Genomic DNA, 139,564 nt, shown 5'->3' on the forward strand with positions numbered 1-139,564 from the left:
CCACGGGTAAGCTGTGCCTCCTCGCGGGCACAGCGCAGGGACGGGGCGCTGCCCACCTGCGTTCGCGTGGTGGCTCCCCTCTGGGGTGTGCAGGTGGCCCTCTCCCTGAGGTGCGGCCTGACAGGCGAGTCCAGCTTCAGAATTCCTGCGGACCGGCCCACAGCCACCGGGTGCCCCCACTCCTCCCCGAGCCCGCGAATGGGGTGCTCTGGCTGCTCCCCGCGAGGTGTCAAGGGGCAGCTAACTTGAATGTCGACGTCAGCAGCTGGCAGCCGGCTGCCCGCTGGCTAAATGCAGCCTGCGCGTGTTACTGTAACCAGGTCTGATCGGGACGCGGCCTCGCCTGTTCACACACACAGCGCCTGTGCCTGCTCTGGGGCAGCCGTGGCGGCTGAGTCCTTGCACCAGACTTCATGGCCCTTAAGAAAAAGTTTGCGTGTGCCTGTCCTTGAAGTCTGGCCTAAGAGAACCAGATGCTGGATGCAGGGGAGCCGGGTGCTGCGAGGGGGGGCTGCGGGCATCTCCCCGGGGGGGGGGGAAGGAGACGGCCTGGGTCCCGAGGCACCTGCGGGAAGGCTGCCCGGCAGAGTGCCCGGCGCCATGTGGGTGAGGAACAGCCTGTTGAGGGGCTCACGTGCCGCTGCTGCCGCTGAAGCCGCTCGGTAGAGTACACGTCACATCTGTCTCGTAATTCAAACAAAACTGAGTTTATACTTGAACACGACACATATGCAATTACACCATTTTAAATTTACATCACGAGCAGCCTCCCACACTATGTAAAACAGCCTTTGAAAACAGCCTTTGATAGCCCCCCAGTATTTCCTTGGACTCTCTCATCGATCACGCGCAGCGTTGGGGACGGGAGGGGGGGGAAGACCAATTGCTTCCTTCCCTGTGTGTCATGGGTCACTTAGACCGTTTTTCCAAAATACAGCGTAGCAACATGGTTACCCCTTGGAGTCAGTGCTTCTATTTCTGGAAACGTATCCTCAGGACATAGAGTTGTGGGCAAACCTTTAGGGACAAAGTTTTTTGTTTTAGCTTCACTTATACTATCAGGACTGGGACTAGGCTACGTGTCCGATGGTGGCGGATCGTTACGCACAGGACAGTGGTCCCGGGCACCGCCTGTGTGTCGATGGGTCTTGCTCAGCGTCATGCCTGCCGCCTGGGGCGCGGCGCTGGGTCTGGTCCGATGCCTGGCCGATGGGGCGCCTCTGTCTCCCACACTGCGCACCCCCTGCTGTCAGCCCCGGATTACGGATGGGGCTGGCCAGGGGCTGCCTCCTTTTCATTTCCTTGGCAACTCCTGAGTCCTGGCTGCAAAGCTGCTTCAGATGGACTCTTGGACATCAAACAGCTACAGCCCGGCGCTCGGTTACATAAAGTGCCGATGAATCACGGACACGTGGGCTGCGTTTTGGTTCGGATGCAGGGGGGTTCAGTTTGTGGGAAAAGGGCCGTGGGCTACATGAACTAGCACTGGGTTTGGGACACTGGTTGAGTCGCCGACCAGACCCTGCTATGTCCATCTGCCCCCCTCGATGGTTTCCTTCTCCGCACCCTAAAAATGACAGCGGTGTAATTCCGGGGGTGCTGAAAGCTAGTCTTTCCTTCAAGAAAGAAGGGAGGCCAAACGATTTGCCCCAAGTCCGCAGGGTTTGTTGGTTTTGTCCCCAAGCGAAGACGAAACAAAATGCAGGACGGTCCCTCCCTGCGTGGGAACTGCCTCAGTTTTTAAGTTTCCTTAGTCTCTTCCCGAGGCTCCCTCCTGAGCCCCTAGTCCTTACTTTCCAGGTCATTTCCGCTGTCAACCCTTGGTTTCGGGAAGTTTCTAAATGCTGATGGTGCTCGAATTCCTGCCCCCCACCCAGATCTCTCCTGACATCCGGTTTCTGCATCCATGCGCCCACCAGGCATCTCTACCCTCTGGGACCATAGAGGCTCCAGACCCACTGTGTACAAACTGCATGTCTCCCTCCCTCCGCCTCCCCTCCCCTCCCCTCCCCTCCCCTCCCCTCCCCTCCGGTCCCCTCCGGTCCCCGTCACTCCAGCCAATCTGCCCGCATCCTCTGGACGCACCGTCATTCCGTCACCAGAGCCGGTACTGGATTCATTCAGGAAACAGTATTCACTGTCGGGGAGGGACTGGGTTCCGTAAGGGGGCACAGAGATGCTAAGACCAAGTGCCTGCTCTCCGTGTCCACACAGCCTGGGATGGTAGATGGGCACGTGAGCAGATGACTGGGGGGTACCGGGAAGCACAGCACGAGAACCCTGCAGAGGACCTCACGCAGGGTGGGGACGGGGCCCAGGGCGCGTTGGGGGTGGGGGTGCTCAGAGGAGGGTTTCAGGAGGCCGATGCTCGAGCTGGAAGTGAAGGTCGAGTCGGGTCCAGGAGCGGAGCCTGCACCAGGCACGAGGTGGGAGGCAGCAGGGCGGGGCGGACAGAGTTCCCGGGTGGTTGGCGTGGGGAGCTTGAGGCTGTGAGGGCCGCTCTGGGGTGCAGGGTGCCAGGGCCGCAGAACGGGAGGTCTCACACCCCTGCTCAGAGGCTTGGATTCCGTAGATAGGGTTTATGTGGAATCTCAGAGCAGGGTCGGGTAGGACATACAAAGGTCTGACTTGTGTGGCTGTGGGAGAGGACTAGCTTGTGGAGAGTAAGACAGAGGAAGGTAGGGAAGTTGGGAGACCCACCGAATTCGTTCCATGTAACTGGACCAAACCGACTTGCGGTTGCCCCTCCCAGTGGTGGATTTATTCCTGTCCACCTGCTCCAGGGACGGCAAAGTTATGACCCCCAGGGCTCACCATGGGACTTTCATGTTGGTTCTGGGGCCCAGGTCACCCCCGTGCCCCTCACCACTTGCTGGGTCCCCTACTCCTTCCTGGGTCCCTGCCCGGGTTGCTAATGAAGCCACTGTCCTCGTTGCCTCTGCCGCGACAGGCGGCCTGGCTGACCCTCCGTGGAGAACAAGCCAGAGCACGGCCGCCAGTACGTGTCCTGACTCCTTGGTTCCGTCCTGCTCTCTGGTCGAGGTTGGAGGCTTTCTGCACGTGTTGCTGGCTATGGCCTGACTCAGAGGGGGGTGGACGTGAAGTGATGAGTGCAGGGCCTGCCGTAGAGTCAGGACTCGGGAAGTGGTGACTGCCATCTTGTACTATCATCATCTTCACCATCATCATCACCATCATCACCATCACCATCACCACCACCACCATCACCATCACCATCACCACCATCACCATCACCATCACCACCATCAGCACCACCACCACCATCACCATCACCACCATGACCACCATCACCATGACCACCATCACCATCTTCATCATTACCATCTTTGCTACCACCATCATTATCACCACTGTGACCATCATCACCATCAACACCATCTTCATCAACACCATCTTTGCTACCACGACCATCATCATCACCATGACCATCATCAACATCAACACCATCATTGTCATCACCATCATCACCATCTTCATCATCACCATTACAGTTGTCATCACCATCATCACCATCATTATCACTATAACTATCATCATACCATTATTATCACCATCATCATCACCCTAACCACTGTCACTATCATCACCACCATGTTCATCATCATCATCATCATCGTCATTGTTTATTACAATCACCTACATATGATCTCTGCCTCGCCCACTGTCCAGACCAGATGCTGTCAGATGGCCCTCAGTCAGTGCACCTGCACCTGGCGTCTTGAATGGAAGGGGCTGCTCCCAGAGCACAGTGAGCAGGTTTCATACGCAGAGAGGAAAAGATGAGCTGTTGTCCAAGGAGTGACGCCAGAGGCCCTGAAGTCTGGAGGTCACTGGGCTCCATCCATCAGTGATCAGTCTTGAGGTGAGAAGAGGTTGGAGAAAAGGAGCAAGTCTGGGACCTCAGGGTGCAGGGCTCCCGGAGGAGGGAGCAGGACCGGGTGGAAGACAGGCTATGAAGTAGCTCATGGATGCTGGACTCAACTGCAAAGTTCTCGCCGCACCAGGAAGTGGATCGGGTCAGACCTGTGAGGACGAGGACAGAGAGAGTGATATGGAGAGAAGGCACAGGAGTCCCTGGTGCCTGCTCACTGCAGATGCAGGAGCCCTGTTGCTTTGGCTGACTTCCCGATGCCAAGGGGCGTGTCTTCCCTGTGGCTTGTGCTTGCTTGCGGGTAGCTCGCGGGGACTCGTACACGGTCAACACGGTGTTTGTGGAATTTTGTGTCTGGCCATGGTAAGTAATGAAAAGTGTGTGTGGGTATACGTATATGCGTGTATATACACATAATGTAAAACATACACACACGCATAATGTAAAACTTTTGCCGTGAAACAACAGAGCGTTTTCAGAATAAAGCCTTTATACCTTTGAGTCTGCAGAAAATATTTTCAGATAAATGAAAAACATAAGATATTTGTGAACGGGCTTTCAAAAGCACAAACGGTGTGAAAGATGGATAAAGCAAGTTCTGTCTGTATCTGGGGTTTGGGGGGGCTGTGTCCCTGCGTGGGCTTCTTTGGGCTTCTCAGCGTGCTGCGGACTGGTCACTAAGAGCTGGTTGAAAGGGGCTCTCGCAGCAGAGGAGCGGTTGGCCTAGGCGGCCTTCTGAACCCTGGCCATGTCTGTGACCCTGGCCCTTGAGCAGGTCGTTTTGCCTGGAGGCCTCAGCCTCCCCGTGTGCACGATGAGAGGGTTGCTTCAGGTCAGGGGTTCCCAGGTGTGCTCGGCAGAGCTCGGGGGGCTGCCGAGTGGTAAAGCAGGAGGCTGGGGGCTGGGGAACAGACTCGCCATACTGCCTCCACCCAGAACACCTTCACACCGAGCTGTTTCTGTATTGACGTTACAGGGAAGATGTTGGAAAGAGAGAGATCCGGTCCTGCTGAAAGTTTGCAGACCACGTGGGTGAGCTCGTCCCTGAGCCCTCCCAGAGCTCCTTGGATCCACGGCTGTGATCTCTCAGGGCTTGGATCGGGTACTGAAGATCACCGCCTTCCATCCGGGGACGCACTGGGTAGGTCCTTTCCACTAACGCATTCAGATATCGAGTTCTTGACCGAGACACCGTAGCAGGCGCTTCTCCGGTCTTTACTATAGGAACACCCATGTCTCACCCTCATTATTTCTCAGTTCTGTGCCCCCAGGCAAGTCCCTCCAGCGCACTGAGCCTCCACTTCCACATCTGTGAGGACGTGGGGGAAGTGGCCAGGGTTCGAGGCCGCAGAGCCGGCCACTTGCGGCACAGGGCCCGGGTCGAGAAGGAGGAGCGGGGCCGTAGAGGTGTGTGCTTTGGGGAGGCGCCGGCAGCGATGGCTCAGACCTTCCTGAGTGTTCAGTGGGCAGAGGGAGGCAGGGCCATGGGAAGGGCTGCTGGGGGGAGCTGGGGGGTCCCGCCCAGGAAGGAGACTGAGCTTGGGTGGGGAGACTGGAGCGCAGTCCGGGGTCCATGCGGAGGCTGCACACCAGGTGCACTGCAGGCGAGGCCCCCGGTCCTCAGGGAGCGGACAGGGCCCTGGAAGCAGGCTTGGCCGTCAGGCCGACGGGGGAACTGGGGAGACTCGGGCTCAACACGGGCACAGCAGACCCACAGCCGTGGGGGTCATCATAGGCTCACCAGCAAGATCTCTGAGCCCCCAGCACCTGGCTGCCTGGTCAGACGTGGCTCAGGACTGGGAAGGGGGGTGCAAAGGGAGGGGTCTGTGTCTGTGACCCTGACGGCTGCAGGACACAAGGGCCTGCCCGGCAGGTGACACATCCCCTGACGTGAGCACTCAGGGGTCCTGCTGAGTCCGGGGGGGTCTGACAGTGCACAGCCTGGGCCCTGGGAGGCAGGCCCGGGCCAAGGGGACGGCTGGTATGCAGGAGGCCGAGGCTGTGTCCCTCCCCAGGTGATGTCACGGTAGAGGCGGGACCTCCCACTCTTCGTTGCCAACCATGGGGGACAAGAAGGTCCTCTCAGTCATGTACTCAGGGGGAGGGTGCCAAGGATGTGGCTTCTGTATGGGACAGGCTCTGGCCTCCCAAGGACCAGGGCTTCACCCACCTTTTTCTTGTCTGAGTCAAACTTAAGAACAAAAAGAATTAGGAAAGTCAGAGTAAAAGCGCCCATAATCCTCTAGCCAGAGATAACCTCTACACAGCTAGACGGGTACCCGATAGGCTACTTACCAAAAAGGAAACTCATGTAAAAACACGCAACCTTCCTTATTCCTCTGTCACTGAATGCAACCCGTTCCGCCGTGTCTGCGGGTGACGGACGGCTGCTGCAGCCAATTCGCGGTCGCCCGCCCGCCCTCCCTCTGGCCGGGCAGCCTGTCATCCCCGATTCCCTGTGGGCACCACTGCTCCGTCACCCTCACACATTCTTCCCCGACCTGTGGGCGTGCGGCACACATGGGCTCCGAGCCCTCACTTTGCTCCCCGCCGCCAGAACCAAGCTTCTGACACGGAAGCCACACAGCGTGGACAAGCCCAAATGTGTCCGTTTTCTGTTGCCACCGTACACATCGCGCAGGCGCACAGGCTGGACACGTGGGGCGGGTGTCTCACAGTGCTGGGGGCCGCACCTGGCTGAAATCCCAGCCGGCCTATGGCTCCCTTCGGGGGCGGGGTGCACGGCCCTGAACGCCCGCACCTGCGGCCTGGGCTCCTGGCCCCTCCCTCCGTCCAGGGCCAGCAGTGTGGCTTCCTCAGCTCCGTCTCCGGCTCTGACCCCTCCTCCGCCTCCCTGTCCTGTAAGGACGCTGGGCCCAGCTGGAGAACCCAGAATAATCCCTTTCATTTAAGTCATCAGATCAGCATCCCCGGCACCCTGCAGCCTGTGTGACGTACTCACAGGTCCTCAGGGCGGGATGTGGACATCTTCGGGGCGTGGGGGGCGTTGTGCTGTCTCCCACACTGAATAATTACTCCTTTGTCAAAGGCTTGATTCATACGATCAAAGGCCGTGGCGTTAAAAATCACAGCCTTTGCCGCTGATTTAACCAGGTCTGCTGCTTGGGCCCTGCAAAGGCGGTGATTCGACCGAAAAGAAACTTTTTTACTTGAACATTGTTTCTACCTTTCTCTAAACGGTATTCGTCCAACGTTATCGCTGTCCCCTGAATCGCAGGGCAATATGGGGATGTCGGAAAGCCCAGATGGATATTGGGGGGCTCGCGCGGAAATAGAAACCTTCGATGTTAATTCTCCAAACCCCATCTTGTTTTATGTATATGGTTCACGGCACATATCCTGCCTTTGGGACCAGATTAATTCCTTTCGCAACATAATGCCAACATCTTTCTGTGAGGATAAACCACTTGAATTTCTGCAGAGTATTGGCCACCCACGAGCCCGCCTCCCAGGAACGGAGCAGGTGGTGCCTCTAAGGGTAGTTCGGTCCCGTGCCCCAGGCTCAGCTGGGCCTCTCCCATCTCAGGGCCACGGGGAGCTGGGGGAGGGGCGGGCCAGGTGTAGTTTCAAACCCTCCTCCTGGGGTGAGGGTGACTGTCGGGGAGCTGTTCGGGCTCCAGGTGCTCAGAGCAACAAGGCCTTGAGGAAGGAGCACCGTGGTTAAGGTGCGGGCGTGGGTGGGTAGAGGGGTCACGGTGGCCCGGAGGGGGTTTGAGCAAAGGGACGGAGACTCTGAAGCCTGTGAGTCTCCGAGGCTTCGAGCGGTGGGAATGGCATCGGCCGAGGGCCCGAGGCAGCCAATGCTGGGGCACCCTTCCCAGAAGACCTGGGACACCGGCAGGCGACCACGGTTGTGGTTTTCGCTTGCAGTTGCGTAAACAGGCAGCTCAGAGACCGGACCAGGGTCTGTGTCACTCGCCTCCCTGTGCCGTCCTCTGTCAAACGCCGGCTCTCCCTTGTCCCCCAGCCTTCAGCCTCCCCGTTGGCAGCTGACGCTTTGCCCACTCACTGCCATTTTTTTTTTATTATTTTTTATTTTTTTGGTCTTTTCGGTGGGGAGTCCAAGGATTTATTTAACCCAGCAACCCAATCGGTCATTTAAAATAATAGTCCGTTTTGTCCAAGTCTAAAAATAGATTCTCCCGCTAGAGAAAGGGGAGCAGGGACCGGGGTGGACGGGGCCGAGAGGACTTCAGAACCCTCACGGGGCTGGCGGCCGCTTTGCCGCGGTCCCTCCTCATCTGACGTGGGCAGGAGTGACTGTTTGTCTTGATCCAACTCAGCCTCCACCTCCCCCAGCCCGCCCGCCCTCCTGGGGACACAGGCTACATTCAAGAGCCCTCTGCCCCAGCGCTGGGCAGACTTTACGACTCAACAGTCGCTGTGTTTGGGCGCGAAGGAGCCAATGAATCACTTCGACGGCGGGCGGGGATCGGAGGTGTGTGTCCGTCCCTGGCAAGTGCATAAACACACCCGAACTCTTGAAGGAAGAAGGGAGGGGGCGCCCGGGGGCTGGCCAAGCACCGGGGCGATCCCCATCCCTCAGACCTCGGCAGGGGCTGTGTTCCGCCCGCTCCCAGCCGACCGCGAGCCCGGAGGAAAGTTTGAGGTTTTGCATTTCTGTTTGCGGGCAGGGAAGGGCTGGAGATCTGAGGGCTGCAGGCAGTGAAACAGCATCGCTTTCATGTGCTGCCGCGCGCGGGGGGCAGGAGTTGGAAGCGGCGGCTCCAGACGCTGAAGATCTGGCAGCCGGGCAGGGGACTTTCTTCCCTCCCGCCCTGCCCTGCCCAGGGAGGCAGCTCTGAGGAGGACTGGCCGGGTGGTTCTCTCTCGTTTCCACACTCCGCGGCCGGGGAGCTGCCGCGGGACCCCCGCTCCTGGCTCCGGCTCCCGCTCACCTTCCAAGCCCCAGGAGATGAGCTTGCAGAGGAGAATCTTCCCCCAAAGGGGGGCCGGTGAGTGAGGCTGCTTCTTGGGGACCCGTGGGGACGGAGGGTGGGAGGTGCCGCCCCGGGATGAGGGGCACAGTGCCGTTGGGCTGTGCAGTCTGCGCATAGGATGTGCTCCCCATGAGTGACACAGCCGGACTGGCAGCGTCTGCGGCAGAGTCCTTGCAGGGGCTGGCAGAGCGCGCACCCCGCTGCTTGGCAGGGGCGTGGGGGGTCGCCAGACCCCAAAGGGATGAGACTGAGCCCCGGCCGGCGGTTTCTGTGCATTGACTCCCTCCGTCGTCAGTGTTGGTGGCCAAGCTCGGGGCATCAGGGTACAAATGGCCCTGGTGGCAGAACCTCCAGCTGGGCCCCTGGGTGGGGGCGAAGGCTGCAACGGGGACCCTCGGAGCCTCCCAGACCTGCACCGGGGGTCCATGCACCCTGCAGGCACAGCCCACAGATGCCTCCGAGAACACCCCCCTTCTACTCCAGAGACGTAAACAGGCACCAGGGAGACGCATTTTCACCCTGTGCCCAGCTTTTAAAGTCAACACTGGCGGAACGTCAGCTGTTGTGAGTTTGGCATCACGGAGTAAACACATGGTTTTCTTTAACGAGGAGAACAAGGCGAGGCAGAGGCGCCCTCCGGCTCTCGCGCCAGGACGGTCGGTAGGGAAGACGCCGGAGCCCCGGGGCCCGCGCGGGTTCCAGCAAAGCATCTCTGAGCTCCGCACACAGCAGGGGCCAGAGCGGGCTGTGGGGCGCGGCCCCAGGGGGGCTCCCTCTGGGAGTGGCAGGGTCCTTGCTGAGGCTCAGCTCCCCCCTCACAGAGCTCTGGGGGCGATAAGCAAGAGAGGCTGTGCCATGGCCCGAGCGGCTGTGTCCGAGACAGCAGGTGGGCACCCTGAGCGGGCTGCCGCCCATGGTGTCCCGGTGACCTCACGGAGACCCCAGGTGGCCATGCTCTTACAGAAAGCGGGCCAAGCCTTCAGCATGTCCCTTTGGGGGTGGATGGCACAGGGCATTGACTGGCGCTGAGGGGTCTTCGAGGGCTGGACTGGACCCGGTGTGTGGAGGTGCCCCGTTTCCTTAAAGCATCTCATTCATGGGAGGTCTCCCTGCTTCCGGTCGCTGGCCGAGTCGCTGTCTTTGGTCAGTTTCCCTGGTAACAGACTGGCAAACACTTGTTAGGAGGTCACTGGAGAGTGTTCGTGCGACCACGCCTGTGAGGGGAGAGCTGGACAGGAGAGATGTTGAGCCGGCTGACCCCGTGGGGCTTTGTACCTGCAGTGGCCTGTCCCTGCGTGGGGGCTGCCCCTGGGGCCAGGATGGCTGCTGCAGCTTAGGCCGCCCCCCCCCCCCCCCCTGGAGTGAGGCTGGCGGTGGGCGGGGCTTCGCCGGCAGCCCCTCTGGGCGTCACTCAGTACAGGTAACCGAGCCTCTTCTCAACAACAGGTCCTGCTGCTGGCAGGTTGGGGAGCGGACGCATGGACACCTGTCAGTCCAGTCCTCACACGGCAGTGATGGACGCGCCCTTGCACAGCCGGGGCTCACTGTCCCGTCTAGGAAGCGGACTGCAGCACGTGGGTGCGGGGGGGGGGGGCGCCCCTGACCCTCCCGGCTCTGCCACCTCAGCAGGTTCTGAGCCTGTGGCCCTGCTGCCGGCCCCCAGTGCTCAGCCCCAGGGTCTCTTCCTTCTGCTGGGACACACAGAGCTGGATCGGTTTTATTGTCCTCCTGCCCCACCACCCACTCGCTGTTTATTTTTCATTTGCTGAAGTGCGAAGTCACCGTCTCAAATACTTACTCGTTTTCCACAGCCTTCAGCTGGCGCGTTCTGTGTCCCCGTGCGGGGCTCCAGGGAGCCAGTGGGACCCATGGAACATGTCCCGCACCAGTATTACAGTGGCAAGGAGGGTCAGGGGCCGTGTGCGCTACCTGGGAACCACGCAGTCTGATGGGCCAGGGTGGGCCTCTCCCGGGGGTGCCGCCTCGGCCGTGTCCTGGAGGGTGTGCGGGACGTGGGCGGGAGCAGGGGAGGAGAAATGAGCTCCAGGCAAAGGGGACCGGACGTCCTGAAGGAGGATGAAAATCCTACCAGCCGAAGCTGGTCCCCGGGAGCTTGGACGTGTGCTCCTCCAGGCTGTTTTGTGGCAGCATCTTTTAAAAAATAATCACGGTGACTGGTTAGCTTAGGGAACAAGAGCTTTTGCTGGGGGGACAAAACCCTGGAGCCCTTGCCTCTGTCCCCCACAGTGGGTGTCAGCCCCCAGGAGGGGGCTACAGCCCCTCCTTCCTCCTGAGGGCTTCTCAGCCCAGGCCCTGCCCTGGGGCCTCCCACAACCTGTAGGCCGCCGCTGAGGGACAGCAGTGGCCACGGACACGCCGCCGCTCCATGTGCTGTGTCCCCGCTCCATGCGCTGTGTCCCCCCGCCCCCCCGGGTCATGGACAACCTCTCCGCGCCTGCAAAGGTGTTAGAACCACTCTGGCCTCAGAAAACCCCAGCTGGTGCCTGGTTCCCCAAACTGCCGACCTCAACTCGCTTTCGATCACATTTCTCCAAAATAGTGTTGCAGAGATTCCACACACACGGGAAAGTAGGAAACACTGTGGTCAGTGGGCCTATCGCCACCACCTAGACTCCGCGAGGAGCGTGTTACTCCGTCTGCCTTACCACACGTCCATCCGTCTGTCCACGCCTCTGTCCACCCATGCCCCCCCTTATTTTTGATGCATTTCCAAATACATGGCCGGCGACACTGAGGTTCTAGGCCCTTCAGCATGTACGCGGTTAACTCAGGTGCAGTATTTCTTTACTGTTCTTTTAGGTGAAACTTCCCTGCAGGGAAATGCATGTGTCCAAGTGCACCCTTCAGCTAGTGCTGAAGAGTGGACACACCTGTGCAAGACGGCCCGTTAACACGAGGGGACCGATGCTCTTTGCTCCGGAAAACCCTCCCTCGCTCCCTCTCAGTGGCCCTCGGGCTTCCCGAACAGGATGGAAGGCGGCCCCGAATCTGAAGACCTGTTGGGTAGAGTAGAGTACCGGCTCTGTCCTGCCTGGGCGAAGGGCAGACTTGCTCCGTCACGGTGCTGCCCTTGGCTGGGGTTGTGGGAGGGGGAGCAGCAGGCAGTAGGTTCCTTGGGGCTGAAGGGACGTCGGAGGCAGAGTGGTGCGGGGTGTCTGGGCTGGGGTTCTGGGTTCCGACAGTAGTCTGGGGGACAGGTCAGGACCACGGGGCGGGAACAGGGGCCCTGCCATGGGATCTGGGCCCTGGGGGTGGGGAGAGCTAGGTCAGGGCCCTGTGTACCTGCCTGCGTCCTAGGGCGTCCCGTGGGGCCACCGTGGATCCTGAGCCGGGGTGCTGGGTGCCAAGCTGTTCCCACCAGGGCTGCCCCCACCTCCTGCACGGTCCAGGCTCAGTTCCCACCAGGGCTGCCCTCACCTCCTGCACGGCCCGGGCTCAGTTCCCACCAGGGCTGCCCTCCCCTCCTGCACGGACCAGGCTCAGTTCCCACCAGGGCTGCCCTCCCCTCCTGCACGGCCCAGGCTCAGTTCCCACCAGGGCTGCCCTCCCCTCCTGCACGGCCCAGGCTCAGTTCCCACCGGGGTTGCCCTCACCTCCTGCACGGCCCGGGCTCAGTTCCCACCAGGGCTGCCCTCACCTCCCGCACGGCCCAGGCTCAGTTCCCACCAGAACTGCCCTCACCTCCTGCACGGCCCAGGCTCAGTTCCCACCAGAACTGCCCTCACCTCCTGCACGGCCCAGGCTCAGTTCCCACCAGAACTGCCCTCACCTCCTGCACGGCCCGGGCTCAGTTCCCACCAGAACTGCCCTCACCTCCTGCATGGCCCAGGCTCAGTTCCCACCAGAACTGCCCTCACCTCCTGCACGGCCCGGGCTCAGTTCCCACCAGAACTGCCCTCACCTCCTGCACGGCCCGGGCTCAGTTCCCACCAGGGCTGCCCTCACCTCCTGCACGGCCCAGGCTGTGCAGGGATAGGAGTCAGGGGGCGCCTCTCTCACGGGGAAGAGGCACGCACGCTGCCGAGATGGGATGTGGGCTGGCAGGGTGGGCTCCCGCGCCCGCCCCTCCATGCTCCCCGCTGCCCGCCGAGGGTGGTCGGGAAGGCAGAGCTGGTTCTCGGAAGCACCGCCGTGGGTCGGGCAGTGAGGGTGTTCTCCCTTCAGCCCTGTCACAGCTCATTTCCCGAGGGAGACCTCTGACGCTCAGGAAGGGGCGTGGCCTGTTCCAGGTCCCACCAGGTCCCAGACTGCAGACCCCGCTCTCTCTGCCCCCTGCCTGAGTGTGGGTGGCATCCGTCCGTCTGCGTGTGACCACCAACACCCCGGTCCCCTCTCCTCCTCTTCACAGCCCTTCTTCTGTCAGCTGTCCAGCCCTAGCACCCACCGGATGCCAGGGCCTGTGTTAGACCACAGAGCCAGAATCCTGTCCCTGGCACCCAGGACCTCAGTTCCTGGATAAGACACAGATGCGCGAGGTCAGCCCGGAGAGCTGTCCGAGGACAGAGGGCAGCTCCTACTTCAACCCGTGAGTCGGAGGGGGTGTCAGGGAGGACTTCCTGGAGGAGGCGACCCTGAGCCCATCCCTGGAAACAAGAGCACGGCCAGCCGCGGGAGGTCCGCGTCGCCCAGGGCAGCCCAGGCGTCTGTGGAGGAGCAGAGGTGGGCGAAGGCAGGGCCTCCGGAGCAGCTTCCCGCGTGGGGGAGCCAGGCCCGCGACCTTGGGCCGGGGCTCCACATTTTTCCTTACTGAGTCAGCCTGTCATGACAATAACAGATCAGGAAAGAAAGCAGGGGTTTCTTCATCTTTGAAAGTCTTGCTTTCTGAGGCAAGGCGGCAGGCAGCGTGCCTCAGATGATTGTGTGGGCAGAGGACGCGGGAGGGGCCGAGCCTGCCCGGCACAGCCCAGCACGCTCCACCTCTGCCCGCCCGCCGCTCGGAACACTCGGGAGGGCCAGCCCTGGCCGGGTTCTCTGGCATCCCCCCGACAGCAGAAAAGACACGGACTCACGGACTCGACTGTCCCCACACCCTCGTAAAAGGAGAGCCCCTGAACCGGACGCAGCCTTCCTACCAAAGGCCTGCGCGGAGAGGCAGTCTCCCCCCGTGTCCCTCACGAATACCTGGCCGTTTCTTGGGGTCCGTCCTCGCCTTGGCCTGGGCCGAGCGCCACCCAGCCGACCGCTCCCGGCTGTGCTGTTTAACCCTTGGTGGGCCCCTCCGCCTGCCGGCCGCTGGGGCAGGGAGGGGCCTCCAGCGGTTTATCTGGTCGGTTTTTACCCCGAGGGCAAAGGTGGCTGTCAGCGAGGTGGACGGAAGCTCTGAGCCTCCCTCCCTGGTCAGGAACTCCGGGGGCTCAGGGGAGGCGTGCTCAGAGTGCCCGTCAGTGTCCACAGCGAGTGGTCGCCGTGCCCGTCATCAGTCCTGTGTCCCCACGTATCCCGCTGTCCTACAGCTGAGAATGAACCGGAGATGGGCTTGTCCATCCAGAGGCTCCTGGGAGCAAACTTCTCCGGGAGGGAGCATGCCCCCTCTCTCCGGATCTGTGGCCCCGAGGCACCAGGAGAGAGAGTGACCACGGTTTTCCAGTTCCCTCTCAATCTGAGCTAAGCACACGAATTAGATCAAGACCACGCAAGAGTCTGCGAACTCGAAAACGCAAACAAACGTGGAAGCGTCATTTATTTATTCCTTCAGTTCGGGTTGCTTCACTCAGTAACTGTTCACTGGGTCGTGGGCCAGGCATGCCCTGGGGCCGGAGACCTGGCTGGAGCCGGCTGATGAGCTCCTGTTTGGGGGTGCTCACAGTCCCAGGGGCCCACAGACCCTCAAAGGCTAACAGAGGGTGCAGCTCCGCGGAGGGAGGGGTGTGTGAGCCGGTGCCCAGGGGCTAGCTTGACTGGGTGGGGAGAGAGGCCACATGTGGGACCAAGGCGGGAAGGAGCCAGCCGTGTGGAGATTGGGGGGGACCTTCGAGAGGTGAGGACAGCTTGGGTGACATGCACCTGACTTCCTGGAAAAGGGGAGACAGGTGGGTGAGATGACGTCAATCTCTGGGACAGGACAGGGGGTTTGGATTTTACTTTGGAAACAATGGCAGTCTTGGGGAGGGCGACTGGGAGGGGCACCCTCTCCCGCAGGACCTGCGGACGGGACACTGTGTGTGTCAAAGCCATGGACTGTGCCGCGCAGACCGTGAGCCCTGCCGGGAACCGGGGACTTGAGTTCTCCACGTCTCGGTTCTGCCTCGTCATGTGTGTTCCACACGGAGGCGAAGCATCAGACCAGCAGGGCTGGGGCCTCTGTGAGCTTGAAACGGCTCTAGAGGTAGAGCCTCTTAGAAAAACCTTGTTCAAGCAACGTGAAGTCCTTGGAGGGTGTTGCGTAGGTGAGCGCCGTGATCCGTTCTATATGAAAAAAAACAACTTCCTGGGCCCTGGCCGGTTTGGCTCAGTGGTTAGAGCGTCGGCCTGCGGTCCGGAGAGACCCGGGTTCGGTTCCCGCTAAGGGCACGTACCTCGGTTGCAGTTTGTCCCCGGCCCTGGTTGGTCGTGCGGGTCGCAGCCACTCGATGTGTCCCTTTCACGTCGATGTTTCTCTCTCTCTCTCTCTCCCTCTCTCTCCCTCCCACTCTATCTGAACAAAAAATGGAAAAATATCCTCGGGTGAGGATAAAAAAAAAAAAAAAGGGCACGTACCTCAGTTGCGGTTTGTCCGCGGCCCTGGTCAGGGTCCCACGGGAGACCAACAGTCGATGTGTCTCTCTCACATCGATGTTTCTCTGTCTCTCCCTCTCCCTCCTTCCCTCCTTCTATCCCTGATAATCTGTCTAAAGATAATTGGAAAAATATCCTCAGGTGAGGATAAATAAATAAATAAACCTAGCTGGCTTTGGTGTGAAGATGGATTGCCGAGGCCCGGACAGAGGGCGAGTGTGGCAGCCAGGCGGACGCAGGGGGTGTGATGTGGGGACTCAGCGAGAGGGCGGGGGGTAACTGACAGTGAGGCAGACAGTTCGCCAGGAACTTGATGGTACCCCCCCCCCATTCAGACTGCCCGCGAGGCGGGTCCTGTGGTGAGTAAGCCAGTCACAGGTCCTCTTCCTCACGGGGACTCACCTGGCCAGGGCACACCCCAGAGGGAATCCAGGCATGAAGCCCTCTGTGCTGTTTTTTGGCTCATGACGTTGAGCGGTTGGTGGACACTTCCCAAAGAAACAAGTCTCGGAGGAATAGGTTTAAGGCCGGGTGGGAGCCGAGAGTATTATTTGATCGCATTGATTTTGAGAGGCCTGTCAGGCCCCCAGGTGGGGATGTTAAGCAGGTGGTAGGAAGAAAGAGTTCAGGGCTCAGAAGAAAGTCCAGGGCTGGCACCGTGGATGTGGGGGCTGGGGGCATGGGGCAGCGGGCAGGACGTGTACACCTGTGCAGTGTATTAGGGATGAGAAAGGGTGCAAAGCCCAGAATGGACACAGTGCACGAGGGGAGGGCTGCACGGTGTGTATAAGGTTAGCCAGAGTTCTGTTTATTCCGTGTTTCAGCCACAGTAGACATTCAGTATTGTATTAGTTTCAGGTGTACAGTGGTTAGACGTTTATGTTCCTTACAAAGTGATCCCACTGATAAGTCTAGTGCCTGCCTGGCACCACAGTTATTAAAAGTGAGATCGTATGGTATTTGTCTTTTGCTGTCTGACTTATTTCACCTGGTATAATGCCTTCTAGGTGCACCCACGTCACCAATGCAAGATCTCATTCGTTTTTATGGCCGGGCCATGCTCCATTTATGCACGCACCCCGTCTTTGTCCGCTCGTCTATCGATGGACACTCGGGTTGCTTCCATACCTCGGCTGTTGTAAAGAACACTGCAGTGAACACAGGGGTGCACATATCTTTGCAAATTAGAGTTTTGAATTTCTTTGGATAAATACCCAGAAGTGGAATTGCTGGGTCATATGGTAGTTCTATCTTTAATTTGGGGGGGAACCTCCACACTGTTTTCCATGTTGGCTGCACCGGTTTACACTCCCACCAACAGTGCACACGGGTCCCTTCTCTGCACATCCTCGCGACATTTACTTGTTGATGGATTGACGGTAGCCGTTCTGACAGGTGCAAGGTGCTATCTCACCGTGGTTTGAACTTGGATTTCCTTGATGATTGATGTTGAGCATTTTCTTTCATGCCTATTGGCCATTTGTATGTCTTCTTTGGAGAAAAGTCTATCCAGATCCTTTGTCCTTTTTAAAAAAAACTGGATTTTTTGTTGTTATATGAGTTTTTTTATAGATTCTGGATATTAAACCCTATCCTATGTATCATTAACAAATATCTTCTCCCATTCGGTGGGTTGTCTTGTTCCTGACCCTAAGGAAAATGTTTTTGGCTTTTCCCTGTTGAGGATGGAGCTAGCTGTGGGTTTAGCCTATAGAGCCTTGATTATGTCGAGGCAAGTTCCCTCTGTTCCCACTTGGCCGAGAGTTTTTATCATAAATAGATGTTGGATTTTGTCAAGTGCTTTTTGTACATGTACAGAGTTTCACGTACTCACAACTGTAAACCAGTGTTTGCCCACCCCTGTGTTTATATTATCAGATAATTCTAATTCTTCATTTTGTTTATGTGGTGTATCACGTTAATCAACATGAGGATTTTGTGCCCACCTTGCGTCCCAGGAATATTTCTCACTTGATTATAGTGTATGATCTTTTTAATGTATTGCTGAATTTGTCTTGCTAATATTTTATTAAGGATTTTTGCATCTATGTTCATCAGGGAGGTTGGCCTATATAATTTTCTTTCTTTTTTTTTTTTTTTGGTGATGTCTCTGTCTGGTTTGGGGGTCAGGGTAATTCTGGCCTCACAAAATGAGTTTGGGGGTCTTCCCTCCTCTTGAATTTTTTGGAAGAGTTTGAGAAAGATAGATGTTAGTTCTTCTTTGAATGTTTGCTAAAATTCACCCGTGAAGCCATCTAGTCCAGGATTTTTATTTATTGGGAGTTTTTTTTTATTACTGGTTTTATGTCATGAGTAGTAACTGGTCTGTTCTTGATTCAGTCTCGGAATATTGTATGTTTCTAGGAGTTGATCCATTTCTCCCATGTTGTCCAGTTTGTTGGCATGTAATTATTCAGATTAATTTCTCATAATCCTTGATATTTCTGTGGTGTCCGTTGTTACTTCTAGTCTTTTGTTTCTGAATTTATTTGGGCCCTCTCTCTCTTTTTTCCTGAGTTCATCTAAAGGTTTATCAACATTGTTCATTTTTCCAAAGAACCAGCTCTTGGTTTCGTCGATATTTTGTTTTTTAAAACTCTGTTTTATTTATTTCTGCTGTAATCTTCATTATATCCTCTCTTCTCACTTTGGGCTTTGTTGTTCGTTTTCTAGTTCCTTCAGGTGTAAGGTTAGATGGTTTATTTGTTTACTTGCAAGTTTTCTTGTTTGTGGAGATAGGCCTGTGTTGCTGTGACGGTCTCTCCTAGAACTGCTTCTGTTGTGGGTCCCGTAGATTTAGGGTTGTTGTGTTTACATGGTCTCAGGCTCTTTCGACTTATGCCTTGATCTTGTTAAAAAGTCACTGTTTTGGAACATGTTCTCCAGCCTGCATGTGTCTGTGTGTCTGTCTGTTTTCTTCTTGTAATTCATTCCTAGTTTCATACCATTCCAGTCAGAGAAGGTGCTTAACCTGATTTCAGTCTCCTTACATTGATTGACACTTGTTTTGAGTCCTAATATGTGGTCTCTTCCGGAAAATGTCCCGTGTGCACGTGAAGGGAATGTATGTTCTGCTTCTGGCTGAGATGCTCTAAAAGTATCAATTAAATCCATCTGGTCTCATGTGTCATTTAAGGGCACTGTTTCCCGGTTGATGTTCCGTCTGGGAGAACTATCCAGTGACGTCAATGGGGTATTAAAATCCCCTACTATGACCGTCAATCTGTTTACACTCATCAAGATTTGCTTTATATTATTAGATACTCCTGTGTTGGATGCACGGATGTTTATAAGGCTTATCTCCTCTGGTTAAGTTGATCTTTTTATCATTACGCAATGTCTTTTGTTTTTTGTTTGAAAGTCTATTTTGCCTGGTTATAAGCACTGCTACCCCTGTTTTTTCTTTGCCTTTTTCACGACATATCTTTTCCCATCCCTTTGCTGTCTGTGTGTGCATTTGCTGTCTGTGAGAGTCTGAAGCGGGTCTCACAGACAGTGTGTGTAAGGGTCTTTGTTTTCTTATCCATTCAGTCGCCTAGTTCTTTTGATTGGAGCATTTAAAGTACTTCTTGTTATGTATGTTAATTTACTGCCATTTTATTCATGTTTTTGATGTTTTTTTTCCCCTTCTTAAAGACCCTTTAACATTTCTAGTAGTTAAAGGGTCTTTAACTGGGTTAAAGGGTCACCACTGGTTTGGGGTGACAAAGGCTTTTGTTTTTTCCTTGTCTGGGAAGCTCATTATCTATCCTTTGATTCTAAATGATAGCTTTACTGGGTAATCTTAGTTGTAGGCCTTGTTTTGTTTTTTTGTTTCAATCCTCACCTGAGGATATTTTTTCATTTTTGTTCAGGTACGGTGGGTGGGAGGGAGGGAGAGAGAGAGAGAGAAAGAGAGAGAGAGATCAATGTGAGAGAGACACATCGACTGGTTGCCTCTTGCACTGCAACCCAGGTACCTGCCCTTGACTGGAATCGAACCCACGACTCATTGGTCCATGGGCTGAGGCTCCAACCACTAAGCCTAACTGGCCAGGGTGGTCCTTGCTTTTTATCACTTTGAATATTTTCTGCCACTCCCTTCTGGCCTGCAAAGTTTCTGTTAAGAAATCAGCTGATAGTCTTTTTTTTTAATTTTTTTTTATCCTCACCCAAGGATATTTTTCTATCATCAGATAGAGTGAGAGAAAGAGAGGGGGGAGGAGAGAGAGAAACATTGACAGGACACATCGACTGGTTGCCTCCCACACAACCCTGACCAGGGCCGGGATGAACTACATTCGAGGTGTGTGCCCTTGACTGGAATTGAACCCGGGACTCATTGGTCTGCGGGCCGATACTCTAACAGCAGAGCCAAACTGGCCAGGGTTCAGCTAACAGTTTCATGGAAGTTCCCTTGAAGTTAACTAACTGCTTCTGTCTTACTGCTTTTAAAATGATCTTTGTCTCTAACCTTTGCTATTTTAATTATGCATCTTGGCGTGGGCTGGATCTCTTTGGGTACATCTTGTATGAGACGCTCTGTGCTTCCTGGACTTGTGTGTCTAACTCCTTTGCCACGTCAGGAAAGTTTTCAGTCATTATTTCTTCAAAGAGGTTTTCAATTCCTTCTCTTTCTCTTCTCCTTCTGGTACCCCTATGATGCGAATGTTATTACACTTGATAGGATAATTTAAGGGACTCCCACACTTAAATTATCCTAATTTTTAAAAATTGTTTTTGTTTTGTTTTGTTTTTGCTTTTCAAATTGGTTTTTTGCTTTTGCTATCTTGTCTTCCAAATTGCTGATTCAGTCACCCACTTCTTCTAATCTGCTGTTAATTCCCTCTAATGTATTCTTCATTTCCGTTATTAAGTTCTTTAGTTCCCATGGGCTGTCTTTTTTGTTTGTTTTAATTCCTCACCTGAGGATATTTTTCTACTTATTATCAGATAGAGTGGGAGGGAGAGAGAGAGACAGAGAAACATGGATGTGATAGAGCCACATCAACTGGTTGCCTCCCACACCACCCCGACCAGGGCCAGGGACAAACCACAACCAAGGTACTTGCCCTTGACCAGAATTGAACCCATGACTCATTGGTCCATGGGCCGATGCGCTAACCACTGAGCAAACTGGCCAGGGCCTGATGGGCTGTCGTTATGGTTTCTATCTCTTTGTGTAAGTTCTCACTGAGTTCTTTTATTCTTCCCGTATGTTCACTGAGCATTCTTTTTTTAAAATCCTCACCTGAGGATATTTTTCCATTTATTTTCAGACAGAGAAGGAGGGAAGGAGGGAGGGAGGGAGGGAGAAAGAGAAACATTGATGTGAGAGGGACACATTGATTGGCTGCCTCCTGCATGGCCCCAACCAGGGCCGGGGACCAAACCGCAACCAAGGTACGTGCCCTTGACCAAAATCGAACCTATGACTCTTTGGTCCGCAGGTTGATGCTCTAACTGCTGAGCCAAAGCAGCCAGGGCTCACTGGGCAATCCTATAACCTGTGTTTTGAACTCTGCATCCAATAGATTGCTTGTCTCCCTTTTTCTTTCCTGTTTGTTTTTTTTCTGGAGTTTTCACCTTTTCTTTTATTTGGGGCATGTTTCTTTGTCTCCTCATTGTGGCTGACTCCCTGCATTTGTTTCTAAGTATCCGGCAGAGCCGCTACATCTCCTGGTCCTGGCAGGGTGGCCTGTGGGGCCCTGCGGTGCAGTCTCCCTGACCACCTGAGTTGGGTGCTCCGGGGGTGCCTAGTGTGGGTTATATGCGTCCCCCCTGTTGTAGTTGAGCCTTGATTGCTGTGCGCACGTCATGGGTGGGACTGCCCTTCAGGTTGGCTGGTCGTGAAGACTGGCTGTGACGACAGCTGACAAGCTGCTATGCAGGCGCTGACCCCTGAGCAGGGGTGGTCATGGCAGGCGCTGGCCCCTGAGCAGGGGTGGTCATGGCAGGCGCTGACGCCTGAGCAGGGGTGGCCATGGCAGGCGCTGACCCCTGAGCAGGGGTGGTCATGGCAGGCGCTGGCCCCTGAGCAGGGGTGGTCATGGCAGGCGCTGGCCCCTGAGCAGGCGCTGACCCCTGAGCAGGGGTGGTCATGGCAGGCGCTGGCCCCTGAGCAGGGGTGGTCATGGCAGGCCCTGGCCCCTGAGCAGGGGTGGTCATGGCAGGCGCTGACCCCTGTGCAGGGGTGGTCATGGCAGGCGCTGGCCCCTGAGCAGGGGTGGTCATGGCAGGCGCTGGCCCCTGAGCAGGCGCTGACCCCTGAGCAGGGGTGGTCATGGCAGGCGCTGGCCCCTGAGCAGGGGTGGTCATGGCAGGCGCTGGCCCCTGAGCAGGCGCTGACCCCTGTGCAGGGGTGGTCATGGCAGGCGCTGACCCCTGTGCAGGGGTGGTCATGGCAGGCGCTGACCCCTGTGCAGGGGTGGTCATGGCAGGCGCTGGCCCCTGAGCAGGGGTGGCCACGGCAGGCGCTGGTGCCTGACAAGGCCACCCCTGGGCTGTGTGTTTGTGGAGTGAACTGGGTGCTCCTCTGTGTGGTCTGAAGCAGCCATCGGCTGTGCTGGTTCCAGGGCCTCTGGTGCAGGCCCAGTGATCTGGTGCCTGTGCCCAGCCCAGGCGGCCTGGCAGAAGCTGCAGAGTGATCTGCCGTTGGTAGCTCCCCGTGCTGGGCTGGCGGTGGCTGGGGGAGGCCACACTGGGAACCCAGGCTGGCAGCCACACGCGCCCGGCTCGGAGCCACTTAGCAAGAGGGCTGGGCGTGCTGAGGCCGGCCGCCGCTCGTCGGGGTGTGTGGGTCTCAGGGAGATTTTCGGAAAGTCCAGTGCAGGCTGAGGCTGCCGCTGGTGAGGACCAGCTGCCGGGGGATGTGGGGGTGCCCCAGAACGCGGCCCTCCCATGGCACCTTCCTCCCGTGGAGGGTGCTGGGTGCAGTGGGCAACGTCCCTTCCCCTGGAGGAGGTCCTGGGCGCCCCGTGGGGCGCAGTTTCCATCGGAGGTGCAGACCACCCGTCCTCGGGGAGGGTCTCAGCAGGGTCTCAGCTGTACTTCGTAGTGAATCCCCTTCCGAGAGTGGGCCAGGACGCGTCCCCTGAAGACAGAGGGAGCAGCAGGGCTGGTTCGGGCACCGCTGACGAGAGGCAGGGAGGCCGTGGGCCCCGCACCGTCCTCAGGACCTGGGCAGGGCGAGGCTGGCCTGCTGCCGGACTGCCAGCAAGACGGCCTCGGGGCCCCAGCCCAGGCCTGAGCCCTGGCTGCGCTGTGCCCAGGGAGCTGAGCGAGGCCCAGGGTGAGGCCCACGCCCCCCTGCCCTCTGCACCCCGACGCCCGCAGTGGGGAGCTGACAGAGGCACTCTGTGTCCTGTCGCCTCCCCGGGGACCGAGGCCGCCGCCTTGCGTGAAATTCCAGGGGTTCCCGCGGTGACGCCGCCTCCCTCACTGGAGCCCCCGGGGCCCACAGAGCCCGTGGGCAGCACAAACGGCTCGCACAGGCTGTTCTTAGGAGCGGCGTGTGGGACGGTCGGCAGGGGCACGTGGGCTCAATGTCACCCTTAGATTAAGCTCTCCGAGGGGACGTGCGGGGGAAGGAGCCTTTGTCACATGCGCTAACCCTCACGGGACAGACAGAGATGCCTGGCCCTCTGCGCTGTGTGTGACTTGGTCCCTGGTCTCAGACCTGAACATGCACCAGCGTCACCTACAGGCCACAGTAGGGGCCCCACCCTCAGGGCTCTGGTCCAGGAGGCCAGGGGCAGCCTGAGAATGTGCATTTCCAGCAGGTGACACTGACTCTGCCGGCCCCAGGACGGGGCTTTGAGAACCCCTGAGCTGCTGAAGCTCCTGGGACCGGCTCGTTATTTCGGGGACAGCCTGGCCCAGACGGGCACCGTGATGCCCCGGAGGGAGCCTGAGCTTCGGATCGGGTGGCGCTGAGGGGACTCCTGGCTTGACCGTGTGCGGGCCGGGTGCCCTGAGCTGGCGATGGGCTGGGACCCAGGGCCACCCGGCCGGGAGCATACCAGGGGCTCGGGGAATTTCGTGCAGTGACGTTTTCACCTGTAAAACGGTCTAACGACATGTACGGGGCGGGCGGCAGGACTGTGAGCTGACGTGTCTGTGAAGCTCGCGTAGCGTCCGCTCCCTTCCTGCCCTCCCGCTGCCGCGGGGCCGTCCAGGGAAGGCCGGAGCCGGCTGGGGCTGGGCGGGCGCCCTGGCTGCCCTCTGCCAGCCCAGCAGATGGTGGACCTGTTCCGAGCCTCCCGCGCTGGCAGCCCCTCTGCCGGAGCCTCTTCCTGCGGAGACGGCAGATGGCGGCGGCGGGGAGCCCCAGCGAAGTCGTGCCAGCTCGGACACGCTCGTCCTGAGTCACCTGCCCGGAGCAGGTGGCGAGGCAGGTCTACTTACAGCGTCCCAGCCATCAGAGCGTGGACCTGACACGGACACGGGCCTCCGTGGGCAGAGCGTGTCCGATTCCCACTCTGGCCGGCTCTGGCCCAGCCCGGGCCCCTCCGTCCTGGGATAACCGGTGCCCGGGTCCCCGCGGGCCGCTGCAGAGAGGCGGGAGGAAGTGACCTCCCGGGGCTGTGAGCAGGCAGGTGTGCCCAGGTGAGTGGACGGGCCGGCGGCCGCTCTGACCAGGCGGCCGGCCCCTGTGAGCGGGCGGGGGAGGCTCTCGGCTGCCGGCACTTGACTTCACATTTGGACGCTGTGCTGGGCTCGGGCAGGGCAGGAGCCAGAGTCCCCGGGCAGGACCCGCATGCTGCCTTGTTGCCCAGGGAGGTGAGGCCCAAGCAGCTTGGAGAGTTGGGGCGGGGGCAGGGTGTCGCTTGTCTTCGCTCTGCAGCCCCGGAGCCTCTGGTTCTGAGATGCCCGACCTCAGCCTTGACCTCATCCTTGGGACTGGGGAGGCGGGAGGAGAGGAGAGGACGGAGAACCGAGCGGCCTCCCCGCTGCTCCCCCCCCCCCAGGCCCCTCCTCTCCCGGTGGGCCAGCCTGCAGAGGCGGGTCTGGCAGCCTGTCCGTCACCGCATGGGTCAGCCCCGGGCTGGTGCTCTGCGCGGACGGCGCGCTTCAACCCAGCCCCCCAGCAGAGTCCACGCTCCGCCCGCCCCTCATCCCCTCGCCAAGTGAAAGCCCTGCACAGGCTGAGCCTCAGCAGAGAATAAAAGCGGAAGGGTGTGTACAAAGAGAGACATAGAAATCATCTTGAAAGAGGTGATACCTAATTTCGTACCGAAACGCAAACCAAAACCCATCATCTCACACGCACGGCCCAGCAACACTTTCCACCCCTGTCCAGGGGTCCAGAGGGGCTTGCCGCCGCCTCCACGCCTGGGGCGGTCCGTGTATCTCCACAGTCGCCCAGATATAATGCAGGTGAGACGGACAGCTCCCCGACCGCTCCCAGAAATGGGCTTGCTACAGAGACTGTCCCCCACGCGGGGTCGGTCGGCGGGGCAGCATGCCGTGTGCGCCATGTCGGGTTCTACCCTGTACGCTTCGTCTGGCCGGAAGGAAGCACCTTGTACTTTAGGCGCGGGCATCCTTAGTCATTCAGCAGATACTTACTGAGCAGTTGGTGGGAGTCCTCACTGAGCCAGGCCTGGGGGTTCAGCTCTGAACACAGTGGACAGGAACCTGTCCTCCTTCCAGGAGCTCAGGGGTCAGGAGAGCTGACCGGGGCTCCACCCCCTCGGGAGTGAGTGAGTCCAGCTGCAGCACACAGGTCCGGGGAGGGGGTGGCGTGGTTTGAAAGAAGTGTGATCTGAAAGGGACCTGAAGATCCAAGGTGGCGTGGAGGGTAGAGAGGGCCTGTGCCGCCGGGGCCAGAGAACGCTGGGCATTCAGGAGGCTGAGGGCGTAGTCGAGTGGTAGACGGAGTTTTAGGAAGAACCAGTGAGGCTCTGGAGAGGGTGGTGGGCAGACCTGCTGGGTCAGAGCTGACCTTGAGCCACAAAGGGCTGCATCTCAATCATTGCCCTTAACCAGGCTCTGAGATAATACAGACGGTAAACTAACACTGAAAGAGACGATGCATAATGTCTCCCGGACCGTCCTTTCTTCTGACGCAGACGGAGAGGCTGGGATCCGAGAGGACCCGAGACGTCCCGGCACCTCACTTTGTGTGGGGAAAAGGCACTGGGTGCAGGGCATTCCTGGGATGGATGCACAGGAGAAAATATAGGCTTAGGCAGTGCTTTCAAACACGTTTTTAATGCCCACGTTATCTTATCTTTAAAAAGTTTACTTATTTATTTGAATATTATTGAAAGCATTACAGATGTCCTGCCTATTTCCCCCATTGACCCCCTCCTCCCCGCTCCCCCGCCCCCCGCCTTCACCTCACTGTTGTCTGTGTCCATTGGTTACGCATATAGGCATGTAGTTCTTTGGTTTATCTCTTCCCACCCTCCCCTATCCCCCTTCCCTCTGAGGTTTGTCAGTCTGTCCCCTACTTCCACGTCTCTGGATCTATTCTGATCATTAGCTTATTTTGTTCATTATATTCCATAAATAACTGAGATCATGTGGTACTCGTCTTTCTCTGACTGGCTTATTTCACTTAGCATAATGCTCTCTGGGTCCCGCCACGCTATCTCAAAGGGTAAGAAATCTTTCTTTTTTCACAGCTGCATAGTATTCCATTGTGTAAATGTACCACAGCTTTTTTATCCACTCATCTACTGATAGGCACTTGGGCTGTTTTCCAGATCTTAGTGATTGTAAATAGTGCTACTGTAAACATAGGGGTGCATATATTCTTTCTGATTGATGTTTCAGGCTCTTAGGATATATTCCTAGAAGTGGGATCACTGGGTTAAATGGCAGGTCTATTTTTAATTTTTGGAAGAAACACCATATTGTTTTCCATAGTGGCTGCACCAGTCTGCATTCCCACCAGCAGTGTACTAGAGTCCCCTTTTCTCCACATCCTCGCCAGCACTTGTTGTTTGATGATTTGTTGATGGCGGCCATTCTGACAGGTGTGAGGTGATACCTCATAATCCTTTTAATTTGCATCTCTCTGATGATTAGTGACGAGCATTTTTTCATATGTCTCTTGACCATTTGTATGTCCCATTCGGAGAAGTGTCTATTTAGGTCCTCTGCCCATTTTTTAATTGGATTGTTTGTCTTCCTTTTGTTGTGTTGTATAAGTACTCTATATATACTTTGGAAATTAACCACTTATCTGATATATTGTTGGCAAATATGTTCTGTCATACAGTAGGTTCCCTTTCCATTTTATGCTGGTTTCTTTTGTTGTGCAGAAGCTTTTTCATTAGATGTAGTTCCATTTATGAATTTTTTTCCTTTGTTTCTCTTGCCCTAGCCTGTGTATTTGTGACAATTCTACTATATGTGATGTCTGAGATTTTGCCGCTGACATTTTCTTCTAGGATTTTTATGATTTCACAACGTACATTTAAGTCTTTTATCCATTTTGAGTTTGTTCTTGTGTATGGTATAAGTTGGTGGTTTAATTTCATTTTTTTGCATATGCCTATCCCAACACCATTTATTGAAGAGACTGTATTATCTCCACTGTATGCTCTTGCCTCCTTTTGCAAATATCAATTGTGCATAATGTCTTGGGTCGATTTCTGGGTTCTCTGTTCTGTTCCATTGATCTATATACCTGTTCTTGTGCCAGTACCAGACTGTTTTGATTACGATGGCTTTGTAGTGTATCCTGATACCCAGTATTGTGATCCTCCCTACTTTCTTCTTGTTTTTCAAGATTGCTGTGGCTATTCGGGGTCTCTTTTGGTTCCATATAAATGTTCGGAGTATTTGTTCTAGTTCTGTGACATATGCCGTTGGTACTTTAGTACGGATTGCATTGAATTTATAGATTGCTTTGGGTATGGACATTTTAATGATGTTGATTCTTCAATCCATGAACATGTATATGCTTTCACTTTTTGATATCTCCCTCTATATCTTTTTTCAATGTCCTGTAGTTTCTGGAGAACAGGTCTTTTACCTCCTTGGTTACATTTCTTCCTATGTATCTTAATTGCGTTTTTTTGCAATGGTAAACGGGATATAATTTCTTTTTCTGAGAGTTTATTATTGGCATATAAGAATGCTATCGATTTCTGGATGTTAATTTTGTATCGTGCTACTTTGCCGAATTCATATATTAAATCTAGTAGCTTTTTTGATGGAGTCTTTAGGGTTTTCTATGTCATCTGCACATAATGACAGTTTCACTTCCTCCTTTCCAGTTTGGATGCCTTTTATTGTTCCTTCTTGTCTGATTGCTGTGGCTGAGACTTCCAGTACTGCTTTCGAACATTTTTGACAGAGCAGCCAGTAATATAAAAACAGAATGAATAACCTCCACTGGTTTGGCTCAGCGGTTAGAGCGTCGGCCTGCGGTCCAGAGAGACCCGGGTTTGGTTCCCGCTAAGGGCACGTGCCTCGGTTGCGGTTTGTCCCCGGCCTTGGTTGGGTTGTGTGGGTGGCAGCCACTCGATGTGTCCCTTTCGCGTCGATGTTTCTCTCTCTCTCTCCCTCCCTCCCACTCTATCTGAACAAGAACAACAACAAAAAGTAGAGGGCAAATACCGTGCAAATGCAGATCAAGAGAAGGCAAGGTGGTGATGTTAGTTCTGTCAGACAAGATAAAAATCGAGGCAGCCATTCAGTGATTCTCAACCTTCCTAATTAATACAGTTCCCCATGTTGTGGTGACCCCCCCCCGTCCATAAAATTATTTTTGTTGCTACTTCATAACTGTAATTTTGCTACTGTTACGTCTTAGGCGACCCCTGTGAAAGGGTAATTCGACCCCCAAAGGGGTCGCAACCCACAGGTTGAGAACCGCGGCATTATATAGTTGATGAGTACTTTTTACGGACTGAGAGAAGGGTGCACAGTGAGACAGGAAAATCAGAACAAATTTCGGAGTTTTACCACCACTGGGGCCATAGTCCACGCTTACCACTCTAAGCTGTTTCACATTGATGAGACAAACTATAAGTAAAGAGTGCGAGGTTTGGAATCCTATGACTCAAAAGATCGAATATATATATATTTATATGTGTGCTGTAACCTCACATTTGAATACACACACATTTGAAACTCTAAACAGAGAATAATCATTCTTTTCAAATGTGCACAGAACACTGAAAACACTTGGTCACATCACACACTGGCTTACAGAGTAAACCTCAATAAATTCCAACAAATAAAAAGTGTCCGGGACACATCCTGTGGCCACGATGCAATTAAACTGGAATTTTCTAATAAAAAATTAGAACAGCAAGGATAACTCTTGGAAATTGAACCACAAGTAATGAACCCTAGCAACACGCAGTCTTAAAGGACTGGGTTTAAATTGAAGTCAACACTGCCATTACCAACTATTTCCAAAATAACCATGAGAACATCATATTTCAAAACTCATGGGTTGTGGTGAAAAGGATACTCAGAGGGGAATTTCTAGCTTTAAATGGTGATGACGACACGGTGGTAACCATGGCCAGCCAGCAGTCCGTGCTACAGGACGTACCTCCGGTGTTTCAGTTTATCATCACAGAGTTGCGGTGAGGTAGCAACTACAATTGTCCCCATTACACAGATAACAAAACTGAGGCACAGGAAGGTCAAGGAGATTTCGAAGGCCAGACACTTAGGAAACCATTGGGCTGGGATTTGAACCCAGGTCTCGCTGGACTCAAAGCCAGAGCCTGTGACCGCTGCATGGGGTGCTGTCGTTTCTAAAACAGAAAAAAAAATGGATGAGAGAAATGAACATTACATTCTAGAAGACAGAAAAAAGAACAAAACAAATATAAGAAAAACAGGGAGGGAAAAGTAATTAAAACTCCAGTGGGAATAAATACACTGGAAAGCAAACTGAAGAGGGGAGATGTTTTCACAAATCCTGGGAACAGGCCCCTCGAAAGGACCCACAGAACAGCCGCCTTCCGGTTAAGAGAAATCAGAGCAAAAAGGAGGAACATCAACCACGCACTGTTTCGGAGAAAAAGTTTTAAATTGTGAGCCTGTAAGGGACAGCTCTCTATTTAAAAAAAAATTTTTTTTTTCCTTTTATTGATTTTAGAGAGAGAGGAAGTGAGAGGGAGAGAGAGAGAGAAACATGGATGAGAGAGAACATTGGCCGCCTCCTGCACGCCCCCCACTGGGGATCAGGCCCACCACCTGGGCATGTGCCCTGACCGGGAATCGAACCGGCGACCTCTTGGTGCAGGGTCAGTGCTCAGCCACTGAGCCACACCGGCCGGACTCTACTAATACATATGAAAATCTGGATGAAAGAGCAGTCTAACGACAATATAGGTTGATCAAAACTGACAAAGAAAAAAGATTTCCCAAAATCAAGGAAGCAATGGAAAGTGTCAAAGAACCACCTCAACAGTGACGCAGGACCAAGAGATTTTTATGGGAAAACTACCTCAAGAGCTTGGGGATTAGACGTATCTACGCCGTTAAGCTCTTTTGGAGAGAAGGGGGTGATGTCTGGCCTCTGACTCCTTTTACAGGGTCCGTGCGCCTAAGACAGCACGGGGCGGCCGCAGGCCCTTTGCATCTGTGAAGACGGTCGCCAAGCCCTAAAGGGAAGCTGCACTCTGTCTCCAAGGAACCGCACGCTGCAATCAGCGAGACTTGCACCAACAAAAGGGTGGTTTTGTCTCAGCCGTCACGAGTGTCTCTGCGCACGGGGAAATCGAAAGAGGCTGATCCACGATCATGCCCAGGAGCTGACAAGGCCTTGAACACACAACGTCCGCTCTTGGTGAGAATTCTTCCCAAACACGCCGTGATTTGATCTCCACACGTGGCAGTCAGTATCCCAGTGGCCAGAGAACACTCGAGGAATAGCCGTGAATGTCTAGAGAAAAACACAGAACCCCCAGGCTACAGCCATTATTGGCTCGTGTTCCGGAAACCTTCATCAGTAACATCAGAAAACAAATGAAATAAGTGGTGTAGCCCTGGCCGGTTTGGCTCAGCGGTCAGAGCGTCGGCCCGCGGACCAGAAAGGCCCGGGTTCGGTTCCCGCTAAGGGCACGGACCTCGGTTGCAGTTTGTCCCTGGCCCTGGTTGGGGGTCATGAGGGTGGCAACCAGTCGATGCGTCTCTCTCACATCATGTTTCTCTCTCTCTCTCTTCCTCCCCCTCTCCCTCCCGCTCCATCTCAAGATAAATGCAAAAATGTGCTTGGGTGAGGATTAAAAAAAAAAAACAAATAAAAAGTGGTGTAAGTATTTTGTAAATGAAGCAAGCTCACTGCCATTCCGAGGTCACGGAAACCCAAGAGAAGCTGTTGTCTGGTGCCTGGAATTCATGGGCGAGGTCTGCGGGGTCCCCAGTTGTGAAATGTACACACGCCGAGGTCGTACCATCTGCGAGCCGTAACTGACGAGAAAGTGCCTTTTCCGAGTGGTTGCCTTCGAAGGAGAGACAAAAATGCCGAGAAAGGTGTCATTAGAGACACTTAGAGCCTACATGGAGGAGAACCCAGAATCTGGGGGAAGGAATCAGGAATGTGCTCCCTTCATTTCCTATCTCTGAGTCACCCCGCCGCGCAAGCAGAGCTACCCCCCGGGCTGGCGCGCCCACAATTTGAAAAGTGCCTTTGATATAAAACACTGTTGGAGAATTCAGAATGTAAAACACATTTCCTCCAGCAGGTCCCCTCTCCCCCTGTGGCTGTTCACCCCGCGGCGTGCTCCGCGAGCTGAGAGCGCTTTATCCAGATGGAAGGTGGTGGCTCCACGCGCGGCGCGCTCGTGAGGGAGGCAAGTGCAGGGGAGGGGACGAGGGCGGAGGACGGGCGGAGGACGGACGGACCCGGCTCCCAGCGCAGTCTGGGAGCCGCTCACCCTCCAGCCCTGTCCCTGGCTGGGCACGTCCTTGTCCTGACGACCACCGTCATGGACGGGTCCCCCAGGACTGTGATGATGAGTCTGTCCTTTGCTCCCTGCGGGCGGAGCGGCCCGTCCAGCCCTGGCGTGCGGGCGCGGCCCGTCCAGCCCTGGCGTTCGTTCGGGGAAGAGCAAACACCGGCAGGGTTTGGGGAAAGGGCTCTGGAGCGCAGAGCGGCCCACCGTGTCCTGGAAAGGCAGGTCCTTGAGGTTCACTTTTGGGAAGTGAGGGCGGCGGGCTCTCTGAGCTCAGCCACGTTGGAGACCTCCGCTGTGCTTCCCCAGGAGGCTCCGGAAGGGACCCCAAGGCCGTCCTGTGGAGGATCCACAAGGCAGGGACTGTGACAGTTGTTTGGCAGACGCCGTGGAGTCTGTGGCAGAGTCGGAGGAGTTCCGCGTTCTGGCCTGTGGCCGGCCTGGGAGGGTGGCCAGGGCCCCAGCCGCCCCCAGCTCTGCGGACATCGGTTCCCTCGGGAGCCGCGGCTGGTCACCATCCTGCTCGGTGCCGGGCTGAGCCGAGCCATGTGGCCACACACTGTGCGCTCCGCTCTCTCTGCTTGTAGGGAGCGCAGTCTCCCACAGAAGTCCCCTTCTGCTTTCTCCTGCGCAACCCTTCCGTGCTTCTTCCTTCGGGTTTGTAAACATTTCCACAATGACAAAGCTCCTTTTGAAAACCAGCTTTGCTCCTGTCCAAAGGGGCCACACCCCCTGTGAGAGCCAAGGCTGTAGACGTCACCGGTCCCTCTGGAAAAGCTTATTTTAAAAAAAACACACACACACACATCGGACAGTACTCCTCAGACGCTCCTGGAACCGGTCCACCCGGATTAGCACGGTCTCCACCAGGGGACCGACGTCCTCCGCTCTCTTAAATTCGGTATGTCGCCAACTTTCCCACCAAGTACACAGCCCTGTCCTGGCCCCAAGGTGCCCACATACTTGCGTCGTGGAAAATGCTCATCTGCGGCTGGGCTTGTGTTGTCGTCCGCGATGGAAGGACGCACACGGGGCTTTGGGATACAGGCACGAGGGACGAGGGTCCTTGATGAGAGGGGCCAGCACTGAGCTAACGACACAAAGCCCGCGGAGAGTGGACTCGGGGGTAGGTCTTCATTCGTTTCTGTTCGTTGCCGTCGGCGGCTCCAGGTGGCTGGTGAAGGCGCAGATACAGACAAAAGGCGAACCGGAAAAGGATGCGTCTGCGCAGCTTGGTCGCTGACGCGCAGCGGTGCTTTAAGAAGAAACCTCTGTGGGGGCGGGTCTGCGGAAGGGCCGTGGGTCAGGCGCTGGGAGGCGCCCAGGCAGCGGGCCCACTGGGCCCAGCTCCACTGGCTGCCCTGGCAGCCGGTCTGCTCCGTGGCTTGGGCACGAGTCGGAGTTCCGCATGAGCCAGCGCGGGCCCCTTGCCACCTGCCTCATGGCAACGGGGTCCGGGGGCCGTGCCTGCCACCCAGCCGAGCCGCGGGCTGAGCCAGCGGTTGCCCTGCTGGGCGAAGCCAGTCTTTGACCCCTGAGCTGTGAGGGGCTGACCCGATGGGGACGGAGCAGGACGCCTTGGGCCTCGTCCGTGCTGTGCTGTTGGCCGAGGAGACCTTGGGCCCGGGGGTGGGCACCCAGGTTTGCAGGCTGCTCCTGTTCACTCCATCAGCCTGGCAGCTCAGCACCGGGCCAGGCCCCCACCCTTCCCAGTCGTAGGCGCCTCCGGGGAGTGAGGGCTCCGGAATCCTGGGGTCTTTGGGGCTGCTCGGCGTCTCGGGGGGCAGTACAGCTTAGTCTCCCTTTCGCCCTCCGACCTGCTCTACCGGCGGGATTTCCGGTAAATCTCCGTCTGAAGAAGGGCCTGTAAGGGGAGACTTGCCACAGGCCCAGGTCTGTCGGATCTGCGCCCTCCCGTGCCTGACCCCTCGCCCCTCCGCCAGCTGCTTCTGGCCCGGGGCTTGCGTGTCCCTGCCCCGTGCCTCGGTTTCCCTGTCTGGGAAGCTCTGGTCTCCGTGAGTGTGGGAATGGAGAGGGTGGTCACCGCTCGGGGTCACTAACTCCGTTTGGTCAACCGCACGGAAGGGAGGGGGACACTGAGGACAACCTGCCGTCCGTCCTGCTCCTCGGGCACCGGACACCGGCGGCTCAGCTCGGACCCTGGGCGGCTCCCTTGTCAGCAGCAGGTCACATGGCTCCCTCCGTGTCCTCTCTCCTCCAGGGACTCGCGAAGGGGCGGCTAAGCCCAGCGCAGTGGCCACCCGTCCACCAAGGGCCCGCGAGCAGCCGCGGAAGAAGGCCGGCCTCACGTCCTCCCTGAGGATGGAGCCGCACAGCCGTTCCGCCAGGAGCAGGAAGTCCACAAAGCTCCGCTCCATCTCCCGGTCCCTGATCCTCTGCAACGCGAAGACCAGTGACGACGGCTCCAGCCCCGACGAGAGGTACCCGGACCCCCTCGAGGGGTCGCTGGGCCAGGGCAGCGAGGGGCTTTTCCACTCGCCGGAGCAGCTGGCCGACACGTCGGAGGCCGGGCCCCGCAGCGCGCCTGACCTGGCGCCGTCCCCCGAGGCCCCTGCTCTCCCCGCGGCCGGCGATGGAGGCAGGACCTGCCGGAGGATGTTCTTCCTGAAGGTAGGCCAGGACTGGTCTGCTGGGCTGGAGGGCCGCGGCCCGAGCCCCTGGGCCCTCCCTCCCCTCCCTCCCCTCCCTCCCCTCCCCTCACCCAGGCGTGGTTCTGAGCCGGAACCGAGCAGGGAGGAGTCTGAGGCCCCGGTGGCAGCAGTGGGCGTGGCGGTGACCCCGGCTCAGCTGCCCCTGCTGAGGGCCCCAGGGAGACTGTCGGCCTGAAGCCGCTGGGCCGGTCCCTGCCGGAGCGGCCGGTGCAGCAGTCCTGTCCTGGGACGTCAGCGTCTGCCCACGTCCTGTTTGCACGATGATGTGACAAGTGTACAGTCCAGCCACCGAGCGTCAGATTTATTAATGATGATACCGATTGATCCAGGGTAGAGCTCAGATCAACCTAATTCAAAAATCATTTGCGAGTCTAGTGGACTCCCGGGAGGGTGTGCGCCTCTGTTCCACCGCGTGGTGTTTCCTGAGCCCCGTGGGGCACCGCCGAGGGACCCGGCCCTGCCCTCGGGACCTGCTTGCAGCAGCGAGGCTGCGGGAGGCCCCAGGGAGGACAGGTCTCCAGGTCGCACTGGGCTGTGCAGGGTGGTTCCAGGGAGCCGGCCAGGCAGAGTGCGTCTCCGCCCTCACGCTACTTTGATTCTGGTCGGGGACGTGGATGTTAACAACTCAGTTTACGATATGGCCCTGGCCGGAGTGGGTCAGTGGTTAGAGTGTCGGCCCCGGACCAGGGGGTCACAGGTTCGCTTTCGGTCAAGGGCGCCTACCTGGGTTGCAGGTTCGATCCCCAGCCCCGGTCCAGGCGCCTTCGGGAGGCAACTAGTCAGGATGTCGTCTCTCATCGATGTTACTCTCCTCCTCCCTCCCTCCGTCCCACTCGCTCTACGGATCAATGAGAAAACTGTCCTTGGGTGAGGATCAACAGATACGTGTATATAATATAATATCGAACAGCGAGGGCTCTGGAGCAGGGTCAGGGAGGGGAGCCCGGAGAAGATGAAGTCGGGTGCTGGCAGGGCTGGCCTGGGATCTTACTCTCAGAGCCTCCGGGCTGGCGGGGGAGGGGCGCGGGCCTTGGGGGGCTGTGCGGCTGCTGGGCGGGGGGGGGGGGGTGCAGGGCCCGGTTCGGGGGCTCGGCAGTGCCTGGGGAAGGGACGCGTCTCGGCCCAGGGGCGGTGTGGGGGCCCCCGCGCAGGGTCAGGGTTGGGTTTACTTCCAAGGCGAAGCCCGTGGGCTTCGTGGACGGAGGACGAGGCGTGTGACAGGGAGCAGCCCAGAGGAGGGGCCTGTGCGGCGGACGGGCGGAGGGAGCGGGCTGAGCCCTTCGTGGGCAGCTTGTGCCTGGCGCCTGGCCGGCGGCAGGGGTGGGGTGCCGGGGGGAGCGGGGTGCCCGGGCGCTAGGAGACGGGAAGGGGTCCTAGACCAGCAGCACCCCCCTCTGATTTCACACGCACCGTGCTTGGTTTAAGAAATGTTTTTGCAGCTCTAGTCTCCTCCCAATACCCCAGGAAGAAGGCGGTCCCGGCGGCATTATTATTGCGGGGTTCGGGGTGGGGTTGTTAGTCCGACTGCTCGGGCGTGAGTACGCGTTTCCCGTGTGGGCTCCCCCACCGTTCTCCGGGCCTCGGGGTTCGCACTCAGGAGTGTCAGTAGCGGCCTGGCCTCGTGCGGCTTTGCCAGCAGACGCGGTGGTCACCTCCACGAGGACATGTGCCTGAAGCAGCCGTTCCCTGTAGAACTGCCTCCTAAGTATCGTTTCTGTTTTGGGTTGGGGACAGGGACCGATCCGAGTAACTAAGTGACTGATGGACCGAGGGCTTCAGTGGGCTGGTCCGCGTGCAAGAGTCATGGGCTTTGCAGATGCTCCCGGGCCGGTGAGGGAGGCGGGGCCGGAAGGGTCATGTCTATCTTAGGGCTCAGGGACAGAGATACAAGGGAAGTCACAGGAGGGGCGGGGCGCCGAGGAGGGACACGCAGCCGTGACCGGGGACGGACGTCCGTCCTGCGCAGGGCGGGGTGTCCAAGGAAACAAGCCCAGGCCTCAGCGAGCGGTGCAACGAGCAGAGATGTAGGGGTTCATTCCCCGGAGCACAGGTGACCATGTCCCGTCCATTAATGAGTCTAAGCAGGTGAGGGATTCAGCGGTGGGAGCAGGTCCCTCATCGAAAGTGCCAGGACAGAAAGGTCCAAGGTGACCGCTGGTCCCCCATCCCCTTCTCGCAGAGGCCGCTCATCTCCGCTCGGCTCCTGCTGTCCTGTGCCGGGGCTCAGGGCCTGGTCAGGCTCCGCAATGCCATGGCTGCACTGAGTTCAGCTTCGGGAAGGCGGCCCTGTGACATCTCTCATCTAGAGACGCCCGGTGCGAAAATCAAGGAGGAAGTTACGTCAACAGTCGGCTCAGAGAAGCGGCCTCATTGCCTGTGTTGTGCTTGGCAGAACCTGGACCCGGTGCCTCGGGGCCCAGGGGCGCGCAGGCCTGAGGGGCATCAGACTCGTGGGGCGTGTGAAGGTGCCCGTGGGGCCCCTCCTTCAGGGGGACCTTCCAGACCCCTGGGGGTGCAGTCACGGGGGTAATGTCTTTCTTCTAAGTTCCTCGTCTGGTTTCATGGGGCAGGTACGTCGGCCTCATGAAGCGAGTTGGGAAATATTTTCCCTTTTCCATCCCCGAAAATAGTCCGACTCTCCTTTCTTCAGTGGTGGAAGGATTCACCTGGGAGCCATCTGGGCCTGGAGATTTCTTTGTGCGAAAGTTTTAAATTACCATTGCGTCTGTTGAATAGACAGGGAATATTCAGATTTTTTATTTCTCCCACTTAGGTAAGATGCATTTTTGTTCCAGGATTTTTTTGTTTGTTTTTTGTTTTTGTCTGAAGGTATTACTGTAAAGTTGTCATAAAATCTTAGTACATTTTAATTGAGATTTTTATCAGATTCATTGTAGACTTTCTTGACGTTGTAAAGAATAGTACAGCCCTGGCCAGTTTGGTTCAGCGGTTAGAGCGTCGGCCTGCGGTCCTGAGAGACCCGGGTTCGGTTCCCGCTAAGGGCATGTACCTCGGTTGCAGTTTGTCCCCGGCCCTGGTCGGTTGTGCGGGTGGCAGCCACTCGATGTGTCCCTTTCACATCGATGTTTCTCTCTCTCTCTGTTCCTCTCTCTCCCTCCCACTCCACCTGAACAAAAAATGGAAAAATGTCCTCGGATGAGGATTAAAAAAAAAAAAAAAAGAATAGTACAGAGAGAGCTTGTGTGTCCCCTCTCAGCTCCCCCCAAAAGTAACATTTTGCAAAACTGGAGTCCAGGATCCAGCCTGTGTGTTGCCGTCTAGACAATCCACTTAGTGTAGTCGGACCCCCCACTGTTACATGTACTGTGTGTGCGGGACTTCTGAGACCTTGGTGGGCACTGTAGTGATGTCCATTTTTCATTCCCGATATGGATACTTTGTTTCCTCTCTTTAAAAAAATCTATCATTCTAGGGGCGTGTTAATGATGTCGAGTTCTCAAAGAACTAACTTTTTAAAATACAAAGCCATACTTAATTTTCTTTTTCTAGACACACTCCTAGAATTTTATTTACTTAAGATACTTTTCACTCTTTATTTTGTTCCATTACCGCTGACGTGCACTATTGTATTAGTTTCAGGTGTACACAGTGAGTAAACATTGACACAGCCTGCGTAGTGGCCACCCCAACACGTCTAGAACCCAGAACCCGTCTGGCCCCACGCAGAGTCATTCCAATGTTACTGACTGGATTCCCTGCGCTGCGCTTTGTATCCCTGTGACTCTTCTGTAATTGCCAATTTGTATTTCATAATCCCTCTCCCTTGTTCGCCCAGCCCCCTCCCATCTGGCCACCACCCGTTTGTTCTCTGTATCGGCGAGTCTGTTTCTGTTTTGTTTGTTCATTTGTTTTGTGTTGTTCGATTTCACTTATAAGTGAAATCATATGGTATTTGTCTTTCTCTGTCTGACTTATTTCACCGAGCGTAACCCCCTCCAAGTCCGTCCGCGCTCTCGCCAACGTCAATATTTCATTCATGTCTACGGCTGAGCCCTGGTCCACCGTGTGCATCCTCTGCTCACCCGTCGACGATCGGAGGGCGCTGAGGTCGCCCCCCCGTCTTGGCTGTTGCAGATAAAGCTGCAGTGAACGTAGGGGTGCGTGTATCTTTTTGAATGAAGTGTTCTTCAGGTAGACACCCAGAAGTAAAGTTGCTGGGTCTTTCTCGGCCTCTTCTGAGAGCCTTTGTTTTAAAGTCCAATTTTTTGGTATACGTTTGCTTTATGTTGTTATTATTTGCTTTGAATGAAAGAGCTTTTCCATCAACTGGCTTCTGATTTTGTTGAATTTTCTCTGTTTTGTGTTTTCTCTTTAATCAATCTCAGATCCGTATTCTTTTTCTTTAGGTCTAACTTTTTGGTCCTTTTTTTCCTAGATTTTTGAGAAGAAAGCTTGGATAGTTGATTTTCAGCTACTCTTTCTCAATTTGAGGCTGTACATGTCCCTCTAAGTTTAGTAAGTTCATCTATAAATTTTGATATTCCATTTTTTTCATGATTTTAGCTCAATAGATATCTATGGGCGTGTAGTGTGATTTCTTAGTGTGACTCGTGGCTTATTTACAAACATTTAATTTCCAGGACTTTTAGGTTCTCTGTCTTTGTCTCTTGCCATCGATGAATTTCGACATTGATTTTTCTGTCGTGAGGTAAGAGAACGTACTGCAAATGAGTTTCACCAGGGGGAACTGGTTGAGACAGAATCCGTGAATATATTGCGGTTGCTGGATGCACCCGTGTAGGGATACATGTCCGTTAGGTCGGGTTGTGGATCACACCCCCTGTGGTTTCCACCATCTTACAGTGTGGGCGCCGCATCCGTGTAAGGTGTCCGGGCGGGTGTCGTCTACTCCCGGTACTTGGTTATGGTTGTGTCCGAAGGTTTCCGCTTGGTTTTCTCCTTCTCCTTGCCCTCTTTTGGGTTGATACATTTTTACTACTTTCCTTCTGTAGTTAGCTTGTTACTTATACATTTTTACTCTCCTTTTTTTTTTTTTTTTTTTTGCATTTATCTTCAGATCGAGCAGGAGGGAGAGAGGGGGAAAGAGAGAGAGAGCAACATCGATGTGTGAGAGAGAAACATAGAGTGGTTGCCACCCACATGACCCCAACGGGGGCCGGGGACAAACTGCAACCAAGGTACGTGCCCTTAGCGGGAATCGAACCCAGGTCTCTGGTCTGCAGGCCAACGCTCTAACCGCTGAGCCAAACCGGCCAGGGCCATTTTTACTATTCTTTGAATCACAAACACTTCCATTGTGTTCTGAATGTATCAGAGTCTCATATGAATTAGTCCCTTTTCAGTTCTCAGACAACACCAAGACCTGGAACACACCAGTCCACGCACCCTGCCCGTTTTCCGGCGTCATCGTCCCACGACCGTCCGGCGGACGTTGAAAACCGAGGATGAGGTCGTGGCCGAGGTCCTGCAGAGCCTGTGTCCACTCAGAGTGACTCGCGTGCTTTCTCCCCCCGTCGTCTTCACCGTCCTGCGTGCCTGCCCCCCGCCGACTCGCCACCCCCCTTCCCCAGAGCAGCTCTACCACGGGCAGGGACGGGCAGGGACGGGCAGGGGGCAAGGGCGACCTTCACGCCAGAGGCCTGAATGTTTACAGGTCATAAACCAAGGCAGAGTACATGTAAACACAGATTTTCCTGCCCACCTCCCTTGGCAAACACACCTCCAGAAGAACTTGGACGGCCAAGCTCAGAGAAGGGGTTGGGCTCCCCAGAGCCGGCGCCACTTCCGTGTCCTGCCTGACCCCTCTCCACGGCGCCCGGCCGACCACGGGGCCTCTGCCAGTGCGCGGGCTCCTGCAGCCCAGCTGCGGTGCCAGTGGGCGCTGGGCTCCTGGCGGGACAGACCCGGGGGTGCAGGTCCTGGGATGTAGTCCGATGCCGCCGCCGCCTCTGTTCCTCAGTTTCCCTCCCGCTGCATAATCGGCAGCTCCCCAAACTGCCCGTAGTGCGGTGCCCACCACCTCGGCTGGTGCCCTTCAGCGGTCGGGATGGGGACGGGCACCCAGGGGCGGCCCTGTGGACCTGCGTGCAGGAGGGTGCTCGGTGAGCTCACGAGGCCACCCTCAGGCAAGCAGCCTGCTGACACAGCCCAGGCTCCCGTGGGGTTTTCGCCAACGAAGCGGTTTACACTGGACAAGCTCTGGTATTCCCACTGCCCGAGACCGGACGCCTGGGAGGTCCTGTCCCCGGGGCTGCCGCCTGGGGCTCAGAGCTTTGATCCATGTGGGAATGGCCTCCGTGGTGGGGAAAAGTCTCCTGTTTTTTTTTTTTCTCACAAATTCAAAATATTGGTTAGGCAAAGCACCACTCACAGAGCGCGAGTCGGGCTGTGATGAGGTCAAGTCAGCCGCCTGCGCCGGGGCTGGAGACAGGGTGGCCAGGCCCCCGTGGGCGGACAAGGGGGCTCATTCTGCTCCCGAGAGCAGCTCAGCCTGTGGCTTCGAGGCCCCGGCCTCCTTGGCGACCGGGAAACCCAAGCCTTTGGCCAGCTGCCTCTTCCTGCCACAGACGGGCTCTGGCTGAGCGCAGCCGCGGGGAGGGAGCCTGGGGCTGCAGGAGGCGCAGCCAGTGTGCGGGAGGCGGGGAGGCGGGGCAGGGTGGTCCCCGGGGTGGGGGCGGGCTCAGAGGTGCGGTGGCCGCCCTTGCTGACCGGCTGCCAGACTCGTGTGGGCAGAGGACGGAGCTGGGTGCTGGGCCCCTGGGTCCGAGGGGCAGGAGAACAGGCGCTGGGAAGTGCTGCGGAGCCCCTGCCGTGCTGCGGGTGAGCCTCGGGTCAGCCCCTGTCGGCCCGGTCGGCCTCCGTCGGCCCCGGTCAGCCCCCGTCGGCCCCGGTCAGCACCGGTCGGCCTCGGTCAGCCTCGGTCGGCCTCGTTCTTCCCGCACTGCTGGAGGGTTCGCTGGGCCCCAGCCGGTCGCCTGCTGGGGTGGGAAGAGCTGCTCTGGCTGGCCTGTGGCACAGGGTGACCATCTGTCGTTCAGGTGGGGCCGGGCAGAAGCTGTGGGGCCCGGGGTCTCTGCTGTCACTGGGTGGGGGGAGGGGCAGGAGCAGGACACTCAGCTGATGGGCCCCTGCAGGTGGGCCCTGCTGCCTGTGCCCTGGTCCTGGACGGGGGCTGGGAGCCTGGCCAGGGCTCTGCTGTGGCCACTGCCGCAGGGACACGCAGCCCTGCCGCCCTGCCGGGGCCTCGTGGGGGCAGAGGCTGGGCTCCCCCCACCCAGGTCTTGGCTGGCCCCTCCTGGTGTTTGGCCGGGAGCACTGTCCTGGTCCCCAGCAGCTGGTCGGCTGTGCGGCAGGCAGGCAGACAGACAGAGGCTGTGCGGCAGGCAGACAGACAGACATCGCCCAGGCACACGCATTTGTCGTCCCTCTCGTCCCGAGGCTCCTGGCCTTGGCTGTGCCCTCTGGGCCTTCAGCGTCCGATGACCGCTGTCCGTGGGGTCACTCCAGGGCGTTCGGCTGCGTGTGGCAGGGAGGGGAACACACTGGCCCTGGAGGTCTCAGCCCCACTCAGGTCTGCGTGTCACACGGATGCGGTTCCACTGTGACCTCCGTCGGTAGCGAAGGGTATTTTCCCCTGTACCCTCATATAGAGTGGGAGGGGGAGAGAGAGAAACATTGATGTGAGAGAGACACATCCATTGGCCGCCTCCTACACGACCCAACCAGGGCCAAACCACAACCGAGGTACGTGCCCTTGACCGGTATCAAACCTGCGACTCACTGGTCCGCGGGCCGATGCTCTAACCACTGAGCAAAACCGGGCAGGGCCGTTCACTTTATTTTATTTATTTTTTATGGAAAGTATTACAGATGTTCCTCTTTTTTCCCCATTGACCCCCTCCCCCACCTCCTGCTCTCCCAACCTAACGTCTGTGCCCATTGGTTGTGCATATGTACACACAAGCCCTTCAGTTTCTCTCCCCACCCCTCCCACCCCCTCCGTCTCAGGTGTGTCTGTCTGTCCCCGACTTCCATGGCTCGGGGTCTGTTTTGACCTCCAGGTGATTTTGTTCATGATGTTCCATAAATAAGTGAGATCCTGGGGTACTTGTCTTTCTCTGACCGGCTTATTTCGCTCAGTATAAATTCTCCAGGCCCCTCCACGTCGTCGCAAAGGGTGAGAGAACCTTTCTCACAGCCGCGTAGTGTTCCACTGTGCAGAAGCCTTTGGTTTCCACGTGGCGTTCATCCGTCGCGCCCTTTAGAGTGTGTGCGTTTGTGTCTTACTTAAAGCTTCGTGTCATTTGTTAACGCGGACGCATTCGATGACGACATCTCCTCTCTCCTCGTCTTCGGAACGTGCCACGGCCTTTTGCCTTTCGTACGGTGGTTCTCGCACCCGGAGCGGATGTTGGTGAAGGGGGGGCCTCGTCGTTTTCCCGCACGGCTCCGTGTGCCCGCTGCTCCTGCTGACGGGACATCTTCCCCAGACGTTAGTTCTGTCTCCGGCCGTTCTAGGCTCTGCGTCCTGTTTCATGGTCAGTCGTTACCCTGTTTCCTAACTCCACGGTCTCGATCATATTTTAACCTCAGTATTGTTCTCGCGTATGGAGCTTTCTCCCTTCTTTTGCTTGTTTAGGAATGTTTGTTTTTGGCCTTTTGCTTCTTGATAAAAGTTTAAGGATCCATTTGGGATACTTTTTAAAAAAACAACACTTGACTTTTGTTAGTGCCTCACTGAACTTCCCACGCGCTGGGGGCACTGACCAGCGTGCATTACCGGGTCCCCGTTTCCTGACGCTGCGGGGTTCTCAGAGTCTGTGGCTTCCTCTCGTCCCCCGGCCCCTGGGCACTCTGTGTTTCCTGGCGCAGCTGTACATGTCATCTCCGTAGCGATTCTGTTTTCTAACGGCTGTTTTCTGGGGTGTGGAAATGCAGTGTTAAAATCGTTTTGTAAATTAAACCCTTTATCTTAAGATGACTGTAGATTCCCGCGAGGTTGCAAGAAATGCAGGTGCCTCAGTCCCCCAGGGCTGTCAGGTGGCTGGTTGGTGCGTGTCCTTGCGTAGTCATACCCCCCATAAACGTACAGACTGCCCCTCAGGCAGTAACGGGGCGCCCGCCCCCAGAGCGCTGCCCACAGCCGTCTCCGGTGAGAACAAGAGGAAATGACTTTGCCAGCCCGACCTCGGCGACAAACCCCTGGTCTCCAGGCGGCCCCACCTTGGAGCAGGAACAGAAGAGCTTTGTTCTGCGGCTGGGAGGGAGCCGGGCCAGGGGGCAGCACAGAGACTCCTTTGAGGCAGCACCGGAACGTCCTTGCCCGCAGCGCCCCGGCTCCCTGGGGCCCAGGAAAGAGGCTCGGTGCTTGGGGGTGATCCGCTGTGACCATGTCCGAGAGGACAGGGCTCCGTGGCTCCTTAAATGGAAGCATCAGTCATGTTCAAAACCATGGCGCTGACAGTGGTTGCGGGGGTCAGTGCACCCCTCAGCGTGCAAAAGGGGAAACCGAGCCCAAAGAATGGAGAGACAAGTCCAGGGCATGAGAGAGTTAATGCTGCTGGTCCCACGATCCTCCGCCCACTCTGTCCCTCTGTGCCTCTCTGGTGAAGAACCATGAAGCTCAGGGTTTCGCGGATGCACGAGAGTGAACGATGCCTTGACGTGACCCCAGCACGTGGGTGAGCCTGGGTCCGTCGGTGCATGGCCTGTGTGGGGAGCTTTTAGGGGCCCGATAGCTGTCTGTCTTTGTTGATGTTTTTAAGTCTGATAGAACATCGAGACCTGGCTCTCCTCTGGTTCTTGGCAGCCCGTGTCCATCCTTCCCTGTGGCAGCCGCCCGGCCGGCCAGTCCCCGCCACAGCCAGGTCAGGACGTAACCTCCGGGACGACTGTGGTCTCAGAAATGTCCGAGTAGTATATTGTGTGCAGCAGGTAATTCAAAGAGGTTGTCTCTGCGCCAAGGTCTGGAAAGGTAGTCTCAGGAACTCACCTCCCACATCATCCCATCCCTCTCCTGAAGATTCCCCGGCCGCCTGGGGAGAGGAGCTGGCTGTCTGGGTTAATGTGGCGCCACCTGCTGCTGGGGAGGAAGAGGAGCACCTGGGAAGAAGGGGGCTCTGGCTCGAGCAGGGCTCCCCAAGAACCAGGGCCCTGAGGGACTTCTGGCAGCAGAGGGTGCCAGAGTGCATTTCGTCCCCCCTTCCGGCCCCGACACACACCTCTTAGAAATTTCTGTGAAATCCAAAAATGTGTGTACAAACAGGGAGGAAGCTATGTCAGAACACGAAGCCGTGGAAAGGGGCCGAGCCCCCTCTGAAGCCCACAAGAACGTCTGCCGTGGTGCAGGTGGGGCTGGGCTGAGGGCTCCTTGGCCCGCCGCTGGCCACAGGGAGGGAGACGAGCGAGCGGACAGATGCTGGCAGAACCCCCGCCCCGTGCCGACCACCTCGGGCTGGAGCGGAGAGCAGGTGCATAGTTGGGGCGGCAGGAGAGCCTCCTTGTGTCCGGGCAGGGTGCCAGGGGCCGAGGTCCGCAGGCGCTCGGCATGCGAGATTAGCCAGGCGCTGGCCAGGCCTGTAGTCAGAGCAGGGTGGCAGGTGCCCCTCACCCGCCTCCGCCCTGGGGCACTGAGTCCCAGGTAGCACTGGGCAGACTCCAGCTTCCAGACTAAGTGACCCCACACCCAGGGATTCTGTGCTCAGCAAATCACTCAGGTGGGACGGACTTCTCCATCTGCACAGTTTCCCAAAGGAGATTTCTCTCTCCCCCTCTCTCCACCCCCCTCCCCCACCGGATTACGGTAGTGAGTAATGAAGCCAACATCACTCAGGAATTAAGTCCAACTCACTGTGGCTCATAAAGTTATGAAAGAGGAAAACAGCATAAACACGGTTCTGGGAAGAGACGTAAAATAAGCAATGTCATCATCTTCATTATCCACCTGTAACCCTGCGCCCTCTGTCCCTGAGGTCCCAGGGGGAGGGAGGGAGGAGCGCGAACCCGGCTCAGGTGCCCCCCTCACCTGCGGGAGAGCTGGGTGTGCTGCGTCGTGTCACCGGCCCCGATGGAGAAGCGCGTCCCCGCCGCTGTCCCGTGCGCTGCTGATGGGCCCCACGCAGGGGGAGCATTTCTTAACTTAGTATAAAGAAGCAAAGACAGCGTGATCCATATGGCACGGGAGGAAAAGAAAAACAGAACAACAGCCAGATTTAACTTCAAAATGTAGAATGTTAGAGTCCTCAATTAAATCACGCAGAAGAAACAGCAACATGATCAAACTACGTCTAACACTGTCAAGAATGCATGGACGGTTCAACGTAAGGAAATCTGTTCATAGGGCATCCACTCCACGGATGTTTCTGGGGGCCCACATGTGCCTGAAAAACGGTCCCCACTGGGTCGTCGTCTCTAAAACATGTGCCCCCTACTCCCCACTGATGCCACTTGCAACACTTGCCATTGTGGGCAATTCTCTCTCGTTTGTTTTCTTGTTTACGTTTCACCCGAACGCACTCCTCCGAGGTCAGGATCCTTGCTCACAGCTGTGTCCACACCTCTGTGTCTCTTCAGTCCTTAAAAACTGAATTCCTAGATCGGTGAGTTGATGGAGGACACTACTCCCCCCTGGTGGAGCCTGTAATGTAGCGGAGGGGACAGGCGGACCGTACACCGAGGTCGGCGTCAAAACTCTCAGTTTTCTGAGCGTCTTTTTTGATCCTCACGAACCTGGTGAGTAAAAGACGGGAATTGTTTTGCAGGAAGCTCCTACAACTTCCTCTCGAGAAAAGTCCGGAAAACCTGAAGCGCAGAGTAGTAGCTTCCTGCTCCCCAAAGCCTGTCACCAAAGGACACGCAGCAACTCGACCAGTAAGTGCCCCTCACGGCTTCTGTGGGGTGTCAGGGTGCCAGTGAGGGGCGCGGGGAGGCGGGTCTCGGGTCCGGGGGAGCAGACCCGAGCCCTGTGGGAGGGTCCTCACGCCGCGGGCCTCACTCCTCTTTGGACTCTCACGGCGAGACATCCCTTGGTCTTAGCAAGGCCACCCTGTCCTGGGGCTGTGGCCTCGTCTCCCAGGACGGCGGGGACGCTGGAAGGTGCCCGGGTGTAGGTGGCTGCAGGCAGAGCGCAGGGTCAGGAGACCGCAGGCTGGGCTCGGACGGTCAGTGCTGACATTCCAGTCTCCTCCCGCCAGGACTGTGTGCGCCCCGTGCCCCTGGACCCCCTGTAGACTCCGGTGTTCGTGGGTCCGCAGGATCCCACGTGCGGCCGTGCCGGTCTAGCCAGCCCGCTGCCTGGTGTGAGCCGGGTCCCTCGCCTCAGCCCACCCACCGCGTCCACGGTGCTGGTGCTGCTCGGGCGTTGGGCTCGGCCGGGCCGGTTTTCTCGGGAGGTGCCAAAGGCGCCGACCGTGCGTGGCCCCAGCGCCCACTCGGGTGGTGGATGCTGCCTCCCGAGGGGTTGTTTGTGTCGCGGTGGACAGTCCCTTGCACGGTCCACCCTCCTCCTAGTGTGTTGCAGGGTCAAGGCCATCAGATGGACCGTCCGTTTCTGTACCCTGGTGGCTGTTTTTCATCGTAGCTTTTACTTTCTTTCCTTGAGCGGTTTCCTGGTCAGGCCGTGGTCCGTGCTGCTCAGGGTCAGCACAGGAACGTCCACTCAGTCTCAGCCCACGCGGGTGAGGCCCTACACCCCTCACTCCCCGCCCCAGCCGTCTGCTCTGTCCGTCTCGTTCCGCACCCAGGACCCGCTGCCTTTGCGGGCATCAGTGTGAAATGAGAGCGTGAGACCTCTGCTCGGAGACCGTGAGGAACCCTGCACCGCAGGAGCCCGGCGCTGAGCCTTCTGGGTGCGGGGCTGTGACGTCACGGCCGGCCCGGCACGCAGCCTACGTGTGGGGCTGTGATGTCACAGTCGGCCCGGCACGCAGCCTACGTGTGGGGCTCTATGACGTCACGGCCGGCCCGGCACGCAGCCGACTCTACGTGTGGGGCTCTGGGCACTGATGTGCAGGCGCGTCCTCGGGGCCCCGGCCCTCGGGGTTCTAGTGGCGCTCAGTCAGTGAAGGCGCCGGCAGGAGGGCGGAGGGCGGCCGCCGGGTGTCCGTCCCACCCCCTCTGCAGCCCTGGCAGAGCCTGGGTCCAGCGCCCACCGGGCTCCGGCGCGCCCCCTGCCTCCTCTGGCCCTTCAAGCCCAGCATGGGCGCAGCCTCCAGCTCGAGCCGGTTCCTGGGCGCCTCAGTCCGCCTCGGCACTTTCTCAGACCCCCTCTGCCCTTTGTGGTGGCCCCGTCCCTCGTCCTTCCCAGGCCCTGGCTGATACAGGCCTTTGCCACCTGCCTGGCCCCGCGCCCTGTAGCGAGGTGGGCAGAGCGCCTCCCCGCGCCCGGTGCAGCTGGGGTCACCTGCGCCTCCCGTTAGTGCCCCTCGGTGGGGGGCTGGCTTCCGCCGGACAGTCCCTGCTTCACCTCCCCTGTGTGAAACGCCGCCTGGTAGAACAGGGTCTGGCCGTCCTTCTGTGGCACACACTCCTCTGTGTCATTTCTTCGAGGTTTTCCCTTCGGGAAGGTGTTTTTGTCTTTGTAAGCTCAGCACATCGGCGTTTTCCCAACTCCCGAACGTTCGCGTTTCTTCCACACCCAGAGAGCGCTTAGCCTGTGTTTTCTTTTGCTTTGTGTGATTTTTCTCGAACATACTGTGCACTTTGGATGTTGGCGAACAGGCATCGCGGGAGCATTTTCCCGAGCGGGTCGCGGATTCCCGCGACCCCATGATCGGCCTCTGCCCACTTTCCATCTCGTCCTTGTCTGGCCGCCTTGTTCCTCTCTCGCAAAGGACACGCGGCTGCATCTTGAAAGCAAATCTGGCAGATCATTGTCAAGGCAGAAGCTCGCGCCGCTGGCATTGTTGTTATAAATAATATTTGCTTTTACTTGGGTTTTCTGTGCTTTCTGGCTCTGCCATGTGTGTTCCGCGTCTTCCTCTGGGTGCGAGTGTGTGTTTCTTTTCTGCAGTCGTCTGAGCGCTTTCTTCCATGTCTGTCTCCACTTCTGGTTTCCCGTGACCTCGCGGACCAGGTTTAATTAAGGAGCTAAGACTTGAGCCTGTTTTCCGGGGTGTCCCTCACCTCCTCGCCCATTTCCCACCTCCTAATCCAGCTTCGTGGTGCATGATCAGCTGGTGTTATGATGAAGAAATCATCTCAACAGATAGTTTCCCTTTCAAATATTACTTTGGCTTTTGCTTTGGATTTCACAACCGCATTTCCAGCGGCCTCAGTGTTGCGTGTTGAACTGGTTTGACCCCCCCCCCCCACACACACACACACTGTAATTTTGATATACAGGGTGCAGCAAAGGTGGGGCCGGTCTGTATGGAAAGTAGGACACTGTGTGGGGGCTGCTGTTCTCTGTGAGCACAGAGCTTCCTCCTCTCTCTCCCGGTCTAGGCGCGAACCCCGACTGCACCGCGGAGGCAGGCTTCCCGGCGGCCAGGGACACCGGCGCTTCCGCAGACCGGCCGCCCTGTGCCCTGTGCAGCAGCAGGAAGTCTCTGTCCCAGCAGCTGGACTCCCCTGCAGGGAAGGCTGGGGTGAGGCCATGGGGAGGGGCCCACTTCGGGGCTTCAGGCCACGGAACTGCAGGGGAGCGGGGCTGGCCTGGGGGCACAGCTACCTCGGGGCCAAGGGGCACTTCAGGGCCGGCACCTCCCGGGCCGCCCGGTGTGCCAGGGACTTGCCGCCGCCACCGCCACGCTTGTGCATCAGCAGGGACCGTGCGGCCCCACCTCGCTGTCTGCAGCCCTGTCACCTGCACAGTCGCCAAGGGACAGGCAGGGTCCAGCTGGACAAGTCCCACGGACTGTCAGACAGCGGGCACTTGACGCTGGGTCTTGTGGGCTCCAAACCCGGGCGCTTAACCCCCGTGACGTGTGACTTGCTTGACACGCACGGCCTCCGATTCTTGACAAGCGGTGAAAGGCACTGTTGGCCCCGTTTCACAGGGAGGAAGGGGAGCTCGACTGGGCTGTTCCCACATCTTAAGACCGAGGGGCCAGGATTGGAACCAAGCCCCCGGTGGCTCCCCAGTTCATGCCCTTCCCACGATAGGGCATCAGCTTGCAGATGGGGTGCTAAGCAAATAGGAAGCATAGTGTCGCCCACCCCAGTCCCTCCAGCCTGTCCGTCAATCTCCGGTGACCTAGGTCTCAGCCAAGGCACAGACACCTCCAGGGGCCTCCCACAGCCACGCATGGTCCCACAGCGCCCCCTGGCGGCAGTGCTGTGCCCTCCTCTCCTGCCCCATCTCCTGCAAACCCCACCCCCCTGCTGGAGGCCTCCTGAGCTCCCAGTGCCCCTCGCCAGGGCTCACCCCGGGGTGTCTTGGTGGCACTCTCTCTGCCAACACCCCGTCTCCCCAGCACATCGAGAGCTCCCCGTGTTTGCCTCTGCCCACACGTCACACAGCAGACACCTGACACTTCATTTCCCCTCCCCTCCCCCCCTCCCCTCCCCTACCCCCTTCCCCTCCCCTACCCCCTCCCTTCCCCTCCCCGGGGTCGTTTTCCAGCCGCAAATGGAGAGCTAGTGGGTGACCAGCACTTGGACAAATGGCTTCCCCAGTATAGGCGAGGAAGCTGGGGCACGGAGGGTCACTGCCCCAGGGCACCAGGTGACAGTGGCCGAGTCAGGAGAGGTGGGCTGCAGTCTGCGCCCTGCCCCCCACACCCCTTGCCTGGCACAGAGAAGGGGCTCAGTCAGTGTCCTGAACTCTGCAGTCAGCTCCCGGCCTTGCTTGAGACGTTGGTGCCAGACCAGCGTCCCGGCCAGTGTGGTCGGCGTGGCCTGACTGTCCCCGCTGAGCCCACGGCTGCGGGGCTGGGGGAGACCGGCTCAGGGCCGCCTGGAGCCCTGCCCAGACCCCAGCCGGTGCAAGCGGCAGGCGTGGGCCCTCGGGAGAGAGGGGGCATGTGTCCTCCGTGGCGGGCCCCCCCCTCCGTGAGGTGTGTGCTCTGTCCCGTGAACTCACCGCTCCCCTGGCTCCTCATTGCAGGGCCCGTCCAGACCCACGCGGTCCCTGAGCACCGCCCAGCTCGCCCCGCCCTCGGGGGGCCTCCAGGCGTCTGTCATCTCCAACATTGTGCTGGCCAAGGGCCAGGCCAAGGTGAGCGAGGCCGGCGGCGGGGGGCCCACGGAGGGACGCATTTCCTCGACCAGGGCAAGGGGGGTGCACAGAGGGACGCGTGTGCTGGACCAGGGCGGGGGCGCACGGAGGGACGCGTGTGCTATACCGGGGCGGGGGGCGCACGGAGGGACACGTGTGCTGGACCGGGGCGGGGGGCGCACGGAGGGACGCGTGTGCTGGACCGGGGCGGGGGGCGCACGGAGGGACGCGTGTGCTGGACCGGGGCGGGGGCGCACGGAGGGACGCGTGTGCTGGACCGGGGCGGGGGCGCACGGAGGGACGCGTGTGCTGGACCAGGGGCGGGGGCACACAGGGTGGTGACGGTCTCTGGCCGGACAAGGCAGCGTCTTCCATGGGGAGCCGCTCTGTGGACATGGCCGCAGTGACACGGTGGAGGTTGTGGCGTCTTGTGTCCTATTGAGACAGCCTGTGGGGGGTGACGTCAGTCTCGTTTTGCGAGATGGTGACGTGAGGTCAGACAGGCCATGATCTGTCCTAACTGCCAGCAGAAGGGCCTCCGTCCAGGGGCCTGTGTGGGGACATCAGACCCAAGGGCCCTGTCTGGGCTCAGCCACAGCTCTTCCCACTGAGTCTGGGGACCCGAGAGTCGACAGCCCCCGCCGCTCCCCGGTCTTCGTTCAGGGCCGGGCCGGCCCTCAGAAACGTGGCCCCAGGAACGGACACCGGGGACTCTGACGGCTCCTCGTGTCCCCAGGGCCTGGGCTTCAGCATCGTCGGGGGGCAGGACAGCATCTACGGCCCCATCGGGATCTACGTCAAAACCATCTTCGCGGGGGGCGCCGCGGCCGCCGACGGCCGGCTACAGGAAGGTACGTGTCCAGCCCCGACTCGCCGGCGGCAGAAGGCGCCGGGAGGGTGGCCTGGCCTGACCCCCGAGGACCTGCCGAGTGCAGCGTCTGGTGGCCGTGCGTCTGCACTCGGTCCGCCGCCAGCCCGTCAGAAGGCGGAGCAGCTCCCATGTCCCCTGCCCCTTCTTGTCAAGTCCCCTCTGGGCTCCTGCACCCCGATGCCCTTCCTTCACGCCCCTGCTGTCCCTGTCACCCCCCAGAAGGTCACGGGGCAGGGACCCGGCCCTGAGCGGTCTGTGTGGGTTCTGGACTTGGGGCTGGAGTCCAGGTGACTGTGAGGGGACGTTGGTCGGAGCCGGGCCCGTCAACAAGGAAGGGCTTAGCAGAGCGACAGGAGGCGAGGCTGGGCTGCCAGCCCTCCGGGGAGTCAGCAGGGCTTGGGGACAGGTTCGGGGGTAGCCTGGAACGAGCTGCCGCTGCCCAGCGCTCCCCTGGTTGCAGGTGTCCTGGGGCCCTCAGGTTAGGAGGTGCCTGCCTGTGGGGAAGAGGGGACGGGGATGGCAGGGGCTGCTCCCCGGAGGGCGCACACCGGGTCCTCCGACCCAGCACTTTATTTCTCTTGCAGGCGGGAGTTTTAGGGGAGGTCTCGGGAGGATTTCAGCACAATGTGGAGCTTCCCAGAGGCGCCTTTTCAGGGCGCGGTTTCCTGGCTGGTCAGTGTCAGGGCAGCGGTCACTGGTCACGGCAGCTCGTCCTGGCTTCGCCCACCTGGCTTTGCTGCTTTTCTGGGTCTGGATGTTCTCTCCCGGGGGGGTGACCTCGTGTGTCTGGTAAACGTCTGCCAGTCTGTCCGGCTGTCTGTCTCCCTGCACCTGCCGAGGCGCCTCCCTGGTTGCTCCCCTGCCTCGGGGGAACCAGGCCCTGTGTCCAGTGAGCTCGGGAAACTCCCCGTGAGCCTGGCCGGTGGCTCAGTTTGTTGGCGCGTCATCCCGAGTACCGAAGGTTGCAGGTTCGAGTCTCCGTCGGGGCACGGACCTAGGCTGTGGGCTTGGTCCCCAGTTGGGGGGTGCGGGAGGCAACCAGTCGAAGTTTCTTTCTCACATCGATATATCTCTCTCCGTCTTCTTCTCTCTCTAAAAAATCAGTAACATGGAAGGGACCAGACTGGCAAGCCTCAGAGGGTGGGGGGGGCCGCGAGGAGTAAACCAAAGAGCTGTGTGCGTGTATGTGCACAGCCCAGGGACGGTGGATACAAACAGGGCGGGGGAGGGGGAGCGGCGAGGGGGAGGGGGAGGTGTCCCTCCATGGGGAGAGAGGAGGGACAGCTGCAATACTTTCAACAATTAAAAAGTCAGCCCTGGCCTGTTTGGCTCAGCGGTTAGAGCGTCGGCCTGCGGTCCAGAGAGACCCGGGTTCGGTTCCCGCTAAGGGCACGTACCTCGGTTGCAGTTTGTCCCCGGCCCTGGTTGGTCGTGCGGGTGGCAGCCACTCGATGTTTCTCTCTCTCTCTCCCTTCCTCTCTCTCCCTCCCTCCCACTCTATCTGTACAAAAAATGGAAAAATGTCCTCGGGTGAGGATAAAGAACAATAAGCGAAACATCCCTGCTCCAGGCTGTGGGACATGGGATTTTAGCCGAGACCCCTCGGGGGAGGGGAGGTCCGCCAGCTGCCGTCCTCCCGCCGCCCCCTCTCCCCCCAGCCGCCACCTCATCCTCAGCGAGGGGCCTCCTGAGTGCCCTGCCCTGGGTGGGGCTGAGGGGCAGCGGTGTCCACCCAGCCCAGCTGCACCCCAAAGCCATGTTTGGGCTGTTGGGCAACAGGCTGGGCCCCAGGACGCCCCGGGGCAGGCAGGCAGGCAGCCCTGAGGGCCCCACCGTACGCAGGGGGCGCAGGAGACGGCTCTGCCCTCCGCCATCCCGGGCCGGGCCCAGCCCACCTTCCAGGGCCCATTCTGCCTGTTGTCATCCAGCTCAGCGTGGAGGGCTTTCTACCCTTCCAGATGGTCAGACAAGGTCAACGCATGTTTGATTCTTGGGCGACGTGTGTCAATCAAATGAAATTCAGATTTTTGTCTCCGTGGGAGGGCTTTATGGGGACGTGGTCCTTCATTCGCCTCGTCTGTGGTGCTTGGGGCACAGGGGCCCACAGAACCCGCAGCCCCGAGCCTCTGCTCCAGGCAGGAAGGGGGTTTCCCTGTGCGGGAGGGAGGGGTGAGGTCAGGTGACTCAGGAAGCACAGCCTAGGGCGGAGGGGGCGGGCAGTCACCAGTTCAGGGGCTGGGCCTGCTGGGAGGACAGGGGCAGCGTCCAGCAGGCCGCGGGGACTCCTGGCCTCGGACGGGAAGAGGACGTGTCACAGGGAGACGGGTGCGGGAGAGGCAGCCGGCAGGCAGGTCACGGGCCTTCTCCATGTCCTCGGAAACGCAGTGACGCGCAGCACAGTGGCTGTGCGTTTGTACGGTCCCCAACTGACCCCCTGTGAGTCTGGTGCCCACCGGACGCCGCTGTCACACCTGCGCCTGTTCCTAGGCCGGCATTTCGCGCTCAGTCCCTCCCGTGTCCACCGCGGTCCGGCCCCTCCCATCTGGCAGTCTGTCCTCTGTTAGTTTGTTTCCGTTTTGCTTGCCCGCAATGCCGTCTCTTTAGCGCCCACGTGTGAGACCACACGGTGTCTGTCTCCTTCTGTCCGACCCATTTCCCCGAGCACCGTGCCTCTGGCGGGACTCGAGCCCAAGGTCAGGATGCTCGCCCCGACGGGCCGCGCGCTCACACGGCGTCCCGTCCCACAGGCGATGAGGTCCTGGAGCTCAACGGCGAGTCCATGGCCGGGCTGACTCACCAGGGCGCCCTGCAGAGGTTCAAGGTACCGTCCGCTGTCGGGCTGGGCCTCCGGCAATCGGAGCCCCAGCATCACCTCCACGTTCAAGTGGTGGGGCCCTCACGGGGTCCCGGGGACGCGGGTGGGCAGTGCTGGAGGAAGACGGCCCAGAAAAGGTGGATCAGGACGATCGGGGCACTGCCACCGTGAGGCCGTGGATGTTTAAGAACATCCTGTGTGTGTACCGAGGTTACAGCCCTCTTGCAGGTTTTTCAGGCCGTGACGGGAAGGTATTTTTGAGTCTCCCTCTGGTTCAAGACTGTCACCCTTGCACGCACCACACGCCTGCCTGACGCGTGAACGCAGGCATGTCACACGTAGGCCCCCACATCCCGAGGCCCGGTTCTGCGCCCCGCCCAGAGTCAGCCCTGGACGCAGACCCCCTTTCTTACAGCAAGCCAAGAGGGGGCTGCTCACGCTCACCGTCAGGACCCGCCTGACGGCCCCCCACCCCCTGAGCTCCCCGCTGTCGCCCCCGCTGGGCCGCTCGCTGAGCTCCAGCACCTGCGTCGTCGCCAAGGGCAGCCGCTCCTTCCTCCTGGAGAACCCCGAGCCTCCTGCAGGCACCAAGCCCAACTACAGAGTCATGGTGGAGGTGTCTCTGCAGAAAGGTAGGGTGTCCCCGTCCCCCAGACGTTCCCCACTGGTACCTGGTCCAGAGCAGAGCTCAGGGCCACCACTTAGCAGAAGGGCCAGAGCTCTGGGTCCCGAGGGATCCCGGGGGACACGCCCACACGGGTCCGTGTCCGGGCTCCAGGGCCGACACAGAAAAGCAAGCGCAGAGGGACCGCACGGAAAGCCACCCCCCTCTCTACTTGAACTTAACATGCTTGAAAGTCTAAGCCCCCACTGTGTGGCTCTTACCTGGTCCCCCTTCTCCACCCCCACGTCCCTACCCCTCGTTCACAGGGCCCCACTGAGGTGCCCCCACCACGGTCCCTCTGACCAGCTGCGGGCCAGCAACAAGGCAGGCGGCTTCCCCGCTTTGGGCCACGTCCCTGGCGGTGTTGCCCCCCCTGAGGCCTGAAGTGACGCCCTGTCCTCTCTACCCTGTTCCCCGCTAATCCTCGGTGTGACCCTGTCTCTGCCGCCGCCTCCTCCCGTCCTTCTCCACTTGCACGGGGCGACCTCACCACCCAGGTCCCTGCCGCTGACCCCCGGGCAGCACCCACCCACAGGGGATGTCCCGAAAACACGGGATCAGGGCCATCGTGAGCGGGGGACGGCGTCTGACCGTGACCGTGGGCACCCGGAGGCCAGCCAGCCTTGGGCAAGCCCGTCAGCCCCCGTTCTCCCCCAGAGGCCGGCGTGGGTCTGGGCATCGGGCTGTGCAGCGTCCCCCACTCCCAGTGCGTCTCCGGCATCTTCGTGCACACGCTGTCCCCAGGCTCGGTGGCGCATCTGGACGGGAGACTCCGGTACGTCCCTCTTTCTGCTTTGGGGAAGACCCGCCCGACGACAGGAGGGGGTCCTCGGGCTGTCGGATTCTTCTGGAGGCCAGATACTCGGAATGACCCAGCAGCGTGGGGACCACGGGCAGTCCGTTAGGAACGCAGCGCCCCGGGCCCCTCCCAGACCTGCAGTGAGGGGCCGGGGGTGGGGGTGAGGAACCACCCCGGCTCAGACCTGGAGCGCAGCGCGGACAGGGACAGAGGTCGGCGTGTTCCTGAGGTTCACCTGCATACTGGTTTACAGAAGGAAGCTTACTGAGCAAACCGGTTGTGTTCCCTGAATTTCTTGCCGGAAGGAAAAATATTTTCAGGCATACCTTTCATAAAAATTTTTATTCGATTTATTGGGGTGACATTGGTTAATAAGATGATATAGGTTTCAAGTGTACAATTCTGTAACGTCATTTGTATATTGCATTGTGTCTTCACCCCAAATCAAGTCTCCTTCCATCATCACTTCTCCCTCACTCCTCCCCCTCTGCTATTCGCCATACTGTTGTCCAGGAGTTTCTGTGCTCAGTCCCTTCACCTTTTACACCCCACCTTTCAGCTACCAGTCTGTTCTCTGCATCCATGAGTCTGTTTCTATTCATTAGATTTGGTACTTGTCTTTCTCTGACTGGCTTATTTCACTTAGCATAATACTCCCCAGGTCCACCCATGCTGTCACAAAGGTAAGATTTTATTCTTTTTTATGGCTGCATAATATTCCACGGTGTACATGTACCACAGTGTGTTTTATCCGCTTGTCTACTGATGCACACCTGAGCTGTTTCCAAATCTTCGCTCTTGCACACAGGAGTGCGTTATTCTTTCTGATGGGTGTTTCAGGCTGCTTAAGATCTATTCCCAGAAGTGGGGTTGCTATGGCAAGGTATTGAGGAGATCGTGTCCCCTCTGCGAAACAGGAGGCTGGAGTACAAACCCCCACGCATTGATGCTAGCATACCTTTTGTGCCTCGTTTTTTCCCCGTTCAGGTGCCAGTAACTCGGTTCTCGCTTTATGATAAGAACGAAGCCATCCATCGCCTTCTCTCCTTAGGGTGTTCTGCAGGAACCTCAGCTGCTCCCCACCCCTTCTAACCCTCGTCCGCCCGGGAACACGAGGCCCACAGACAAGTTTCCGCCACGTTGCCACGTGACATCTTTTAATAACATGGTTTTCAGGTCTCAGCAAACAGCCCGGCAGGAGTGCCCCTCCCCCCGACGTCCGGCACCACCTGGACGCACTTGCCCACGGCCTCCTGTCTGTGCTTCCGCAGGTGTGGCGACGAGATTGTGGAGATCAACGACGCCCCCGTGCACTGCATGTCGCTCAACGACGTCTACGCAGTCCTGAGCCACTGCGACCCGGGCCCCGTCCCCATCATCGTCAGCCGACACCCAGACCCACAGGTAGGACCTGCTGGGGCAGCCTGTCTGTCCGAGGCTCACTCTGCTAGTGCTGAAACAGGAGCAAGAAAGGGCTGTTTCAGCCTCATTTCTTAGCGTGTGTCCCAAGGCTATGTCGTAACAAAGGTCTGCAGCGGGGGACAAATGGCCCCTCCAGCCCAGAGTGGCACCGAGCACGTGGAGGTCAGTTCCGAGTACACACAGGCCGTGACCTGACTCATAGTCTCCCCAGAGAGCCTGACACGGCGCGGTGATCGCCATGGAAACAGAAGCCAGTGTTCCCCAGGCAGTGAGCGGGCCCTTCCGTGCACAGTGATGGGGTCGGGGGGCCCGTCCTGCACAGAGGAGCCAGGCTGTGGCTAGTCGGGGTCTTGGGCATATTCTAGTTCCACGAAGAATGTCGTTGGTACCTTGCTAGGAATGGCGTTGAAGCCATAGCTACTTGGGTAGTGTGTGTCCCACTGAGTATGACGTTGGCTGTAGTGAGGGATGGTCCCCGTATTCCCACTTTGCTGAGAGTCTTTAGAAAGAGGTGCCGGATTTTGTCAAATGCCTTTTCCCCAGCTGTTGCTGTGATCACGTGGCTTTTGCCCTTCATTTTGTGTATGGGGTGTGTGATCCTTTTAATGAACTGCTGGACCTAGTTTGCTGATACTTTGTTGAGGATGTTGGCATCTGCGCTCATCAGGGATGGTGGCCTACAGCTTTCTTCCTTTGTCGTGTCTTTACCTCGTTTTGGAAGTAGGATGCCGGCCTCATGAAACGAGCTTGGGCGCCTGCCTGCCTCTTGAAGTTTCTGGAGTTGTTTGAGGAGGACAGTTGTTGGTTCTTCTCTGAATGTTGGGTGAACTTCCCCAGCGAAGTAAGGCAGCAGGTTTTATACAGAAACAGAGTTGATCCGTCAGCCACACAGGAGACCGGGGCTCAGGGCGGCATCTCCACACACAGACGGGGAGCAAACGTGTTTATTCGAATGCGGGGGTCTGGCTGCAGAGTCCTGGAAGTTTGGTCAGTCCCCCGGATCGTCCTTACGGAAGGACCCCTGCTTGAGGGCTCTGGGCAGCGTTCCTGGGGGACAGTACTGAAGGTGGGGTTCAGGGAGGCCTGTCCGTGTCTACGGGTGGGACATGTGTGGGGAGAGGAGTGTTCTTGGGTTGTAAGACGACTGAGCAACGGAACAGGGGGATCTCAGTGTGGGTCGTCCAGTGGATGAGTGTGTGATCCGGGCTGGACTTGGGAGCTAAAGCCTGGCACAGAGGAGATCACTTTGGGGAACCCTCCCAATGCGTGGAGTATTTAGTGCGCACCCCCCATAATGAAGTCGCTGTGACATCCCCTTCCCGCTCAGGTGAGGGACTGAGGCTCAGAAGCCTGAACTAGCACACGCCGGTGCCTGGTTGTGGAGCAGGGAGGGTGGCACAGAGGAAGACCCTGCTTCCCGCGCAGGTGCACAGCAGCAGAAAGGGTCTCCGCGCCCTGCCGGGGACGGGGACAGCGCACCTGAGGGCTACTGGAGGTGACCGCTGTTTTCCAGGTGTCCGAGCAGCAGCTCAAAGACGCTGTGGCCCAGGCTGCGGAGACGCTGAGGTTTGGGAAGGAGCGGCAGCCGTGGAGTCTGGAAGGTAAGGGACCGGTGAGCTGGCTTCGTAAACGAGCCCCCCCTGCACCCCAGGGTACACGGGGACGGTCACCGTGGACACGTCTGCGAACCAGCAGTTGACGGGCTCACATTACAGCTGTCTGCTGAGCGCTCACGGCTTCTGGGGGCTCTGACAGCTAGGACACCCGGTCCCCCCCGGGGGCCAGGCTGGGAGGGTACCCGTACCCACCACCTGGGCGGAAAGGGGAATGAGGGCCCCCGGAGCTCAGCACCTCGGGGCTCCCCTGCAGGTGTCAAGAGGCTGGAGGGCAGCTGGCACGGGCGGCCGACCGCGGAGCAGGAGCAGGAGCAGCAGCAGCGGGCGGCGGCCCCGCAGCGCAGACCTCCGAGGACCATGATGCGCTCCAGCAGCGACGGCGGCCCCGAGCAGCCCCCCCAGGACAGCCAGGAGCACCCGCCCCTGAGACTGAAGAAGTCTTTTGAGATCTTCGTGAGGAAGCCTACGTCGTCCAAGCCCAAGCCCCCCCCCAGGAAGTACTTCAAGAGCGACAGCGACCCGCAGGGGAGCGTGGACAGCGGCCCCGACCTGGTGAGTGGGGTGTGTGTCGCGGGGAGTCAGGCGGCTCCCCTTCCTCAGGGCCTGCTGCTGAGGGACACCCAGGTCGGCCGGTGTGCTCGGTGCCTGGAGACTCAGCCCGGCAGCAACACAAACACCTGTCCTGGGACCCCAGCGCGTCTGCCTTCTCCCCCAATCTCTACAGAGAGACGCCCCTCCTGGCAGCCTCTGGCTCCTGGAGTTTGCCCACCTGCTGGCCGATGTCAGCCTGCCCTGCTGACCTCTAACCACTGATTTCCAGAGTAATCCTGCAAAATAATTAACCCCAAATGATGACAAGGACACACGAGACATTGCTTGGGCTCAGCGTGTGGGAACCTGTGTGGTCAACAGAAAGTATCCGCCTCCTCGTCGCAGTATTCAGACCCCATGGCATGCACCCTTCCCCCCTGAACAACTCCCTCGTACCCGTTACATTTCTACGGGATAACCGACCCCAAGCACCCCGACCAAATGAGGGGGCTCCAACCGACACGCGGTCCTGCCTACGAACTCGCTCTCAACCTGCCCGTGGTCACCACCGGGAATCGCCACAACCTAGTTTGGGAAGGAGCTCCCTCCGCTCCCCCACACCGAACCGGCCTCACAACAACCCGGGCTTCTCGCCAACGACAGGGCCGAGGCGCAGCCGAAACCCAGTAGTGCAAGCGCCGCCCCCATCCCGGACGCCCCCCGCCCTCCGGGGCCCTGCCGCGTCGGCACTGCCCAGGGAAAGCGTTCGCTGGTCCGTCTGGTGTCCAGACTACAAATTCTTATTCACTGACTCACGCCATATATGACAAGGTGACTTTTCAAACCTTGAAAGGACAGGAGCTACCCGTTGGTCTCCAGAACCTCCATTTCTGAAACTAGAAATAGAAGAAATGTGTCTCCTCGATCATTGATTTGCTCACACGAACCCTGACCGTCCAAGCCGGCACCTCCACAACCTACAAACGGGAGCCGCGGCCACACTGTGAAACTGCACTGGCCACCGCCTGGTCAGCAGCCTGACCCCAACGAACTCCCCGCGCGGGCCAAGGACAGTCCCCTGTGGACGGTACAGCGCGGCCGGTCGAAGTCTGAACACCGCCAGGCGGCCAGCCCGCCACGACCTCTCTGCCCTCAGGCGGCAAATTGAACGAGGACGTGAGTGAATCACAAGTATGTGCACGTTTATTTTTAAATCCTCACTCCAGGACATTCCTCCACCCATTTCAGGTGGATGGGAGGGAGAGAGACCCATCGGCTGGTCTGTTGGCCTCCCGCACGGGCCCGAACCCCAGCGGAGGCACATGCCCTCGACCAGAATCAACCCGGGCTCCTAGGTCCGCGGGCCGGCGCCCTAACTGCTGCCTTAGCCAGATCACTGTTTGTCGCACACTCAGATCCTAGTATTCAAGTGTTTACACACCTGCTCGCTTCTCAGCCCAGCTACACTCTCGGTCACCCCGACCGTTCTTCCCACCATCATCCGGCGAGCGGAAGTAGGAGTCACACCCCCCGTCCGGCGAGGAGCTGGCCAAACACCCCGAGGCCCGTGAGCTCTCCCACAGGCCCCTCCACGCAGCCTTGACGCCACCCGGCTCCAACCAGAAGCCCTGCCCCTGGGGCTCCCCCGCCGTGACCACCTTCAGGGCCAGCGCCCCACACCTGTCTGAGCCCACGCCACTCAGGCACAGCAGACACCTGCCTACTGGTTTCAGCCCCGTACACCGAGCAACCTGTGTACACAGCACACACCCCAGAACAATAGTAAACACAGTGACCTGTCCTTCCGCCAGCCCACCAGGTCTCACGTCGGTAACCACGGGCCGTGACCAGCCGTCACGGGCATTTCTCCACGCCTGCGTTTTCAGGAGCCACACCCTCGTGTCCCGACGGCCCGAGTGTCCCGACGGCACCGGGACACTCGGCCCATTCGAAGCGGGTGGTCCTGGGAGCCCAGCACGGACACCCGTGCCCGCTCCCACTCCGGCGATCAAATCCGATACCTACTCGTCACAACCCCAGAAACGTCACAACCCCAGAAACGTCGCGCACCTGCGGCCCTCACGGCGGCGGCCGCACCCGGGACGCCGGGTGCTTCCTGTTGGCCCAGACAGGATGTCCCGCCAGAACCGCAGCCACGGGATGAACCCAAACGAAGTGAAAAGCTAGATCCACAACAAAACCCACGAAAATAACTTCAGACCCTGACCACACGCCAGCTAGGACCCAGAGCGGGATGAGACGCCCCACCATGCTCAGCCCGAACCCCAGACGACGACTGTGAAACTGCCCCCCTGAGCCCTACAGCAACAGGTTAAACGTGCGGAGACCTGTCCCCCTAGGCCGACACCTTCAGCAAACCCCAGGCGGGAACGCCCGTCGCAGGGACACTGAGCGCGGACACAGTGCGTCAGGGCGGGGCTTGGACGTGGGCCCTGTTCTGCATTTCAAGTTCGTTACTTCGCACACAGGATTTCTTGCGAAACCATAGGCTCAGGGAGGATTTAGCGGTCAGGAAAGAACACAGAGCCTAACCGAATCGGGGACCCACACTGCCCCTCCCCCTCCCCCAAGACCAAACCTGTGCGCTCGCGGTCAGACGCACGTGTGTGCACGCGGCCGTGTCCGCCCTTCCCGACGGTGTGCCCCCACCGCTCTGCTCACACCCCTGCACCGTCTGTGTGGTTGTGTGTACGTCCAAGTGGCCTGGCTGGTCCAGGCGTCCCTGACCAGCTGCCCCGTCTGAGACGTTTGTTCCCACGTGCTGTGCGCTCTCTTGTACGAAAACACGGCACCTCTTGCTGTTAACAAAACACCTTCAGTTTCTACACAACAAAACCCAAACACCCCCAGAGAACCAAAGCCCTTGTTCCCAGTGACCACACCTACGACGGGGCGACCCTGGCGGCAGGAAGGGCCCTGTGGGGCGCTGGGCACCTCCTCACGGAGCCCCACGCCGCCCCCAGCCCAAGCCCCTGCCTTCTGTTCTCGCAGCTGGAGGCTGCCGTGTCCACACAGGCTCACTTCCTGTTGACACCACAGGAAGCCGGAGAGCTGCTGCCACCGCAGGAAGTCGCGGCGGCGAGGGCCCCCGGTGCCACCGGCCTGCAGACGGCGCCCCCCGCAGAGGAGCCGGGCAGCCCGGGCGGGACGGCGCAGCTCTTCCCGAAGGAAGGGCAGGGAGAAGGTAAGACGCGCGACCCACCCGAGCGTCCGTGTCCTGCATCCCGTGGCGGCGGAACCCCTCGTGAAGGCAGCAGGACCGTGGGTGCCGCCCAGGGTGGGGACCCTCTGTCTGCACGGGGATGCTTGGTGCTGAGGGGAGAAAGGCAGGACAGCGTAGGTCAGGAGAATGGAGCCCGAGGAGGAGGACACGGGCACCTGGCGGCCACGGTGCGGGGCAGTCAGGTCTGGAAGGCAGACCAGTGTGGATGGTGCCCGCACCCCCCGCCTGGGGGACAAGGGGGCCCATCCTGCTGGCGGGGTCAGAGGCCCAGCGTCTCCCAACGAGCAAGGTCGTGGTTTCGGTCTGGCTCGGCGGTTAGCACGTTGGCCTGCAGACCAGAGTCGCGGGTTGGATTCTGGTCAAGGGCACGTACCTCAGGGTTCCCCACTGCCCCCCAGCCCCCCAGCTTTGTGAGCAGAGCTCGGAGGACACGCCCCACCAGCACCGCCAGCCCTCGTCCCGTTTCCGCTCCCCAGCAACGCCCCCGAAACACCCGGTGCTGAAGCGGCAGGCGCGGGTGGACGGCGGCCCGGACGGCGCGGCCGAGGACCCCTGGGTGAGGATCTCCGACTGCATCAAGAGCCTGTTCAGCCCCATCATGAGTGACAGCCATGGCCACGCGCCGCTGCAGCCCGCCATCGGCCTCAGCGAAGACGGGACGCAGACCCCCTCCGCCGGGACGCCCCCCGAGCTGGACGGCGTGAACGGTGCCCCCCGGGCGTACAAGCCGGCGGACGGCGGCGTCGTGAAGAAGGGGCCTCCCGTGGCCCCCAAGCCAGCCTGGTTTCGCCAGAGCCTGAAGGGGCTGCGGCACCGCGGTCCAGAGCCCAGGCCACCGCCCGCAGCCGCCCCCCCGAAGCCCACGCCGGCCCCCCGGGAGCACCAGGGGCCCCACACGCGGGCCTCCAGCTCCATCAGGCAGAGAATCAGCAGCTTCGAGACGTTCGGCTCCTCTCAGTTACCTGACAGGGGGGCCCGGAGACTGAGCCCCCCGGCCCCCAGCGCCGAGGCCGAGAGGCCTCCTGGGAAAGGAGGAGGAGGGGGTCCTGGCCTCTCAAGAGGGGCTCCCCCCACCACGGAGCAGCCGTGCCCTGGCTCCCCTCCAGCCGCGGAGACTCAGGACCCGGGTGTGTCAGACACCCCTCCCCTGGGGCGGCTGCCCAGAGAGCGAGCCCTCACCGCTGACCCCTTGCTGAGGCTGCTGACCACGCACACCGTGGACTCGGCGGGCGCGGGGGTCAAGACGCCCAGCCAGCGGGCCCGCAGCTTCCCGCTGACCAGGACACAGTCGTGCGAGGCGCAGCCCGGGGACGACAGGGCCGGCAGGCTGCACGCCATCAGCAGCCAAGTGTCCTCCGCGGTCATGAGGTCCCTGCTGTGCCTGCCCTCGTCCCTGTCCGGAGGCCAGAGCCCCTGCAGCCCCAAGGACGGGGCGCCTGCCGCGCCCTGGCCCAGCCGAGACCCGCCTGCCGGTGCGGACACAGGGTTCTCGCTCAAGTAAGGGTCGGCCTTTCCCTGGGCTGCTCCCTCCTGCTGTCCCTGGGGACAGGGTCCCTCTCACTGTGGACCCCTCCCCTCTGCACGCCCCACCCCCAGTTCACAGGGGAAGTGGCCTGGGGCTCCTGCCGCAGCCTGGGGCTCCCTCTCCCCCTTCCGCGGCTGCTCTGCCTCCTCAGCTCTGCCTCCTCCCCTCTGCTGCCGCGGGCTAGGCCTGCACAGGCAGCTGAGGGCCCAGGGCGGACCTGGGGACCCAGAAGGGTCGGAAGGCTGGGCCTAGAACCTTCAGGCCGAGCAGCTGCCCCTCGGAGGCGTGGGGGCCCCCGTCCATCAAGGGGAGTGAGCCCTATTACCAAAACCAGTGTCTCACAAAACGTGAAGCTATGAAATGGCTCGACGCCAACGTGAGCTCAACAGGAAAAGGCGGGTGGGCGGCCGGCGGGGTGGGCGCCCTCTGCAGCGAGCGGGGGGCAGGCGGCCATCAGCCTGGACCACCGCCCGGTCCAGAGCTGCCCAGGGTCTGGGTGAGCTGCTGGGCGGGGAGCCGCCTGGCAGACCCAGCTCTCCACCTCCCTGAACCCCACTTCCTCACCGCTGGGGGCGGGGCGGGGCGGCCAGAGGTTCAGGGCCACAGGCCCAGGGTGCAGAGGGCCCAGCTGAGCGCCCGGGACACCACTCTGGGAGCACACGGCTCACCTGCCCTTCCTCCCCACAGCCTCTCGGAGCTGAGAGAATACACGGAGGGGCTCAGCGAGCCCACAGGGGCCGGGGACTGCGGCCCCGCGTCCGGCCAGTCGGTCATCTCCCTGCTGAGCGCTGAGGAGCTGAAGAACCTCATCGAGGAGGTGAAGGTTCTGGACGAAGCGACGCTGAAGGTGGGCCTTTCGTAGACACAGAGACGCGTGGCCGCCCTCGCGGGGCCCAGGGGAGGCAGCCCCACGAGCCCCAAGCTCCTGGAGGTGTCTCGGGGGGACACCTGCCCGTGGTGGGGACAGTGTCACGAGACCACAGGGAGACCTGCCACGGGGAAGGGGCTTCGTAGCTTATGAAACGCTTCCAATCCCTGGCTGCCTCCCTCTCTGCCCTTGTCAACGAGACCAAGGTCGCGGGGCCAGGTTCCCTCCAGGCACCCGACTTCCTGTTCCTGTGCGCGTCCTGAGACGCTGCTTTGTGAGCACTCACCCGGGGACCCCCCTGCACCCCGAGCGCTGCCGGTTCCCAGGGCGGCACACTCTCATTCTGAAAGTCCCACGTCCCCCACTTCCTGAGCGCGGCTCAGAGCGTGAGAGGAAGTGGCCGGCGGCTGGGCTCCGGGTCGCTGGGCTCCGAGCAGGGTGAGCCCGGCCCACAGGGTGCCCTGCGTGGAGACAGCTCCGCGTCCCAGGCCCAAGACGCTCAACCGAAGTGACAGAGGCCAAGTGCCCTGTGGACCGAGGGCCCCTGCAGGGTGCCGGGCCTCACACCAGGCGCGCCGGCTGCCCCGGGCAAAGGCTGGGCCCTGGGGACCCCAGGTCAGAGCAGCTGCATCTGGGAGGTGAGGTGCCCCCCAGCACCAGGGCGCACACTGGTGGCCGGGAGCCACACGGACCTGTCCGTCCGTTTCATCTGGTCCATACGGTGATCCCCGAAGACACTTACTCTGAACACTACTGAGCCGAGACCAAACCTGGGTTTCTGGCCTCTGAACGGGAACCTGATAGCACTGGGTCCGCCTTCCTACTGGTCGTGTCGAGGTGGTGTGCTCCCCGGGCCCCAGCTCCCCTCCTGTGCCCCTCTGCCCACGTGCTCCCCCAGCCTGTGCCACCTCTGCCCACGTGCTCCCCCAGCCTGTGCCCCTCTGCCCACGTGCATGGCCCAGGAGCATGCGAGGCCCTGGATGAGAACAGCCAGATTCTCTGACTCACCGCAGAGGACTGTCCTGGCTCCGGGGGTGGGCCGTGGGCATGTGTCAGAGCAGGTGCACACACGTGTGCTCTGGGCAGGAGCTTGGCTGGGCTCCTGGGTGCTGTGCCCTCGGGGAGCAGGGGGAGGGACAGCAGCTTCCTCACAGCAGCCCTGGGTCTCGGAGCCCACGCTTCACCCCGAGACGGCAGAGCTGTGGTCCTGCACCCTAGGGCTCCCCGCGGACGGGGCAGCACCCACTCCTGTTCGTACGCGTGGGGGTGGGGTGCACACGAGGCAGAGACCTAGCCTTGGGGCTGCACACACTGCGTTTTCCTCTGAGCTCCCAACTCCAGAGAGCATCGTCCTCCCTTCCCGGACGGCCACACTGGTCCGAGGAGGGGACGGCCGAGCGGTCAAACCGTGCACGCTGCCACACGGAACATTTTCACTGTTTTATTTCCTCCTGCAGCAGCTGGACAACATCCATGTCACCATCCTGCACAAGGAGGAGGGGGCTGGCCTTGGCTTCAGCCTGGCGGGGGGCGCGGACCTGGAGAACAAGGTGGTCACGGTGAGTGGCCGGCTCAGTGCTGGGGACGAGGGGCCGCCGGCGGGCGCTCAGGGCGGGACCGTCCTCAAGGAGCGGGGCCAGCAGCAGTCACGTGACCCCACGTTCAACCCTCGTCACGCCGCGTGGCTCAGGGACGGTCCCCCGACGCTAGAGCCCGTCACTGGCGTCCGAGTGGGGCCTGAAGAAAGACCCAGGGGGCTCGGCCTTGCTCTCGAGTCGCCAAGTCAGAGCGTCGTAAGCTGTGGGCACGGGTTTGGGGACAGGGTGACCGGCGCCCACAGGCCGTGCCGGGACGGCGGACCCGGGGAGGCGGCTGCTCCCTGGGCCTGCCCACTCGAGCGCGGACGTTCAGGTGGACAGGGGTGAGGCTTGTCTGGGGAGGGTCGGGGCCCCTGTCCATCGCTGTCCGTGATCTCCGCTCTGAGGGACGAGGACGTGCTGGCCCGGGTTCAGGGCAGTTCCGTTGTCTTCGGCCTGAGGACCCTCCGTGGGACTAACGGGCTCAGACCCGACGCAGGCGACTCCGAGCCGACTTCCTGTGGCTTCCGCAGGTGCACAGGGTGTTCCCCGACGGGCTGGCCTCGCAGGAAGGGACCATCCAGAAGGGCAATGAGGTTCTGTCCATCAACGGCAAGTCCCTCAAGGGGGCCACCCACAGCGACGCGCTGGCCATCCTGCGCCAGGCCCGCGACCCCAGGCAGGCTGTCGTGGTCTCCAGGCGGCCGGCGCTGGAGGCCACGCCCGACCTGGACCCCTCCGCGGACGCCTCGGCCTCCGTGGCCAGTGCCGCCTCGGCAGAGCCGGGTGAGTTGTCAGCTCGGCCGGTGGGAGGGCCGGGCCTCGTGGGCTGCCGGAGACACGTACGGGGGCGGCGTGGCCCGAGAGGAGAGCACCCCAACCAACCCCGGTCCCCGCAGCAGAGGCCGCGGTCCGCACGCTGGCGCTGACGCTGGAGAAGACCTCCGCGGGGCTGGGCTTCAGTCTGGAAGGCGGCAGGGGCTCCCTGCACGGGGACCGGCCGCTCACCGTCAACCGGATCTTCACAGGTGCGCCGCGTGCGGCTCTTCCTTCCTCCCCGTGGCGGAGGGGGTGCTTCCCTCGTTCCCGTCACCTGACCCCCGCCTCCTCCTCCCCATCCCAGGGGCGGCCTCAGGACAGACGGAGACCGTGCGGCCAGGGGACGAGGTCGTGCAGGTGGCCGGCACGGCCGTGCAGGGCCTCACCCGCTTCGAAGCCTGGAACGTCATCAAGGCGCTGCCCGACGGGCCGGTCCCCGTCCTCCTCAGGAGGAAGAGCCCGCAGGGGGCCCCGGCCGCCGCAAACCCTTAGGCACAGCCGGACGCCAGGGCCCACCGCACCCGCTCTCTCAGGGTCCCTGCCAGCCCCACCCGGGGGGCCCCCAGCCGGAGGGCTGTCCCACCGGGCGGGCAGAGGCTCAGTGGGGTGGCTGCCACGGACCACGAACTGTGTACAGGGCTCTGTGAATAAAGTGGAGGGCGTGTCGCCGTCTGACGACGTCTGGTCCTGCTCTGGAGACCCCCGAGCGTCAGGAAGGGGTGTGACGCCCTCCCCAGACAGCCACACGCTCGCCCAGGGACCTGCGGCGGGCAGGGCCGGAGCCCTCGCAGGCTGGTGGGCGTGCAGGGCCGCTCCCTGGCTCCCTGGTCCTGGGTGCCACGGCTGTGTCCCCGTGGGCCTTGTCACTGCAAGGGCACTGCAGCCTCGGCGCCCTCGGTCACAGCTGGCACCAGCCTGCCCGGGTGGAAGGGGAGGGGAGGTCTCACTGAGGCTGCTTTTGGAAAATACAGTTACCACCCACGACACGGCAGAGCTGCGTGGCTGCCGGGGGCACGGCCGGGGGCACCGCGGGGGGCGGGGCGGGGCGAGCGCACTGACCTCACTGCCCGCTGGAGGTTGGCGTAGAACCCGGCCATGCTGCGCGGGAAGAAGGCGTCCACCACGCTCTGCGGCAGGAAGCCGCTCAGGTCCGTCTGGAAGAAGGTGACCAGCCTGGTCCTGTTGGGCTCCCTGTGAGGCAACCGCAGAGCTGGGTCGGCAGAGGCACCGGGCTGGGGTGGGGTAGGCAGGAGCGGCCAGCCCAGGAGAGACGGGGACAGCGGTGCCCCTGCCCAGGGGTCTCCCGGGACCTGCTGTGCGCAGGGTGCAGACCGTGCCCTGGGGGCGGATTTCCACAGCTGCGCCGGGCCAGCAGGAGCAGCCCCAGCTCCAGCCCACGAGGGTCGTCAATTCCTCGCACGGATTCAGAGAACACGCTCTGTCTGCGGGGGGCCTGGGAGGAACGAGGTGCTGGGGTGCTGGGGGTTCCTGACACCCTTTCAAGGTCAGAACAATTTCATCACGGCACTAGGAGGCACCTCGCCTTGCCCACCCCTTCCCGGGGAGTGCCGTGGCGGGCGGGGCCACGGGGCCACAGGGCCACAGAGCCACAGAGCCGGCGCCGGAAGAGTTGCTCTAAGCCTGAGTTAAGGGCACTGGCGGATGAGAAACAAAGCCTCTCACTGTTTCTTTGCCTAGAACAGCAGTTATTTTCCATAAAATATCTGTTAATATGTAATAAGTGTGTTATTTTTTAAATACTGCCAACATTTCCCATTTTCAACTTTTAAACACAGTAAACAGTGACGGACAGAGACCCTCTAACGCCCTGGGAAACACCTGAGTGTCATGTTTTCCCACACTGCTTGTCAGAAAGAACAGGAAAACAAAGCACATGTACAACTGCATCAAAAAGAATAAAACACTTGCGAACACATTTAACCCGACGGGTAAAAGACCTGCACTCAGAACCTTTAAGATGCCCTGGCCGGTGTGGCCCAGCGGTTAGAGCGTCAGCCTGCGGACCCAAGGGTCGCGGGTTCGATTCCCGGCACTGAACCCTGCAGGGCCTTCTCCGTGCCAAGTTCTTACAGGGCCCACACCCCCGGAACCGCACAAACCCCCTCCTCCCAAAGCCTCCACTTCCTCATCTGCTGCGGGGACCACCTCTGCCAGCTGCCTGGGGCTGCGGGAAGGACTCCCCCATCCACTCCCCCCCGCGTGCCCAGGGCCCAACCACTGTGCCCACCTGGCCCGTGCCCCGGCCCGGGGGCTCTCCTCACCCTGGCACAGGTTCGCAGAAGCAGCCGCAAGGGTGGTTCCGTCCTCGCACGTAGCCGGGCTTTGGGGGGCACAGCGGGTGCTCCACGTTGGCCGCTGGAAGACACCAAAGGGCTGCTGAGCCGCAACGGCAGACGGTGGCCGCTGACGCCCTCGGCACCCACGGGGCTGCACCCGCCCGCCGCCTGGCAAGGAGCCCGGCTGCCCCCACTCACTGTCCCTTAACCCGGCAAGAAGGGCGGAGACAAGAACACTTCAGAAAGTGCCGCTTGGGGACAGGAGGAGGGGGTGCCCTCCCAGATCTCAGCCAGCAGGGCGTGGGGTGTGTGGGGGGGGACGGGGGCAGAGCAGGCCTGTGGCTTCAGGAGGGGACAACACACCATGAGGCAGCGGTGGCCCCTGGGAATCGCTGTGCCCTGACGTCCTGTGAGGCCACACTGACCCTCAGTTGTGGGCACAGCCATGAGCCTCAGCAGGAAAAGGGGCTGTGACCATCCGTGACTTCCAAGAAAAATGATGAGGCTGTGCCACCTCTGACCGCACAGCAGACGCCCCACCCGACACGGCGCAGAGACGGGCCGGCGGTCGGCGTCCTTGGGGCAGGGAGCGGGCGAGGAGCGGGAAGAGCCCAGCGTCCCCCGAAGCCCGCGGCGCCCGCCTGTCCCTCACCGTTGGAGACGATGGTGCCGTCCTCGAGCGTCTTCACCAGCACCAGGTCCACAAAGTCTCGGGGGGAAATGAGCTTCATGGCAGCCGAGGGCGTGGCGGTTCTGGTTACACACATGGTCTGTCAAAGCCGAGGGGACCGTGATGTTCTCTCCGCGAGTCACAAGCACACCCAACCCAGACGCTTCCGACACCCGGAGGCTCAGGCAACAGTCTAAATATTTAGTCCCAGTTCACACACGCATTCGTGACGCAGGGTGATTGATGGTTTTCAACAATGCGTGGATCCGGGTGACATCCAGAAATGTGCGTTCCAGGGGGAACACGATGTGACGTTCCCCACCGAGGCAAGTGTGTTGCCGCGTCGTGAAGGGGACGCTGGCGGTAACATTTTGCTACATCGGAGAGTGATGCCAGGTGTGCTACATGGTAACAGAGACCCGCTGGGGACTTAGATGTCAACTCCATGTCAGCGTCGAGCAGGTGTGGACACGGCGTGAGCACACGCGCCAGGCAGGGAACAGGGACACGGCTGCCCAGGAGGAGGGTCCCGCGCAGCCTGCCTCAGGGTTCCCACCGGGGAGAGAGCCCCCGCATATCACCCTCCAGCCCCCTGGCACGCTGGCCAAGGAGGAGCGGCGTGCTCCGGAGGGGAGGTCCGCACAGGTGGCCCTCCGCAGCCGCAGGCTCAGGGAGAGCGTGGTCACCGAGGGCCACCAGGGCCACTGGGGGGCTCCAGGACCAGGCAGCAGGACCCACAGGAGCCGGGGCAAGGCTGTCAGCACCTACTCTGCTCGGACCACCGCTGTGACCTCGGGGCAGGTAGGCAGGGTCAAGGGACCCGATCCCTAAGCCTTCTCTCAGGTCCCACCCGTCACTACGTCAACACAAAGCCTCCGCAGGCTGAGAAACACCGGCCACTTCACCCCCAAGAACACCCTCCCCTGGCCGTTTCGTCATCGCACTGGATTAGGGTTGAAGGGCACTACCCACGCTTCTGCTTTGGGCAGGCTCTCCGAGGACTGGCTGCGACCCTCCGCTCTCTCTGGGCACGCCCATCCTACCTCCAACGCTGTCTCCAACGCGCGTGCTTTTGAAAAGTTAGGGAGATTTATTTGCAAAGAAAGATATTTGGCTACTGGGAATGGAAAAAAGTATCCCTTGGCATACGTGAAAAGCAAGTGCCCACCACACAGACAAGAAATGGTGAGGTTCTCGTTCTAGTTCTGAGTCTGAGGGTCCGTGTCGGGGTGAAGGAGATGAGCAGGTACCCGGGGCTCCCCCTCACGAAAGACCTGCGGTGGGGTGCCCACCGTGACCGCACTTCAGCCGCCTGTTGCACCCCCGATGTGTGCCCCTCCCCGGGGAACCCTGACACACACCCCTCTGATGACAGACGGGCGTGCCGTGTGAAACGTGGTCCGCACCCAGGACACCCGGGCCCCGCTGACTGACCCACAGACAACTGCTCGGGTTTCACACCACCAGCGGCGGAAACACCCAGGTGCCAGGTCCACAGACCTCAGGACGCAGACCATGCTCCTCAGACAGGTCAGCCAACAGTTCCCCAAGGAACTTTCGGACTGACTTTTTTTTTCTTTCTTAGCTTCTGTAATCAGTGAGGCGGGTTCTGAACCCGACCGAGGGGCCCAGGACAGAACCATCTGGATCTGCTCCGTGGAACACGGTTCCCACTGGTTCCAGGCGGCTGTTTAAATTCACACCGACGACTCCTTTCGTCAGAGCCGGCCCCTGTCCAGTGCTCTCCGGCCGCACGGGGCTCGCGGCGACCGCGGGACAGGGACGCAGAACGTTGCCAGAAGGTGCTAACCAGCGGCGCTGGCCTCCGAGACACACATTTCACAATGGAGAACCTGTCACCGAGAAGCTGCCACCTGACCGAGCCCTGAGGCTGGCAGAGTCCTGACCCTTTGGCCCAGACTCTCAACTACGATCACGGCCCATCAGGGGGAAGAGCCCGGGCCCTGCTGCCCACGCAGCTGTCCTGAGCTCTGCTGGGGCTGCGTCCTCTTCTCGGGACAGTTCCCCACTGGACCCGGGCCGGGCTGGGCACCAGTGCTGCAGGCATGGCGGTCTGTTAGTCGGGGACCAGGGTGTGCGGGGCACCCCCTCACCAAAAGGTGTCACAAACCATCCAGCGGGGATGAGGCCAGGCTCCTGTCTGGGGCTAACAGTGTCCAGGAAGACTTACGTCGGTGATGCTCTGAATAATCTCAAAACTGGTCACGTTCTCATCCCACTTCTCCCGGAGGCTCCCGGCCAGGGGCTTCACGAAGTCCCACACCGTCTCCGGCCTCCCGGTCACCACGCCTTCCCCTCGGTACCTGGGGCACGAGACGGAACTGACCCAGGGCGTCCTCCATCAGGCTCGTCGGCCCTGGGACCACCCACCGCTGTGGGGCCGCCCTGCCCAGGAAGGGCTGAAGCCGGCCAGCCCCCGGGCCCCTCAGGCTGCGGGGACGGACGGACGGCAAGCTTTCGGAAGGCTACAGGTGGCTGGAGGTGCTTTAGCCAGAAACAAGCTTTCTGGAAGGGCGCTGGCAGGCTGGGTGGACCGGACCGGCCAGGACGGAAACCCCCGCGCTCAGGAGGGGTGTGGCGCCCGCCCGGCCCGGAACCGGGGATGAGCACTCACAGGTTCCCTGGGAACTCCACGGAGGGCCGCCAGGAAACCGTAACTCCGTTCTGTCAGAAGGCAAGAACCGCAGGCTGTCAGAGCAAGGAGGGCCCGGGGCCGTGACCTGGCCCAGCACCCCTGTCCTCAGGACGGGGCTCAGGGCCTCCGAGGTGACCCCACTGATCACATCCTGGCCCTGACAGAGGAAGGCTCGTAACTGGCGAACCCCAAGATCTGAGTAGTTGTTCAACCACCTTCAAAGCCGCCACTGTACTTCCTTGAGCAGTTGAGGTCCATGTGTCCAGTACGGGAACTGTCCCCAGGACACCCTCTTGGGAACGCAGAGGGAGGGGACACTCAACTTAACCAAGGAAGGGGCAGACCCTTACCCCCAGCTGTACACACAATGACCCAGTAGCTGTGCCAAAGGGAAACCCCCTCCCTACGCCCCGCCCCCATCTCAATCTAGAGGGAGAGGAAGAGCCTGGGGGCCTAATGGACCCCAGCCCCAGGGAGCAGAGGCCCCAGGACCCTCCCTTGCAACTCATCACTCACGCCTTGGCGGCAAATCTTCCAGCCCGACTGGTCTCGCCGGTACCGGAGCATCTTCTCGGCCACCGCCTCGCCCAGCTGCGCCGCCTGCACCAGGTCCATTGCAGCGAGGGCCACGCGGCCGCAGGGTCGCCCGGCTGGTGGATGCTCCGTGAGGCCGGAAACCTGGGCCCAGGCAGGCGCAGAGCCCCGCCCCACCCCGCCCCTGCCCCCCGATTGGCCCAGGCCCTCAGGCCGACCCCGCCCCGCTCTGAGATTGGCAGGACTGGCTCCGCAAGACACATCACCCCAGGGCGGGTCCCGCAAAGCCCTGGGAGGGGCCCAGGTCGAGGGCCCAGCAGGGTAGGAGCCCCAGAAGAAAAGACCAATCAGTACCCACATTTAAAAAAATGAAGCACATCAAAACTAGCGTCGAAAGTCAATGATCAGAGAGACAAAGAGGAGCACGTTTTAACTGAAAGTCACTGTCTTAATGTACAAAGTGTCCTGACAAGTCAGGAAGACTGCACGGGACAGGGACACATCATCATTCGCAGGAAACAATGAGCATGGCTAATAAAGAGGCGGCACCCTCCTCCTAATTAGGGAGAGTTACTAATTAAAACAGGAGGCACTTTTCACACCTATCTGATGAGCAAGTGGGAACAGTTTTGACTCCCTGCAGTGCAGGGAGAAACCGTTGGTTTTGTGCACATTTAGTTAACATTCCAAGAGCAAAAGTATTCAAGTTGTAACTCACTCGTTTTTCCATCCAGTAACTCCTGCACAAAGACATGTAAGACTAATCGTGCAGCTGGAAACACCCTCCTTGCGAACAGATGAAACAAAGTTGCAGGGTGTTCCCCAGTGGAACAGTATCAGCACAGAGGAAGGTGTTGGGGCAGGGAGATGCTATAGAAATATGACCTGATATGAGCAGATGATTCTAACCAAGAGCGACTTCCTCTCTACACACGAAACACACAGCTTTTAACACTTAACGTAAAGAAATAGCTTAATAGTCTCTCAGTTCTCCCACCCACCCCTAAGCATTCGCATGTCCGATGCGTGTGCCGACAAGGAGCGCTCGCCACAGTCCGTACATCGACAGTCGGCGACGTGAGCGGAAGGTAAGCCGCGCTGCAGGTCAGTCGGGGCTCAAGTCAGATTGCCCCGCTCAAACCTCAGCACCACCGCTCACGAGCTGTGACCCTGGTCAGGGACTGACCATTCCAGACCTCAGCATCCCCATTTGCAAAATGAGAGAAACAGTCCTCATTCATGCAACTGGCACCTGGGTCAAAGGATTTAACACATGAATAGCAATTAGAATGGCGCATATCTTGAGCGAAATATAGCTAGAAATGTGCTCATATATTTATATATATACACGGTATTCGCTTCCAGAAAGGTATAAATGTTAACAGTGGGAAGCAATGCAAAGGGTATTTTCCTATCATTTTATATCATCACATACAATTTTTTATTTTATTTTATATTTTTATCCTCATCCGAGGACATTTTTTCCATTTTTTGTTCAGATAGAGTGGGAGGGAGAGAGAGAGAAACATCGACGTGAAGGGACACATCGAGTGGCTGCCTCCCTCACAACCCAACCAGGGCCGGGGACAAACCGCAACCGAGGTACGTGCCCTTAGCGGGAACCGAACCCGGGTCTCTCCAGACTGCAGGCTGACCCTCTAACCGCTGAGCCAAACCGGCCAGGGCCACATACAATTTTTTAACTGCTAACATGTAGGAATTTTTAAACTAAAAAAAAACCCTCTGTAAAATAAAAAATATGTATCAATGTAGCTCCTTCTCTACAGCTGCAGCCCCAGATCCGGTCAGGCGGGGGCCCGCTGGGATTCTGTTTGGGGGCGAAACTCTGAGACAACAATGGTGGGAAACAGTCCTGCTGTAGAAAGTGACTTTTGTCAGACGTCAAACACCTAAGACGTTTTTATGCTGATCAGAATGGGGCGTGGGTTTAAAACCTTTTTAGCACTCTGAGATTCCCTGCCGGAAGGTGGGGAGCCCAGCAGGCGCGCATTCGAAGGAGCACACCGCGGACCCGGAGGCCGGGACGAGCTGCAGCAGGGGCTGGGAGCGGGAGCCTTGGGCGGCCTTGCCCTGTTCCGCCTCTGCGGGAATGGGGCGGGATGCGCTCCCCTGGAGCGGAGGGAGGTGGGGACTGCCCACACAGCCGCACTGTTTTGCAACCTGCTTGTGGCTAAGGGTCAGAGCCGACAGGAAGGAGGAGGCCTGGGCTCCGTGGCCTCCACAGCTCAGGGCCCCGCCGTGAAGTCCGGAGCAGCCCTCACGAAGTCCCAGGGGAGTTTTAAATAGATGATATGGGGTAGGGAGCCCAGACCACCGAGGCCGAGGTGCAGGCGCCCCAATCCTAAGAGCCCCTGCATGGAGCTGTGTCCGCACAGACAGAAATGTGGGCGCACACTCCGCTCCCAGCTGCTGGGCGAAGCTACTCTCTGGGCCTGTGTATGTTTGTTTACACGTCGCTTAGCAACAGCTGTGACTCAGCACGTTACCTGCCAGCCACTCTAACTAACCACTTGGCCCATATCATGCCATTCACCCCTCCGGACACCACCACGGCATTATGGGAGAGACCACGCCCCCATTTCACAGGTCAGGAAACGGGGCCCAGCAGCCAGTCAGCTTCTCCCTCCTGTCTGCTCCCATCCTCTCCTGCCTCCTACTCCCTCTAGGCCAGTGGTTCTCACCCCTCCTGAGGCTGCGACCCCTAATGCAGCTCCTCATGCTGTCTGTGGGCGTATGTGTGTGTGGGCGCACCCGCCAGGAGACAGATAGAGGGGCCATGTCTCGGTTCCTAAGACCCTCGGAAATATGTTTTCCAATGGTCTTAGGCGACCCCTGTGAAAGGTCGTTCGACCCCCAAAGGGGCCGCGACCCATAGGTTGAGAACCGCCGTTTACCAAGAGCCAGGAAAACACTAAGAGAAACAAAAACCTCACAAAGAACAGAAACACACGCAAAGTCGCTGGAAGCGAGTCTTCTAGCGACGCAACCACAGGCTCCCACGATCTGCCTCACCACCCTGATCACCGGCTCACTCTTCACAGGTGAAGGGTGTGCTGCGCTGACCTCTCCGGCTTGGGAGGAGTGTGTGCTCCGGTGTTTCCGGGGCAGATTTACTTCTTTTTTAACCCTCACCCGAGGGTATTTTTCCATTTATCTTCAGATAGAGGGGGAGGGAGGGAGGGAGGGAGGGGGGAACACTGATGTGAGAGGGACACATGGACTGGTTGCCTCCTGCACGACCCGACCAGGGCTGGGGGCCAAGCGGCCACCGGGGTACGTGCCCTTGACTGGAATCAAACCCAAGACTGTGTGGTCCACGGGCCGCTCTAACCGCTGAGCCACACCGGCCAGGCTCTAGGACAGATTTCTGACAGCGAGGCGCACACCCCCGTCGGTACTTGGCCTCCCCGGCCTCCTCCCTGCCAGGGCCTGACAGCTGAGGGACACTGGGAAGCCGTCACCCAAAGGGACTGTGAAGCGCAGGTGCCGCCCTTCTCGCTGTCACCCAGGCCGGGGACATCCTAGGACGTTTCATTTATGTGTCATTTACTGGGGCTGCACACATGTGTGAACACCTTTCCTGTCCCCAAAGCACTCAGTCAGGAGAGGAGAGTGACGAGCTGTCACGGAGACAGGAGTGGGGTGCAGGTCTGGCGACGCAAGGGCCTCCACGCGCAGGAGAGTAACCCGCACGGGAGGGACGGCTGTCCCCCCGGCAGCAGGACAGAAAGTCCGCACACAGAAGCAGAGCTGCAGGTGAACAGCAACCCCAGGGATGCCCGAGGTCCTGGGTCCAGCTGAGCCTGAAGGCCCCTTGACTCCTATCCTTCCCCGTCAGAGGAACCCAGAAACCTGTGGGCCTGTCACTCCAGCCTGGGTGTCCTGACTAATGAACATGGAGACCGAGCCAGTCGCAGGAATTCCAGTTCCCCGTCACCGCGAAGCTGGTTATGCACGTGAGCTGACCGAGCGCCGTGGCATCTCCGAGGGCGGCCACCTCCCTCGAGGCGCTGACTGGAGAGGACGGAGTCCCACCTGCTGGAGACTGTGCCCTCGCAGGACCCAGGGCAGGCACGGACTTCTCGGGGAAGCCTGTGGTTGGTGTGAGCTGTCAGGCCTGCCTTTGACTTCGGTCGCTCTGGGCGGAGGCAAGAACTGAAGTCTTTTTGAAACGATGGCTTAATGTGTGAGAGACGCCAGATGCGGGAGACCCCCGCAAACAACCCAGCTGCCCCCCAGGTCTCGGACGCCCCCCGGGCGCGCTCGGCCTCTCTCCGGGAGGGCTCTGATCCCTCCGAACCCACCACCAGGAGCACCCACTAGACGTGTGAACAGACCAGGTCACTCAGCTCCAAGGTCAGCTCCTGCCTCGGGGAGGCCTTCCTCCTGCCGCCGTGGCCCGCACACCTCGGGAGCCGGCCGTGTCTGCGGGTGACCTGCAGGTACTGGTCCGTGCTGCTATCCTGCTGGTCGCTACTGGACGCCGCCGACATGGAGTCGGACTCCGAGAGGGACGGTTCAAACCGGGGCTGGACGCGGGGCCGCAGAGGGTGCTGGTGGTGCTGGGGACGCCGGGAGCGGGGCTGCTTCTGCGCGCGTGTCGGCCTGTCGGAAGCATCCGTCCGAGGCCGGGAGTGCCCCTGTCTCGGGTGCCCGGGAGCCGGGGTGTGGCTCCCTGACCTGTGGCCGGCGGAGCGAGGAGCCCCGGGCAGGTGTGCCAGGGAGCAGGGCTGCAGCGCCCAGCGGCTCCGCTCTCCCCTCAGTGTCTCCTCGTCTTCACTCGGCGGCGGGGAGCGAGCCCGCTGGGGGGCCCGGGGCCCCCAGTGCTGTATACTCCTGGGGTACACCTCCACAACACCCCCCGAGGCATCTATCTTGAAATGTCCTTCTGGCCAGAGTGTTGGGTGGTGTCTTTTGTGAGAGTCACACTCATTCGCGAGATAGTACCTGGGGGCGCGGGGTCTGTGCGCAGAGGGCACCGGGCCCGAGACCCCTGGTCCGTGGAGACGAGGGCCCACGCGCTCAAAGTCTTTTCGAAAAAGGGGTTCTGAGCGAGTACCCTCGATGTGCTCTGCCACGGTCACGGGGGCGCAGGATCTGTTCTGGCGACGGTCACCTGGGCCGGCACGCGGACCACGTGGATGCCTGCAAGACAGGCAGGGAAGCACGCGGCCCTGGGGCTCTCGCTACAGGACGTCCGGGGACTGCAGCCCAGGCTGCCTGCAGGCTTCTCCTGCTGCGACCCTCAGAGCCCTCCATGCCCCGAGGGGCGCGTGACCTGCGGGGGCACCAGAGCTTTGCTAAGGTACTCCGCCACGGCCTGTGCAGGCGCACGCAGCGGGGCTGGCCCTGTGGCGCCCGTGTCGGGAACACGCTCCTCAGCCCTCTCTCCTGGAGCTGCCCAGCCGGCCGGGACTATGGAGCCCCCCTCCCGCCACCGAGGACACCCCCTGGCACAGCAGGACTCGATTCTGGGCTGACTCAGGCATTGCCTTTAAAGGAAAAAGCCAACCCCACGTCACACGCAGATCGACAGTGGTTCTCCACACGAGCTGGTGAGAGCATCACGCAGTTTCCACGCTGTCTCGCGCGTGTGAGGGACAAACGCCCGACCCCGCGCAACGCGGACGCGGCCTGGCGGACGACTACGTGGCCACCGCACGGCCGTTCGGAAGGGGCAGGTGTCCTGCGGTCCTGCAGCCACGCTCACCTGTAGGTGTCGCACTCTGGCCCGGATCTGGGGTGGCTGGGCCCCAGCAGGGGGCTCTGGGGCGCGGGCTGGGTGACCGTCTCCGCCCCGCCACTCCTGCTGCTGGCCGAGTGGAAGCTGCCCACGTGGCCATTGTTCTGGGGCGTCGCCAAGAGAGTCAGGGACAGCTGGCTGCCAAGCTGACTGTCCTCCGGCAGCCTCCTGGGGCCGTCCTCCCGGGTTTGGATCCGGGCTGCAGGAAGAGGGAGGGTGTGAGGGGAGCTCAGGGGTGCCTTCGGCGGGCTCAGCTGCAACAGCGTCAGGACTTGCCGAGCTGGCTCTGCAGAAGGTGTGGATGCACCTAAACCGTGGCCCAGACGAGCCGTGATTCCCAGGAAGCTGGGGCTGGGCGGGGGTGTGGGAGGGACGGACAACCCCCGGCTTCGCGGGCACACCACCGGCACCCCAGGAGGCACAGGGGCTGACTCCCAGCGCCGGGCTCGGGCTCTTCCCCTATGATGGATGTGATGAAGCTAACATGACAATTATGACTTCTTGGGAAGTTCACAGAACGAGGTACGTGCCCTGAGCCAGACCGCGGGCTGGACAACTGGGCCGTCACCCCGAGGAAGCCCACAAACACGGCCTTGAGAAATAGTACCGGACAATTCAGGGGGTTTTATGTCTGTAGCATGAGCTGTGGTCCCTGCCACAGTGACTTCCGTGCACCATGGATAGGCAAGGACCACCCGGGGACCTCAGGACCCCACGCAGGCCTCTCCCCCCGGGGACAGGTCCCTACCAGTCAGCTCAGGGGAGAAGCAGAGTCGGCCCACAGACCTTTCTGGGCTCCCTTTCCCGAGGATGGGACGGTGCCCTTTCTGCCCAGGCACCTCTGAGCTACGGTGGTCCCCGGGGCCAGCCGCGTCCTTGGAGCTGTGCCCGCCCCGTCTAAGGAGCTAAGACCTCTGCTCCTTATTCTCCCTTGTCCCTGGGCCGTCTCTCCTTCCCCTCTGAGCCCACACAATGAGGGGAGCAGGTGTGTCCCCTGGGGTGGGTTCCCACGCAGGACTCTGCCCTGCAGCCGTGAACCAGCCGGGGCCGCACCCCAGGAGGCCGGGCCTGGACGGAGGCCGAGGAAGGGCCCTGCAGGGAAAACACGAGACGTGGACGGAGAGGCACCAAGCAAACCAGACAGAGGTGTCCTCATGGGGTTTCATTCCTACTTCAACATCCCCTTCTGATTTCAAGCATGTTTGGGAGCCATTCACAGGCCTGGGCAACGTAAAAACTTTAGGTTTACACCAACGTTTCCACTTTGCTATGCCCGGTTAATGGTGAGCCCAGAGCTCATCCACAGCGCTCCCAAGTTGTGTGCCCGAGACTGCTCTGCATGAAAAGGCCGCAACAAAGAACCTCGCACCTTTGTCTCCACACTCACCTTCCACCATCTGGGCGACCTTCTTCTTATCTTCAGACCTTGCCTGGAATACAAACGGTGACCCTCTATTTGTTGGGGTTCAGTAGGAAGCAGTAACAAGCACCGTTCCGTGGGGACAGGATGTAAGCCCCCGGCTCAGACCTCCAGCCTGACGGAACTAACTGCCCAGGGACAGGGCGCTGGGCGCTCGGCCCCGGGTGGACAGACGCTGACACCGGGGAGCTCAAATCCTGCCCCCCCCACGGCTCATTTCAGCCCCTGGAGAACCGCTTGGATTCTGCCAAGGACGGTGTGCCGGAGACACGCGAGACGAAACGCGATCGGCGACACGGGAGACGTGTCTCCACAAAAACGCTGCTTGCCGCCCCAACGCTTTGCTTTTGGAACTGTTTATGGGGTAAGCCGGTACTTCTTCACGAGAACCGACGATTCTGGGGAGGTGTTTGTAAGGAAACGAAAAGAGGTGGAAGTTTCTGGCACGGGATCTGGGACAGGGTGAGGCCACGGGGCGCCCAGGCCACCCGAACGCCGGTGCCGGCTGAGGGGCGCGGCTGTGTGGCCCCCAGTTGGGGCCTCCTCAGACCTGGCGCCCCGGGGCCTCGCCCGCCTCGCTGAGTGCTGGCCTGGGGGGCAGCGGGGTGTGGGAGCAGTGGAGATGGGGGGCGGCTTCCTCGCTGTTCTGACGGCTGAGGTCTGAGGACCACCAGAACCTAACAGGTTTGAAGGTGGTCTTTGGGTCTGAGCAGTGCCTTGGGGCTCAGATGCCCGAGCTGACGCAGACCCAGGGGCCCTACCCCGTCCAGCACAGCCCACAGAAGAGAGAGGACTCGGCGTGGCCACAGGACGGCACTGCAGTGTCCAGGGCATCAGGACGCACAGGCCGGCGCCTCCCTGGGCCGATGAGAGCCATCCTGGCCCCCGGGGGACTCTCAGAAATGACTCAGGGGGGACCTGGGGGGAGGAGAGGTCAGCCTGCACCCTGCCGGGTGGCCAACGTCCTAGTGGTTTGAAACCGTGGTCTCACTAGCCCCCCCTGCTGGGGAGACCGGCCCGCGCGGTGCAGGCGCACGGCCCAGACGGGGTACTTGCATTCTGGATGTGCACTTTGAGCTGCTGGTTGCTGAGCTTCAGGGACCTCGCGATGCTCTGCAGGTAGTAGATGAGCATGCTGGGACAGAACAGCAAGGACGCTCAGCGCGCCTCGACCCCACGCTCCCGCCGGCTGCGCGCGGGGACCAGAGGGGGCACCCACCGCCCTCCCCCAGACAGGAGGGCTCAGCAGTTCCAGTTCCTAACCCAGGAGCGCTGGGAAGGGGCTGCTTTCCTTCCCTTGTCTTGCTTTCCCAGCAACCTCCACTGCCTGGGGCTCCGCATGGGTCCCCATGAAGGGCAGGAGCACCCTCGAACCCCGAGCAGAAGCTGCCCTGGGAGGTTCCTTCTGATGGTCTAAACGTCTGGGGAACAGGAGGGCGACCACGGCACCCAACCCCCTCCAGTGGGCACCTGCCTGCCTGCTCGGAGTCCCTGCTTCGGTCCTGGGGCCCCTGAAGGGACTTGCGCACAAACTCCCTGGTTTTACCTAATTCATGGGAAGCAGAGCTTGCCCGCTGGCCGCACAGGACCCCCCCCCCCAGCTGGGGGAGGCGAGGGGCACTCACAGGAGCAGCAGCACGGCGGGCAGGATCACCACGGGGCTGCTCACGTGCCCCACCACGGAGCTGAGCCACGCCGGGAAGTCCTTCTCGATCGTCTCTGACACGACGTCGTAAATCTTCTCCTGCCCACTGCAAGGAAGAGAGCCGGGCCTCCTGGCTGAGCACAGTCCTCCGAGCCCTTGTGCGACGGGAGGGCACCCCTGACCGCAAGATACAGGGACCACGCGCGGACGGCCCGGGAGGGGTCATCTGGTTACTGTGCAGCTTTGAAGGTGGGTCCTGAATCCTGGGGGTGGTGTGTGAGTGTGTGAGTGTGTGTGAGTGAGTGTGAGAGTGTGAGTGTGAGAGTGTGAGTGTGTGTGAGTGTGAGAGAGTGTGTGAGTGTAAGAGTGTGAGAGTGTGTGTGTGAGTGTGAGAGTGTGAGTGTGAGTGTGTGTGAGTGTGAGAGAGTGTGTGAGTGTAAGAGTGTGAGAGTGTGTGAGTGTGTGAGTGAGTGTGTGTGTGTGAGGTGTGAACAGTGTATACGAACAGGCTCGAATGTTCCACAGACGAGGTATCTAAACAAACTTAATTGCTTGGCGGGGTAACGTGGGGTTTCTGCCCTGGCCTGGGTGACACAGGATGGGGAGCAAGCAGGGCCCCCTCCAGGCAGAGCCCCCGAGCTCTGGACGGGAGACTGGCTGACCAGGCAGCCTCTCTAGCCCCCGAGCGACACTGCTGCCCTTTGGGTTCCAATGGGCCGTGTCTCTGCCGGAGGAGACGGTCACAGGGCAGGGCCGCCCTCACCCGGTCCTGAGCCGGAGGGGTCCCCGCGTGCAGGCAGGGCTGACCGGGCGGGGCTCGCTCACCTGAACGGCCCGCAGTGCAGGGACGGCTTGTACCGGACGATGGCGAACACGGTGGGCAGCATGCACAGGAACAGCATGAACAGCAGCATGGCCAGGTAGAAGTTGTTGGACCTGCGAGACACCGCCGGCCAGGCGCCAGCGACCCTTCGCCCGAGAACAGACCCAGAAACCGCAGCCCCAACTCTCTGCAAACAGAAGCACTGTCCACCCCCCCGGTGGGGAGTGGGTCTGGGAGGGTCACGGCAGCTTGGCAAACCTGAAGTCGGGGCCCACAGAGACCTCACCGGTCACCCGCCCGATCTGTCCGTCTACTGAACACCTGCCGGGCACCCGCCCACTCAGGGCACGACAGACGTGGACCCTGCTGCCACCCGATGAGCTGAACTCGTGGGAAACTGTTAGAACCTCCGTCCGATCCACCTGGTCTTCACCTAACACCTCCCTCCCCTGCTCCCAGCCTTGACCTCCTCGCTCATGTCTGAGGATGGACGGCCGTATGTCCACTGCGTATACGCCGCACTACCTATAACATACACGACGTATACCGCCTCCGTCTAACCGGGTCGCGGTCATCAAGTCTGAAAGCCACTGATAAAGACCCACGTAAAAAACTACGATGTCAAAATAAAATAAACGAGCTTAAGGTGTTCAAAATGTGTGATAAAATCCACCAAAACATCTAAACTGAAAAACACCGGGAAAAACAAGTGTTGTCCAGGCCGCAGGACAACCGGACCCTCGCGGGAGAGCAAAGGTGTGACCTCCTGGCGCCGTCGGCCGGTGGGGGCAGAAGTGGGCCCGTGACCCCACCGCTGAAGGCCTGGGTGTCTCCCAACAAGGGCATCGCCCACATGGCCAGCGGCTGGCACTGCCCCTGTGCCCGTCGACGGCAGCGTGGGTGAGACCTCGCGCCGAGGGAGAAGCCTGGGGAACACCTGGCGTGTGACCCCATCCACGCGAAGCAAAACCCGGGCAGAAGTCAGCAGAAACTGGGGTTCTGTGCAAGGGGTTCCGGGGGACGTCCCTGTTCTGTTTTGACATGCTGGTCACATGTCTTCCGTTTGTGAATATTCATCAAACTGGATGTTTATGAAAAGTGCACTTTCTACCGGATTATTGAACTTCGGGGACAGTTTCTAAAAATGCCCGTGAGCTCCCGAGGCGTGGAGATTAATTCCTGGGCGGGGCCCCGGGAGGCTCCGCGGAGGAAATGAACAGGGCAGGGGGCGGAGGCGCTCGCACGGAGGACACGCGGGACCAGGCGAGGCGGACGGGCTCCTGTGGGACAGACTGGGCTGTACCTGGACGCTCGGAACACCTGCTGATGGGGCACGTTGCAGGTGAGCACCGCCCAGCTCCGCAGGTACATGAGCCCGATCAGTTTGAGGACGTTGAAGGCAGGGAGGCACGGGGAGAAGAAGGACCCCATCCTGGAACCGAGAGGGAGGCCGGTGAGCACCCAGCTTCTCTCTGGTCTGTCGTGGTTCTGAGACCCCGAGGTGGACACCCTGCGCTCAGAGAACTGGGGGGCCCGAAGGGGCTGAGACCCAACCCCAACTCCCACACCCCTTCTGCAGACAAAAGCAAGTCACTCCTGCAGGTGAGCAGTGGCCCTGTCTTAAAACCCCTCTGTCTTCACACTCAGCGAAGGAAACGCCCCCTTCTGGTGATGGGGCAAATGGCAGCCAGCGGGACAGGCAGTGTCGGGCGAGCTCCCCAGGTCTGTCCACAGCCCCGCTTTCAACACCTGGGCCCCAGGATCCTCACCCTGCACCACTGGACCATCTAGGCAGGGGCCTGATCTCTTTTTCCTTAGAGGGAAAAAAAAACCACCACCAATAGCCAACACAATAGCCGGTCGGTATGAATGAATCAAAATCATCTCTCTTTTTTGGGGGGGGGGGGGGGTCAGATCTGTGCTGCAGAATTTTAGTACTTAGTTCTTTGCCACGAGATGAAAAAGGCTGAAAATCGCTGGTCTGTGGTGAGGGTGGACGACCCTGTATCATCCAAACGGAGGTCCTTCTGAGAGTGACCGGTCTGGGCCCGTGGGCGAGGACGGGGCCACCCCAGGATGTGTCTGTTGCGGTCACAGCCACCCAGACGGCCGTGACCCCTGGCGCCTACCAGATCGTCCCCTGGTTGTAGACCAGGTGCAGCACGTTCTCCGCAATCTTGAATTCCCCGTATTCAGGCTACAAGAGAGAATAAATGGCCACAAGGCGTGGCCCCGAGCTGTGGGTGGGACGCAGCTCCCTGCAGAACCAGAGAGGCCTTTGCCCTTAGAGACACGGCCCAGTGCCGCCTGCCCGGGCACCGCAGAGTCACGGAGACGCAGACCCGGCTCTGTCCACTCTCCCCGCCCTCGCGAGTTCTCTCTCGGCCGCGTGTCCCCCAGGTCAGACCCAGGGAAGGACGGTCTCCCCACAGGAACCTCCCTGAAGGACGTGGTGTCTCACGTACGAACTTGCTCTCCAGGTCCCAGCACCAGTAGTCGCTCAAGTACCGCACGAAGAGCCCCCGGAAGAAGTCGATGAGCAGGATGCTGGCCACCGTGAAGAGCATGTCGATGATGGACAGCTTCAGCATCTCCTGGAAGCAGGCGTCCTCAGTGAGCACGGGTGTCCTCGGTGCCCCATGCTCGCCGGCCCTGCCCCTCCCTTCAGCGTCTGCAGCAGCTCATGCCTGTGGGCTGGAGGCCCTGGGCCCTGATTCGTCCCAGCACCCAAGGGTGCCGAGTCAGTGCCCATCCAGGTGAGCGTCCGTGTCCAGGGCCAGCAGTCCACGTACAGGAGCCTGAGGCCTGTGGCCCAGATCCGCAGGAGACTGCTCAAGGCCCGTCGCTCAGCCTCGGGGGCGAGTCTCTGGCACAGTTATCCGTGGCAGGCTGGGTCTGAGCACTGAGCACTGAGCCTGGAGCAGGGCCTGGGTCGGGTCTGAACCCCGTGTGCCTCAGTTTCCCATCTGGGCCTATTAGGGTGATGATAATAGGATTTTTTTGAAAATTTCTTTTCTTATCCTCACCCGAGGACATTTTTCCATTTTTTGTTCAGAGAGAGGGGGAGGGAGAGAGAGGAACAGAGGGAGAGAGGGAGAGAGAAACATTGATGTGAAAAAGACACATCGAGTGGCTGCCACCCGCACGACCCACCAGGGCCGGGGACAAACTGCAACCGAGGTACATGCCCTTAGCAGGAACCGAACCCGGGTCTCTCCGGACCACAGGCCAATGATCTAACCACTGAGCCAAACCGGCCAGGGTGATAAGAGGATTCTTACGAGGACCAAGCACTTGGAACAGGGCCTGGGACACGGACAACACGACATGAGTGTTTGATTATCATCATCATTCACCGTGAGACCAGGAAACCCCTCAATTGTCACCAAACCCCGTTTCTCTTTTCTATACCGCACGGATAATGACACTTCAGAGGTGCCTGAGCGGGGTGATGACAGGGCCGTCGCGGGGGGGCTCTCACCTGCCCCACGTAGGTCTCCCAGCACTGGCCCTGTGGGCTCGGCAGGGTGCCGGACGTCTGGTTGGCCTGGGAGAGCGTCGGGGGGGACGCGGGGACGCCCGCTGACCCCAGGGCCCACGTGCTGTTTCTGCCGAGTGCCGTGCCCGGCCCGGGCATGGGCCACTGCTCCTCTTTAGGGGCTGTCCTGGTGGCAAAGAGGGCGGTGGCGTCCGGCCAGTGGCTTGAGTTACTTTTGGTGGCAGCTTCCTGTGGCGGAGGGGCGGAGGGGAAGGGAGAAGTCAAGGGCATCCACATCGGTCAGGGGGAGCCGCCGTCACCTCCTGGGACAAGCTCCCCGTCTCCTGTCTCTCGAGCCCGGCAGGAAGCCGCGGGCCGCGGCGGCCCCGAAGGGAACACAGCTGGGAGCCAAGTCCCCGCTGCGTGGCGGAGACCGTTCTGGGCGAACGGAACCGCACTCACGGGGGCCGGGTAAGAACTGCCCACGTCAGAGGTCACCTGGGAGCTCACGCTGCCGGGTGGCAGGCCGGGACCTAGTCTCCGCAACGTCAAAACCCGCACAGAGCCCTGGCCGGTCTGGCTCAGCGGGTAGAGCGTCGGCCTGCGGTCCAGAGAGACCCGGGTTCGGTTCCCGCTAAGGGCACGTACCTCGGTTGCAGTTTGTCCCCGGCCCTCATTGGCCATGCGGGTGGCAGCCACACAATGTGTCCCTTTCACGTCGATGTTTCTCCCTCCCTCTCTCCCTCCTACTCTATTTGAACAACATCAAAAAAAAGGAAAAATGTCCTCGGGTGAGGATAAATAAATAAATACACAAACCCGCTCAGAACCGTTCTCTGTCGCCTCTTCGGCCTGTGAGCCTGAGTGGGTGCCGATGCAGCGGGGCAAACACCTGAGAACCCCCCGCCCCCAGACCCCCAGGGCGGACGTCCTCCGAGGAGCAGGTCACCCCGAGCTCCCAGGCTCCCTGGGCGGGAAGGTGGGCCCTCTGGACTGCGCCCACGGAAAGCCCCCCGTTTCCTAAGCTCCCACAGCCCGCTGCCTCCTGGGTTCAGGTGCGATGGCTGCCGACAGCGTCTCCCCGTGCGATTCAAGGACACGCACAGCGGAGAGACTTGGAGGCAAAACACCCAGGTTAGCTCTCATCCCAGCGCTGTCCCTGCGAGACTTGAACCCGGCCTCAGCTTCTTCCCCTTGCAAATGGGGCTGATTTTTCTCCCCTTCCCTTGAAAAGACCCCCAGCGAGATGACTTCTGAATGTGATGCAGGGGGTACGAGTATGAGCAGTGATGTGGACGATGATGAGGACCCTGCTGGGTGTGTGTCTGTGTGTATCTGAGTCTGTCTGTGTGTACCTGTGTGTCTGTCTCTATGTGTGTATCAGTGCACCTGTCTGTGTCCGTGCGTCTGTGTGTGTCCATGCATGTGTCTGTCTGTGTGTGTGTTCCATGCATGTGTCTGTGTGTCCGTGTGTGTCTGTCTCTATGTGTATCAGTGCACCTGTCTGTGTCCGTGTGTCTGTGTGTGTGTCCATGCATGTGTCTGTCTGTGTGTCCGTGTTTCTGTGTGTTCATGCATGTGTCTGTGTGTTTCTGTGTGTGTGCATGCATGTGTCTGTGTGTCCATGTGTGTCTGTCTCTATGTGTGTATCAGTGCACCTGTCTGTGTCCGTGTGTGTGTCCATGCATGTGTCTGTCTGTATGTCCAAGTGTCTGTGTATATCTGAGTCTGTCTGTGACTGTATCTGTGTGTCTGTCTGTTGGTATGTATATCTGTGTGTACCTGTCTGTATATGTGTTGTGTGTCTGTGTCTGTCTCTGTGTGTACCTGTGTGCCTGTCTGTGTCCATGTGTGTGTGTGTGTGTCCATGTGTGTGTCCGTGTGTGTCTGTGTGTGTCCGTGTGTGCGTCTGTCCGTGTGTGTGTCTGTGTGTGTGTCCATGTGTGTGTCTGTGTGTCCGTGTGTGTCTGTGTCCATGTGTGTGTCTGTGTCCCCATGTGTGTGTCTCTGTGTGTGTCCATGTGTGTGTGTCCATGTGTGTGTCTGTGTATCCGTGTGTCCGTGTGTGTGTCTGTCCGTGTGTCTGTGTGTGTCCGTGTGTGCATCTGTACGTGTGTGTCTGTGTCCATGTGTGTGTCCGTGTGTGTGTCTCTGTGTGTATCCGTGTGTCCATGTGTGTGTGTCTGTGTGTCCATGTCTGTGTGTGTGTCCGTGTGTGCATCTGTCCGTGTGTGTCTGTGTCCATGTGTGTGTCCGTGTGTGCGTCTGTCCGTGTGTGTCTGTGTCCATGTGTGTGTCCGTGTGTGTGTCTCTATGTATCCGTGTGTCCGTGTGTGTCTGTCCGTGTGTCTGTCCGTGTGTCCGTGCGTGTGGAGTGGCCGGGTGGGCAGCTGCCCGGACGGGCTCTCACCTCGGTGCTCATGCTGTTGACTTTGTCCAGCAGAGCGATGATCAGGCTGTAGAGGTTCCCCAGATACAGCACGAGGACCCTGAAAGGCACACGCCCACCTTCAGAGACAACACCCAGAAGTCCCTGGTCCCAGACCTGCCACAACTTAGAGGTGATGGTCGTGGTGCTGCCAAGACAGCGGCTGCCACACGCAGTTTCACTCGGAACCACCGCGGGGGCTGAGACACAGAATCCCAGGCTCCACCCTGCCCATCGTCGTGGGGGCCGGGGGCTCCGTGTCGCCGTCCTGCTGGCTGCACTGTGCCCGTCCTCGGCTCAGCACCACCCCGCCAGGGGCAGAAAGAGGGAGGACTCGGCAGGGCAGCTGGTGCACCTGCGTGTTTGTGCCATGCGTTCCGGGTTCGAAGGGGATTCTCCGGCACCGTCCCGCCTGATTCTCCAGCCTGGGAGGTTCACGGCCTCGCAAGCCCCTCAGGGACACGCGCTGAACCGGGGGAGGGCGAGTGACCTGCTCGGGGCCCCGTTATCGAGGCCGGGCCCACATGCAGGCTGAGCCCGTGGTGCGCCGAGGGGCCGAGGCAGGGGGGGCTGTGGGCACGGCCGCACCTGTGGGCACCGTGTGGGCACCATGTGGAGGAGATCTGCCAGCCACAGGCCCGCCCTGCCCACAGTCCAAGACCTGATGCCAGTTCCCCCCAAGGCGGCAGGTTCTGCAAACACAGCGTGAAATTGGCCAGGATGCAGCCCGGACTCCCACCTGACCCGTCTGGGAAATCTCGGTGAGGAAGGGAAACACCGGCTAACACACCTCCAGGGACAGGGTTCAGCACACCAGGAACCATAAACCCAACGCCAGTCCGGGAAACAGAGCAGCTCTAGGGTGCAGAGAGGACTCCCCACCGAAACCCTGAGAGCCCCCGCTCCACGCCCCTTCCTTCCCCGGGAGCGGAGCTCACCACCGTGCGCAGGGAGGAGCAGAGACCAGGAGGGCAGCCCGCGGGCGCCGCTGCGACCTCGCTCCCTGTGACCCTGGGGAGCACCATCCTCGGGCCACGCCAGGATGCCCTGATCTCTGCGCCCAGAGGACCGGCACAGGGCGGGGCTCCGCTCACTGGGTGAGCCCTGGCTCAGGAGGCGCTGGGCCTGCAACCTCCGCGTCTGTACCTCGTCACTGGGCCTCGGCCGAGAGGCAACAGGGTCGGCGGGGGAGTTAGTGGCCCTAAAACAACACGTCTCCTACTGTTACCAGAACCACCCGTCTCTCAACGCCTCTGTTTTTCTAGAACATAAATGACGAGGCCAATCTGTGTAACAGGGTTGCTATTGGACCCAATGCAATAATGGAACTGATTCTCCCAGGGACCATGGCCAAGGACGGAGGCGGGGTGGCCTGTGCCCCCAGGCCAAGGAGGGGGAAGACCAGGCCCCCCCGCGGCCGAGGGTCCCCAGAGCGGCCCTGCACGGAGGCGTCTCACGTCTGCATCTCGGAAGGACAGTGGGCGCAGAGGGTGGCCAGCGCGGCCTTCGAGCTGGACCCCAACCCTCACCTGCTTCTGTAAATAACGTGGCCACGTCTTTTCCGCCACGTATTGTGGCCAGATGGCTGCTGTGCGGCTCCGGCCCGAGAGCCCAGCAGGTGCGACAGAGACCCCAAGTGACCCGCAAAACTGAAAAGCTAATCTCGGGTCCCTTCTGGAAAACGTCTGCCGACCCCTGAGGAGCAGCCTCCCGTGGGTGCAGGACACGCGAGGACGCAGACTGACCATGAGCTGGGGCAGCAGGCAGGCCGGACCACGCCCTCTGCCCACGCTCCGTCCAGTCCTCCCGACACCGACTGTTTAGCTGAGAGGTGAGGAGGCCACCCAGGGGCGGGGCTTTTCAGGCAGACGTGGTGGCTCCTCTGACCCCCGTGGGGTGGTCTGGGGACGTCCCCTCAGACCAGGTGTGCGATCACCCACAACCACCTGAGTCCATGCTTTTGGGGATCGTGAGCGAAGCTCTCTGCTGGCCCCCGCTGGAAAGCACACGGCCCCGGGCACCCTGTCAGTCCACGGGGGCTCGGCAGAAGGAACCGGGCACAGCTCTGTCCCCTTGGTCCTCGCGTGTCTGCTTTTGGTCTCTTCTCCCTCCGGCCCCTCCCCCCTTCCTGCGCATCTGGCTCAGGTCGAGATGCGCCCACTGGGCATGTTCTTGCCGAGCGTCGGGGGCAATGAAGCCTTGACTCTCGAGGGGCTTGGGCTGCGGCCCGGGGACAGCAGAGGGGGACCCCCACCGTGGTGTCTCCCGCGGGGCTACGCACCTCGCCAGCTGGAAGCGCAGCGTGGTCCGCGGGTGGTACATCTCCAGGGCGGAGATGAGGTCGAAGGCAGACGGCGCGATCATGGTCACCAGGGAGACCACCACGCTCACCTGCGAGAGAGCCGCGCCCGTGAGGGCCGGTGCCGCCCCGCCCCGTGCCCTTCACCTCTGATCGCGGCCCCTCGCGTGGGTCACCTGGGTCACTTTGCTCTCACCGGGGAGCCCCAATCTCTGCTGATCAAAGACCACGTTGCCACGAGATGACCCCACCTGGGGACCCCCTAGTCTGCACACACCCACGCACGCCATCCGGCAGCATTTCTGCCCGAGTTTCCGCGACCACATCCTTCTGTTCGCGTCCCTGAGCCAGTGGGGGCGGGATCCCTGCAGCCCCAGGATCAGGGGGCGGCGGGGAGTAACTGAGGTGCTCTCCGCAGACGCTCAGCGTCCCACACTGGGCCTGGCTCCCTCTGCCCTGGACTTATGGCCAATGAGAGCGGAGCCCCAGCTGGTTCACAGAGGTGAGAGCTGAAGGCAGAAGTGATTCTGAACGTGTCTTTCAGGAACGTATCTAAACACCCACCTGACAGAACCCACTTAAACGACACATGGAAAGCGATCCGGGGAGAGGTTACTAATGAGTCTCAGGCTTGGACGACTGGCTGAGCACGGAGGCTGAATGAGTCCGTGTCCCCTGCACACTGTCCTGGAGCCCCACAGCTGGGCCCCCCCCACAGCCGGACCCTCCACAGCTGGCCCCCCCACAGCCGGGCCCCCCCCCACAGCCAGACCCTCCACAGCCGGGCTCCCCCACAGACGCCCCCCTACATCTGGGCCCCTCACACACAGCCGGGCCCCCCCATAGCTGGGCCCCTCACACACAGCCAGGCCCCCCCAACAGTCGCCCCCCACACCACAGCCGGGCCCCCCCACAATCACCCCCCCACAGTCGGGCCCCCACCCCCACAGCTGGGCCCACCTTGGGTGACAATTAAAAAAAAAAAAGAATGATGAAATTGAGGCCCTGGCCAGGTACCTCAATCAGAGCATCGTCCCAATACACCGAGGTTGCGGGTTCGATCCCGTCAAGGCACAGACAAGAATCGAGCAGGGAGTGCGTGAATAAGCACCACAACACCTCACTGCTTATACTTCCCCCTTTCTCTCTCTAAGGATCAATCGATACAAGTAATTTAGAAAAAGAATTAGTCAATTGTTTGTAACCGTCCTCTCGGTGATTTTCCTGGGAATGTTTACACACACACGGCGGGAAAAGTCGGCTCAGTGCTGACACCTACTGGACGGCCGCGGCCGTGGTGCCAGCCTGGGGCGGCCTGTTTCTGGGTGTGCCAGCGAAACACCATGCGAGAGAAGCAAAACAAACAAACAAACAAAAACCTCCAAGGTCAAGAACATCAGCTGCTTCTGAAGGACCTTCCCGAGAGCAGCAAAGCCCCTCAGCCGAGCTGGTGCTGCCACGAGGCTCAGAGCCCGCAGCTCCTGCTGGAGACGCAGCCTGAACTTGACGGGGACAGCCTCTCTACCCTCCCCAGAAATGCCGCAAACCGAGGGGCTGGGGGCTCGCGCGGGCACCTCGTTCTTCTCCCAGAGCGTCAGCTCCTTCTTGGACTGCTCCAGCCTCTGGGACCGGTCCACCACGAAGTAGATGAGGTAGATGCTCCCAGCCAGGGACAGGAGCACCAGCATGTTGGCGATGACCCTCAGGCAGACGGTCACCGCTCTGCAGGGAGCGGCAGGCATGAGGGCGGCACACTGGCCGCGGGGCCCTGAGCGGACGTGCCTGCCCCCCGGGGCCCACAGCTCTTTCCTGGGCACGGCCCCGTGTGACCAGTCCTCCAGCTGAATGGCCCCAACGAGGCAGCCCTCACACCCGGAGAACCTCAGACCCGGGGCATCGCCGTGGAAGGCTGGTCAACCAGAACTGGGTCCGATTTGCGTCCTGTGACCTAAGGGGAATGTTACTCAAGACACCCAGTCCTTGCTTGTTTTACCAAACCAGGCACTGATGCTACAAGTACCTCTTTTCTCATCAACGTAAAGGAACAGAAAGCTGGTCGGCCTTGGATCGCTCCCTCTCTTGCCAGACATAGGGAAGACGGAACCGCTCCTAAATACTGGTGTTGAAAACTACGGGGTCCTGCCCTGGCCGGTTTGGCTCAGCGGTTAGAGCGTCAACCCGTGGTCCAGAGAGACCCGGGTTCGGTTCCCGCTAAGGGCATGTACCTCGGTTGCAGTTTGTCCCCGGCCCCGGTTGGGGTCATGTGGGTGGCAGCCCCTCGTGTGTCTCTCTCACATCGATGTTTCTCTCTCTCTCCCCCTCCCACTCTATCTGAAGATAAATGCAAAAATGTCCTCAGGTGAGGATTAAAAAAAAAAAGAAAAGAAAATTACGGGATCTCCACGTATGTTACTGGAAGAATAGATTTCAGGGAGAAAAATGAGCAGTCGGACAGTGTGGAAGGAAGACAGAGACTGTCTGTCCGTCTCTGAACCGAACTAAACCAGCTTCTCAGGGCACTTGGCACAGGGGGGTTCGGGGGGCTCATACGTACAGGTTTTTCCTTCTCTTCTTTTCGTGTTCCTCCAGGATCGCTTCCTTCAAGGAGAGACACACAAGACATTACTCTAGACGCGGACGTATTTCCTGACCAGAAAGGGCTTACCCAGTAGTTCACATCATGACTTCCAAGTCCAGACGTCTCTGTGAGACCCTGTTGATACCAAGCTTCATACGATAATAAATGGATAAAAACGGGAACCCGGGGATTGGGAAGAGGACACGGTAGGGTGAATTATTTAGACGTCTGAAGGGATGCCAATAATGTTTCTCTCAACAAGGGTACCACTTAGCTGCCCATGGGCCCAGCAGACCCGGGTCTCTGGGTGTTTTCACTGGGTGTCCTCTGGGCTCACGCGCAAAGCTGATGTCCCCACCTCCATGGGCCTATTCACTTACAAGGTTTCTACGTGCAATACGGCAGCCGTGCATCATGCAAATTATCAAAGGTACGCAAACTGCAATTTCACAAAGATGAAATTGAAAAAACAACAATAAAAGGGGAGTTCCAGTATTTTCTTCCTGTACTCGGCTGGATGGTGGGACAGGTCGGGGGCACGTCGGCCAAGGCCGTGGTGTGAGCGACGTCCGGCGACCTCGGCGGCCCGCACAGGCCGACTCACCCGGATGCTGTTCACAATGGCTGCGGCTTTGCTCTCCGCGGCCTCCGGGTTCCCGATGAGGTAGTCCCAGGCGCAGAAGACCCTCCAGCAGAAGGTGTAGTTCTCGCTGGAGGCGCTGGCGAGGCTGGTGCGGGAGTTCTTGGCCATCCTGCAAAACAGGACCGCGCGGGCCCCGCGAGGAGCGTGGGCTGCAGGCTCACAGGCGGGCAGTCGGTGTGAGTCGCACCTCCACCTGGTTCAGCCCCGCCTCTGCCCCCTCTGGACAGCTGGGAACAGCAATAGCCTGTTATTAGACCCCACTGGACCAGAGGCCCCACCACGCTGGTGGCCAGGAGGTCATTGGAGCTATGTCACTGGCCCTGGGAGCCAGCCCATTAGTCCTCAGGAAGCTATGAAATAAAATGCTTTCCTTTGAGTGAATCAGTCCTTGTGGTATCTCTGCCCCCTGGGGGTAACTCTGCCCACCGAGGGTAACTCTGCCCACCAGGAGTAACTCTGCCCCCCGAGGGTAACTCTGCCCACCAGGAGTAACTCTGCCCCCCGAGGGTAACTCTGCCCACCAGGAGTAACTCTGCCCCCCGGGGGTAACTCTGCCCACCGGGAGTAACTCTGCCCCCCGAGGGTAACTCTGCCCACCAGGAGTAACTCTGCCCCCCGGGGGTACCTCTGCCCCCCGAGGGTAACTCTGCCCACCAGGAGTAACTCTGCCCCCCGGGGGTACCTCTGCCCCCCGAGGGTAACTCTGCCCACCGAGGGTAACTCTGCCCACCGGGAGTAACTCTGCCCCCCGAGGGTAACTCTGCCCACTGAGGGTTACTCTGCCCACCAGGAGTAACTCTGCCCCCCGAGGGTAACTCTGCCCACCGAGGGTTACTCTGCCCTTTGGGGGTAACTCTGCCCCCTGAGGGTAACTCTGCCCCCCCCGAGGGTAACTCTGCCCTTTGGGGGTAACTCTGCCCCCTGAGGGTAACTCTGCCCCCCGGGGGTAACTCTGCCCCCCGAGGGTAACTCTGCCCACCGGGGGTACCTCTGCCCACCGAGATTAACTCTGCCCCCCGGGGGTACCTCTGCCCACCGGGGGTAACTCTGCCACCCGAGTGTAACTAACTCTGCCCCCTGCGGGTAACTCTGCCCCCCGAGGGTAACTCTGCCCCCTGAGGGTAATTCTGCCCCCCGGGGGTAACTCTGCCCCCCGAGGGTAACTCTGCCCATCGGGGGTACCTCTGCCCACCGAGATTAACTCTGCCCCCCGGGGGTACCTCTGCCCACCAAGATTAACTCTGCCCCCCGGGGGTACCTCTGCCCACCGGGGGTAACTCTGCCACCCGAGTGTAACTAACTCTGCCCCCTGCGGGTAACTCTGTCCCCCGAGGGTAACTCTGCCCACCGTGGGTTACTGCCCCCCGGGGGTAACTCTGCCCACCGAGGGTAACTCTGCCTCCTGGGGTTAACTGCCCCCCGGGGGTAACTCTGCCCCCCGGGGGTTACTGCCCACCACCGTCCCAAATGACAGGACCTGCTGCGCACACACGATCCTGGCCTCCGGCCCCAGGGAACCCGCACAGGGCAGCAGGCCCTCGCCGGCTGCGGGTTGACCCGGTCCCCCTCGCCGTGGTCTGATTTGTGCGGTGGGGACAGTTACGCCCTCACTGCGGGGTCCTGACACGCCTGAACGAGAGCGCAGGGCACCCGGGCGCGTCCTGAGCAAGCGGCGGCCGTACTTCCTCAGGAGGATGATGAAGCTGTACGCGAACACCGCCATGCCCACCAGGAAGTAGGCCAAGGGCAGCCGGTAGCCCGCTCGGCCGATCCTGCGCTCCCGGCCGTAGTAGCCGTAGAAGAGGACGGAGGACTGCAGGTAGCCCTGCGTGGACAGCGCCGGGGTCAGTGCGCCCGCCGGGTGCCGCCGGGCCCCCCCCTCCCTCCCTCCCTCCCTCCGGCGTGAGGCGCAGCGAGCCGGCCTCACCCCCAGGGACCAGACGGTGTCCAGGTCGTGGGCTGACGCCACGTGTGTCTCGGGGATGCTCTTGCTGGCGGTGCTCCCGAAAGGCTGGCCGGCGATGAGCTGGGGCCAGAGGGGAGACACGGCGTGAGGTCTGCAGGGCGCGTTGCTCCTGGTCCCCACGGACGGAAAGTCAGCCACGGGGCCGGATTCTCTGTCTGCCTGGTCAGGGCCTGCCTGGCGTCCCCTTTGCGGGCTGGATGTGGTCTCTGGGTGGGCTGCTGAGGTCACTGGGGTTCTCTCGTGGCTTGGGAAGGAGCCCCCTTTCTCCCTTTCCCCCCTCTACGTTTTGGGGAGAAAGGTTGAGAAATAGGTTTTATTTTGACAGGGTGCCGGCAAGCTGGCCCACAGGCCACATGCAGCCCGCGGACTCTCTCGTTGTCCGGCCCGAGAGCTGACGGTTCTGCTTCTTACCTGGCTGGGACAAACCTAACAACAACAACGTTTGGTGACACGAGATTCACATGGAGCTCAGTTTCAGACTCGACGAGCCACATGTATTCATGTGTTTGCACCACACAGATCCGTCCCGGCAGAAACAGCAAGGCCCGCGCAGTCTAACACGGACTCGCCTCTGCGCAGACGCGGTCGCTGCCCCGGTCCACCCATAGGGTCCCCCCGCCCGGGAGGGTACGAACGGCTCTTTTCCACAAACAGCACTTTTTTCCCTCTAAAAGATACACAGCCCAGCTGGTGTGGCTCAGTGGTTGAGCGTCGACCCTGCACCAAGAGGTCACCGCTTCGATTCCCGCTCAGGGCACATGCCCAGGTCATGGGCCCGATCCCCAGTGGGGGGCGTGCAGGAGGCGGCCAATCGATGTTCTCTCTCATCGACGTTTCTCTCTCTCTCCCTCTCCCTTCCTCTCTCTCTAAAATCAATAAAGAAAAAAATAGAAATAAATAAATAAATAAATAAGATACACAATTTTGCGCATCTTTTTTTTTATCTGATGTGGTTTCGAGAACGTCAGGGATTTTTTCCAAGGATTCTTCTTAACTTCTACATGAACGATTTGCTACGTGGTTCTCACCTCTGGGACGACAATAAAAGCCCCCGTCATCACGGTGAGCACAATATTGATTCCAAAGAGCCATCTCAGGAAGATGAAATAGGACGCCACCCCGGAGCCAAAGTGACCTGGAGGGACAGGAGAGCGGGTTCGTGCGAAACCCGCAGCCCGAGGTCTCCGTGAAGCGACACTGTAGCTTTTCTTACCGAAAACGTCATGATTGCACCCACCCAGGTGTCCCCCAAACGGTCATTTACAGGGATCAAGACGCTCACGCATGAACATCAGTTATTTATGCAGAAAAAAATCCCCTAATTAACTTTCATAATGACATATTCATCTAAAAGACTTTTATCGAATTTGCAACGTTTCGTGTATGTTCACAGGTATCAGTTTCCAAGGATTCTTTTTTCTCAATTTCAAAATACTCTTCTAGATGCGAACATTAAGGGACACTGGGCGAAGGGGTTATGGGAAGTCTCTATCACTTTCCTATACGTCTTAATGTATTTTAAGAGAGTGTATTTAAAAACAGATTTCTGCCCTGGCCGGTTTGGCTCAGTGGTTAGAGCATCAGCTTGTGGAGCAATGAGTCACGGGTTCGATTCCGCCAACTCACTCTCGATTTTCTTAATCCTCGTCTCCCAGGGGATGAAGACCGCCGCGAAGTTACAGGCCAGCCGGGCACACTTCCGCCAGAGCTGGAAGGAGGGACAGGATTAGCGAGCCCCGCACTCACTGTGGCGCAGTGACTTGGGGCGCTAGGGTCCCACGCCGAGGAGGGGCCCCAGACACGCCGCCTGCCTTCAGCGAGGACCTCAGGGCGCTGGAAGTTCAAAGGACTGTTTCCTGGGAGGAGGACGGAGCGGACCGTGCGCCCTGACGCGGGCCCTGCTCCCCCACCCACCCACGCTGCCAGGCGACTCGTTTTCACACGCAGACCAGCCGGAAGCAGGTGACATCACTGCAGACAGAAGGGCTGCAGACGTCATCACAGCGCCCTGAGCACAGGTCCGGACGCAGACGCCGCAGACGCCGTGGTCGTGCCACTGGGGACGTGTCTGCGGAGGCCAGGACGGCCGCCGGGAGCAGGAATCTCTTCCGCCAGAAGCTGGAGTGGCTCCTCCCCTGCTCGTGACTGCAGACCCGTGTCCAGGGCGTCTCTGCACCCAGAAGTGCCCTCTGCTGTCTGCAGCTCCCACAGTCGCACCTGGTCCCCGGCACGGCAGCCACGTCCCACCCGCTCGGCCGTGCTGTCCCTGCGGCGCCCGGACCAGAGCTTCCCGACGCTCCAACCCCATGCGCCCAGGGCCGGTGCTCGGACACCCCCCGCAAGGGTTCGGGTGGGGGACACTGGACACTGGCATCTGGGGGCCACTGTAAAGCCAGGAGCGTAAGGAGCACTTGGTGGTGGGGGTCGGAGACCTGAGATCGAGCCCAGCCTCTTCCTCTCTTATGCTGCACCCCTGGGAAACACTTATTTGCTTTCTCTGGCATTCAAGTCCCTCATTTTACAGAAGAAAGAATTCAACTTGTGGTGTTCAGAGGGCTCTTCAAAGGTGCAACTGTGCGAGAATCTCGCTCGGGGGGCAGAGCACAGCCCTCTCCCGCCTCTGGGGCTCACGTGGGACCCGGGGGGCCACAGCCCTGGACCCAGGGCCCCAGGGCTCACTCTGGTCCGAGACTCCACAAGGGCCCTACCTCCCGGAGCTTCCAGGGGCCAATGGGATTGAAAAGCATGATTTGCCCATGACCAGGAATGGGGAAGGCGTGGGAACAGACACCCCGCTTCCCTCGCGATCGCCCCGAGTTTCCACGCCACAGTCATCGAACGTGGTAAGAGAAAAACTGTGCTGCAGTTTGGCAAAGTGGTCGTGAGAAAAGGAGCCGACTTGTTTGTGTCCCATACACACTCTGAGGAGGCAGTCGTATGCTCAGAGACTGCAGCACGAGATTGCAAAGGCACTCTCTTGAGATGGGGGGTCACAGAAGGAGACATGATTTTCCCTTCCTTTTCCAAGCAGTTATAAAAATTATTGTCCTGTCTTTATAAACAGATAATCACACTATACACTAAAGTTTGGCTTCAAGTAACTGACTGGGGAAAAGAAGAAACAAAAACCATAGCCCGGTCGGTGTGGCTCAGTGGTTGAGCGTCGACCCTGCACCAGGAGGTCGCCGGTTCGATTCCCGGTCAGGGCACATGCCCAGGTTGTGGGCTGATCCCCAGTGGGGGGCGTGCAGGAGGCGGCCAGTCGATGTTCTCTCTCATCGATGTTTCTATCTCTCTTTCCCTCTCCCTTCCTCTGTCTAAAATCAATAAACAAAAAATACCAAGAAAACAAAACGAAACACCTTAGCATCGTATCACACAAGGGGCGCTGGACTACGCCTGGACTTTCCTCATTACAAGAGCGCAGTCTACCCGTGTGGGCGGACTCCGTCAGGACATATGTGAGACCCTTCTCGCAATGGAAGGGACCCATTTCTGATGACTGAGGACAACCCAGGGTCCCACACGGGTAAGTGACGGCGTCTGGGACTCAAGTCCAGGTGTGGGGCTCCGCAGACCTCCCGCCCAGCAGACCGCCCATGACTGATGCGCACGCCCAGGTGCAGTGGCAGGTGCCCCCTGCTGAGACCACGGCCGGGGCGGGTCGCAGCCACCAGAGTGCTCCTCACCTCTGCCCCTGCCGCTTGGTAGCCGCGGGTCCTGGTCAGCCGCCCTTCAAACTTCAGCACGATCTCCTTCGCTCGTCTGCGAGAACAAAGACACGACGGTGCGCGTGACTTCATCACACTTACTACCTTCGCCAAAGACGTGAACATACGACAGGAACAGGGGGCCCGACGGCACAGGGCGGGATGTTGGGGAAGGCGGGCTCGTGCGCTCTCTCATCTCCTGACCTTTGGTAACTAGAAAACCCTCTTAAAGATATTTGAGCATTGAGACTCGTGGTTACTGGAGGTGGAGGGTGTTCGTTGTAGGATACGAAGTGCTACAATGTCGCGAATAGCACGAGGACTGTACTTAACACTGCTGCACCCACGTGCACAGCGAAGCTGTCGAGAGAGTGAATCCCAAGAGTTCTAACCGCAGGAAAGTTGTGTTGTTGCTACTGTATCAACATCAGATGACGGATGTTAGCTGAACCCACTGTGGTGATCATTTCACAACGTGATGCAAATCAAACCATCAGGCTGTCCGCGTGTCTTACACTGACACCGTGGTGCGCACCAGTTCTCAACACAACTGGGAAGATACATTTTCTTTACCGTTTAAATGGGTTAATCCGTGCCAAAGGGTGAATGAATACCCAAATCAGTTACAACGGGATTTCTTTTGTATACGTCATTGGATTGATTGGGGCTGTGTCACTTAACAAACGTGTGCATGCTTCGAGTGTACAATGCTCTATGCGTCATCTGCATAATCTGCCCCCTTTCCCTCTGGTAATCACCGTTATCACAATGGATTTTTAACTTCTTTTTTCCCCTTTATTGATTTGAGAGAGAGAGGAAGGGAGAGGGAGAGAGAGAGAGAAACACTGATGAGAGAGAACACCGACTGGCTGTCCCCTGCACGCCCCCCACTGGGGATCAAGCCCACAACCTGGGCATGTGCCCTGACCGGGAATCGAACCGGTGACCTCTTGGTGCAGGGTCGACGCTTAACCACTGAGCCACGCTGGCCGAACTCACAACGGAATTTCTTAAAGCCCCTCCCAGATTCCGGCTGCTCAGAGGGAAGGCTGCTGAGAGCCCGAGGTCGCCGAAGCCCCCGTGTGGGCTGTGTTCGCGCCCGGTGTCGGGGCCGGGCCGGGCCGGGCCGAGTGGCGGGTCCCCGGCTGGCTCTGACTGCCCTGGCGGAAGAGCCACGCGCTCCGCTCCGCCGCAGGTTACGAAGGCTTCCCCGCCCTTGCTCACAGCCGCTGAGCATCAGCCCTTCTGTGGGATTTCGACAACCCTGCGAGAAGCCCTGGCCGGTGTGCTCAGCGGTTAGAGCGACCAGAGAGTCTGGGGTTCGACTCTGGTCAAGGGCATGTACCTCGGCTGCAGTTCATCCCCGGCCCCGATTGGGGTCGTTCGAGAGGCAGCCAGTCAACGTGTCCCTCTCACATCACGTTCACCCCCCCCCCACACACATTCTATCTGAAGATAAACGGAAAAATATCCTCGGGTGAGGATTAAAATAATAACAACAGTAATAAAAATAAAAATAAAAGCAGAGGAAGTGCCCCGATGTTGACTTTGGAAACATCGACAACAGAAACTGCGGCGGGGCTCAGGAAGCCGGGGTCTCCGCCGAACCCCAGCTTTCGGAAGCTGCGTCCCCAGGGCACTGAGCACCTCTGACTGTCTGCTTCTCTGGGAAACAGCCCCTCTGAGACAGAGTGAGGACGGCCGGTGACAGACGGCCGGCGACCGGAAGCCTGGGAGGGCGTGAGACCGCGGCTGTGACCCTACTTCTTGCCGCGCCCCCTGCAGGCAGGCGGCCTCTCTGCGCGGCGGGAAGATCTGCGCCTTCGTGGGGGCGCGGAGGCTGGTCTCACGGGACAGAAAGGGCCTCAGGGCAGGCGTGGAGAGAGAGGGGTGTGGGTGGCATCTGCACACACAGCGTGCCTGTCGCCAGGGGCAGGCCCTGTGTCTCCAGCAACATCCACTTCCAGTCAGTACGGCCACCTGCTAACTCCCCTGTGATCCCGGCACCGGGTGCGAGGCTGGGCACGCAGGTGGTTTTGTCTCACTGGCTCCTTGACCTGCTGTCGGTGCATCGAAACATGAATGGGCAAAGAAATCAGCCCGAATGCACCCGAGAAACGGGGCGCCCTCCCCCCAGCTCCTGGCGGCCCCGAGTCTCCAGAAGCACCTGCTGCTCCCCCATCACTTGGGCTCTCGAGAGGATGGGGCGGGTATTCAGGGAAATTAAGAAGCCAGCCGATATCACATCGCGAATCACATGGTGATTCGTAGCGGGGCGGTCTGAACTCAGGTGGGCTGTCTTCCAGCCCCGAGCTCATCACCCCGATCTAAGCGGCCTCCCCACGAGCCTCTGAGCCTCATCGTCATCTGCCTTCCCCTACAGACTGCTCCTGCCAGAGGGGGATTTCACCGAGCGGGTAAAACCAACACTGGTTTTCATCTGGAGTATCACCCTGCATCTGGTGAGTTCAGGTCCTTTGCTCACCTCCGGACACAGTGCTAAAAGCTAGTGTTTGAGAAAGAGACAGAAAACCGTCCACTTTCCTCCAACGCACACACGGAACCCGGACAAACAAAAAGCAGCCTGGACCAGCTGGACCCCTCCGGCATCTCTGGGACTTCCCCGCGGGGCTCGGTGCCAGGGGCAGGCAGGTGCGTCGCAGAGCGCCCCCCCCACCCCGACTGCGGGGGCCCTCACCTCAGCGCCCTCAGCTTCTGGCCCATGCTCCAGGGTCGGCAGCGGATGTTGGCCACGAGCTCCTTCTGGAGCTGTATGTTCTGGAAGATGCGCTCCGGATCACTGCTGTCCCCCATCGCGTCCGCGCTGAGGCTGTCGTCCAGGCTGCTGAAGGGGCACAGGAGGGGGTCTGGTCAGCAGAGATGCTGCCAGCAACGCCAGCCCTCGCCACGCCAGGGCCGCCCGCGGACGTCCGCGCAGCAGCAGCTCGGCCAGGGAGAGGGGCTCGGCGGGGTGGGCAGCCCAGGGGACTCTCTGCTCCGTTACTTCCGCGGGTCAGTGGGAGGGAACCGGTCTCAGGGTGAAAGACACTTTCAGAAGGCATCATGTCCGCAGACGAGAGGGTGCTCATAACCACTCCTCACGACATCGTTGGTGGCAAAACAGCCTTTTTCAGGCACACTGAAAGTATCAGCGGATCTGACAGGCTCCTCCTCATCTCTAACTCTGGATGCAAAACACAGAGACCAAATGTCGCCCAGAGACCCCTTCCCGCATCTCCACTTGGAGGCATTTGAAATCTGACCTAACGCAGAGGCGGAATGGGCAGCCGTTTCCGTGAACAAGGAACGAGCTAAGCACACGTATGTGCACACGTGTTCCAGGGGACCCGCTGCTCCCCGGGAGAATCCCTTTCAACGCGCGGCGACACTGTCCCCCGGAGCACGCTGACCGTGGTGCAAGTCTTCGGGGGACACACGCGTCTTCTGCGGCGGCCGTCGGAGCAGGGACGCGCTTTGAAAAGGAAGGGGAAACAACCCCTCCGCTTCTCTCTAATTTAGATGTTTTCACTTATTCAAAGGAGACCTTTGTCCGAGTTCCCTAAATTCCTGGAGGGTTTCAGGTACCGTCAGAATATGCCTAACACATTTGGGTAGACCCCTCACTTCGAAGCAGCCCGAGGCCGTTCCAGCAGACACCGTCCTGGTTAGGACAGAGCATTGTCTTCCCTCCGTCAACACCGCTACCGCGGGGACAGAGCCAGATCAAGCGTGTCTGGGGCTTGGCCAGCAACATGCCAGACTGGGCCGGGCGTGCGGAGGGGGCCCCCCCGGTTCAGCAGCAGGTTAAGACCCGCGCCGCTGCCGCCGAGGTAGCTGCCACGCCAGGTGCGCAAGGACCTGCAGGAAGGAGTTTGTTTCCTTCAGAGGGACCACCGCGCAGTCAGGACGTGGCCCTCGGGTGGCGGTGGGCATGCGTCCCTTCCCCACACCCCTGCCCTGGCTGCCCCGAGGTCGGCCGGGACCCGCTCACCTGAGCAGCAGGGACTCCTGGTACAGGTAGCGCTGGCTGGCATTTCTCCGGACGCTTCTGTAGCGCTGCATCGCCTTGGAGGGTCTCATGGGGGCTGGCTGGGCCCAGGGATCCCCGGGCAGGCAGGGCGCCGGGAGCAGCAGGCTGGCTCTGCTCCGGGGAAGTTTCCGAACAAGGGCTGCTCTGCCCTCCAGGCCTCGGGAGCAGCACTGTGTCTGCAGCTGGTGACAGCAGGGGAGAGGCCAGAAGGCCAGTCAGGAATATGAATATGGGTCATGAATATGAACGTGGGTCATGAATATGAACGTGGCTCATGAATATGAATGTTAAGGTGGTAGCAACAGCAGAGACTGGCTGGAGTCTGGACAGCCAAGGTGAGGAGCTGGGCCAGGTGACCGAGGCATCACCAAATAACCACATCTGGGACCGTCTGTGCCCGGACAGGGCTCTGTGGTTTGCAAAACACTGTACATTGGTGACCGTGACTGGTGACCACAAAATACTTAAGGAGAAGGAGAAGCAGAACTTAACATTCTCCCAACCTGTCTCTCAAGAAAGAGGCTTACAAGGAGCTGGATTTTTTTTTTTTTTATCCTTACCTGAGGACGTTTTCCCACTTTTAGTTCAGACAGAGTGGAAGGGAGAGAGAGGAAGGGAGAGAGAGAGAGAGAGAGAGAGAGAGAGAGAGAGAGAGAAACATCGACGTGAAAGGGACACATCGAGTGGCTGCCACCCGCACGACCAACCAGGGCCGGGGACAAACTGCAACCGAGGTACATGCCCTTAGCGGGAACCGGACCCGGGTCTCTCCAGACCGCAGGCTGATGCTCTAACCGCTGAGCCAAACCGGCCAGGGCAAGGAGCCGGATTTTGACGGCCGTCACCAGCACCGTCCAGGAGAGACGCAGTCAAAGCACTTGATTTTATGAATTTCTTATCAGCTTTTTTCCCTAGTCTAAAAAGTCACGGCGACGAAAATGTTGATAGAATAGCACCAGGTCAGTATACTCTCACTAGATTCACCCACTGCTAAGACTTTGCTGCACTTAAAAGTAGTTTTCGGAAATGACATGTCACCCTCAATACTTCGGTAGGGTACGAACAATAGTGAGACTAACGTGTTGTTGTATTTCACGTTCACGAAGCGTGGTCACGTTGGTCAGACGGTGAGGCTGAGAGGACTCAGCGGCCCCGCGGTTTCGCGGTGGGAATGAAGCCTGTGGCAGACGTCGGACGATCACACAGAGTCCGAAACCACCACCTGCTGGCTCATGGCACGCCTGGCCCGTCCTGGGCCTCGGGCAACGGTCAGCGGCTCCGCTCCCCTTCCCCGGCCAGAATGGCACCCACGGCCCTTGTCCCCCCCAGGTCCCCATTTCTAGCCATTCACACAACTGCTGTTCACCAGGATTCTCTGCCTGAGAATTCACCCCCAAGCCCAGGACTTTCCCCCAGTTCCACAGTATAAAAACCCTGTTTCCTGGGTCACACAGGAAGTGGTGTGTGCAGGACAGTTACGTGTATGTTAACTGGCTGGGAAGGTGCGGGACACGTAGAAATGGCCTTTTGTGTTGGACCATCCGCCTGGACACCCAGCAAACAGACGAGGAGGAGCATGGGGCTCCAGCCTGCACCTCCGGGGCGGGACTCACCCTGCCTTCCTCCATCCCTCCGTGAACGCAGCCGCAAATCACCAGCTCTTCCTGTCTGCGCCCCCGACGGGCAGGGGCCAGCCAGGCCCCGGGGCCAAGCCTGAGGGTCACGGGCCATCAGACGGGCGTCCGGACGGAGTGTTCGGGTGCCAGAGCTGGACTTCCTGCGCCCGGCTGCCAGTCTGCCTGAAGCCATGTGGCCTGGTGCCCCGCCTGGTAACACGAGACAAAACGTGTGCTTACGAAACGGACAGAGCGGCATCTGTAGCAGGATTGTTGCTATTTTAGAAAAGCATTCTTTCAGAGATCTTTACTTATGGGAACTACATCCAGACATTTCAGAGATTCGTCCCCCATCCTTTTCCTAAAAGCTCCTCTGTCTTAGTTTGAGATATTTATTCAAAATTTGACATATTTTATATAATTTTATGAAATTATTTTGAGCACTTTCATGTGTGCGTGTATACATATATTTGTATACACAAACATACATATATTTGGGGATAGACCGAGGTCATAGCAAATTCTGAGATACTACAGGGATATATTAAAACAAATTATTACAAACCACTAATTTTCCTTCATGTTTACTCACATAATTGTTTGATGCCACGGGTGAGATAAAATGGTCTTACCTGAAGATATTTAACTGTTCTAATATCCACATTATAAATACGCTGGGATAATTAAGTAGAAATCATTACTACTTTCAATATGAATCGTCCCAATTTTTTGCCTAATTTTGAAGTGTAGATCCCTGAACATTTTTATTACGGAAGTAATGCGCAGTCATTAAATAAAACATGAAAACAGAGGGGACATTAGAAATAGGAGAAACCACCTAGAGCGATATTGCGTCAGGACAGGAACTGTGTTCAGCTTTCTACCAAACACGTTTTCCTTCGTATTTGTGTATTTTGCAGGTTTACTGTGTACATGCATTTCTCTCAACTTTTCCATACATTTTATGTCTAAAGCCAGCTCCATGGTTTTGAAAAGAATTTTTTTGTAAATGTATTTCACCAACAGGCCACCGGGTAGAAAACGCAGCTTTGCCCCATTTCTCCCACATCCCCCGTCCTCGGACCCGAGGTGACGAGGCGTCTGTGGGCTCCGCATGGGCTCCTGGGCCTGAGTCCACTTGGACCTGTGCCGGAGGTTCGGCTGTGAGGGGTGCCCCTCGCTCCCAGCTTCAGGGGCTCGACTCACATCCCTGGTCCCCCCAGCTCTGGCTCCCCGGGCCCAGACACACTGAGGGAGGGCAGCCAGGAGGTTGTCATATACATTCAACGTCCCCTCACGATCTGCTCAGAGGTTAAGCCAGCAAGTGCACAGATGAAACAGCTACAAGCCCCCAAGTCTTCCAGTTGGGACACTTAAAAAATAATCAGGATGTGCCCGGCCAGTGTGGCTCAGTGGTTGATGGTCAACCCGTGTGGCTCAGTGGTTGAGCGTCGACCCTGCACCAAGAGGTCACTGGTTCGATTCCCGGTCAGGGCACATGCCCAGGTTGTGGGCCCGATCCCCAGTGGGGGGCATGCAGGAGGCGGCCAATAGATGTTCTCTCTTATCGATGTTTCTATCTCTCTCTCCCTCTCCCTTCCTCTCTCTCTAAAATAAAAAAAGAAACAAATTTTTAAAAAAATCAGGGTCCATTGTCAAAATGAGCTAGAAACTATTATTTCCTAGACCGACAGGATCTTTGCTGACAGGATCTTTGTGGAGAGAGAAGAAAGGCATAAAACAGAAGGGAGCAACAGAGAAAACCTATTTGTATAACACACAAATCTCTTTCAGTTAAAGAAAAAAAAAACAAGAGTAAAATTCTGTTATAAATCCCAGGAGGTTTTAACAGAAACCATCAGATGGCTTAGCTTACAGGAACAAAAACATTCACTCCCTACGTCATCAATTAAACAAAATTTTTCCGCTGCTAAATGAATTCTGTTCTGAGACTTAATGGTCCGGAGCACGTCCGAGTCCCCTCGGCAACGCCGAGCTCCCTGTCCGGAGAGATCAAGTGTTTCGCTTTGGGTTTTACGAGACAGACTTCTCCATTTCTGAGATATATTTACACGCCCGGCCTGGTGTTGCAGAGGTTCTAAAAGCTTCTGCTTGAAATTCAGAAATACGTTCTGGGCCTGGAAAATGTTATTCGGGGAGGATGCCGGAGAGTCGATTGTTTTCAATTACGTGAGTCACGACGCCATCTGTGGAGACATGGGAACAAACGACTCTGCTGTTGTTGCAGGCCCCTTACATCACCAGCTGCAGCGAGCTGGAGGCTGAGCAGACGCCCCGAGGCCCCGGGGCTCACGTGACCCGGTTCCTCGGTCAGACGGCCGAGCGCTGAGAGGTCCTGTCAGAACTACCGGGACGGCCAGGGCTGCGCCACGTTCGCACTGTTTGAACTTCACGAAAGCCTGGTTTGAAATCACGTCTCAGGAACTAACCGGATTCGGGAGAGAGCCTGAGTCTGTCCGACGGCCCAAACACCGTGTGCGCTGCAATCCAGCTGCGGAAAATATGCCCCAAATGCCTCCCTCTCTTCTCAAAAGCACACAAATCAACGGAACAAACCCGTACAGAAGGTCAGGGGGGGCTGCGTGACTGCGGCCGGCCGTGGACGAGGGGAGCAGTCGCCGATGCCGGGGGACACTGTGGGTCCCAGAACCCCCGGGAAGCAGGCCGGTGCGTGACGAGACCGCGCGGCGTCACGGAACACGCAGCCCTGGCACAGCTGCAGGAACAGTGGGGACGTCCATGAGGTGAAAGAGGAGGGCACACCAGCAGTGACCCTGAGAGGGCCCTGGGACACTTCCACCGGCTGATCTGAATCTGGGACAACGCAGACTCGGCCTGCGTGTTGGGAATGAAGACGCATGATGGAGCGTTGTCGTGTGGTCTTCAGGGGCACCGCTAGGGAACAGGATCCCCGCGCAGACAGCGGACCGGGGCATGGAGACCGGCACCACAGGCCGGAGGGCTTGAGAGCACACTCGAACACGTGGTCTGATGACCTGTGTCCAGGGGCCCCAGTTCCACACAGGGAGCCCTTCCCCGGTGGGACTCACTGGGGCCCTGCAGACGATGCCCCTGTGCTGACCTCACTCAGCAGGGCGGACAGACAGGGCCTGGGTTTTTCCTTGTTGGTTTACCCCTAGGAAACTCAATCCTGCAAACAAATTAATCTCCTCTGGGGACTTCCGCAAGCATCCTAAATGCATTATCATTTTTCTGCATAAAGGAGCTGAGCTAGAAAGCCATTACGGAACGGACTTCCGATGATGTCCAAATGGTCATGAAGCAGAGACGGCAGTCGGCGAGACACAGGAGGGGGATGAACAGGGTCTGCTTGCTGACGTCTGGGACCCCTGTTGTTGACCCTTTTTCTTCCTCCCCGTGAGCAGAGAGCGGGCGTCCTCTGTCCCCTCCTGAATCGCCTCTACCCTCTCCTACTGGGCGAGGTCTTTCTGCTCCGGCCCCTCCTATCCGGCTTGATATCGAGGCCGACACAGAATCCTTGGACTCGGCCTGTTCTGGGACGAGCTGACTTGGCCGGGACGGGGAGATAAGGAATTAATCAGCACTTTCATGACTGGGGGTCTGCGCGGTGCCCGGTCCTGTGCAGCTCCTTAGGGACAAAGTGAAAATACAAACGCAGCCCTGGCCGGTTTGGCTCACCGGTGAGAGCGTCGGCCCGCGGACCAAAGAGTCCCGGGTTCGATTCCATCAAGGGCACGTACCTCGGTTGCGGTTCGTCCCCGGCCCTGGTTGGGGTGGTGTGGGTGGCGACCAATCAATGTGTCTCTCTCACATCGGTGTTTCTCTCTCTCTCTTCCTCCCTCCCTCCCTCCCGCTCGATCTGAATGAAGATAAATATAAAAATATCCTCGGGTGAGGATTAAAAAAAAAAAAAGAAAATACAAAACCCAAAGCAAGATACCAAGATCCTCTCCCAGAAGCAGCCTGATGCTCAGGGCCAGGGACAAACCGCCACCGAGGTTCGTGCCCTTGACCGGAATCGAACCCGCGACTCTTTGGTCTGCGGGCTGACACTCTCACCGCTGAGCCAACTGGCCGGGGCAAGCAGGCTAATTTTTCAGTTGACAATTGTGTACAGCCCAAGAATAATGTTATAAATATCAAATGGCTCCTGGCAGATAAGAGCCCCCTGCCCCCCGTTCGAGAAGGACCGCGCCCCGGCGTCCGTGAGCATACCTGGTACCCCGATCCGAGTTTCCACTCTCCCACACACGGGCCAGGGATCCCGGAGACCGGCTGAGTCACCTGGGGCCAGGAACACGCTTCGGAGCAGAACGCAAACGCACGTCCAAGGGCCCCAGGACCAGCCTCATGGCCGTGAACAACGCGAGCAACAGAACAAAGCAGAGCTGGGTCGGAACCGAGTATAAAGTAAACGTCGGCGAGTCCCTGTGGACCACTGGTGACCACGCGAACCACCGGGGAGGGACAGCTGGCCCCCAAGGCGAGGGTTCCAAGGATCTCACGCAGCTGCTGCCCCGGGGAGAGCCCTCCCGACGCCAGCCCCTCCCCCAGAGGGAGGCGTAAAGAAGGGGGGGCTGACCCAGCCGGCCGGGGGTCACAGTGTGCGCGACAGTGATGTCCTGCTGGCACTGTGTCCTGGGCAGGACGTGAGAGGGACACTTGGTGACTAAATGTCAGGTGGGGCCCTGCGGGGGGCGGGGGGGGGGTGAACACAGAACATGAGGCTGAACCTGAGGAAATCAGAATCTAGTGTCTGTTCTAATTAACGGTCACACCTCAGTACTGGTTTCTTCACAGTGAAAACGTACCTCACGACTATAAGATACTTCTAACGGGAAACCGGGCGTAGGGCGGATGGGGACTTTCTGCATTGTCTTCATTCATTCATTCATTCATTCATTCATTCATTCATTCATTTATTGTTTAGAGCTAAACTATGATGCCCGGGCCAGTTTGGCTCAGCGGTTAGAACGTCGGCCCATGGACCAGAGAGTCCCGGGTTCGGTTCCCGCTAAGGGCACGTCCCTCGGCTGCGGTTTGTCTCCGGTCCAGTTGGGGTCGTGCGGGTGGCAACCAGTCGATGTGTCCCTTTCACGTCAATGTTTCTCTCTCTCTCTCTTCCTTCCGCTCTATCTAAAGATACATGCAAAAATGTCCTCGGGCGAAGATAAAAAGTAAATAAATAAATAAAATAAAGCTAAACTATTATAAAAGTAAAGGTTATTAAAAATATACAGTAGTGTCTGCCCTGGCCGGTTTGGCTCAGCGGTTAGAGCGTCGGCCTGCGGTCCTGAGAGACCCGGGTTTGGTTCCCGCTAAGGGCATGTACCTCGGTTGCAGTTTGTCCCTGGCCCTGGTTGGTCGTGCGGGTGGCAGCCACTCGATGTGTCCCTTTCACATCGATGTCTCTTTCTCTCTTCCTCTCTCTCCCTCCCACTCTACCTGAACAAAAAATGGAGAGAATGTCCTCGGGTGAGGATAAAAAAATATATATATACACACACACACACACACACACACACAGTAGTGTCAAGAGTAGGCAAAACAAAAAGCTTCAACTACCTTTCCAAATGCATCTCCTTTTATGTGATTTCTTTTGTGTAAACTACGTGTTTACTGTGATGACACGGAATGACCACTAACGACCACAGGGAGCATTTGCCGTTTGCCCGTCCATGGGGACAGCAGCCCTCTGGCACGCCCCCGCTGACCGCTCCTACGGGCCCAGGCCAAGTGCAGGCCGCCCCCCACACCGTCTCTATTGATGACCTGCCGGCCCATGTCTGTTCCGCAATGAAAGTCTCCTAACAGTCACCAAGAGGACGGCAGCCTGTCTCACCCCTTCCTGTGAGTCCTTGGGGCGGACCTTTCCAGTTCTTTCTAACCCCCAAGCCAGCCCACACGAGCGCGTCCTCTCCCGTGCTCTGACCCTGCTCCTGCTGCTGCCGGGTGGTCGTCCTGTAACTCGTGTAGGGAACGAAGCGGATGCCCTCACGGGTCAACCGGGCCTGTCGCAGGTCGCCGGTGGAAGTCTCGCCGCGCGTCTGCCCCGCAGTGTCTGCTGTCGGAACGGGGAGACGCTGGCCGCCCGCTGCAGGGCCCCTGGATCCAGGGGCACCGCTCGCTCCTGGAGGACGGGGATCAGGAGAAAGTCTCTTCAAACAAACAGACCCCGTCCTCACAAACGCAGCTCCTTCCAGGCAGTATTTTACGCATCGGTGGTAGAATTCTGAGTCCCCGGGAAAAATTAACTCAGTGGACCCTCAGGCCACGGCCGACCCTCGCTGCTGCCTCCTTCCCCTCTGTGTCGCGGGGGGTCTCGTCTCCGACGGCAGAGCCCTGACCTGGCACACTGGGGGGCTGGCAGTGTGGGCGCGATTCATCCCCGCGAGAAGCTAAATGACTGGATGGTTTGGAACAGAGCGCGGGTCCCTCACAAGGGCACCCCCAGGCGACTCCTGCCTGCTACAGGTGTAGGCATGGACTCCCCCCCGGAGAAGTTCAAGTAAAGGTACACGAAGCAACCCCTTCGTCCGCGGGGTTCACGCTCGACACTATGAGGATGAACGCCATGACCTCCTTTGACCTGGACCCGAACAAACAGGCGGAGAGACGGGCCTCAGAATACGGGAGCCGAGACGGGCTTCTTCGCCTCGCGGTCCCCACCTGGGCGAGGGGCTCCCCGGAGATAATCAATGCTCCCACACCTTGCCCACTCCAGGAGTGTGGGCAGGTAGGGCACCTGGAGACGGACGGGCCAGAAAGCAGAGGGACGGTCCTGCCTCCTGCACAAGGTGGGGGGCATCGGGAGGTGCCGAGCCCCAGCGTTCAGGAGACTGAAGGGTGCCGGGCGGTTTGCTTTCCTCCGCGTCCAGCCCAAACCCCTGCACTGTCTGGTCCTGTCCACAGACAGGTCCCATCACAGCTGTTCATTCTTTAAGGCCAGCAGGAGACTCTCCCTCCCACCCGCTGAGACTGCGTCTGTGACCTCTCTGGGCCCCGTGTTCCCATGTTACAGATGGGCCAGCGCCCCGTTAGTGAAGGGATTTCCCTCTAAGACTGAGCACCGCGAGCCCAGGCCTGGGACGAGGTCGCCACCTGGTGGCTGACTGCAGTTCTGCAGGCCTCTCACAGCCGGTGACCAGGAGCCTGAAGCCACCTGCCCGTCCACTTGGAGGAGCAGCCTGGAGGTCACTGCTTTTCCCGGGAGACACAGGCACACCTTGTTAACGTACCTCCAGCAGGACAGATGTCACACGGGCATCTGGAAGGGGACTTCAGCCTGTGCAGAGAGATTTATTCCTTCTCTTCGTCAAGAAAGGGCCGCGTGTGCTGGGAGGCGAGGGGACGAGGACGATGAGTCTGCAGGCTCGTGGTGGACGAGCGGACAGGTGCGTCTGCAGTGATGAGCCCACACAGGCTGGGTGCTCGGCGGGAGCACATGGAGAGTGGGGTGCGGGGTTACCACAGTGAGGGAAGCAGACAGAGTGGCTGATTATTCAATATAAGGAAGGAGTGGGCAGAACTTGAAAAAAGGAGCAACACCTTAGACTTCACCATGTAAGTGGCCACCGGGACAAATGCCTCCAGGTGGAGGCTAACGCAACAGCACACACATTACACAGAGAGCTGATATCGACGCACACGCTGCATCACAGAAGGCTGGGCCAAGGGTCCGCTCCTAAGCATTTTGGGAGTGAGCCTGTGTGTCCCAAACACCGGACGGCTTTTTAAATCCTGGCCCCTTTGTTAGGTGAAAAGGACAGTCACAGTGAGGCCCCAATTGGCAGGCGTTCGATTACTGGGGGGTGCTGAACGTATCTCCCCTGCATGTCCACCAGCCAAGAATGTGTCTTCAGTTTCTATTTCCTCCTTAACTGGAGAGATGATCACTTTATGTACTTTTATATGATAGCTCCTCTTGGCAGGACGTAACTATTAACACTTGCCTTTCCACAGGCTCACTTTGGTCTACACACAGAGTTCTCACCGGCAAAAGCCCCTGTCTCCCCCCTGCACCCAGCCTCCCCCAGCCTCCCCGACCAGCCCCTCATGTTCGGTGCTGCGGAATAAAAAGCTACTCAGGGGAGGGCTAGTCTCAGGGCTTAGAGGGAGTCATCTTCTTGCTGTGTCCTGCGTGGACAAAGGAGACAGCTCTGGTCTCTTCCTCTTCTTATTAGGGCACTCAGCTGAACCCCATCGCCTCCATGCCCTCTGGGGAGGGTCTTACAACCCTCCCCCTAAAGGTTATTTGCTGTCTAGCCCACTACAGCCAGGTTTACCTTGGTTTGATTTTTTAGAGAGAGATGGAGAAGGAGAAACATCAATGAGGGAGAACATCGATTGGCCGCCTCCTGCATGCCCCCCACTGGGGATCAGGCCCACAACCTGGGCACGCGCCCTGACTGGGAACTGAACCGGCGACCTCCTGATGCACAGGTCGATGCTCAACCACTGAGCCACACCGGCCGGGCAAGGTTTACCTTTGTTACCACCTGACTTAGAAACCACTCCCTGAAGTTACAGGTTCACCTGGATAGCTCCGTCTGGTAAGAAGATAATTTCAAAAATCACTTTTCTTTAAAATCACCCTGTGGGGACACTATTAGAAAACTCATTTCAGCGTGGCCGCCCATCCCGCCGTGCCTCGCTGACCCGGGGGAAGAACACGCCTGCACGTGTTGGGTCTCTGCAGGGGGGTCCTGAGCGCTGTTCCCTGGCGGAGGGAAGGCCCCATGTTTGAAGAGGGCATTGCAGAGCGGAGGTGGCCTGGCAGCCCCCGCATGTCTCCGGCCCAGGAGCTCCTTCCCGCCGGGTCTGAGCACGGTGCTGACGCTGACCGCCGAGCGGCACAGCTCCCGGGAGAGAGACGGCGAGGCCCAGGGGCCAGGGCCGGCTCACGGAGCCAAGGGCCGATCAGAACTCGGGAAGGCCACAGAGCGCGGAACACTGGGTTGGCATCAACCACGTGCAGCAGGAAGAAAAGAAAGAGCAGGAGCCGATGGCTCGGGGTATCGGCGGCAAAGCTGACTCCGCACACTCTGCAGTCACACACGGCTACGTCCACCCGAGTCTGTAACGAAAGCACGGACACAGATTTCCGCACCAGGACGGTAACTGCCAAGTTGTTAAGAAGAATGAAGAATTGGAGACAGTGAAATGTCAACAATGTGGGAACGATTAAGCAAAGTGGAGTGCATCGAATTCATGGACTCCCCGGCCCCAGCCAATTAAAAAGAACGCCGATTGCGAAATACAGATGCACCAGAAAGGGGCACTACACAAACGCCCAGCTTACTGAATGGTCACAGGCGCGGCGGCCAGATAACCACCACCCACACTAAAAATGAGGTATGACCAGCAGCCCATGAGTTCTCCAAAAATTACGGACTGTCTGAGGCTATGAAGACTTCTAATCATACTCATCATTCAGTGCTCGGCCCGGGCGCCAGGACCGTGCCCGAGGGGAGCGAGGTGATGCTGAGGGCACCTCCTGTGCTCCCCGAGCCCCGACGGCGTGGGCCCCACCGGTCCCTTCAGCAGGGACCCTGCAATGGGAGTGACATCCCGGGGGGACTGGGAAAGGGCCCCGTCCAGGTGCTCTCATGTCTCAGCGGACTCAGGTCGCCGAGTCACACGCTGGGTGTGACATCTACAAGTTCTCTGGGACCTCAATCTCATTTGTAAAACAGGGATGGACCCCACCCCACCCCAGCTTGTGGAAACATTAAATGAGATGCTATTTGTGGAAAAGGTGGAAGCTATGCCAACACAGGGGCTTATTTCATGACCTAAAAATACCCGTGAATCTGGGTCCCAAGACAATGCGGGCACCTCTGCCGGGCACCACTCACCAGAGTCAAGTTTAATTGGCCCTGGATGTGTCCAGAGCATCGGGGGATTTGAAAAGCTCCCCGGGGGACCCACGGGGGGTCAGGGTAGCTCGGCCCCGTTAAGAATAGTTGAAAGAGAGGAAGAGGACACAGGGGCAGCTTTCAGATCTCTGTTTATCTCCATGGCTGCCATCGACAGCTTGGGTTTTGCTCCCAGAGAGCTTAAAAAAAGAAGCGAAATGTGTGAAAACAGGTCCCGAAATAACTCTCACAGATGCTCGAACCAACACAAGGGAGAATAAAGATGAAAAAGACCAGTGGGCTTCCTCCCCTGTTCCGGGGTTTGGTGCTGAAACGGAACGATCAGCTAACCTAGATATCGGCTATTTTTACCCTCGTGTCGGGGTTATCGTCCCTGCAGCGCTTTCTCGCACTGCTGCAGTGCTGGGGCGACGACACCCGTCGGAGGGCGTGATGGCGACGCCAAGGAGGCCACGCTGGTGGCTAGCCCTGCGGGCAAGGCCTGCCCCGTGCTCGGCCGAGGAAGCTTGCGAGACCTGTCTCCCTTCTTTCCATTTTCCATTTCTATAAGCGTCCACGCGCCTTGTTAAAATGCTAGACTTCTTCAAAACCCCAAACCCTGCATATCCATCCCTACTTCCCCTCCAAGGCGTATCGGGCACAGGACGGGAGGGGCATTCAACTGATCATTTATTTCAACCAGGAACTGAAGAAACATACTCACTTTGCCCTCATGTGAATATATGTCTTTCCATACCTATAGAAAAATCTTTCCCTTTTTTTTGCCTTAAATCTTTAAAAAAAAATTTTTCTTTTATTGATTTGAGAGAGAGAGAGAAAGGGAGAGGGAGAGAGAGATAAAAACATCAATGAGAGAGAACATCGACTGGCCGCCTCCTGCACGGCCCCCACTGGGGATCAGCCCACAACCTGGGCATGTGCCCTGACTGGGAATCGAACCGGTGACCTCTTGGTGCAGGGTCGACGCTCAACCTCTGAGCCACACCAGCTGGGCTTGGGCTTCTTTCTGATTGGACATTAGGCCACCTCCACCCAGTTACTGGACGGTGGTAGAGACATCTCCAAGGGTGGGTTATAGACATCCTTGCCTGGGCCTGAGCATGTGGTCTATGGCCTCGCAGCTAAGAAACCCAGGATGCTGTTCCCAAGGAACAAAAGCAGGTCAGACAGCGGGATGAGAACTTCAACTCCATCCATAATGCTTCGCTTCTTAAAAGAACAGGGACACCTGTTGACATGTCCATTCTAGGCATAGGTATGCAAGAAGTCACTGGACCGTTCTCTGTCTCTTTTCAACGTTTAAGTGTTTTACAAGAATACACTATACATTTTAAAGAGTGCGTTTAGATCCAGTTGGCTTGTTTATCAATTCGTGAGATGTGTCCCTTTCACCTCTGATTTTTAATTGCGATCTTTACTCTTTCCTGTATCTTTGTATTTCGTTTCCTCCACAGTGGTAGATACATTTATGAAACTCTTTTTTTTTTTTTTCCCCTGATGCAATGACATAATGAGCCAACAATGAGCAAGGGTCTGTAAGTTTGTCTGACGTCAAATTCAGTGAGCTTAACCACTAGGCTACGGGATGAGCAGCCATAATACAAATTGTGGAAGGACGCAAACACGGTAAACACAGCACTCCTCATGGTGATTAAGAGTCACCAACCAGGTGTCATATTCAGTTTGACGCTGAGCACTGACCCTGGACCCTCTCTCTGGCATCCCTCACCCCCCCTGAGACCTGGCCAGCCCCTCTCCTTGAAATCCTCTTGGCCCAGGACATAGCTCAGAATCCCACGATCACACCAGGTTCGGCCGGAGTTCCATTTTAAAAATGCAGGCCTACCCTTGAGAGGTTTGGACAGTTCTCCAAAGACGAGCCCTCTTACAGCCTCTGAACAGACAACGCCTGAGATCCGAGAGCTTTCCGTGTAGGCACATACTCATGTCTACCAAAGCATCTTCAGAAGGATCAATGTTGACGCCAAGTGAACGGAGAATTAATGAAACAGAAATGAAGCATAGACTAGTGACAGTGGACAAGGCCAAAGGTCAGTTCTACACGAGATGAGGTCTTCCACGTGTAAGACAAAGCTATTCAACTTTCAGAGGAAAATACAGGAGTATATGCTTATGACTTGGGTATATCGGGGGAATTCTTTTTTCTTTTTTAATCCTCACCCGAGGACATTTTTCCATTTTTTGTTCAGATAGAGTGGGAGGGAGGGAGGGAGAGAGAAACATCGACGTGAAAGGGACACATCGAGTGGCTGCCACCCGCACGACCCACCAGGGCCGGGGACAAACTGCAACCGAGGTGCGTGCCCTTAGCGGGAACCGAACCCGGGTCTCTCTGGACCACAGGCTGATGCTCTAACCGCGGAGCCAAACCGGCCAGGGCCATATCGGGGGAGTTCTTAAGCGAGACACAGAAAGCACACTCCAGACAGCAAGACAAATAAATTTCACTACATCAAATTAAGAATTTATGTTTAACAAAAGGCCTATAAACAAAGCAAATGGACAATGTGCCATGCTCAGAAAACAGATTTTTAACCCATTAATGAGAAACAAGAAATGGCTCAGTAGGAACAGAGGCAGAAGTCTTGATCACGCATCGTACGGGAGAAATAAGTGAGTAGCAAGTCTTATGAAAAGATGTCCAATAGTATTTATAACTCAGAGCAGGCCAAGCAACACTCGTGATATCTCACGTCGCACAGGTCACGTTGGCGGGAATATTCAAACGAGTAAGATCAAATGTTGACAAAGATCTGGAGGAGCAGGAAACTCCTTGTGAACTGCAGGAGAAGGTGTGAACTTTCAGGGAACACAGAGCATGACTGCGGCTCGGCATCTCCAACGGAGCTGAAGGGGCCCAGCCCTGGGCCCTTGACATCTGGAAAGAAGCCCTTGCAAAGGTGCCCCGAGAAATAAGAATCAAACTGTTCATTACTTAGTAAACAAACAAACAAACAAAAAGGCAGATGAAAATCCTACATTACAAACAGTAGATAGGATAAATACATGGTGGCGTATCAGCAGAGTGGAATATGATACAGCAACAAAAAAGGAAACCACAGCTGTAGGCAGGCACAAGGGTGCTTCTTAGTCCTGGTCCATGGAAGCGGTCATAGAACAAAGGACAGAGTATAAATCCATTTACAGAAAGGTGTTTTTAAAGTGCGAGCATTAAATAACACATCGTTGAAGAACGCATATGCACGTGCTCCATGAAGAAGAAAAAGCAAAGGAGTAATAGCCCCAGTTCCCATGCGACTTCCTGTGTAGGAAAGAGGAAGAAGACGGTGGTCCCCCCTCCGTTCGCGGAGACAGACTGCACGCAGGTCTGGGCAGCCGGCATTGGACCTGACAGGTTGGTGCCTATGGCTGAGTCTATTCTGACAGTTAAATAGGTTTGATTTTCATCCTGGTATGTGGATATTGGTTAACTACTTATTTTTCTTTTACAATTTTTTGGACTACTCGTACCACTAGAATTCCACGGGATGCGAGAGCCCACGGGAAAGAGCACAGAGACGTCTTACCTTGTCTTCCCCTCCTGCCCAGGTCCTGACTTTCAGGACATATTCAGGGTAAGATAATGAAATGATCGGAGGAAGACAGTCAGTATTGTAACACGGAAAAGAAAAGAAACCGAAAGCTTAAAAAAAAAACCCAGAAATTTAAGAATTTAGAAGTTAACCATAAGGAGATCAAAGGGAGCAAAAGAAATCTCAATCAGGACTTTGAAAGGTAAAATTAAAAGTGTAAAACCTGTTAACAACCAATGGGAACAATCATAACAGATAAAAGCACCAGCTCAGAACGTGCAATGATCTGATTATGTCCGAGTTGAACTACAAAAGGGTAAATAGTAAAAATGAAAAGATAGAGCATCAAAAAGCGAACACAGCACATGAACAAAAATAGAAAAGCTAGAAGCTCCCTCGTTAATCAACGGACATTAATTTGGACCGTTCTGCGTGGCAGAACAAGTGTTCACTACTGGAAATTAAACTTCGGACATTAAAGGACACAGAAACTAAGTCAGTGCTAATTCCTTCAGGGTAAAAATAAAAAGCATAAAATATTTAAGGGACAAATAGACACACATTTTAAATGACTGTGCAGAACTTCGACATCCTGAAAACTTAAAAGATTAAAATGAGATCAAACAAATTTACGTGCCCTGGCTGGTTTGACTCGGCGGTTAGAGCGTCAGCCTTCAGAACAAATAGTCGCGGGTTCGATTCCGGTCAAGGGAACGAACCTTGGTTGCAGTTCGTCCCCGGCCCTGGTCGGGGTCGTGCAGGATGCAACCAGTCGATGTGTCTCTCTCACGTCGATGTTTCTCTCTATCTCTCCCTCCCACTCTGTCTGAAAATAAATGGGAAAATATCCTTGGGTGAGGATATAATAAAAAAAACAAACAAAAACAAATGTAGGTACTTTAAAAGAAATGCGTTGGTCTAACATTAAGAAGCCCAGAGCTTAGCGGTCAGCAGCACAGGCTGGAGACCGTGGTGTGGCCCCTGGTTTGTGGGCAGCAATGTCCGTGGCTCCCCCCGGGGGGTGAGGACCAGCGAGGTCACGAACGTGAAGCACCCCGCACAGTGCCTGGCTCAGGTCGGCTCTCGACAGGCCTCTCACGCCAAACTATGATAAATGTTAAAAACGACAGGGCTGCGGAAAGAAGGGGGTTTGGGGGGCAAGGACCTGACCCCATGGAGGGGGCACAGCCCCTGCCCTCTTGCTCCAGGCTGTTCCCTTTCCCAGGGTTGGGCCTCTCAGGTCTGCCCCAGATTCTGAAACACTCCCAGGTGGGGTGAGACCCGCCCAGAGGCCAGTGTCCCATCCCGTCCCCCACACCGCCACGGGCAGTCTGCCTGCTTAGAGTCCTAATTCCCCAACCCCCAAACCCGCCAGGACTCCGGTCAGGGGCTTTGGGGCACGTCGGTCACTCCTACCGACACTGGGAGCCGGGGTCACCTGGCAGTTCCCCACCTCGTCCCCGGGGCCGGCGCAGTTAGCACGACCGGCCGCAGACCACAGCTTGTACAGAGCACCACAGGCCAACGCGAGCAACCGGCCTCCGCGGGGCCTGGTCTCCCCTCTTCCCTTCCCCATCTCACGGGGAACAGGACCTTCCTTTCCGTACGTGAGTCCAGGTGACCTGCACACGGGCACCAGTGTACCGCACGGAGCCACGTTCACAGTGAAGGAGAGACAGGAAACCGGACCAGGCCCGCGGCAAATCACAGAGGACAGCCAGCCGGGGACCGCTGGGTCGGAAGGGCCGTGAGTGGTCCTGCAGGCGGGGAAGCTGGCGGCGTCCGAGTCCAGCTCACCGGGCAGCAGGAGCACAGCCTGCAAGCACCTCCGGCCGCACGCGTCCATGCTCCTGAAGGGCGTTGCTACCTCTCTGCCGTCTCTTTGCTGTGAAGTGCCAATGAGAGCATCTAAGAGTGGAAGGAGGTACAACGAGAGAGCAATTCCGGTTTGCCGTCTACTCCCACCGCGGGAGGGAGGGGAGAGGTGGTGCATTGCACAAGGGAACGTCCTGTCTTTCTTCTCTCTTCCCTTTGGCCAGGTCAAACCTCTCCCAGAGCAGCACCTGTAGCCACGCCCAGAGCAGCGGAAAGGACCCCCAAGCGCGTCTGTGCTCCCAGGGCTTGGAGCTGGAGTCTGAAAGAAATCGATAGAGCCCTGGCCAGTTTGGCTCAGCGGTTGGAGCATCAGCCTGCGGTCCAGAGAGACCCGGGTTCGGTTCCCGCTAAGGGCATGTACCTCGGTTGCAGTTTGTCCCTGGCCCTGGTTGGTTGTGAGGGTGGCAGCCACTCGATGTGTCCCTTTCACATGGATGTTTCTCTCTCTCTCCCTTCCTCTCTCTCCCTCCCGCTCTATCTGTACAAAAAGTGGAAAAATGTCCTCGGGTGAGGATAAAAAAAAAAAAAGAAATCGATAGAACAGGCTGCCAGTGAGGTGACCTGAGGCCATGTAATCATACACGTATCTCTCGCCCCAACCCCCCCAAATGACCATCGGTGACAAACGCTTTGTACCGTCCCTCGAATTCCAGAAACTTCAAACACCTTCGCCCTTCCACAGTGGAGCTGAGATGGTGTTAGGGACAGATAACGCACGGCTGAATTTCAGGAGACGTGATGAGTCCCCCCGGGTAAAGCCCGTCCCCTGCAGACTTCCACCGACACGACCGAAGGACGTAAAAATAGGAGCGGGGACGGCATCCGCATGAACAGGGAAAGCGGCAGCACATGCCAGAGACTTGAGGAGCCTCCAGGGTGCGCGTGGGACCGGCCTGGGAGACCACCAGACACACCGCCTTTGATTCGGCGGGGACAGGTCACGATGCCAAGAACATCGGGCAGAATGTACCTGGTTGTGTCCCAGTGGGAATCAAGGGCACCACCCGACGAATCGACCCTGGAGGAAACACACACGTTGGCTTGGATGCCAGGAGAGGAAGAGGCGAGGAGGGTGGGGAACAGAGGCAGGGTGGGCATGGGGCCCATCCTCTGGGGGACAGAGGAGCCGCTGAACAGATCACCAAAGCAGCCGGGAACGGTGCCCGGTGCTGGCCTTGGTCTGGTGCTTATATAACGTTTCAATAATGCACGGGCTCGCTGCACTCCACGAACAAAATTCCTTGTTTTCAGTACAAACATTCGCATGCTGGGTACTGCACTCCGGTTTGGGGTGCATCCGTGGTTTATAACAAACAAGCCCCTAGGAGAGAGGGGGGCTGAGGGTGAGCCTCCGGGATGGCCACAGGGAACGTTCTGCTCACCAGGAGCGGGATTCTGTGCGCAGACGTGGAGAAGAGAGGTCAGGGGAGAGGGGAATACGCGTGGGCGATACAGGGACCAGGACTGTGTCCAGAGTCACGGCCTCTGGCATTTCCCAGAGTCTTTATAAGATGAGCATGAAGTAGTCTCATCATCTGAACTGGGCAGAGACAGGCGAGTCCACAGAGCTCCGGACCCCTGTCCGCAGGGGCAGAGATGGTAGGGACAACCAGAAACGGGACCGGGTGGCTTAGCAGCCTCAGAGACCTAGTCTTACAGAGAGGGTTTTTTTTTTAAATATATTTTTCTATTGATTCTTTTAGAGAGAGAGAGGAAGGGAGAGATAGAGAAAGAAACATTGATGGCTGCCTCCTGCACACCCCCTACTGGGGATCGAGCCCGCAACCCAGGCACGTGCCCTGACCGGGAATGGAACCGGGACCTCTCAGTCCAGGGGGTGATGCTCAGTCCACTGAGCCACAGTGGCAGGGCAGGGGTCAGTATTTTTAAATAAAACAGACCATCCCCCTTGGGACAGGAAAGTAAGACGTTTTACAAATGCATCCATTTTTAGGGCTCTCCCCAAATTTGCACGTGCCGCAAGAGACCCGGAAGAGAGCGCTGACCCTCCGTCTGGCACGGCCCCGTCTCGGGACGGAGGGAGGTTCAGCTTGTGGCTTTGTGCCCCGAGGGAAAAGCTGAGTCCCCGCGGACGAAGGTCCCTTGCCCTCGGCGGGGTGGGGGTGGCTGGTGGTCCGTGGCTGCAGAAGGGGGCCGAGCAGACCCCGGCACGCTGCCCTGCTGACAATGCTGGACGCGGGCCAGGAGCTGCCAGGGCCGCCGCACAGTTGGCTTTTGTGTGAGCAGTAAGGAGCATTCACCCCGATCGGCGGGAGGCAGGAAGGGGGCTCACGCTGAACACCTTTGCCCGGGCTCCCAGCACCCCTGCGGCCGAGGGGCAGCCCTGAACGCGGACTCCTGCAAGTTCCATTTGAAAAGCGAACCTTGCGTGATGGGGGAACCTGGGTCTCTCGAACGCCATCCCCCAAACCCAGGGGGGCTCCATTGTCGGGAACTGGCAGCTCTCCCAAAGCACTGGGATTTTTCCCCCTAAGAAAGCAAAACTGCGATTTTTAACTATATAATAGCTGGGGAGGTTCCACACACACACACACACAAAATTGAGGTGGTTGTTTTTTTTTTGAAGAAAACATACGTTTTCCTTCATTCTCTGCTTCCTTTGATTTGTCCCCAGCAGCACGAGCAAATCACATCCTGGAGGTGACAGTTGCCAGGTGTTTTTCCGATGATAGCTGGCACCAAGGACGTGTGCGCGGCGGCTCCCCGAGTGACCCTGGGGCATCGCTTCCCGGCAGACACACGGCAGCCGCCGCAGACCAGCCCCGCGGGCCAGGGCTCATCAGGCGGGCCAGCCTCTGCAATGCCCACAGCCCGCGGCTGCCTTTCCCCGTGGACTTGGCTTCCCGTCTCTCGCAGACACACAGGAAAATTCTGTCAACATCAGAGGCGTTCGTGGAACGTCAGGGCAATCATAGGCAAGACAGTGTCAGGGGGCAGCTGCAGGCGCAGTGGTTTTGGAGACATCCCGCCTCAGAGAGGAAGGGGACCAGAGGGGTCCCTCTGCGCCCTCACAGCACCACGAGGGGTGGCTGCCATAACTATTTCACAGACGAGCAGGTCAGTCCCCGGGGGCTGCATCAGGACTTTCCAGGGCTCCATACCAAAAAAAAAAAATCCCAAATCGTATTTTACAACAGGGTAGGTATAAGGATAACTACAGCCCAGGCCAGGTCACATTCATTTCCCCCCTTCCATTTATAACATGTTTGTGGGTCCCTAGCAGCTCGTGGGTCCCGGGCACGCCGGAGAAGCCGGCCTGAGCCTGAGGAGAGAGGTCCCCAAGCACGCAGCAGGTGAGCGACCTTAAGTCACCTGGCAGGGTGCAGCCCAACCACGACTGCACCTTAGGACAGGCCGGAGGGCTTCCGGAGATCCCAGCGTCAGCTTGCACCCCAAACCAGAGCTCTGGTCCCTGGGACCCTGCGCCAACCGTCAAAGCCCCCCGGAGATCCGTGTGACAAGACTGAGAAGCCCCTGGAAAGTCCCGGCTCGCTCTGTCTCTGTGCGTCCGGAGGGGACACAGAAGAGACCGGGCGCATGCACCAGCTGACACCTGGTGGGGCTACGGTGCGGGGGGGCCTGTTCGGGCCAACACACGGCCTCCTTGGCCTGCCCTGAGGCTCAGTCCAGCCTCTGCCTCCCTTCCTGGCCTCTGGCTGCCGCACAAACAGGTCTCCTCCCAGCCCTGGAGGCAAGTCCCAGCTGCAATCGCTTCCCCTCCCACCTGGACAGGCACCGGCCTGCAGCTCAGCGGGCCTTCCGCTGCCCCGAGGAGGGATCCCAAGCCCAACGCTGCTGGCCCGGCTCAGGGCCCGGCTCGGAGGCCCGGCGGGCAGGCTGACTGCCCAGCAGCGGTTCCAGCACGTGCCAGGCTGGGCCTCTGTGCCACACCCACACAGAGGCAGCCTGGGGCCAGCCTGCCCGGCTGCTGCGTCCTCTCCACCCCTTTCATTCCCACCCCAGCACTGCCTCTGACCCCGCCCCCGTGCCCAGCACTGCCTCTGACCCCGCCCCCCGTGCCAGCACTGCCTCTGACCCCGCCCCCGTGCCCAGCACTGCCTCTGACCCCGCCCCCGTGCCCAGCACTGCCTCTGACCCCGCCCCCGTGCCCAGCACTGCCTCTGACCCCGCCCCCGTGCCCAGCACTGCCTCTGACCCCGCCCCCGTGCCCAGCACTGCCTCTGACCCCGCCCCCGTGCCCAGCACTGCCTCTGACCCCGCCCCCCGTGCCCAGCACTGCCTCTGACCCCGCCCCCGTGCCCAGCACTGCCTCTGACCCCGCCCCCGTGCCCAGCACTGCCTCTGACCCGCCCCCCGTGCCCAGCACTGCCTCTGACCCCGCCCCCCGTGCCCAGCACTGCCTCTGACCCCGGCCCCGTGCCCAGCACTGCCTCTGACCCCGCCCCCGTGCCCAGCACTGCCTCTGACCCCGCCCCCGTGCCCAGCACTGCCTCTGACCCCGCCCCCGTGCCCAGCACTGCCTCTGACCCCGCCCCCGTGCCGCCTGGACTCCGAGTTCGAGTTCGGGCAGGGAGAGGCCAGGCATAGAGCCACCGGCTCCTCCGTGAGGAGGGAACACATGGGACCAGCTGTGAGTCTCCCTTCAAGATCAGCTTTTCACAGAAGGGGCAAGTCCCTTGGATCCAATGTCTGTTCCTTCATCTACTGTCTCCTAAGTCTCTCCCGAGTGTTGATAAGAATAATAAAATAGCCCTGGCCGGTGTGGGTCAGTGGTTAGAGCATCGGCCTGTGGACCAGAGAGACCCGGGTTCGGTTCCCGCTAAGGGCACGTACCTCGGTTGCAGTTTGTCCCCGGCCCCAGTTGGGGTTGTGTGGGTGGTGACCACTCGATGTGTCTCTCTCACATGGATGTTTCTCTCTCTCTCTCTCCCTCTCTCCCTCTATCTGAAGATAAATGCAAAAATGTCCTCGGGTGAGGATAAAAGAATAAAGAATGCTGAAATGAAGAGTCCCGACCATCCCAGCTGATGTCCAGGTAGCACTGCACTCCCTCGTGATGTTCATGCTCAGCCGTGGGGCAGGCTCCCTTCTCCCGCCGCTGAGAGTAAACACATAAGGACTCTCTTTCTCTCAAAAAAATTCTAAAGCATGTAAGCAGGACCCGGGGGCTGCAGAGACGCGGTTCCCTGCTGGCTCCTTGATCATCTCCCACCCCTTCCCCCTCGCTTGGCTCCAGCTGCCTGGCCTCCTCCCCTCCTGCCTCAGGGCCTTTGCACTGACGGTTCCCGTCACTGAAGGTTCTTCCTGGAAATGCCCGCAGAGCTCACCTCCTCACTTCCTTTGGAGCCCACTGCATTCTCACCTTCTCAGACAGACCTCTCTGACCACTGCACACAAAACAGCATCCCCCCCGTTTCCCCCACCGTGTGGGCGGGCTCCTCCCATCTGCTATAACTGGGGAGAGTCCAGTGACTATCAACGTAACTTCACCTAATACCTACCTAACCACCAGAGTCAATATATTCATTTCAAATGTTAATATGAAAGCCCGGCCGGGGTGGCTCAGTGGACTGAGCATCGTCCCATGGACTGAGAGGTCCTGGTTCGAATCCCAGTCAGGGCACATGCCCAGGTTGCAGGCTCCATCCCCAGTAGGGGGCGTGCAGGAGGGGGCCAATCAGTGTCTCTCACATCGATGTTTCTGTCTCTTTCTCTCTAAAATCAATACCAACGCGTTTTAAAAAGGTGATAAGGAAGACCTCCCACACAGGAGGGGCTGCGTGTCAAGAACACCCGGTCTCCCCCTGGGAATGCGAGACACACCCCCTCCTCCCCACCCCACAGGCAGAGTCTAAAAAGAACGTGTAGAAGTGGCCCCATGACTCAGCCGCATCAAGAACATGGAGCGGTGTCACAGAAGGTTTGAGGGGGACTTTTTCCTCCAGTGGGGAGGGTGCATGACCGATGTGACTCTGCCTTTCCCTCGGATTTCGAGTCTCAGTGACAGAGCAGCCGCATGCGTCCTGCAGCGTGGGCGGGTGTGGGGTGATGCACGGTAAAGAAACATCTGAGGGACCCCAGGTGGCCCAAAGCAGCAGGCACACCGTCTGGCTGGGGTCACAGTACCCCCATGTTTCCTGGTGCAGAGTGTGCCTGGGTCCAGCTGAGGCTATGCCTGCAGATGGCACGGAAACCAGTAGCCCCCTGAAGCCCTGCCCAGGAGGCACAGTGCCAGGGGAGCCCCGCACTCGGGAGCGCTAAGTGGGGGCCCAGCAGAGGATCTCACATTCACTCGCAGATGCACCGAGAGCTGTAACCACCCACCCAGCCAGCCTAGAACGCACGGTGGGGTCAGCTCCCTTCAGCCCTGGGCCCGAGGCTGATGTCAGGATGGAGAGGACACCCCTACAGGGTCCCCACTGCCCAGCACCAAGTCAGCTGCCGCGATGGGGACCGAGAAGGTTCAAGTTCGGAGTTTTGACTCTTACACCAGAACAGGAATTCTAACTACTCAATGGATATTTATGACCATAAGGAATCTTGGGCTTCGTGTGTTGCTTGTTTGATTTTACCGGAGTGTGGACAGAAAGGCTTGAACTTGCTGGCACGGTCACCTCGGGGCCGAGAAGCAATGCGTTATCGCCCTACCTGCGTTCACAATCTTCCGTATTAACTCCGTAAACGGCTACGTTGACTTCTGTGGCTAGAGGGGTGTTTCCTGACTATTAAACGTGAAATGTCCTCCATATCCTAACTGAAAATACTTTGAACATGCGGAGCGAGAACGTACTTCGCGATAATTCCGTGTTTTGGTTGCAACCCTGCAAATTCACGTTGAAAGGCTGTGGGAACTTACCTAGGATTCGTGGTGTGTTGGAGCTGACTCACCCCAGGGCAGGAAAGCTAACTGCACAATCTCTTCCCAGTGACCTCAAGCTGGGAGCTTGACATCAACCGTACTTAGAGAATTTACACCAGGGACATTGGCAAGTTCTATAAATCAAGACTTCATTTTGAGGAGCTGATGAATACACATTTACCAACACACCACTGAGTGTAATAAAAAGATCTGTAAGGTGGTTGAAGTTTTGCAACGTGGTTACAGTTACCCACATTCTTTGAAACAAACCTCACTCTACATGAATCTTATCTTAGAAATGTATCCACTGAAGCACTAGACACTTTGTCTTCAGCAGCTCAGACTGAATATGTTGCAAGTCTGATTTCCTGCCTTGAGTCATGCTTGTCTCTCAAATGAAGAGACACACTGTCATATCCCTTTGAACAAATGTGAAGCTTTTGGAAAGGCATTTAAAAATAAATCTTTTTAAAAAGTCATCATTTATAGTCATTTTGACATGAATATAAAAAATGTAGTGACACAGCCCTGGCCGGTTTGGCTCAATGGTTACAGCATCAGGCCACAGATCGAAGGGTCGCAGGTTCAATTTCCGGTCAAGGGCATGTATGTAGGTTGTGGGTTGTGGGTTTGCTCCCTGGCCCTGGTCAGGGTACATACAGGAGGCAACCAGTTGATGTTTCTCTCTCTCTCCCCACCCCTCTCCCTTCAACTCTGTCTAAAGAAACAATGGAAAAAAATACCCTCAGGTGACAATTCACAACAACAACAACAAAAATGTAGTGATACACATTCAAACCTTTCAAATATCTTCGAACTCTGGCAAATTAACCTTTTCATGGAGCATATGGAAATGTCCTGTGTTGACATCTCTTTGTACCCAGATCTCCCCTGACCTAAGTCCATCATTTTTTGCCTCCGGGCCCAAACTTCTCCTGGTGGTCCTTGCAAATGGATACTGGGGGCAAAATACTTTACAGAAACACAGCTGCAAACCAGTATCCCAACCTCGGAAGTCCGTTTCCTGGGCTAAGAGTCATCCACGTGAAAACCACAATAGGTATTTCAACTGAGGGACTTGAACACCGGGACGTGGTGACAGGGTAGATGGTGTATTTTAGACACATGTTTCACTACAGCTGTGAGAACCCATTAAACACTGTATCTATCTCTTCCTATTTACTAGCACCTGTTTCCCAGAAAAAATAACAACAAAAAGACACGCAGCGGCTACTGCCGCAGGAGTGGGAGACAGGAGGACAGGGAGCCTTTGGGGTCGTGGAAGCAGAACTGGGAGACGAACCGAGGGAGCCGGGACGCCGACCCACGGGACGGGGCTTGCTTCGCTGCAGCTGAGGCAGCTCGGGAAGCCCGTGACGATGAGAGGCTGAGGCTGAGGGAGGGGGGCTCCGGAACTCACTTTTGCTGCTGGAGAGAAATGCCGCTCTGGAGACACCAGCAAGAACAGCGTGCAGACGAGCACAGCAGCTCACTCCTGTCTCTCGCCTCGTCCCCCATAGTGGCAGACGCGACCATGAGGTCACCCGGCAAGGAGGCGCTCCAAGCCCAGAGCGGCCTGGGAGAGTTCTGGGTGACCGCCACGCCGTGGGTGACCGCGACAGCCACTTGGCTTTCGAAAATCTCCAAGACTCGACTTGATCCATTCAAGGAGAGAAACAGAGATGTATGAATAAGCCTTCCACAGTGAATCGGCGTGGGCGCTGTTTGGGCTTTTCTGAATTAGAATCCGGGTAAGTGCTGTGAATCCGAGTTTGAAGCGGGGTTCGTGCAGCTGTATCCAGCGACCTGAGGCCGCAGGCCGGCTGCGGACGTGGCACCGAGCTAGACGGGAACGTCACAGCTGTGGCGAGGAGCTCAGAGCAACTGCACCCCTTGTAGATGAGCAGACAGAACATTCTCATCAAGGTCAACCCCCGAGCTCCAGCCTATTGATTTCACTCAAGGCTCTCCAATTTCCAAATCCATTTCAGAATTATGAGGCTGTCCGGTCGCATTTATGCTTTTGTTACGCCGGTCCTATTTCCCAGCCTCTAAAATGTAGTAATTTGGTCTGTTTTGCTTAGATAAACACCTGGGAGCTCTCTTGGGAAAGATCCCAAGTCTAGACATAGTTTTTAAAAAAAAAAACACAAACTTCACATATGTTTCTTATTATACGAAACTATTACTCTGCAGACAAGAGAAAATCCCACGTCTTCAATGAGCCGCCAATTATGTCACACTTCGCGATAAGGCTCTTATGAGTAATATGCAAACATACTTCCCTCCAGAAAGTAGCGCCATAGAGGGGAAGCGAGGAGAGTCATGGCATCCGCAGCGCAGAACACTCTAGCGCAAGCCCTCGATACGGGGAAGAGAGGACAGCAGCCCACCGGGCACGTCTGCGGCTCTAGTTCACAACGTGGGCCCCTCTCCTCGTCCGATCGCCCCCCTTCGGGACTTAGACGGCAATCTTTGCAAGTACAGCTACCTGCTGCCGTTTCCCGAAACTGAAATAGAAATATAATTTCTTATTGGTAAAGAGAAAGCCATCTGCAACCACCCACGATTCTAGGAAAAGGTACAATGCCTGGTTCAAAAATTCTAAAAATTTCATCAAAATACAGTGCTGCTGTCTGGCCAGTGTGGCTCAGTGGTTAGGTGTCGACCCCTGCACCAAGAGGTCCCGGTTCGATTCCCGGTCAGGGCACGTGCCCAGGTTGTGGGCCTGATCCCCAGTGGGGGGCAAGCAGGAGGCGGCCAGTCGATGTTCTCTCTCATTGATGTTTCTATCTCTCTCTCCCTCTCACGTCCTCTCTCTCTCAAATCAATAAAGAAAATAAACAAACAAACAAACTGTGCTATCAAGAACGGACTCCAAGAGGACCGACCATGTCCGGTTCCACAGGGTGAACTATGAATGACTGTCAGCCGCGAACCTCCGTTTCTTAGGGCCGGTCGACGGACAGAACGCAGACCAGATATCGGGCACCCAACCCCACACTGACCTGGGCGTGTGGACGGACGATGCTCGCGTTTAGCTGCGATTCTGTACAGACAGTGTGCGAAGGACACATGGGGGACAATCAGCCACCAGGCAGGGGTTTTAACAGTTTGAGAAACGGGTGGTGATGCGGATGCGTTTGGGCTGCCATAATAACACGTTAAAATAAAACCGAGCAGGGGCCCAAGCCTGCCTTCTGGGACTCCTCGGGTAGTAACTCTTCTGCATTCCGTCAGGGACTAGATCTCCAGTGTTATAAAGCTGACATTTCATCGGCTGGAATTATCCCTGCCACGTCTCTCATCCATGCCGACGAGATCAAAATAGGAATATGTACGACCTCTGAGGGAAATGAACAGTACTGACCCCAAGGCACGATGCTCAAGCAGGTCCTATATCTTGGGGACATTTTGAGGCTTGGTGGGCAGTTGCTTCCTGTTCCCACGGTGTGAGCTTGGTATGTCTGGTGTCCGTCCGAGCTCCTAACGGGAGGACCCCGACTTAAAGGACTGTTATGCCCACTGACTACGGGTAATGACCCCCAACTCTCTCAAGGGGGTCCCCCCATCAGAACAGCAGGAAGCTGAGGGGAACAGCACCTTCACCATGGGTTGAACTATACACACAGTCCATTTGGAGACGGACTGACGTATACACTCACCGCACAGGGCGAAGACATCAAAAAGGTTCTGGTATCAACTCCCAACCTACCCTCCCGAGGGATTGGCCCATTCCCAATCCAGGTGGGGCTGAGAAGGAATGTTTCTGCTCTGGCCCAGCCCAAACCATGTCCTCCCTCAGTGCTTCTAATTCTGCGCGACCCATGGGCTGTCCGGGGTCTCCCCACAGGCCACTGTCTGATCACGGCAAGGTCACTTCCTGGTGTCCCCAAACAAATCAACAAACGGCCCGCTTTCTCTGTGGTAAGCTGCCCGAGACTTGTCCTCACCGAGAGCGTTCGGCAAAGTCCCGTGTCCCCGGCATCCCAGCCTGGGCCGCGCCTGCAGAGCCCTGAACCCTGAGTGTGCCCCGTGCACACTTCAGAGCAAACGCCACGCTGTCCGCTCACCACAGTCTGGAACCCTCTCCCCAGGCCGGGCCCCCCTACTCTGCAAGTTCTTTCACTGACACTCTGTCCTCCTCCGAGCCGGGGCCTGGGGGGGACGGAGTTCTGTGCGGCTGCGAATTGATTCACCACGAAGAGTCACGCTCTCCGCGGAAGTCCCTGATTTGATGACACCCCCAGTGCCTCTCTGTTCCAAGCGCTTCCCTGGTTTTTAGCACATACTGGTTTTACGCTGGTTTTGTTGTTGTTGTTGCTGCTTTTTGTGTTCACCTGCCAATGAGCACTCCTAGCGCCGTCCCACATGTCTGGAGAACCTGATCCGGACAGGTCTGCGGGGGTCACTCAGCCTTAAGCCAAAGACATACGACAACGCTCTTCTACAAAATAATTCTTGGCCATGGTTTCCGACCATTCCTTTTTTTTTAATCGATTTGTGAGAGAGAGGAAGGAGAGGGAGAGAGAGAAACATGGATGAGAGAACATCGATTGGCTGCCTCCTGCACCCCCCCACTGGGGATCGGGCCCACAACCTGGGCAGGTGCCCTGACCGGGAATCGAACCGGCGACCTCTTGGTGCAGGGTCGACGCTCCACCGCCGAGCCACCCCGCCGGGCTCAGACCCTTCTTCACGTTCCCTAGATGCTGCCCGAGCACTTTCTAACTTGCCGGACGCACTGTATGCTCACGCTGGTCCCAGCCGGGGTCTGCGCGGGAGGAGAGAGCTCAGGCTTACTGAATCCCCGGGTCGGACCCTAGACTCACTTCTTACTTCTCTCCAGCCTATGAAGTCGGAACCATTCCCATTTCTCGAGTAAAGAAACTGAGGCCGGAGCACTTTGCGTAACCTGTTTAGGTTCCTCTCCAATAACGGATGGGATCGTCCAAGCCCGTCTGATTCCAAAGCTGCTATTTTTCTCACCACACATAATGCGTTTACCAGAGCTGCGGGAGGGGAGGGGCCCGGGGACGGGTTCTCCACAGGCTTCCAAATGTGGACCCCGTCCTTGGTGGCAGCCAGCCCCAGGCTGCTCCGCAGGGCGGACGCGGCCGTCTCCCCGCCGGCGTGAGCGGAGGCAGGCGGGTCCGAGCACCGCGAGGAAATTCTTCCCAGGATCCCAGGGGCGGCCAGGAGTCCACGTGGTACTTATTAAGAAGATTTTTGCAAATGAATCGCTTTGAGGGTTCTGGGGGAGGAAGTCGGTCTGGGAGACCCTCCTGCTCCATATGGCGGCGTTTCCCTCAATGGGGCCTTTGTTCCTCCTCACCCGGGAGGGAGGTCAGGCCGTGGTCAGCGGGGAACCACCGCTGCGCAGTCTGGGCCCTGAGCGGCCCCTCCCCCACTGGGCTTTGGACGGGGGACAAGAAATCCTTTATGGGCCGGACGGCGAAAGCTGATGGAAGCCAGCTTTGTTCTATTTTTGTAACGTATTTCTGGTTGAGTTAGTTCTATGGAAAGAGAGAGTCAGCGGGCCGGCGTGTTTACAGAGGCCCCTCGTCCCGCTGCTCTGAGCCGAGTCCGCGAGTCTGCGAGGAAGTGAAGCCAGACGCGCTCTGGTCCCGGCTCTCACCCCCGTGACCCCCTAATCTCTCCCGTGTACCCAGCACCCTCCCGGCAGCATGTGCGTGGAAACCGATCTCTCAGCTCCTGGCTCTTGGCAGGAGGACGCTTCCTTCATATGGAAAAGTGTTTAATACCAATTTAATGGTCTGTCTAGCCGCTGCACACCCTGCGCCCCCTCCTCCCCCGGTACCCACTGGCACGGAGCATGGAAATCTAACGTGAATCAGCCTTTCCAGCACGACCCCCCGTTTCCTTTCCAGCGTGTCCACTGCTTGTCGAACGAGGGACTGCCCGGCTCCCCTCGGACCCTGCCGAGGGTGACCGCTACCGTGGATGAGACGGACGCCCCTCACGCGTCAAGTCTCACTGACTTAACACAACTGCCGGTGGGAGGAGGTGGGTTTGTGTTTTAGTTCTCAGGAACCAAAGCAACGGGCGATCGTGCGGCTGGTGACACGGATGAGGACGCGGACGCCGCGTGTCTGAGGGGAACGAAGAAGCAGAGAAAGGGGGACGCGAGGAGGCGGCGGCGCAGTGAGCGGGACCAGCCGGGCCGGCACCGAAAGACGCACCTGGGCCGAGTCTGCTCACCCGGCAGGTGCACACGCAGCGGACAACTGGTCGGAGCGCCGAGCACGCCGGGGAGTCTTCGTACCCACCCGGTAACGCCGTGCTGAGCGCACGACAGGCTGCACCGGTTTCCGAGGGTGAACAGTCAACTCAGCCTTGGACCCCCGGTCGACACTGGCCTTTGTGGACAGCTGACGCTTGGCTTTCCATTCCTAAGTATTTGTGAGGGCTGACGCCGCCCAATTTCTACACCCACGTAAATGGCTGTGTTCCTGTCCCCACTGCTAGTCATCCACGGAGGGGCCTCGGGGACCCACTTACTCCTGCTGGTCCCCCGCAGATTCTCAGTCTCTAACACACTGATGTTCTGTTATCCCCCGCTGCTCCCATTAAATGACATGTCTTCAAAATAACAGACTTTCGCCCAATAACCCAGGCTACTCCTTGCTTAGCGTTGGCTTTTCCCATGTTTAAATGTACTGCACAAACACCATCGAAGTGGCAGTCGAGAGAAGAAGACCGTGGAGGAAGTGTCCCCGACAACCCCTGCCGTTCTGTTACCTTCCCCGCGTCCGGCAAGATCCCCCGCTCCCAAGTGTGCACACGACGTCTACACCGTGACGCCCACGGTCGCAGCAGGATTTATTTGCCTTTCACGTAATAGTATGCTCTCAGCATTTTCTGTGTGCCTGGAAAATCCATTCCTTCAACCATCTCTCTTCCATGAGTCAATTAATTTATTTTAAAAAAATCACAACCACCTTTTTAAAAGGCCACCTACCACCTGCATGATTTATTCTATGGACCAGACACATCCGAGTGTGTTAATGAGCAAGGAGGCAACATGTCAAGACGCCAAGAAGCTGAGAGGCCCATCAGATGGTTGGACAACCGCTCACTTCCCGCACACGCACACACGTGCACACGCACACACCTCCCGGGGTGAGAACTGACACTCTCTGGCCCAGCCCTTCTCCCGTATCTGAACCGGGCAAACACCTGCCGTTTTAGTGCGTGGGACAGATGATGGAGAATCGGGTCACCTTCATTCAACGAGGGGAGAGACTCTTTTCCTCCTAACACCGCCCGAAGACGCAGATGACAGGCAGTGATCCGCTCCAACAGAACACCATTCCCAGCGGCTAGCAGGCGCACCGGTCGATGCGAACACGCTCTCCTCAGGTGACGTCAGATGGACGGGCAGGTCCCTTCCTCCTCCCCCGTGGCCATGGCCAAGCACAAGCTGCCGCATCTTTGGTTTCCTCCCAGACGCTTTTCCAGCTGCTTCCTGTCCGTGTGTTGCTAAGGTGTAAAACTGATCTTTCGGAGAACAATGCACACCGATCATTACGGGTCTCGGGTTGAGAACAAGAGATGCACGGTCACAGTCTGTTTTCTCCTCTTCCCGCCCCTCTGAGGAAGTGCACAGGCGTGTGCACACGCACAGGATGTAAAACGAATCGGGGCCGCAGGTCTGGGAAGAGGAACGTGACCACAGGGCTCCTGGAACACGGATACAAAGTAACTAAGTGGTTCAGTGTAGCACCAACATTAGCCATGAGTCAGTGGGCAGCCTGCACACCCAGGGTACACACAGGCTGTGTACCACACTGCCACCTGCAGGCTCCTCGATCCTCATCTGAGACTTCTTTGCCCTTTTCCCAAAGCCTCGCTCAGCTCTTCTGCCATCTGAAACCCCGATCTCTCTCTTTCCTCTATTTTTTTTTCTCTTCCTAAATACAGGAGCTACCTGAAGGAGCGACGAGGAAAATAAGAGACACACAGGAATATACACGGCCGCCTTCCTTAGAGAGGAGGGACACCCAGCTGACGCTAGAAGCTTCACTATCAAGACGGTGATGTTCATTTCTTTTTCGGCTAATTTTGTGTTTGTAGTTCAGAGTTTTATTTTTTCGAAAAATTTTTTGATTCGTTTCATCGGCAGCCGGCAATCCTGGGAGGGGTTGCTTAGAAAGTTAAATCAGCCCTGGCCGGTTTGGCTCAGCGGTTAGAGCGTCGGCCTGCGGTCCGGAGAGACCCGGGTTCGGTTCCCGCTAAGGGCATGTACCTCGGTTGCAGTTTGTCCCCGGCCCTGGTTGGTCGTGCGGGTGGCAGCCACTCGATGTGTCCCTTTCACGTCGATGTTTCTCTCTCTCACTCTGTTCCTCTCTCTCCCTCCCACTCTACCTGAACAAAAAATGGAAAAATGTCCTCAGGTGAGGATAAAAAAATAAATAAATAAAGTTAAATCATGTAGCGTCCTTGCTCAGCTAACATGAGGGCCAGAAGAGATCCCGCCTCAGGACCCCTGGGTTGTGACGCGTCCGCTGCACGTCTCTGCACGCCACGTCCAGTACGATGTCTGCAGCAATCTGTCCCTGTGCAAAGGTTGTGTCATTGTTCCTCTTGGACTCCATTCCAATACACTTCTTGCACTGGCTTCCTGCCAAAGCACCATGTCTCCAAGGAAACATGGGGCTGGTTGCCATGGACACTCCCTCTGCTAACAAGCCACATGCACCTCTCTCCACTTCCACACACGCCCACGAAGCCAGTCTTGTGGGCGATCAGACGATTCTCTCCATTGACGTTTCCAAGCCTCAGAAACTCACATGCACTGCGTGTGCGAGAGAGAGAGAGACAAAGGGGCCTTGCAGAAATGTGCACCTGTCCCAGCTAGCATGGCGTGAAGCCATCCTTGGAACCGGCAGGCTTCTGCAAATATCAGGTCTGAACCGCAGCGATGGCACTGAAATGACCAGAGAGCGAGAGGGAGGATGAGCTGTGGAGTCTGGTCCTTGGAACCGGTTAGACTTGATGCTCTTCCCGTGCCTGGTGCTTGCTCTGGGGGTTCACAGCAAGCCCAGGAGGCCTGTAGGGGGTCACTCAGACCGGCCATGTCAATGTTCAACATGTGACACATTTTTAAAAAATGTTTTTATTGAATTTTTTTTTATCCTCACCTGAGGACATTTTTTGCATTTATCTTCAGATAGAGCGGGAGGTGAGAGAGGGGGGAAGAGAGAAAGAGAAACATCGATGTGAGAGAGACACATCGAATGGTTGCCACCCACACAACCCCAACCGGGGCTGGGGACAAACTGCAGCCAAGGTACATGCCCTTAGTGGGAACCGAACCCAGGACTTTCCAGTCCGCGGGCCAACGCTCTAACAGCTGAGCCAAACTGGCCAGGGCTTATTGAATTTTTAGAGGGAGAAACATCGATGTGAGAGAGAAACATCTATCAGCTGCCTCCTGCACACCCCGTACTGGGGACTGAGCCTGCAACCCAGGCATGTGCCCTCACCGGGAATCGAACCGAGACCTTTCAGTCCATGGGACGACGCTCAATCCACTGAGCTGCACCAGCCGGGCCTCCTGTGACACATTTTTAACTGTGATGATTTTGCTTCTGATTTCACAGTGATGAGAGACCAGAGGTTGTTTATTAGCATATATAATGAAAAGTGTTTCTCTCCATGGACACCTAGGTTGCTTCCCTATCTTGGCTGTTGTAAATCATGGTCAATAGCAGTGCGTGTATCTTTTTGAATGAGTGTTTTTGGTTTCTTCAGCTAAATACCCAGAAGTGGAACAGCAGGGTCTTATGGTAGTTCTGGTCTTAATTTTTCAAAGAACCTCACACTGTTTTCCATAGTGGCCGTACCAGTTTATAATCCCACCGACAACGTACAAGAGTTCCCCATTCTCCACATCCTCATCAACACTTGTCTGCTGGCTTCCTGATGACAGACATTCTGACGGGTGTGAGGTAACATCTTACTGTGGCTTTAGTTTGCATGTCTCTGATGATTACTGGCGTTGAGCATCTTCTCATGTGTCTCTTTGCCATTTGTATGTCCTCTTTGGTGAAGTGTCTATTCAGATCCTCTGTCCACTATTTAACTGAACTGTTCGTCTGGTGCTAATTGGTTTCAGTTCTTTCTAAATTTTGGATATTAACCCCTTATCAGATGTATAACTGGCAAATATCTTCTCCAATTCAGTAGGTTGTCTTTTCATTTCTGGATGGTTTCCCTGGCTGCGCAAAACCTTTCTAGTTTGATGTAGTCTCATTTCTTTATTTTTTCTTGTTTCCTTTGCCCAAGGAGATATCTCAGTAAACACACGGTTAAGAGAAATGTCAGAGGTTTTACCACCTTTGTCTTCTTCAAGGAGTTTTATGGTTTCAAGTCTTCCATCGAAGTCTTTGATGCATTTTGAGTTTATTCTTGTGCATGGTATAGGAAGGTGGTCTGCTTTCATTTTCTTGCATGTATCTGTCCAATTTTTTTTATGCCAATACCATGTTGTTTTGATTACTACAGGCTTGTAATATATTTGATACCAGGTAGGTAGCATAACTCCAACTTTGTTCTTCTTTCTCAAGATTGTTGCAGCAATTTTGGGTCTTTGGCAGTCCCATATTATTTGTTCTAGTTCTGTCAAACATGCCATTGGTATATTGAGAGGAACTGTGTTGAATCTACAGATTGCTTTGGGTAGTAGGGACATTTTAATGATGCTAATTATTTCTATCCATGAGCATGGACCATTTATCTGTATCTTCTTCCACACCTCTCTTCAGTGTCTTATAACTGTCTGCGTGTAGGTCTTTTATCTCCTTGGTTAAATTTATTCCTAGGTATTTTATTTTTTTGGATGCAATTGTAAATGTGATTTTTTAGTTTACCTTTCTGATAGCTCATTATTGGTATATAAAAATGCAACTGAGCCCTGGCCAGTTTGGCTCAGCAATTAGGGCGTTGGCCCACAGACCAAAGAGTTGCAGGTTTAATTCCAGTCAAGGGTACATACTTCGATTATGGTTCGGTCCCTGACCCTGGTTGGAGTCGTGCAGGTGGCAACCAGTCGATGTCTCTCTCTCTCTCACATCGATGTCTCCCTCTCTCTCTCTTCCTACCTTCCTCCCACCCTCCCTCCCACTCTATCTGAAGATAAATGGAAAAATATCCTCGGGTGAGGATTTTTTAAAAATGCTACTGATTTCTGAATATTTATTTTGTATCTGGTACTTTACTGAATCCACTTATCAGTTCTAATAGTTTTTTTTTGGTGGACTCTTTAGCATTCTCTACATACAGTATTATGTCATCTGCAAATAGTAACAATTTTATTTCTTCCTTTCCAATATAAGTGTCTTACTTCTTCGTATCTAACTGCTGTGGCTAAGACTTCCAGCACTATGTTAAATAAGAGGTGAAAGTGGACGTCCCTGTTTTGTTCCCAATGGTAAGGGAAGCTGATGTCTCTGTAGGGGGAGGTTCCACCCAAGAAAGATGCCATCTACGGGAGAGAGGGACAGGCAGTCAGCACCGGGACCTGGCACTGTCCCTTCAGCTCTGTCCCTGGACCCACACGACCCTGCACAACTCCAGTCCGTTCTGAGCTGCCCTCCCTCCATCAGAGCCCAGAGTGAGTGGCTGCAAATGAGACTTTGTGCACTGGCCCTTGGAGAGGGTGCCCGTGTCTCTAGCGGACGCCCATCTCTCCCTGGTGGCCGGAATCCCTGCTGATTTTCACAGCCAGATGTTACGTGGGTTCCTCCTCCAGCCTTGGTGCTCCCTGCTAGGGAGCCTGGCGTGAGGCAGAAACCCCATGCTTTCCAGGGGGAAGCTTTGCAGCTG

General features: G+C 58.3%; 3 protein-coding genes across 3 annotated transcripts; 1 reads left to right on the forward strand and 2 right to left on the reverse strand.

Annotated features, from left to right (window-relative positions):
* The first annotated feature begins 33,674 nt into the window (after positions 1–33,674).
* Positions 33,675–67,761, forward strand: IL16 (interleukin 16). The gene is made up of 18 exons (XM_036278143.1): positions 33,675–34,076; positions 45,859–45,967; positions 48,542–48,684; positions 50,145–50,255; positions 50,992–51,106; positions 53,874–53,947; positions 54,357–54,573; positions 55,263–55,380; positions 56,676–56,808; positions 58,340–58,427; positions 58,696–58,994; positions 61,986–62,178; positions 62,616–63,714; positions 64,430–64,589; positions 66,068–66,169; positions 66,721–66,973; positions 67,087–67,215; positions 67,311–67,761. Exons 1-18 carry the CDS (start codon positions 33,768–33,770, stop codon positions 67,496–67,498), a joined length of 3,840 nt encoding a protein of 1,279 aa, XP_036134036.1. The 5' UTR covers positions 33,675–33,767; the 3' UTR covers positions 67,499–67,761.
* Positions 67,762–67,807: 46 nt separating this feature from the next.
* On the reverse strand, positions 67,808–73,247 carry STARD5 (StAR related lipid transfer domain containing 5). The gene is made up of 7 exons (XM_036277954.1): positions 73,146–73,247; positions 72,609–72,658; positions 72,165–72,297; positions 69,956–70,073; positions 69,289–69,382; positions 68,066–68,197; positions 67,808–67,921 (listed from the first exon to the last, which is right to left on the reverse strand). Exons 1-7 carry the CDS (start codon positions 73,242–73,244, stop codon positions 67,870–67,872), a joined length of 678 nt encoding a protein of 225 aa, XP_036133847.1. The 5' UTR covers positions 73,245–73,247; the 3' UTR covers positions 67,808–67,869.
* A 4,256-nt stretch (positions 73,248–77,503) lies between these two features.
* Positions 77,504–103,997, reverse strand: TMC3 (transmembrane channel like 3). Its single transcript, XM_036278029.1, has 22 exons — positions 103,909–103,997; positions 102,616–102,762; positions 99,897–99,972; positions 97,834–97,915; positions 97,236–97,342; positions 96,169–96,267; positions 95,924–96,066; positions 94,203–94,350; positions 93,575–93,618; positions 92,595–92,742; positions 91,003–91,112; positions 88,704–88,782; positions 86,297–86,542; positions 85,281–85,409; positions 84,945–85,012; positions 84,119–84,247; positions 82,818–82,928; positions 81,973–82,098; positions 81,404–81,482; positions 80,315–80,357; positions 78,895–79,126; positions 77,504–78,329 (listed from the first exon to the last, which is right to left on the reverse strand). The coding sequence occupies exons 1-22, from the start codon at positions 103,995–103,997 to the stop codon at positions 77,504–77,506; spliced, it is 3,261 nt and encodes a 1,086-aa protein (XP_036133922.1).
* Positions 103,998–139,564: the final 35,567 nt, after the last annotated feature.

Source organism: Molossus molossus, unplaced genomic scaffold, assembly GCF_014108415.1.
Source record: "Molossus molossus isolate mMolMol1 unplaced genomic scaffold, mMolMol1.p scaffold_m16_p_24, whole genome shotgun sequence".
NCBI classification, from domain to species: domain Eukaryota; kingdom Metazoa; phylum Chordata; class Mammalia; order Chiroptera; family Molossidae; genus Molossus; species Molossus molossus.

Coding starts and splice junctions, on each gene's coding strand:
- IL16 (XM_036278143.1), top strand. CDS start 33,768: ATGGAGCCGCACAGCCGTTCCGCCAGGAGCAGGAAGTCCACAAAGCTC. Junction 51,107..53,873: donor CGACGGCCGGCTACAGGAAG/GTACGTGTCCAG, acceptor CCCGTCCCACAG/GCGATGAGGTCCTGGAGCTC. Junction 66,974..67,086: donor TGCCGCCTCGGCAGAGCCGG/GTGAGTTGTCAG, acceptor CGGTCCCCGCAG/CAGAGGCCGCGGTCCGCACG.
- STARD5 (XM_036277954.1), bottom strand. CDS start 73,244: ATGGACCTGGTGCAGGCGGCGCAGCTGGGCGAGGCGGTGGCCGAGAAG. Junction 68,198..69,288: donor TTCTGCGAACCTGTGCCAGG/GTGAGGAGAGCC, acceptor GTTGCCTCACAG/GGAGCCCAACAGGACCAGGC. Junction 67,922..68,065: donor AACCTCCAGCGGGCAGTGAG/GTCAGTGCGCTC, acceptor CCACCCGGGCAG/GCTGGTGCCAGCTGTGACCG.
- TMC3 (XM_036278029.1), bottom strand. CDS start 103,997: ATGAGACCCTCCAAGGCGATGCAGCGCTACAGAAGCGTCCGGAGAAAT. Junction 91,113..92,594: donor CGCTCTGGGAGAAGAACGAG/GTGCCCGCGCGA, acceptor GCTCTCTCGCAG/GTGAGCGTGGTGGTCTCCCT. Junction 78,330..78,894: donor CCAGAGTGCGACACCTACAG/GTGAGCGTGGCT, acceptor CCTGTCTTGCAG/GCATCCACGTGGTCCGCGTG.